The following is a 144,179-nucleotide window of genomic DNA, read 5'->3' on the forward strand; positions in this document are numbered from 1 at the left end:
GGTTAAATGGGGAGAAGAGCATGTAGTATTTATACTTCTATGATACCTATTAGAGCCATATGTGTGGGACAGTCATATTATTGGTGACCCAATTTTGTCACGCAAAAGCACAACCATATAAGGATAGTCATGTAACTTCTATGCTCAACCAATTGGCACAAGCAAACACTACATGTTAAATATAAAATCGATATTACATACAATCTTCATGTAAAGTAAATGAGAGTATTCTAGTCTCAACCATGTAAGACGCTTTGAATCAGACTAGCACAGTGGCCAACACATATGCATGGACAACATCTTAATTGTCTGTTATTTATTTTTCTCTGTAGCTCATACATTCTATTTGATTTTAAGATATACATCGTTTGATGTTACACTTGAGCTATAACCTTAGTTGATTGAAAATAATACTATATGAATCCTCTAATATAATTATATGGGCTAGCCTGTTACTTAAGTTAACTGTCTCCAAGTGAATGGTCTATATATGTGATTTCAATTTTTTTTCACAAAATAAATGGTGAAATATTTGGTTGGGGTGGTGATATGACATTTTTATGTTGATGCCCTCCCTTTGCACGTTGCTCCAATCTAGAGTTATCTCCAAACCCTTGTTTCGTTTCAACCTTCTGTGGAGCTGTTTTTTTTTGAGAGAATTCTGTGGAGCTGTTGAGCTTTCCTTCACCTTGCTATTTTGGAAGACAGCCAACTCTACCTTCTGTGGCTTTAATTAACACCAGTGTTTGCATCATTACTGATGTGGACTTTTTGGGCTTTGTTTGTCGCACTGCACAGCTAGTATTAAAATGTGGCACTATGCTTTAGTACAAAAATAGATGGGCAGATCTTTTGTAGATCTGTTATCTACTAATCCTGTTTTCACCATTTGTATCATGCTAATCATTATTAGGAGTTGAGTGAATAGGTGTTGCTAGTCACTAGATGCACTCGACAAGTTGAAAGATGTGCACTGAAATTCGTCGACTGGTTCAGTTTTACTCTTGAATTGTTCAAACTTTTCGCCTCAATTTATGGATGTAAAATTAGAGCTAGCTGATGCATAAAACCTGCTGCTGATGACTGCACTAGCTGAGTATTGTTTTGACCAGAAATGTTAATTTTCCTTTGTACTACTTTAATATCTGTTCACTAATGCTTACGGCAGCGATGTAATGAACGGTATCTTCGCCGCAGGGAAAATGAAAGGCATCGCATTCATCAAGGACCCCGATGGCTACTGGATTGAAATATTTGACCTCAAGAGAATCGGGGAGGTGACTGGTACAGCGTCGTGATTAAGTGGAAAACTCAAATACCCGTAAAACGGCGCCGCGCTTTCAGAATTGATATGGACCTTGGTTATATGAACTATGCTTATGTTTTTGTACCTCTGGTTATGACGTCATGAGCAAAGATATCATGTGACCGATGTTTGGGCATAGATGGATCTTCCGCTGTAACCATTCAGTAATGTAAGGTGCAGGTTGGGCATTTTGGCATAAATAAATTGCAACGGGGGCAGACTATTAGTTTCAGTCGCCTCCACCAGCCCCCGTTTGTGAGCAAATCCGGATCAAAGTCGGATGCTTGCGTTTTTTGAGTCTGAAGTCTGAACCGACTCGGCGGGAAAAAACCGACTCGGAACAGAGTTCAGAGCCCGGCTCTTCTGTCTTTACATACACGGTCGAGCCGCCTCATCGGGAAACACGGTCGAGCTGTAGATCACGATCGAGATGGCGCGGCGGCAGCTCGTCTCCGGCGTGGGCGTGTACGTCCCGCCTCCCTGGGCGGCGGCAGCAGCGCCGGTGACGGCGGAGACAGGTCGAGCCCGGCCTACCAGCGGCCTGGCGGAGACAGGTCGAGCCCGGCCTACCAGCGGCGGACCTGGGACGCGCTGAGGCGCAGGATAACCGGCCTCGTCAACAGGGCCACCGCCGCCAACATCCGCCACGTCCTGCCGGAGCTCCTCGCCGAGAACCTCGTCCGCGGCGCGGCCTGCTCTGCAGCGCGCTGCTCAGGTCCCAGGCCGCCTGCCCGGCCTTCACCGACGTGTTCGCCGCCATAGCGGCCGTCGTCAACTCCAAGATCCTCGCCGTCGGCCGGCTGCTCCTCGTCCGGCTTGTGATCCGTCTCCGGCGCGCCCACGTCGCCGGCGACAAGCCCCAGCTGGCCGCCGCGGCGAGCTTCGTCTCCCACCTCGTGAACCAGGGCGTGGCGCACGAGCTGCTGGCGCTGGAGCTTTTCGAGATGCTCCTCGCTGAGCCGACGGACGACGGCGTGGAGGTGGCTGTCGGGGTCGTCACGGAATGCGGCGCTGCACTTAGCATGTCGTGCCCCAGGCAGCTCCATGCCGTGTTCGACGCTCTCCGGAGCATCCTCGTCGCCGACGCCGACGTGGACCGGCGCACCGGGTTCTTGATCGAGGGCCTCTTTGCTGTCCGGAGAACTCAGTTCCGGGAGCACCCTCCCGTCCGCCCGGAGCTTGACCTCGTCGAGCAGGAGGACCAGTTACGCATCAGGTCGAGATCCCCCTCGATGACAGCCATGGCGATCAGCTCGACCCCGAGACCCATCTCGACGTGTTCAAGCCTAGCACCACCTTCCTGCACGACGAGGCATCCTACGAGCACCTCAGACGAAGCATGCTTGGCGTGGACCCCGACGGCGACGGCGAAGACGACGAAGACAAGGATGACGAGTCCGACGATGACGGGGAAGACATGGAGGTGATCAAGGACGAGACGGACGCCAACCTGATGAACCTCCGGTGGATGATATACCAGACGATCATGTCGAGCGCCGGCGCCGAGGAGGCCGGGCACAAGCTCCTGTCCGTGGTGCGGCCGGGCCAGGAGGTGGAGCTCTGCGGCATGCTCGTGGAGTGCTGCAAGCAGGAGAGGGCGTCCAACGCAAGGTTCTACGGCCAGCTCGGGCAGCGGCTGTGCGGCGTCGGCCGGGCGTACCGGGCGGGCTTCGATGCGTGCTTCGCGCGGTGCTACGCGGCGGCGCACCGCATGGGCACCGACGAGCTGCGGGCCGCCGCGGGGCTCTTCGCGCACCTGCTGGCGGCGGACGCCGTCCCGTGGCGCGGCGTGCTGGGCGGGGTCAGGATCACGGAGGAGGACCCCACGTCGTCGTCGCGTATCTTTATGAAGGTAATGTTCCAGGAGATGGTGGAGCAACTCGGGGTCCGGGTGCTCGGCCGAAGGATGAACGACGACGATAACCCAGTGGTCCGTGACGCCCTGTTCCCTAGGGACAAGGCCGAGAACACACGGTTCGCCATCAATTTTTTCATGGCGATTGAGCTTGGAGGTGTCACTGAACCTGCGAGGAAGATCTTATCATTGTAATTGTAAGTGTTGTTGTATGAATATATATATTTGATCAACCTTTTACAAGGTTGACAGTCAGAAACATGTGGTGTGTGATCAACTTCGAGTATATAGCAAAAAAATATCATATTACAAAGGTTGATCACAAGAAACTATCACTTTTTTTTATTAGTCAGAAAATACCATAAAAGTGATGTGCTGTTTAAAGAGGCCAGCACTCTGCGCCGGCCCAACTGTTGGGCCGGTCGACTTGCAGCCGTCAGATCTGTCCCTTCCGAACCGTCGAATCCCGTCGTCCCCAACCTCCAGCACGCGCACGGGAAAAGGGAGAGGTCCGCCTCGTCCCCAACCTCCTCACCGCTGGTCGCCCTCACCGTCGGTCGCTGCCCGTCGAAGCACCATGGATGTAGCTCCGCGACTCAGCTCGTCAAGACCGCTCGCCGCCCCGGCTGCCCCGCGCTCCGGGACTCAGCTCGCCCCGCGCTCCGGGACTCAGCTCGCCCTGACCGTTCGCTGCCCCCGCCGCTCGCCGGCGCACTCGCCGCTGCTCATACCCGTCGGTCTTCACCTCGTCGGTCGCATCTCACCCCCCGTGTTACAAACGCTGGAAAAAAAGTTTCAGTCGTGTATAGAAAAAGGTTCAACCGTTAACAAAAAAAAGCTTCAATAAAAAAACTTCAACGAGGGAAAGTTGCAAACGTTGACAGAAAAAGCTTCAACCGTATATGAAAAAAGTTTCAAATGCCGCTCCGGCTGCATTATCTCGCGTGATCACTCATCAAAAAGTTTCAACCGTGTATAGAAAAGCTTCAACCGTTAAGAAAAAAAGCTTCAACCATATACTTCAACGAGGGAAAAGTTGCAAACGTTGACAGAAAAAGCTTCAACCGCATATAAAAAAAGTTTCAACCGTCGTCCTGGCTGCAGCATCTCGCGTGGTTACCTTCGGTCACCGCCGTCAGGCACAGCGGCTGCCGGTGGAGAAGCCGCAGCGCTCGCCGACAACGACTGAGTGTTGGGGAACGTCGCATGGGAAACAAAAATTTTCCTACGCGCACGAAGACCTATCATTGTGATGTCCATCTACGAGAGGGGATGAATGATCTACGTACCCTTGTAGACCGTACAACAGAAGCGTTAGTGAACGCGGTTGATGTAGTGGAACGTCCTCACGTCCCTCGATCCGCCCCGCGAACTATCCCGCGATCAGTCCCACGATCTAGTACCGAACGGACGGCACCTCCGCGTTCAGCACACGTACAGCTCGACGATGATCTCGGCCTTCTTGATCCAGCAAGAGAGACGGAGAGGTAGAAGAGTTCTCCGGCAGCGTGACGGCGCTCCGGAGGTTGGTGATGATCTCGTCTCAGCAGGGCTCCGCCCGAGCTCCGCAGAAACGCGATCTAGAGGTAATACCGTGGAGGTATGTGGTCGGGCTGCCGTGGCAAAAGTTGTCTCAAATCAGCCCTAATACCTCAGTATATATAGGAGGGAGGGGGAGCGAAGAGGCAGCCTCAAACCCTCAAGGTTTGGCCGAAATTGGAGGTGGAGGAGTCCTACTCCAATCCTACTTGGAGTAGGATTCCACCTTCCCACTTGGAAACTCTTTCCACCTTGTGTTTTTTCCTTCTCAAACCTTATGGGCCTTAGTGGGAACTTATCCCAGCCCACTAGGGGCTGGTTTATCTCTTCCCATAGCCCATGAGACCCCTTGGGGCGTGACACCCCTCCCGATGGTCCCCGGCACCCCTCCCGGCACTCCCGGTACACTACCAATGAGCCCGAAACTTTTCCGGTGACCAAAACAGGACTTCCTATATATCAATCTTTACCTCCGGACCATTCCGGAGCTCCTTGTGACGTCCTGGATCTCATCCGGGACTCCGAACAACATTCGGTAACCAACCATATAACTCAAATACGCATAAAACAACGTCGAACCTTAAGTGTGCAGACCCTGCGGGTTCGAGAACTATGTAGACATGACCCGAGTGACTCCTCGGTTAATATCCAATAGCGGGACCTGGATGCCCATATTGGATCCTACATATTCTCCGAAGATCTTATCGGTTGAACCTCAGTGTCAAGGATTCATATAATCCTGTATGTCATTCCCTTTGTCCTTCGGTATGTTACTTGCCCGAGATTCGATCGTCAGTATCCGCATACCTATTTCAATCTCATTTACCGGCAAGTCTCTTTACTCATTCCGTAATACAAGATCCCGCAACTTACACTAAGTCACATTGCTTGCAAGGCTTGTGTGTGATGTTGTATTACCGAGTGGGCCCCGAGATACCTCTCCGTCACACGGAGTGACAAATCCCAGTCTCGATCCATACTAACTCAACTAACACCTTCGGAGATACCTGTAGAGCATCTTTATAGTCACCCAGTTACGTTGCGACGTTTGATACACACAAAGCATTCCTCCGGCGTCAGTGAGTTATATGATCTCATGGTCATAGGAACAAATACTTGACACGCAGAAAACAGTAGCAACAAAATGACACGATCAACATGCTACGTCTATTAGTTTGGGTCTAGTCCATCACATGATTCTCCTAATGATGTGATCCCGTTATCAAGTAACAACACTTGCCTATGGCCAGGAAACCTTGGCCATCTTTGATCAATGAGCTAGTCAACTAGGGGCTTACTAGGGACAGTGTTTTGTCTATGTACCCACACAAGTATTGTGTTTCCAATCAATACAATTATAGCATGGATAATAAACAATTATCATGAACAAAGAAATATAATAATAACTAATTTATTATTGCCTCTAGGGCATATTTCCAACAGTCTCCCACTTGCACTAGAGTCAATAATCTAGTTCACATCACCATGTGATTCCAACGAATCCAACACCCTTATAGTTATGGGGTCTGATCACGTCTTGCTCATGAGAGAGGTTTTAGTCAACGGTTCTGAAATTTTCAGATCCGTGTGTTCTTTACAAATCTTTATGTCATCTTATAGATGCTGCTACTATGTGCTATTCGGAAATACTCCAAATATCTACTCTACTATACGAATCCGTTTCACTACTCATAGTTATTCGGATTAGTGTCAAAGCTTACATCGACGTAACCCTTTACGACGAACTCTTTAACCACCTCCATAATCGAGAAAAATTCCTTAGTCTATTTAGTTACTAAGGATAACTTTGACCGCTGATCAGTGATTCAATCCTGGATCACTCTTTGTACCTCTTAACAGACTTGCTGCAAGGCACACATCAGGTGCGGTACTCAGCATGGCATACTTTAGAGTCTACGGCTTAGGCATAGAAGACGACCTTCGTCTATTCTCTTTATTCTGCCGTGGTCGGGTTTTGAGTCTTACTCAAATCCACACCTTACAACACAACCAAGAACTCCTTCTTTGCTGATCTATTTTGAACTCCTTCAAAAACTTGTCAAGGCATGCATCTTGTTGAAACTTCCATTAAGCGCTTTCGATCTATCTTCATAGATCTTTGATGCTCAACGTTCAAGTAGCGCAATCCAGGTACTCCTTTGAAAAACTCCTTTCAAACAACCTTTTATGCTTCACAGAAATTCTACATTACTTCTGATCCATAATATGTCAACCACATATACTTATCAGAAATTCTATAGTACTCCCACTCACTTCTTTGGAAATACAAGTTTCTCATAAACCTTGTACAAACCAAAAATCTTTGATCATCTCATCAAAGTGTATATTCCAATTCCGAGATGCTTGCACCAGTCCATTGAAGGATCGCTGGAGCTTGCATACTTGTTAGTATCTTTAGGATCGACAAAACCTCCTGCTTGTATCACATACAATGTTTGCTCAAGGAAACCATCGAGGAAACATTGTTTTGACATCCTATGTGCAATATTTCATAAATAATGCAGCAACTACTAACATAATTCTAACAGACTTTTAGCGTCGCTACGAGTGAGGAAGTCTCATCATAGTCAACTGCTTGATCTTGTCGGAAACATCTTTGCGCCAAGTCGAGCTTTTCTTAATAGTGACTTATCACCATCGTCGTCTGTCTTCCTTTTAAAGATCCATCTTTACTCAATAGTCCTATGACCATCAAGTAGTTCTTCCAAAGTCTACACTTTGTTTGCATACATGGATCCTCTCTCGGATTTCATGGCCTCCAGCCATTTGTCGGAATCCGGGCCCACCATTGCATTCTCCATAACTCGTAGGTTCACTGTTGCTCAACAACATGACCTCCAAGACAGGGTTACCGTACCACTCTGCAGTAGTACGCGACCTTGTCAACCTACGAGGTTTATAGTAACTTGATCCGATGCTCGATGATCACCATCATCAGCTTTCACTTCAATTGGTGTAGGCACCACAGGAACAACTTCCTGCGCCCTGCTACACACTGGTCGAAGTGATGGTTCAATAACCTCATCAAGTTCTACCACCCTCCCACTCAATTCTTTCGAGAGAAACCTTTCCTCGAGAAAGGATCCATTTCTAGAAACAAACACTTTGCTTTCGGATCTGAGATAGGAGATGTACCCAACTGTTTTGGATATCCTATGAAGATGCATTTATCCGCTTTGGGTTCGAGCTTATCAGACTGAAACTTTTTCACATAAGTGTCGAAACCCCAAATTTTCAAGAAACGACAGTTTAGATTTCTCTAAACCTCAGTCTATATTGTGTCATCTCAACGGAAATACGTGGTGCCCTATTTAAAGTGAATGCGGTTGCCTCTAATGCTTAACCCATAAACGATAGTGGTATTTTAATAAGAGACATCATAGTATGTACCATACCAAATAGTGCGTGGCTATGACGTTCAGACACATCATCACACTATGATGTTCCAGGTGGCATGAACTGCGAAACAATTTCCACATTGTCTTAACTGCGTACCAAAACTCGTAACTCAGATATTCATTTCTATGATCATATCGTAGTCAGTTTAACCTCTTGTTACGACGAACTTCACTCCGAAACAGAATTGAACTTTTCAATATTTCAGACTTGTGATTCATTAAGCAAATACTCTAGTATCTACTCAAATCGTCATTGAAGTAAGAACATAATGATATCCACTGCGTGCCTCAACACCCATTGGACTGCATACATCAAAATGTATCACTTCCAACAAGTTACTATCTTATTTTATCTCAATGAAAACAAGGCCTTGCTCATGTGGTATGATTTGCATGTCACTAGTGATTCAAAATCAAGTGAGTATAAAGATCCATCAGCATGGAGCCTCTTCATGCAATTTATACCAACATGACTCAAGCGGCAGTGCCACAAGTAAGTGGTACTATCATCATTACCTCGTGTCTTTTGGCACCAATATCATGAACATGTGTAACACTACGATCGAGATTCAATAAACCATTGAAGGTGATTATTCAAGCAAATAGAGTAACCATTATTCTCTTTAAATGAATAATCGTATTGCAATAATCACGATCCAATCATGTTCATGCTTAACGCAAGCACCAAATAACAATTATTTAGGTTTAACACCAATCCCGATGGAAGAGGGAGCGTGCGATGTTTGATCATATCAACCTTGGAAACACTTCCAACACGTATCGTCACCTCGCCTTTAGCTAGTCTCCGTTTACGCCGTAGCTATCATTCCGTGTTACTAATCACTTAGCAACCGAACCGGTATCCAATACCCTCATGCTACTAGGAGTACTAGTAAAGTACACATCAACATCATGTATATCAAATATACTTCTTTCGACTTTTGCCAGCCTTCTTATCTACCAAGTATCTAGAGTTGCTCCGCCTCAGTGACTTTTATCCTCATTACAGAAGCACTTAGTCTTGGGTTTGGGTTTAATCTTGGGTCTCTTCATTAGTGCAGCAACTGTTTTGCCGTTTCACGAAGTATCCCTTCTAGCCCTTGCCTTTCTTGAAACTTAGTGGTTTTACTAACCATCAACTATTGACGCTCCTTCTTGATTTCTACTTTCGCAGTGTCAAACATCACGAATCACTCAAAGATCATTGTATCTATCCTTGATATGTTATAGTTCATCACGAAGCTCTCACAGCTTGGTGGCAGTGTCTTTGGAGAACCATCACTATCTCATCTGGAAGATTAACTCCCACTTGATTCAAGTGATTGTCGTACTCAGACAATCTGAGTACACGCTCAATGATTGAGATTTTCTCCTTTACTTTGTGGACAAAGAATCTTGTCGGAGGTCTCGTACCTCTCAACAAGGGCACGAGTATGAAATCACAATTTCATCTCTTTAGAACATCACTTATGTTCCGTGACGTTTCAAAACATCTTCGGTGCCTTGCTTCTAAGCCATTAAGTATTTTGCACTGAACTATCGTGTAGTCATCAGAAACGTGTATGTCGGATGTTCACAACATCCACAGATGACGCTCGAGGTGCAGCACACCGAGTGGTGCATTAAGGACATAAGCCTTCTGCGCAGCAACGAGGACAATCCTCGGTTTTACAGACTTAGTCTGCAAAGTTTGCTACTATCAACTTTCAACTAAATTTTCTCTAGGAACAGATATAAAAATAGTAGAGCTATAGCGCAAGCTACATCATAATTCGCAAAGACCATTAGACTATGTTCATGACAATTAGTTCAATTAATCATATTACTTAAGAACTCCCACTCAAAAAGTACATCTCTCTAGTCATTTCAGTGGTACATGATCCAAATCCACTATCTCAAGTCCGATCACCACGTGAGTCGAGAATAGTTTTAGTGGTAAGCATCTCTATGCTAATCATATCAACTATACGATTCATGCTCGACCTTTCGGTCTCATGTGTTCCGAGGCCATGTCTGCACATGCTAGGCTCGTCAAGCTTAACCCGAGTGTTCTGCGTGTGCAACTGTTTTGCACCCGTTGTATGTGAACGTTGAGTCTATCACACCCGATCATCACGTGGTGTCTCGAAACGAAGAACTGTCGCAACGGTGCACAGTCGGGGAGAACACAATTTCGTCTTGAAATTTTAGTGAGAGATCACCTCATAATGCTACCGTCGTTCTAAGCAAAATAAGGTGCATAAAAGGATTAACATCACATGCAATTCATAAGTGACATGATATGGCCATCATCACGTGCTTCTTGATCTCCATCACCAAAGCACCAACACGATCTTCTTGTCAACGGCGTCACACCATGATCTCCATCATCATGATCTCCATCAACGTGTCGCCATCGGGGTTGTCGTGCTACTCATGCTATTACTACTAAAGCTACGTCCTAGCAATATAGTAAACGCATCTGCAAGCACAAACGTTAGTTTAAAGACAACCCTATGGCTCCTGCCGGTTGCCGTACCATCGACGTGCAAGTCGATATTAACTATTAAAACATGATCATCTCATACATCCAATATATCACATCACATCGTTGGTCATATCACATCACAAGCATACCCTGCAAAAACAAGTTAGACGTCCTCTAATTTTGTTGTTGCATGTTTTACGTGGTGACCATGGGTATCTAGTAGGATCGCATCTTACTTACGCAAACACCACAACGGAGATATATGAGTTGCTATTTAACCTCATCCAAGGACCTCCTCGGTCAAATCCGATTCAACTAAAGTTGGAGAAACTGACACTTGCCAGTCATCTTTGAGCAACGGGGTTACTCGTAGCGATGAAACCAGTCTCTCATAAGCGTACGAGTAATGTCGGTCCAAGCCGCTTCAATCCAACAATATCGCGGAATCAAGAAAAGACTAAGGAGGGCAGCAAAACGCACATCACCGCCCATAAAAACTTTTGTGTTCTACTCGAGAAGACATCTACGCATGAACCTAGCTCATGATGCCACTATTGGGGAACGTCGCATGGGAAACAAAAATTTTCCTACGCGCACGAAGACCTATCATGGTGATGTCCATCTACGACAGGGGATGAGTGATCTACGTACCCTTGTAGACCGTACAGCAGAAGCATTAGTGAACACGGTTGATGTAGTGGAACGTCCTCACGTCCCTCGATCCGCCCCGCGAACTATCCCGCGATCAGTCCCACGATCTAGTGCCGAACGGACGACACCTCCGCGTTCAGCACACGTACAGCTCGACGATGATCTCGGCCTTCTTGATCCAGCAAGAGAGACGGAGAGGTAGAAGAGTTCTCCGACAGCGTGACGGCGCTCCGGAGGTTGGTGATGATCTCGTCTCAGCAGGGCTCCGCCCGAGCTCCGCAGAAACACGATCTAGAGGTAATACCGTGGAGGTATGTGGTCGGGCTGCCGTGGCAAAAGTTGTCTCAAATCAGCCCTAATACCTCAGTATATATAGGAGGGAGGGGGAGGGAAGAGGCAGCCTCGAACCCTCAAGGTTTGGCCGAAATTGGAGGTGGAGGAGTCCTACTCCAATCCTACTTGGAGTAGGATTCCACCTTCCCACTTGGAAACTCTTTCCACCTTGTGTTTTTTCCTTCTCAAACCTTATGGGCCTTAGTGGGAACTTATCCCAGCCCACTAGGGGCTGGTTTATCTCTTCCCATAGCCCATGAGACCCCTTGGGGCGTGACACCCCTCCCGATGGTCCCCGGCACCCCTCCCGGCACTCCCGGTACACTACCGATGAGCCCGAAACTTTTCCGGTGACCAAAACAGGACTTCCTATATATCAATCTTTACCTCCGGACCATTCCGGAGCTCCTCGTGACGTCCTGGATCTCATCCGGGACTCCGAACAACATTCGGTAACCAACCATATAACTCAAATACGCATAAAACAACGTCGAACCTTAAGTGTGCAGACCCTGCGGGTTCGAGAACTATGTAGACATGACCCGAGTGACTCCTCGGTCAATATCCAATAGCGGGACCTGGATGCCCATATTGGATCCTACATATTCTCCGAAGATCTTATCGGTTGAACCTCAATGTCAAGGATTCATATAATCCTGTATGTCATTCCCTTTGTCCTTCGGTATGTTACTTGCCCGAGATTCGATCGTCAGTATCCGCATACCTATTTCAATCTCGTTTACCGGCAAGTCTCTTTACTTGTTCCGTAATACAAGATCCCGCAACTTACACTAAGTCACATTGCTTGCAAGGCTTGTGTGTGATGTTGTATTACCGAGTGGGCCCCGAGATACCTCTCCGTCACACGGAGTGACAAATCCCAGTCTCGATCCATACTAACTCAACTAACACCTTCGGAGATACCTGTAGAGCATCTTTATAGTCACCCAGTTACGTTGCGACGTTTGATACACACAAAGCATTCCTCCGGCGTCAGTGAGTTATATGATCTCATGGTCATAGGAACAAATACTTGACACGCAGAAAACAGTAGCAACAAAATGACACGATCAACATGCTACGTCTATTAGTTTGGGTCTAGTCCATCACATGATTCTCCTAATGATGTGATCCCGTTATCAAGTAACAACACTTGCCTATGGCCAGGAAACCTTGGCCATCTTTGATCAATGAGCTAGTCAACTAGAGGCTTACTAGGGACAGTGTTTTGTCTATGTACCCACACAAGTATTGTGTTTCCAATCAATACAATTATAGCATGGATAATAAACAATTATCATGAACAAAGAAATATAATAATAACTAATTTATTATTGCCTCTAGGGCATATTTCCAACACTGAGGTTGCAGGAGGAAAGGGGGAGAGGAGGGAAGAAGAAGAAGGAGGAGGAGGAGGAAGGAGAGGGAGGAAGGGGGAGATAAAGGGAGGAAGACGTGGTGGGCATCCGAGATCTGGAGATCGAACGCCAGCCACGCGACCGGCCGAACGTTTCGGCCGACGCGCTGGCGGAAAACGTTTCCGGTTTAAAAAACACTAGTTACTAAAGCATTAATTTTTAGCCGTGATTATCACAAAGATGGCCCACTTGTTAGGTCTGATGTGGCATAAAAGTCAACACCGTTAACTCTGACTGTTACATTGACCGTTACGACAGTTGAGGCCCACACATGAATCCCTTACAAAAAAACCAATCAGGTCCTTGTGAGTTTTTATTAATAAGTAATCGGGTCTCTACCACCTGCACCGGCCATGGCAGTGTGGCTGCATGCACCACCTGCGCCGGGCCGTGGCTGCACTGGCAGCGGTGGCGCCGACCTGCGCCAGCAAATCGGAGTACACTATTTCACTACAGAAGAAGTATTATACGTATATGCTAGCAAACTATAAGTAAGTTTAACACAACAATTCAGCAAACACAAGTTGGGCCTTAATTTATACACGCGTCAGTGTTATTTCCATACCATCGAACACTCGGATCTAGGAGTATTTTCCATAAACATTGCTGGTTGCAAATGCTTTGGGCATCGATTTAATGAATGCTACAATAGCTTGCCCCTTTAAAACTGATGTGAACTCAGTTGTGCAACCGTGTTCTTGTCTACTAATTACAGTACCATGAAAAAAATGAAACTCCATGGGCACTAGCACCCATGGTTTATTGATATAGAAGAAGCATCCCTAATGAGAAACCAGAAATTCGTCCCCGACGTGGATCGAACCCTGGTTGCTGAAGACGCCACTGCGCTCCCTTGCCACTAGGCTACAACCTAGTTCTCACTAATTACAGTACCATGGTTGATAGAACGGTAGCGACGGAGCATCTCTCTAACACGAGGATGGCCTAAATAAGGATATCGATTTTTCTTTTGCGAGGGACGGACCACGACTCCGACACCGAGTCGGTTACGCACAAGCCGCAGAGCCACGGCCGTCTATATACCATGATGTGTATGTAACTCTCACGTCCATGCATCTGAATCTGAACATCTGATCTCATTTGAAGCACCTCCTATCCCCTCCTGGTGTGGTGTTGAGTAGCGAGGGCGCTTGCTCGAGGCCATCCCTCGCGCATGCGCTGGGCTCGATGATTAATGGCCCGGAGGACACGATGCCGTTTGCTGATCCAAGACTACTATAGTGGTCGACGCCTGGATGTTTCATGAGCCATGCTTATTCAACATGAATTCTGCGACAAGACCCTCGAGCTTCTGGGTGGAACGGCTGGTGACCCACACATGCCTCAATACATCGCACTGCATGTTGAGTCCATGAATGTGTTTGAGCGGAAGTGCGCTCCGTGGACGTGGAAAGCCACATTGCCTCCTTCCACCATGCGGTACATTAGCAGTCATGGGAAGACCTTCGCAATGGCCACTCATGCACATGAGTCGATGGAGACGCTGTAGCTTTTGCGCAAAGCTGCCATGAGGCTTGTAATATAAATATGCGTGGCGAACCTTAACCCTAACCCTTTCTTATTTTGGTATACTCCAATATCTCATCCTCTCTATATCTATAGCCTCTTCTTAGTACTCAGCATTAATGGGATTTTGAGTGGGCTAAACATAGAGAAAAACTTGGTATTTATACCGCGCTAGGATAACTCATGCCTATATGGAGTAGTCATACGACTTAGGTGAAGCTAACTAACTTTGTCATGCAATGCTCAAGCGATTTGAAGAAACGCACATTTGCGTGCATGAAAAAAAAAATCCAAAATGAAAGAAGCAACCTGATGATACTTTGTTAAAGATAGAAATTATAGGAGGCTCTTACTAGAGGAACAACACATCATGCGCTTCAATTGTAGCTCCCTTTCTCTGAGTGTTCAACAACGAACATGGAGGAGAGCAATAACGACTCAAGAGCACGGGTAAGTTGGAAAAAAAAAATCTCCCTTGACCGAGTGAAAGCTAAAAACCACCATATTTCGGGTATGTGTTGCGGAAAACAACCTAGTCACTAATTAGTTGCAAAAATCATCGCGTATTTGGTAATCTTTTTGCAAAAAGCACTGTTCTAGTGATTTAGCCTGTTTGATCACTTTCTGACAAGTAGGTTCACATTGTAAGGAGATGATTTGGTGAAAAATTGACATACTCCTCCCCGAATTTCATGAAGACACCCTTATTCAAAAAATGAAAAAGCAATCAACCCCCTCCCATCCCCGTCATCTCCCTCCTCCTCCCTGGTCACCGCGAGGCTCCGGCTAGACGGCCTCCCTCCTCCCTGGTCTTGCTAGCGGGGCAGGGCGGCCTCCAACCTCCATGGCCGTCGGCTCGCCCCTACCAGGTGTGGCTGCCCACGGCTGCTGCTGCTCGTTGTAGGTTTCTACAAGAGACACGAGAGGAGGGAGGAAGGCGACAGGGCTGCGGCTAGCCAAGCGGAAGCCCTCGCGGGCAACAGGCGGTCGAATCAGGTCCGTCCAGCGCTAGGGATGCGAGCTAGGGTTGAGGGGCATGCGGGCGACGTCGAAACAGAGTCGCGGCGGCGGTGCAAGAGATCGGAGAAGGGGAGGAGGGAGCCGGAGGGGAGAAGAGGTGCATAGAGGAGGGGCGCGATGCTTTGCTCGTCTAGCCGGGGTTGTGGGACACCTGCAAGGTGGGCTGCGCGTGAGACTCGAGGTGCTCAAGCACTCCGTCGACATGCTTTTGCTCGAGTCCAGCCTCCGCGGCGACGTGCCCGCCGGCGCCACGCGCAGGAGCAAGCTGGCTGTTGCGCCGCTGCTGCCCGCCGCCGTTGTTCGCTACTTGCGGTCGCGTCGCACCACTACTGCCCGACGCCCCTGCCGCGCCGCTGCGGCGTCGCCGCGTCGCTACTGCCCGCCACTCCTGCTTGCTGCCGCGGCCGCCCGGAGAAGCACGATGGCCAGGATAGGAGGAGAGGGGGTTCATTGCTTTCCTATTTAAAGACGAAGGGTGTGTTTGTAATTTTTTCACCAAATCATCTCCTTACAATCTAGCCCCACTTGTCAGAAAGTGATCAAACAGGCGAAGTTAGTCAATCAGTACTTTTTGCAAAAAGATTACCGAATACGGGATGATTATCAACAAATTAGTGACTAGGTGGTTTTGTCCAAAATGTGATGGTTTTTTGCAATTCACTCCCCTTGACCGGCCAACATGTCATTTAGGCGGCTATTGGTGAAAATATTTGGGAAAATGCCAATGAAAATTTTCCTGGTGGTCCATAACGTCCTTCCTCATATGGAATATGACAAGAACACACAGTCTATGACCACTTTTTCCCGCTGATTATGAAAGAATATTTTAATATGTTTGTAAGAATGAAGTCATTTTAATATGTTTGTAAGAATGAAGATCATTTTAGGCTGCCTTCCGATTTAATCCTGGCCCACATCTATTCCCTGCATCTTTCTTCCACTATTCCTAGTCTGCCATGTATTTTGCCTTTCCAACTTCGTAAAATTCAACAACTAAGATTCAGCACATTCACATTTGTACAGCCATAACTAGGGCTTGTACACAGAGAAACATATAGAAACACTTGGTATTTATACCACTACTAGGATAACTCATAGCTATATAGAATGGTCATACGTCTCAGGTGAACCTAACTAATTTTGCCATGCAAAAAGACGTTCATATATAGCTATGCACGTACTGGATATTTTATGACTATTTACAACTTGATCTCCTGTAGCAATTTCTCAGTTTCACTGAATATTTTCAAGGATATTGTAGTGATGATGCACTTGTTATAAGCTACTTGTTTTTGGATACTATGAAGAGCTACCTTGCCCGCAGCACAACCAAACGACTAGCTGCTGGCTCTTACCAGAACGGCATTGAACCAAACGTGTAGCTAAGGCAAAGATAGCCCATCCGAGCTAAGCTAGCTCAGTTATGGGCAAGCTGGCGGGGCAATGCAAACATACACACCCTAGGACTCTCATTTGCATCCTTAGTCTGTAGGTGGTCCTAGGTGTAGCTTCTTGCCGTCTCATTTAAAGAGCATATAAGGAGACTATATCACACTTGAGCATGGTTTTGCATTGTTGTAGATGGATAGCCGTCTTCAACTCCCTCGATCAGCCAAGCACACTATTTCACAACAGAAGCAGTATTTTGTTATTCTTCAATATCTTACTCATGTAATATGTGAAGGAATATATGTATCTATTTCTCAACAACAGTGGCATTGTGGCAAGTAGGCCTGTGACGAGTGAAATGTGGAGACGAACTTAGTATTTAAATTATACTACTAGCTAGGGTACCTATTAGAGCTAAATGTATGCGACGGTCTCTGCTGTTCAAGCTAGATATAAAAAAGCTTTCGATTCGATTCGATACGACTACATGCTGGACTTACTCCAACGCCGCAGCTTCCCCACCAGATTCAGAAACTAGGTTGCGGCTATGTGGGCCTCGTCCCCCTCGAGGGTGCTCCTCAATGGCGCGCGAGGTGACCAAATTAAGTTTGGCCGAGAGCTTCGGCAGGGTGAGTCCCTATCAACCTTACTTTTCTTAATCACCATTGCTGCCCTGCAACAGCTGCTTAACAAAGCCACCGATGAGGGCCTTCTTCACCGTTTGAGAGGCCATACCAACTCTATCCGCACTTCTCTCTACATCGACGACGCTGCAATTTTCGTCGCTCCAATCAAAGAGGACGTTGACCAATTGGCAACCATCTTGACCGCGTTCGGGGAAGTGACTCGCCTGACCATCAACCCGTTGAAGAGCATGGTTGCCCGAATTCGCTGACGCGACCTTGATCTCGACACTATCCTCCAAAGCTTTCGGGATAAGAGAGTCGACACCCCTATGCGATACATGGGGCTTCCATTATCCACCCATTGTCTCAAGAAGGCAGACCACCAATTCCTTGTGGATAAAGTTGCTGCTAAGCTTCCGTCGTGGCAAGAAAAAAATGTTAACACAGTTGGTAGTGTCACCCTCGTCAAATCAGTTTTGACGTCCCTAGTTATTTACAACATTACAACACTAAATTTACCCCTGCACTAAGAAAAGATTACCAAGATTCAGCGAGCCTTCCTATGGGCAGGTACTGAGCATGTTCCGGGAGGGAAATGTAAAGTGAACTGGAAGACTGTCTATCGACCTACCAATCTTGTGGTCTCGGCATTTTGGACCTCGACAAGTTTGCCAGAGCCCTCAGACTTCGGTGGTTGTGGTTGTCCTGGGTGGAGATGCAGAGGGCTTGGGTTGGATTGGAGACCCCTTGCGACGAAAAGGATAGGGAGCTTTTCTGTGCGGCAACTACCATCACCATTGGCACTCTTCATGGATCGATGGTCAAAATCCTAAAAACATCGCTCTGTGCATTTTCGTGCTTTGCAAACACACATCTTCATGCACAGCCAAGGTGTTTCCTAAAAACGAGTTGGTTCGTCACATCAACACGAAGGGTGGTCTTTCGGTGAACCTCATCCATCAATTCTATTCCCTTTGGTGCAGGTCTTAGTAGGTTGTTCTGACACCAGGAGCACGTGATGAAATCCGTTGGAAGTTCACGATGGACGGCTGCTACTCTGCTGCCATGGCTTACAGGATGCAATTCGCCGGATTGATCAAGTCTGCAATGCCTGCAATGGTCTAGAAAATCTGGGCCCCGCCTAAGATTAAATTCTTCTCTTGGTTGATCCTTCAAGATAGAGTTTGGACCACGGGTCGACTTATTCGTACGGGTTTGCCTAATTGTGGTATCTGCCAGCTCCGCAAGAGAAGTTTGGAATCCGGAGCACACCTGATATTCCAATGTTGTTTCACGATTAGAGTGTGGAACTCGATTTACATTTGGCTAGGCTGGAATTTGCCGATGCCGACATGGAATAACATCCACACAGTCAAGCAATAGTGTAGGGAGGGTCAGGGGTAACTCAGGCATTCAAGGAAGGCACTGCTCTCCTTACAAATTGCTTATCTGCTGGGAGATCTAGAATGAAAGAAATGCTTGGGGTATTCCACAATAAGGCATCTTTTCCCACCCGCATCGTGGCGGAGATAAGAGAAGAGGCAAAAACTTGTGTCGTAGCAGGGGTTAGATTCCTAAGCAACATTTTACCGGAAGTTTAATCATCCACTCTCGAATTATACGGTCCTGTGACCGCCATTAAAAACCTTGTTATCTTTTTTACTTATTAAATGAGATGAAGCAAAGCTTTTGCCTCCATTTTAAAAAAAAGTTAACTTTGCTCAACCCAACTTTGTCATGGAGAAGGACAACCATATAGCTAGGATAGTCATGCAACTCCAATGCTCAACCAATCGGTACAACAAGAACCAGAGGATACAAACTGGCCGCCACGTACTTTATGTGAGAGTTTATCACAGTTTCAAGCATGTAAAACACTGTGAACCTCATTTAGTTTTTTTTACACCTTGAAACACAGTTTCAACAAAAATATGGTGCAAAATGAAACTATAGACATAGTTCACATTGTCGCCATAATTTAATTGTTGTTTCCACTCTCTTAAAACTCTTATATGCATATTTTATTAATTGATTAACTTGTTTTTTTAATTATATATGAAATTTGGTACTCCCTCTGTCATGGTTTAGAAGGTACAGTTAAACTTGCGTGCATTTCCAAAGTAGACAAGGTTTAAGGTGCGAAAACAATTACTCCTATTAATTAGTACTAGTACTACTCATGCATGAGTCCTCCTAATTTGCTGCTCACGCATTAGTACTAGTATTTTCTCAGTTGATTAGGCGCATTAACATCTACATCTGCTACATCTCACAACCAATCGATGACTACCTTGGTCCTAGAGATTTTTGAAGCGTGCCTTCTAAACCGTGACGGATGGAGTATAGCAAATTATAAACAAGCTTAACACATCAATTCAGCAATAACAGGTTGGGCCTTAATTTATACACGTGTCAAAGTTATCTCCATGACATCGAGTACTCGGATGTATTTGCCATATACTTCCTCTATTTCTAAATATAAGTCTTTTTTAGAGATTTCACTATAAAACTACATATGAAATTAAATAAGTGAATATACACACTAAAGTATGTTTATATACATCTATATATAGTCATCTAGTGGAACTTTTAAAAAGACTTATATTTAGGAACATAGGGAGTACATTGCTGGTTGCAAATGCTTTGGGCATCCATGTGATGAACGTAAAATAGCTTGCCATTTAGGAAATGATATTATTTTGAAACGGAGCATATATACCCGTTTTGTATCTGAACGATGCATGCAATCATTTTATTAATTATTCATAATTTTTTTATAAAGTAATACATCAGTAAGGCTGAAACCATCATCCTGACAACACTTGCCGCTAGTCACATCCTCTTGATGAAGAGGTGCCAAATTTCCAAGACGAGTACCAACTAGACATCACACCTCAAGGGCCCAACGGATGCCCCAACCAGGCCACAATATCAGGACTGGGTCACACACCGATCCGGTGCACTCTCACGGGCCGCCGTCGCCTTCTTCCACTGATCCATCTCCAGAGTAGATACTGACTCACCGACCTTGTCAGGCCTTCCGTCGATGCCACCATGATGTCAGACAACGCCACCATCATGCAATTATCCATCCACACACGCCCGTGCCAAAACTTCATAGCGCCATGCTACCGGGATCCGTCGTCAGCCTTGCGGTAGATGTAAGACTGCTCCTCCTCTTATCCCCTTCAGCCAGGGCTTGCTTGAATACGATGCCCCTAGGAGGGAGAACGATGCCGAAGGCGTCGTCATCCTCCGATCTGATAGACCTAGATCTAGTGTTTTCCCCAAAGCATCTAGATCGAGTTGATTTGACCTGCAACAATGATGCCTCAAGAAGGAAACGACGTCAGAGACGTCGCCATCGTTCACCAAGACCGTAAGTCGGTTTTCAACGGAAGTCGCATCCTTCGATCTCGCGGCTGACTGGAACCGTGCGGAGCTTCGCCATGAAGACGTATGTCGCCGCCGAAGGCGCCGTCATCTTTCGATCTGATAGATCTAGATCTAGTGTTTTCCCCGAAGCATCTAGATCGAGTTGACTTGACCTACAACAATGATGCCTCAAGAAGGAAATGACGTCAGAGACGTCGCCATCGTTCACCAAGACCGTAGTCAGTTTTCAACGGAAGTCGCATCCTCCGAACTCGCGGCTGGCTGGAACCGCGCGGAGCTTCGCCATGAAGACGTATGTCGCCGCCGATACTCAGGCGGAGACCCTCCATACCCTCACCAGAGCTCTCATCGCGTTGCCAACCATCCACATGAAGAATCGACGGCGGATCTGGGTGGGATCCAGATCCGTGGATGCCGTGTTGCCCACCATCGCCAACACCATAAGCCATGGGGTCGTCGGTTACGGCCACATGACCAGGGAGCCACCTTGTTCGCACTTCAAAGCTCCCAGCCCGAGGTGCCCCAGCCGCCTTGAGTGGTTGCCTCCGCCTCCTCCTGCCTCAGCGCCTTAACACCGGGCGGCTCCGTCACCTCGGCCAACAACAACGGCAGCGGCTGCAGGATCTTTCGCTATGGCGTGACGGGTTGGCGGCACTGGGATTTCATCCCTCGGCGCCGCCCTGGGGTCATGGGGAGTAAGCAACATCTCTCTTGACAAACAGAGAGAAAGTATATATATATATATATATATATATTAAAATGTCGTAGAAAATAATACGAACTCAGGTGTGCAACAATGTTCTTGTCACAACTATTTACAACATTATGGCTGATATAACCGTAGCAAGCCTGCTTCTCTCTTACACGACAATGACCTAAGTTAGGATTTTTTTTTTTTTGGAGGGAGGGACTACGACGACAGGCAAGCTGCACAGGCACAGCCTGTCTATACCATGATGTATATGTAACTCTCACGTACATGCATCTCAACACTTGATCTCATCTGAAGCACCTCGGATCCCCTCCTCTCTCGGTGTTGAGTAGTGAGAGCGTTTGCTCGTGGCCAACCCTCGCTTCTGTGCTAAACTCAGTGATTAATGGCCTGCAGGACACAACGCGGCTACTGATCTTTCTGTGTCGTCATGGCCGGTTGGTTGTTTCACGAGCATGAGTGCTGCGACAAGAACCTCGGTCTGCTGCGTGGAACGGCCGGTGGCACGAATATGAATATGGTTTACATAAAGAATATGGTTTGGAACTAGAACGAAATTCGATAAAAACTAAATAAGACTTACTACCTCCGTCCCGGTTTATAAGTCATTCACGTAGTTCTAAGTTGACAATTTAAATATTTAAATATGTATAATATGTGATAAAAATATATATTTAGAAACTACATCCTTGTAGAAATCTAATGATATATTTTTTATGACATATAACACATATTTAATTCCACAAACCGATGACCTAGAACTACGCAAATGACTTATACATCGGGACAGAGGGAGTACGAAATTACATCTTGTCCATTTGACTTACGAAATTATTCCCTTTTCCTGTTGTTCCGAGCCTCAAGCCTCTCTTCCTTGATGGGAGTAAATGATAGGCTGTGGCGAAGCCACACACACGCCTTATGAGAACGACATTCAGGACGCAACCAGTTCATGGCCTTGGCTTGGCCATCAACAAAGCTGTACCTAAAGACGCCATCCCAGTAGACGAAGTAGGCACACGCACTGCCTTCGTCCAGCTTCATGGCAACACTAGCGGGAGATCCAAGGAACAAGACATGGTCCCCTAGGCTCCGTCCATCTTTCTCGATCCATTGCATCTTGCCACTGGCTGGTTCTTTCTGCATCGTGCGCAATGTCACCCGTAGCATGGGCGCCGGATTGCTGCAAGCGTAACGACTCGAAGATCGTTTCTTCTGGATAGATGCCAACAACAACTCACTGTGTGACTCCAAGATGTAGCTGCATTCATGAAGATAATCTATATCGTTGTCCAGATCCCACCTCGACTCGAGATCGTCGCCGATAACATCAGTGCCGTTGGCTTCAAAGTCCGTCTTCATCATCATGAAGCACCACAGAGAATCGCCATCCAGCACTAGGACCTTGTCGTCATGATACATGGCATAGGGTCGTCCATGTCGCATTGCCGGGACACAGGATAGCAGTCGTAAAGGACTGTGAGGGGAAGCTCTTAATGAAGTTGTAGAGAAGAACAATACCATCGCCATAGACGACGCCGCGCAAATTCTCCATGGACTTTCTTTCATCGTCTGGTAAGGGAGGTAAGGGCTTGACGGCTCCGGCAAGAATGTCGCCATCCGTGTTAGCCGGGACACGGGATAGCAGTTGTTGGTATAAACATGGCGAACATGACGAACCGGAACATGAATGACCGCTTATAATATGAATAAACATGGCGAACCGGAACCCCAGCCCTTCTATATTTTGGTATACTCCAATATCTCATCCCCTCTCTCTCTATATATATTATACTTACTCGTACTCAGCGTTAATGGGATTTTGAGTGGGCTCAACATAGAAAAACACTTGGTATTTATACCACTAGGATAATTCATACATATATAGTGTAGCCATACGACTCAGATGAACCTAACTAACTTTGTCATCCAAAAATATGTTCATATGTAGATATGCAGGCCAGAGTCATACAAATTCTATGCTCAACCGGTTTGCAGAAAAGAACAGTTGCATGCATGAGAGAAATTCAAAAATGATAGAAGTCATACAAATTCTATGCTCAACCGGTTTGCAGAAAAGAACATTTGCATGCATGAGAGAAATTCAAAAATGATAGAAGCAACCTAATGATACTTTCTTGAAGATAGAAATTAGAGTCAATTACATCACAATTGTCTGAAGTTGGTAAGAAAAAAACAGTTTGATGCTAAAACTTGCGATATACATTGAACCGGTGACAAAACTTGGCATGGATGTGCATCTACGATGCTAATCATGTTTCATATACATGTAACGTGCTGACGAGGCGCCAACATAACGTGAGACCCAACGTCAGTGACCGGAAGGCGAGGACAGACATGTGGCCTGATTTTTTGTGAAAACAACCTGATATTTTACCTATTCTCACAAAAGCCCTCTCATTTTTTTTCTTAAAATAACCGTAAAAAGTGACTATGACAATTAGGCAGCACTAGCCAAGACACTATGCAACAAAGGGAAATGAGAAGGAAAAATTAAGCACTGCCCAGGTTCAAATACACGACCTTCAACGCCAGCTCGGACAAGCTAGCCATCACACCACATATCACTTGCTCTATAAATATGATTTCTATCTATAATGACATACAAACAAACACACATATAGGCCTTACATAGCTTGCAGTCACTGCAGGCCATTTTAACATTTTAGTTTTTTTATTTTTCTATCACCGGTTTAATATATGCCGCAAGTTTTAGCACCAAATTAACTTTTTTGCCAAGTTTAAACACTTGTAATGTGTTAGAGCCTGAAATTTATGTCGTCAAACTTCTGGTGGGGAGAGATAATCCACTTGATGGCCAGGGATTAAAGGTGCACGAGGATCACTACGGCCAGCTCGGGCATCGGCTGTGCGGCGTCGGCCGGGCATACCGGACGGGCTTCGAGGCGTGCTTCGTGCGGTGCTACGCGGCGGCGCACCGCATGGGCATCCACGAGCTGCGGGCCGCCGCGGGGCTCTTCGCGCACCTGCTGGCGATGGACGTCGTCCCGTGGCACGGCGTGCTGGGCGGGGTCAGGATCACGGAGGAGGACACCACGTCGTCGTCGCGCATCTTGATGAAGGTAATGTTCCAGGAGATGGCAGAGCAACTCGGGGTCTGGGTGCTCGGCCGAAGGATGAACGACGACGATAACCCGGTGGTCCGTGACGCCCTGTTCCCTAGGGACAAGGCCGAGAACACACGGTTCGCCATCAATTTTTTCATGGCGATTGGGCTTGGAGGTATCACTGAACCTGCGAGGAAGATCTTATCATTGTAATTGTAAGTGTTGTTGTATGAATATATATATTTGATCAACCTTTTACAAGGTTGACAGTCAGAAACATGTGGTGTGTGATCAACTTCGAGTATATAGCAAAAAAATATCATGTTACAAGGGTTGATCACAAAAAACTATCACCTTTTTGATTGTTCAGAAAATACCACAAAAGTGATGTGCTGTTTAACAAACACTACTCGTCATGGTCATCCTCACGGACACCCATCCGCCGCCACCACGGCCGCCGGGGTCCCTGCTTCGAACTGCTAGCATGGTTTTTTGCTGAATTTCCCCTCTCATGCCTCCGGAAACGTCATGGTCATGGACCTTGGCTGCTGCTATCCCGACGAGATGTACTCCCTCCATTCTTAAATATAAGACATTTTAGAGATTGTACTATAAACTACATACGAATGTACATAGACATATTTTAGAGTATAGATTCACTCATTTTGCTTCGTATGTAGTCTTCTAATAAATTTTTAAAAGGTTTTATATTTTGAAACGGAGGGAGTAGTTGAGTGATCTGATCATGACGTGACCGGAGGCTTTTCCAAGATCGGTTGGGTCTGGATCCCATGCCGAGTTGGCTGCACCTCTACCTTTAGAGCATGGTTAATAGTACAGGCAGCTGCTGGCTAGATGATGTTGACACGTCGTCTATAGCCAAGCTTATAGCCCACAAGTACAATAGGTAAATGCAAATAAGTGCTACTTTATTGATACAAGGCCCACTATCCTCTCTCACAAAGTGCCTAGGAGCACGTGTTACATCCGGCTGTTAGTTTGTAGCCCGCTTCTCTTCTCTCTCCTCTTCTCTCTCTTTCAACTCATCACAAATATATTATTTTAAGTCTTACAGCCCGTCTATGTCATCCTATTGTACTTGCTCTTATGCGTCACCTGTCGGCCACATATAGACTGTTGGCTGCCGCGACGAGCTAGCACGCAATCGTCGCTGTCCCAGCCGGGCCGCCGCTGTTGGCCAGTGGTGGCCGACTGAACTTTGGCGCTCCCTTTCTTGGCCACACACGTCGACATCCCCGCCGCGGCAAGGCATCGGCGTCACGGAGCAGGACGACATCGGCTGCGGGTTCGCTCGGCATCTCCATCCCGGCCCGTACGCGTCCAGCTCGCGCGCCGGCCGGTCGCTGTATTCTCAGAGCATCTCAAACAGACGCGCTTTGCGCGGCACCCAAAAAATGCGTTTGCCATGCGCGCTTCGGCTGGTTTAGCGCGGGGATAGGCGCTGGCTCCAACAGCCGCGCTATAATGCAGCGCGTGCAGCACGCACAAACCATATATACACCACATATACATTTCAAAAAACAGGAGCAAAAACGATCAAACAAATAAAATAAATCAACAATAAATAGTCATTACAACTCAAACAAATAGTTTATCCTTCAGTACAACAAATAATGCAATAAACACAAGCAATAGTTCATGAACAATACAATACAAATAATGCAATAAACACAACCAAATCATGCTCTTTATCGTCCATGCCATACCCACCACTCTTCAATCAGATCCTTCTGAAGATCATTGTGCATTGCGTGACGCCGAATGGCATATAGGAGGCAACAAAACGGGCTACCCTTTCAGTCCTCCGTCGCACTCGCACGGGATGTCCCAAGAGCTCATACTGTGAGTAATCTAAATCTTGGCCATGCTCATTCTCGATGATCATGTTGTGCATGATCACATAAGCGTGCATGATGTATCCAAGCATTTTTTGATCCCAAAATCTAGCCGGTCCTCTCACAAATAGCAAATTGGGCTTGAAAAATCCTAAATGCTCTCTCCACATCTTTTCTAGCAGCCGCCTGAGCATTGTGGAAATCAAGATTTTTCTTACCTTCCGACTTTTTCAACGGCTTCACGAAGGTTTGCCACTTTGGATAGATGCCATCCGCTAGATAATAGCCATAGTTGTACGTACGGCCATTTGCTACAAACTGCACCGATGGCAACTCACCATCTGCAATCTTATTCATCAGTGATGATCGGTTGACAACATTGATATCATTCAAAGATCCAGGCATTCCAAAGAATGCATGCCAAATCTAAGTCTCCTGATCGGACACCGCTTCAAGGATTATAGTGGAACCCTTTTTTGGCCGTGGAATTGCCCATGCCATGCCTTTTGACAATTCTTCCAACTTCAATGCATGCAATCTATTGAGCCAAGCATGCCAGGAAAGCCGCGAGCCTTGTTCATCGCCAATAGCCTTGCGACGTCTTCAGCAGTGGGAGATCTCAAATACTCCTCGCCAAACACTTGCACAATTCCCACTGCAAAGCGCTTGACACACATGATGGCTTGGCTCTCACCCATAGCCAAGTGATCATCAACTAGATCAGTCGGGATACCCTATGCCAACATACGCAATGCGGCTGTCACCTTCAGAAAGGTGCTATGCTCGAGCTCTCCGGCGGCATTCCTCCTTTGCTGGAAAAACCGGTCATGGCTCGCTAGTTTCTCTGCAATGCGCTTGAACAAGTCTGTGCTCATCCTAAACCGGCGACGAAAATACGACTCCGGGTATGTGGGATTCTCCATGAAATAGTTCTTCATCAATCTGTTATGGGCATCAATCCTATCTCTCCAAATTTTCTCCTGACCCATAACCGAACCACCGTGCTTCGGTTTTTTATTGATATGCATAGCTATGATCATTGCAAGATCCTCCTCCTCTTCCATATCAAATTCTTCTTCGAAAGAATCATACGACGAACTCATCTACAATATTCAATACTATACTATAAAAACTACCATTCAAAACATGCACCAAATTCATAAGTTTGGACCAATACATACCTTGTAGGCGTTTTGTCGAACACCTTGCGGGCGCGGCGCGGCAGCGAGCTCTCGGGCGTTGTTCCTCGGACGTCGGAGGCGCGCGAGGGGCGGCCGGACTAGGAGGGGGTGGGCCGGAAGCGCGGCGGCGCGGGGAGGCCGGGGAAGCGCCTGAACGGTCACCGGGGGGCGCGGGCGGCGCCCGCAGCGGAGACAGGCCGGGGAAGCGCCTGAGTGGTCGCCGGCAGGCGCGGGCGGCGACGGCGGCGCGGGGATAGGCCGGGGAAGCGCTTTACAGTCGCCGGGGTGCGAGCGGCGGCGGCGGCGCGGCCGGATGGGGGGATCGAGCGCGGGAGCGCGGGAGAGAGCATGAGCAAGCGCGGGAGAGTCGCGCGCGCGGGAGCCGGCACTGGAAATGGCGTTTCGGCCAGCGCGCTGAACTGGAAATGGCGCGCGCCGTTTTTACGCGCCCGCTGGAGCTGCCCGCCGCGTTGCGCGCGTGCTAAAACTGCCTTTTTTGCGGCGCGACGCTTTGTATAGCGCGCCTGTTGAAGATGCTCTCAGCGGCACGGTACCGTGCCGGCCTCGAGTTTGCTGTCGGGTTTGCTGGTCGCTGTATTCTCGGCTCCGCCTCCAATCTTAGTCAAGGCCGATCTATCGGGGCAGATAGTAAGGGTGGGAACAATGTATTGGTGGTTCCACAAAAAAAAGACATGTATCGGCCTTGACTAAGATTGGAGGCGAAATGATGGATCTGTCCTTTTAGAGACTAACTAGCCCCATCTTAATTTTTGTAATGGTTCCACCGTTATTTGTACTTTTATGTAATTGTATTCTTGTAACTCTTTGTAACTCTTATTTCTTTACCATTTGATCCGAGTGGATGAATGGTCCCTAAAATAGCAAATCATCATGATCGGAGTAGATGCAAATGCTTTGGGCATCGATCTAACGAATGGTACAATAGCTTACCCCTTAAAAATTGATGTGAACTTAGTTGTGCAACCTGTCTGCTAATTACAGCACCATGGCTGATAGAACGGTAGCGATGAAGCATCTCTCTAACACGAGGATGACCTAAATTAGGATATCAATTTTTTCTTTTGCGAGGGACGGACCACGACTCCGATACCGAGTCGGTTACGCACAAGCCGCAAAGCCATGGCTGTCTATATACCATGATGTGTATGTAGCTCTCACGTACGTGCATCTGAGTCCGAACATCTGATCTCATCTGAAGCACCTCCTATCCCCTCCTGGTGTGGTGTTGAGTAGCGAGAGCGTTTGCTCGAGGCCATCCCTCATGCATGCGCTGGGCTCGGTGATTAATGGCCTGCAGGACACGATGCCGTTTACTGATCCAAGACTACTAGAGTGGTCGACGCGTGGATGTTTCACGATCCATGCCCATTCAACATGAATTCTGCAACAAGACCACCGGGCTGCTGCGTGGAACGGCTGGTGACCCGTATATGCCTCAATGCATCACACTGAATGTCGAGTCCAAGAAGGTGTTTGAGCAGACGTGCACTCCGGGGACGCCACGTTGCCTGCTTCCACCATGCGGTACATTAGCAGTCATGAGAAGACGTTGTCAATGGCTACTAATGCACATGAGTGGATGGAGACGCTGTAGCTTTTGCGCAAAGCTGCCATGAGGCTCGTGATATAAATATGCATGGCGAACCTTAACCCCAACCCTTCCTTATTTTGGTATACTCCAATATCTCATCCTCTTTCTATCTATATCCTCTTCTTAGTATTCAGCATTAATGGGATTTTGAGTGGGCTAAACATAGAGAAACACTTGGTATTTATACCGCGCTAGGATAACTCGTGCCTATATGGAGTAGTCATACGACTTAGGTGAAGCTAACTAACTTTGTCATGCAAAAAGACATTCATATATAGCTATGCACGTAACAGCCATACAGCTTCTATGCTCAAGCGATTTGAAGAAAAGCACATTTGCGTGCATGAATAAAATTCCAAAATGAAAGAAGCAACCTGATGATACTTTGTTAAAGATAGAAATTATACTAGGCTCTTACTAGAGGAACAACACATCATGCGCTTCAATTGTTGCTCCCTTTCTCTGAGTGTTCAACAACAAACATGGAGGAGAGCAATAACGACTCAAGAGCACGGGCAAGTTGGAAAAAAAAATTCTCCCTTGACTGAGTGAATAGCAAAAAACCACCATATTTCAGGTATGTGTTGCGGAAAACACCTAGTCACTAATTTGTTGTAAATATCAAAGCGTATTTGGTGATCTTTTTTGCAAAAAGCACTGATCTAGTGATTTAGCCCGTTTGATCACTTTTTGACAAATAGGGTCACAATGTAAGGAGATGATTTGATGAAAAATTGACATACTGCTCCTCGAATTTCACAAAGACACCCTTATTCAAAAAATGAAAAAGCAATCAACCCCCTCCCATCCCCGTCATCTCCCTCCTCCCCCTGGTCACCACGAGGCTCTGGCGAGACGGCCTCCCTCCTCCGAGGTCTTGCTAGCGGGGCAGGGCGGCCTCCAACCTCCCTGACCGTCGGCTCGCCCCTAGCCGGTGTGGCTGCCCACGGCTGCTGCTGCTGCTCGTTGTAGGTTTCTACAAGAGACACGAGAGGAGAGAGGACGGCGACAGGGCTGCGGCTAGCCAAGCGGAAGCCATCGCGGGCATCAGGTGGCCGGATCAGGTCCGTCCAACGCTAGGGATGCGAGTTAGGGTTGAGGGGCATGCGGGCGACGCCGAAACAGAGCGGCGGCGGCAGTGCAAGAGATCGGAGAAGGGAAGGAGGGAGCCGGAGGGGAGAAGAGGCGCATAGAGGAGGGGCGCGATGCTTTGCTCGTCTAGCCGGGGTTGTGGGACGCCTGCAAGGCGGGCTGTGCGTGAGCCTCGAGGTGCTCAAGCACTCCATCGACATGCTGTTTCTTGAGTCCAGCCTCCGCGGCGACGTGCCGCCGGCGCCACACGTAGGAGCAAGCTGGCGCCGCTGCTGCTCGCTGTCGCGCCGCAGCTGCCCGCCGCCGCTCCTCCTTACTCGCGGTCGCGCCGCGTCGCTGCTGCCCGCCGCTCCTGCCGCGTCGATGTTGCTCGCCTCCATCGCCGCGTCGCTACTGCCTGCCGCTCTTGCCCGTTGCCGCGGTCGCCCGGAAAAGCACGACGGCCAGGATAAGAGGAGAGGGGGTTGATTGCTTTCCTATTTAAAATCTAAGGGTGTGTTTGTAATTTTTTCAACAAATAATCTCCTTACAATCTGGCTCCACTTGACAAAAAGTGATAAAACATGCTAAGTTAGTCAATCAGTACTTTTTGCAAAAAGATTACCGAACACGCGATGATTTTCAACAAATTAGTGACTAGGTGGTTTTCCGCAACACATGTCCGATATGTGATGGTTTTTTGCAATTCACTCCCCTTGACCGGCCAACATGTCATTTAATTAGGTGGCTATTGGTGAAAATATTTGGGAAAATGCCAATGAAAAATTTCCTGATGGTCCATAGCATCCTTTCTCATACGGAATATGATAAGAACACACAGTCTATGACCACTTTTTCACGGTGATTATGAAAGAACATTTTAATATGTTTGTAAGAATGAAATCATTTTAATATGTTTGTAAGAATGAAGATCATTTTGGGCTGCCTTCCGATTTAATCCTGGCCCACATCTATTCCCTGCATCTTTCTTCCACTATTCCTCGTCTGCCATGTATTTTTCCTTTCCCTGACTTAGTAAAATTCAACAACTAAGATTCAGCACATTCATATTTGTACAGCCATAACTAGGATTTGTACACAGAGAAACATATAGAAACACTTGGTGTTTATACCACTACTAGGATAACTCATAGCTATATAGAATGGTCATACATCTCATGTGAACCTAACTAATTTTGCCATGCAAAAAGACGTTCATATATAGCTATGCACGTACTTGATATTTTTGACTATTTACAACTTGATCTCCTGTAGTAATTTCTCAGTTTCATAGAATTTTTTCAAGGATATTGTAGTGATGATGCACTTGCTATAAGCTACTTGTATTTGGATACTATGAAGAGCTACCTTGCCCGCAGCACAACCAAACGACTAGCTGCTGGCTCTTGCCAGAACGGCATTGAACCAAACGTGTAGCTAAGGCAAAGATAGCCCATCCGAGCTAAGCTAGCTCAGTTATGGGCAAGCTGGCGGGGCAATGCAACCATACACACCCTAGGACTCTCATTTGCATTCTTAGTCTGTAGGTGGTCCTAGGTGTAGCTTCTTGCCGTCTCATTTAAAGAGCATATAAGGAGACTATATCACACTTGAGCATGGTTTTGCATTGTTGTAGATGGATAGCCGTCTTCAACTCCCTGGATCAGCCTAGCACACTATTTCACAACAGAAGCAGTATTTTGTTATTCTCCAATATCTTACTCATGTAATATGTCAAGGAATATGTGTATCTATTTCTCAACAACAGTGGAGACAAATTTGGTATTAATTTAAATTATACTACTAGCTAGGGTACCTATTAGAGCTACATGTATGGGACGGTCTCTGCTGTTCAAGCTAGATATAAAAAAGCTTTCGATTTGATCCGATGCAACTACATGCTGGACTTAGTCCAACGCCGTAGCTTCCCCACCAGATCCAGAAACTAGGTTGCCGCTATGTGGGCCTCGTCCCCCTCGAGGGTGCTCCTCAATGGCGTGTGAGGTGACCAAATTAAGTTTGGCCGAGAGCTTCGGCAGGGAGAGTCCCTACCCCCCTTACTTTTCTTAATCGCCATTGCTCCCCTGCAACAGCTGCTTAACAAAGACACCGATGAGGGCCTTCTTCACCGTTTGAGGGGCCGTACCAACTCTATCCGCACTTCTCTCTACATCGACGATGCTGCAATTTTCGTCGCTCCAATCAAAGAGGACGTTGACCAATTGGCAACCATCTTGACCGCGTTTGGGGAAGTGACTCGCCTGACCATCAACCCGTTGAAGAGCATGGTTGCCCCAATTCGCTGTCGCGACCTTGATCTCGACACTATCCTCCAAAGCTTTCGGGATAAGAGAGTCGACACCCATATGTAATACATGGGGCTTCCATTATCCACCCATTGTCTCGAGAAGGCAGACTACCAATTCCTTGTGGATAAAGTTGCTGCTAAGCTTCCGTCGTGGCAAGGAAAAAACGTTAACACAGTTGGCAGCACCGCCCTCATCAAGTCAGTTTTGACTTCCCTAGTTATTTACCACATTACAACACTAAATTTACCCCCGGCACTAAGAAAAGCATTACCAAGATTCAGCGAGCCTTCCTATGGGAAGGTAATGGGCATGTTTGGGGAGGGAAATGTAAAGTGAACTGGAAGACTGTCTATCGACCTACCAATCTTGTGGTCTCGGCATTCTGGACCTTAACAAGTTTGCCAGAGCCCTCAGACTTCGGTGGTTGTGGTTGTCCGGGGTGGAGATGCATAGGGCTTGGGTTGGATTGGAGACCCTTGCGACGAAGAGGATAGGGAGCTTTTCTATGCGGCAACTACCATCACCATTGGCGACGGTTCGACGGCGAGTTTCTGGCACTCTCCATGGATCAATGGTCAAAAGCCTAAGAACATCACTCTGGGCATTTTCGTGCTCTCCAAACACACATCTTCATTCACACCCAAGGTGTTTCCTAAAAACGAGTGGGTTCGTCACATCAACACGTAGGGTGGTCTTTCGGTGAACCTCATCCAACAATTATATTCCCTTTGGTGTATGTCTCAGTAGGTTGTTCTGACACCAGGAGCACGTGATGAAATCCGTTGGAAGTTCACGATGGACGGCTGCTACTCCGCTGCCATGGCTTACAGGATGCAATTTGCCGAACTGACTGCAATGCCTACAATGGTCTATAAAATCTGGGCCCCGCCTAATATTAAATTCTTCTCTTGGTTGATCCTTCAAGATAGAGTTTGGACCATGGATCGACTTATTCGTACGGGTTTGCCAAATCGTGGTCTCTGCCAGCTCCGCAAGAGAAGTCTGGAATCTGCAGCGCACCTGATGTTCCAATGTTGTTTCACGATTAGAGTGTGGAACTCGATTTACATTTGGCTAGGCTGGAATTTGGCGATGCCGAGATGGAATAACATCCACACAGTCAAGCAATAGTGTAGCGAGGGTCAGGGTAACTCAGGCATTGAAGGAAAGCACTGCTCTCCTTACAAATGCTTATCTGCTGGGAGATCTGGAATGAAAGAAATGCTTGGGTATTCCACAACAAGGCATCTTTGCTCACCCGCATCGTGGCGAAGATAAGAGAAGAGGCAAAAACTTGTGTCGTAGCATTGGTTAGATTCCTAAGCAACATTTTTACCAGGAGTGTAATCATCCACTCTCGAATTGTACGGTCCTATGACCGTCATTAAAAACATTATTATCTTTTTATTTATTAAATGAGATGAAGCAAAGCTTTTGCCTCCGTTTCAAAAAAAGTTAACTTTGCTCAACCCAACTTTGTTATGGAGAAGGACAACCATATAGCTAGGATAGTCATGTAAACTCCTATGCTCAACCAATCGGCACAACAAGAACACTAGTGGGGACGGGGCCTATAGCCCCGACCCGTAAGGGGCTTTTGTCCCGGTTCACCAACCGGGACTAAAGGGGCGGGACTAAAGGGCTAACCTTTTCGTCTCGGCCCTGTTACACGCCGGGACTAAAGGTGCTCCACGTGGGCGCCTCGTAGCGCCCCAGGGGCAGGCCCTTTAGTCCCGGTCGTTACACGGACCGGGACTAAAGATTTTTAGATTTTGTTGGTTTTTGGGTTTTTTTTGAATGAAATTATTTTTGGGTTTAGGGTTTTAGGGTTTAGGTGTTCGGGAGATTAACGTGATGCCTCGTTTGGTGTTCGGGAATTAGTTTTCATATAATTTAAATAGAAATAATTATGCATATATATATATAAGATTAACTTATCTTACAAGCGATCATATATATACAATTATATGGAGATCTGAATTATCGGGACTAGAGCCCGTCTATTCGATTACATGGACGAACATCAGTAATGGCCCTTAGCTACACTAAATCGTCCTTTGTCTTCTATAGCTTCCGTCCTCAGAAATCCCGCAAGCTCCTCTGCAACAGAAATCGCGCGTTGCTGTGGTAGGACCTTCGTCCTCATGGCCGTGTGCTATATAAGAAGAGGAGATGAATATGAATATCAATCATGATAACAAAGAATGACGGGTAAAAATAGAGGTGTGAATGTTCATTGCTTACGTCGAATCTGTGATCCTTGAACTCAGAGGTAAACGTGCGAATGGTCTCGCAAACATAGTATCCGCATAGATGCGTTCCCCGTGGCTGCTGGTCACACTTTACGAGAATAGAATATATATAATCAAAATAGTAATCTAGCATCATAAATGTATTGAAAATTAATAGAAGTATATCATACTACTACTTACCTGAGCCGCTCTAAAGGTCAGCTTCTCAGAAAAGTTACCGGTAGTCACGCACTTGAACCGCTTTCAAACCCTGCCCGACAAGGATAATGATTTGCTAAGTTTTTCATTAATTGATATATCAGAAAATCATCGAAAGAGACCGAGTGAGCGCAAGAATGATTAAAATTACCCTTGGAGCATGTCCTGCAGGCTTTGGAACTGTTCCAAGGGTCTCGATAATGGGTCGAAGGCATCAACTCTTCCCTTATCAATTTGAATGTCCAACAGAATCCAATGGAAGCTGCACATGTGTGTATATATATATATATATATATATATATATATATATATATATATATATATGTATTTATGTATGTGTGTGTGTTAGTAACTTATCAATTACACTTATAAGTGAATGGACACAACAGAGTAAAGACCCTCACCTGAAGTTGTATGGAAACAGTATGTGGTCACATAAATTTTGATCTGTTAGAAACCTTAGAAGGTTTTCCTCCGTCTCCTTGGGTTTGTCAGTTAGCGTCGCTATATGTATTTTATCTGGGTCAATAAACCCAATATTTAGGATGCTCTTACTTTTACACTCCAGAATCTTCATTCTGCATAATAGAGTACAAGTTATATATAAACAATGAATTGAAATAACTAAACAAGTTATATGTAGACAACGAATTAAAAAACTTACACACAATAGCAACTCATAAGCGATTTGTCGAGGGCGTCGCCATTGTACATCTGGTAGAGTTCATCAAAGTCGATATGGATTTCTTCGGAGTGGCCGTAGTACTCCCATGGGACACTCAGCACGATCATCGTTCTCCCATTCTTTGATTCACTTAAGTACCATTTATGCAAGTAACACATATTTGTTGGGAGATCATCTTTGCTGACCAAAGGCTCTCCCATGACAAACTGTGGCTTAGGGGCTACCACAGCCTTGGATATCCTGTCGTCTTGGGAAGCCAGCAAATCTTCAACCGAGATACCACATTCATCCGCCAACTCCTTTACTCTTTCAAAAGCTTGCCCCTGCACCGGAGGGGGAACATTCTCGGTTAACACCTTGAGGGGTGGGATCGACTGTTTGGCCTGTTGTCCAAGCTGAGGAACGTCTGATTTTTTCTTGCTTGTAGTTGAACTTGATTTGCTCCCACTTGCACTTGCACGTCAGCTGCTCTTTTTCACTTCCTTCTGCAATGTGCGTGTATAGTCATCAGGCTTATAGTGTAAGTCATACTGTGATGGAGTGGTTATGAAGTCTTTTGCCCATGCTATGTGCTTCTCGGTGTATTCCGGGCGGGGCTCGGGTTCCTTCCTTTTCATCTGCGCATCATGTTGTTCCTTTGCTATCCTGGCGTTTTCCTCGGGGGTACGATCATAAGGTCTGATAGGAAGATTAGCATGAGGTACCTTTGGGAGGGGCGACAGTTTGCGCTTTGGGGAGCTCCGTCGCTTAGAAATCATCGACGGAGCGTTCTTGCTGGCACGATTCCGCTTAGTATCATGTGCGGGCGGCGGCGGAGACGGACGACCCAAGTCCGGCGGCGGTGATCGAGATGGACTCGTGTTGTGCTGGCCGACGTCATGTGGAGGGCTTGGAGGTAATGGAGGTATAGGTGACCTGCGACGACTCGGAGGCGGTGTTGTCCTTGGGGCCGTGCCTGGAAGCTTGATGTAGTTCTTGTCCCATAGGATGACTCCACCCAGTACTTCTCCGAGTGTCCTCTCATCTTCGGGTTCAGCTATGTCGAGCTCCATATCATTAAACCCCGCCATGATTTCATCCACCCCGACTTTAGCAAAGCCAGCTGGAATCTCACGGCCATGCCAGCGTGCATCAGGGCCAGAAGGTAAAGCTTGTCCGACGGCCACCTTCATGGATATGTTCTTGAATTTCTGATGGAGTTCACATGATGTTGACTCCTTGATTCCATCCACGGGGTAGCCGGGAGCGCCCTCTATCATTCTTCGTTCATCGTCGGGCGGGGCCTCAGATTCAGCCACGCTACTTTTCCGCTTAGATGGGGCGCCGGTAATATCAAGTGCAGGATCTTCCTGGCGCGGTACTCCTCTAAGCTCATCAATCTGCTTTTGTTGCTCGTTAATCCTGACAAGCAACTGGTTGAACTTGTCATTCTCCTCATCCTGCTGCCGCTTCTTTGCTCTCTCTCGGCTTCTGTAAGTGTCTTGGTCTCTGGCAAACCCAAACCACCACGGGTAAGAAGGACCGAAGCCTCGCGTTCGTCCTCCATGTTCGTCATTGCTGAGGACCAGTGTGAGGAAATCTTTATCTCTATATGTAGTGAACTTTCTTTGTCCCTCCTTAATTTCTTTCACTATCCTTTTCCAATTCTCCCTGGGTATCCTAAGATCGTCATTGCAGATGAGGTCCCCTGTTGTTTCGTCGTACGACCCACCATGCGCAAGGAACCAATTTCTTGTTCTCAATTCCCACTCATCACGGAGTGGTTCAGGTACGATGCCTTTATCTATCAGATCTTGCTCTTTCTTATCCCACTTTGGGATGGCAGTCTCATAGCCCCCGGCCCCAGCTTGTGGTGATATTTCTTCTTGTCGGCATTTATCTTGTTCTTTTCTGATAATGCCTGGGCATCTTCTGACTCCTTGTACTCTTGAAATGCCTTCGAGTGATTCGCCTGCTTGGCTAGATACCCCTCGAATACTGGCACTTTCTGTGTCTTCAGATAGTTTTTCATAGCTTCTTCTTCCAGCTACGGAACAGTTCGGCCATCTTCTTCAGAGTCCACTGCTTGACTTTGGCCCTCAGTTTGTCTGCGGTGTCTTCATTCTCACATTCTGGCAGGTTGAAATGTGACATGAGATCATTCCAAAGATTATCTTTGTACCTTTCGGCGACATAGTCACTATCGGCTGCCCCTTTGCGCTTGTTCCACTCCCGAACGCTGATCGGGACGTGATCCCTAACGAGAACTCCGCATTGCTTCTTGAATGTGTCAGCAGCATTCTTAGGAAGCTTGGGTTCGCCCGTAGGAAATATCACCTCAAATGTGTAATGCGTCAGTGCATCCAACTTTCTAGTCGGGCCTCGTTTCGTAGTTTTGCTCGATGTGGAGGCCTAAGAGGGAGAAACATTCGTCAAATGAATGTATATGTATACAATATAGAGCTATCTCCAATATTTTTCACATATTACAAGTGATTGTCGAACTTCATATGTATACCTCGCCGGACTTCTCCTCTTCACCGGCTTCTCCATCAGTGGAGCTATCACCTTCTCCGTCATTGGACCTATCTCCTGCCCCATCGGCTTCATCTTCGTGTCGCTCGACCTCCATTCCAACGTCCTGGTTTAGATATGACGACGGAGATTCAGCTGGTTCAATGTCGGGGCCGTCTTTGATTATATCTTCGAGAAGTTCTTCCTCTTCGAGGTTCCTGATATGTGGATGCATAGTTCTGCAAAAAACGGATTCTCTTAACCTTTGTACCAAAAAAGAATTATTCTATCAGGAACTCCGTTCCAAAACAACTGAAGTCCCGGGTCGTGGCTCCACCCGGGACTCCTAGATTTCTCCATAGTATTCAAAGTAGGAGTACTTTTCCAATTTGAGCATTCAATAAGCAAAACCAAATCGTAAAATAAAGTAGTATTCAAATTAGCATGCATTCAATTATAAGCTAATACATCATCACTTTTGTCCGTACATCGTCGAATATTATCACTAATACTCCTCGAATACTATCATACATATAGCATCACTAATACATCTAGAACCGTAGCGCCTGACGGGTATCGGCGCGGGCGATGGACACCCAAAGAGAAGGAACCATCACAGGATCATAGCTCCAATGAGATCCCCGAAGAACCTGCCAGGTATGCTCGAACCTGCCCTCAAACGCAACCATGTAGCGACGGACGTGCTCATCCTCCTCGCTGACACGGTGACGTACCACCTTCGCGGTGTCCGGAAGCCTCGGCACCCTCACTGGCCCACGCGACCGCCACCAAACAAGGATCGGGTCAACGACGGGCTGGCTCGTCACCAACCTACGCCCCCCGGAAGGTAGCACCTCCCAATACCAGCCGGGCGGAGCCCAGTTCCGGACAGGGCCCCTCTGATCAAGCAGGTGTCCTCCGCCGAGTCGACGACGAGGATGCGGGATATGCATCGTAAAATGAACTAAAAAAATAAACTAGTTATATTAATTTTCTTGCTAAAAATAAACTATTAACACTTAAGCATATACAATAGCAAAATTAAACTATTAATACTTAAGCATATACAATAGCAAAATTAAGCAATAATCTAAGAAACACTATTAACACTTAAGCATATACACTATACAATAGCAAAATTCCTCCTCTTCTTATTTTCATTTTTCTTCTCCTCCTCTTCTTTTCTTCTCTTCTCCTCCTCTTCTTTTCTTCTTTTCTTATACACTATACACTATATACACTATAGCAAAATTCATCCTCTCCTTATACTCTATACACTATACACTTAAACATATACACTATAAAATATACACTTTTTCTTCTTTTCTTCTCCTCCTCTTCTTATTTTCATTTTTTCTAATCTTATTTTCTTATTTTTGTTCATATTTCTTCTTCTTGTAACCCTAACCTAATTCTAAATATTACTAACCCTAATAATCTAGCACAAACCTAATAACAATAGGAATTAAATGACAAAAAAATATTTTCTTTTTCTTCTTTTCTTCTCCTTTTTCTTCCTTTCTTCTCATTTTTCTTCTTATCTTCTCCTTTTTCTTCTTTTCTTCTATACTGACCGGAGTGTTGGGGAGGAGGGGGTGGGGGGCTTACCGGCCGAAGGTGTCGACGGCGTGCGGCGAGGAGGACGGTGAGGAGGACGACGAGGAGGCGAGGAGGACGGCGCGACGGCGAGGAGGACGGCCGACGGCAGGTGGCGGCGAGCAGGACGGCGGGCAGCCTGACGGCGTCGGTTAGTTCATCGCTGTGTCGCGCCGGGCAGGAGAACGAGAGGAAGAAGAAGAGAAATGGACGAATTGGGTTGGAAATTTTCGAAGTCCCCCTTATATAGATGGATCTATAGTCCCGCTTATATGGGGACTAACACTTGTTTATAAGCCCCGTCGCAGCTTGTCCATCGAGCTCCTCTCTAAAGCAGGCTTCCGGGCCTAAACTTACTGAAAATTGAAACTATATTCGAAATTGTGGAGAAAATTCAATCTGAATTCAAAGTGAATTCAGGTTGAATTTTGTCCATGATTTCTCATATAGTTTTAATTTTTTTCTATTTTCAAAATTAATTATTTTGACTATCCAAACTATTAACTTATTTTGTTATTTTCAATTAAAAACTATGTTTATTAAAAATTCTTTTTGCATATTCGAGAATTTGACAAAACTATGATAATGAAAAGTGTTTGAAATTGAATAAATAATTCAAAACTATTTTCTATTTTCATAATTAATAATTTTGACTATCCAAACTATTATCTATTTTGTTATTTTCAATTAAAAACTATGTTTATTAAAAATTCTTTTTGCATATTTGAGAATTTGACAAAACTATGATAATGAAAAGTGTTTGAAATTGAATAAATAATTCAAAACTATTTTCTATTTTCATAATTAATAATTTTGACTATCCAAACTATTATCTATTTTGTTATTTTCAATTAAAAACTATGTTTATTAAAAAATATTTTTGCATATTTGAGAATTTGACAAAACTATGATAATGAAAAGTGTTTCAAATTGAATAAATAATGCAAAACTATTTTCTATTTTCATAATGAATAATTTTGACTATCCAAACTATTATCTATTTTGTTATTTTCAATTAAAAACTATGTTTATTAAAAATTATTTTTGCATATTTGAGAATTTGACAAAACTATGATAATAAAAGTGTTTCAAATTGAATAAATAATGCAAAACTATTTTTTATTTTCATAATTAATAATTTTGACTATCCAAACTATTATCTATTTTGTTATTTTCAATTAAAAACTATGTTTATTAAAAATTCTTTTTGCATATTTGAGAATTTGACAAAACTGTGATAATGAAAAGTGTTTCATATTGAATAAATAATGCAAAACTATTTTTTATTTTCATAATTAATAATTTTGACTATCCAAACTATTATCTATTTTGTTATTTTCAATTAAAAACTATGTGTATTAAAAATTCTTTTTGCATATTTGAGAATTTGACAAAACTATGATAATGAAAAGTCCTTCAAATTGAATAAATAATGCAAAACTATTTTTTATTTTCATAATTAATAATTTTGACTATCCAAACTATTATCTATCGAAGTAGCAGGGTTTCGAACGGGAACTCATCTCTTACAAAGGGATTTCATTTTTTTGAACTTATTTGAACTCCATACTTTTTGTGTGTTCAAAATGCACCATTCAAAGGCACATCACAAAATTTCAACAATTTCTGACTTCATTTGGTATATTTCGTGCATTTTTTTTTGAGCTACTTGACCCTGAAATTGAAAAGCACTACAAATGAACTCTGAAAATGTTGAAAGTTGGCATGCTATCATCATTTCACCCACATAGCATGTGTTAAAAAGTTGAGAGGGCTACAACAAAAACCGGATGTAGTTCGTGTACAAAACTGACAATCTCTCTCGAAGTAGCAGGGTTTCGAACGAGAACTCATCTCTTACAAAGGGATTTCATTTTTTTGAACTTATTTGAACTCCACACTTTTTGTGTCTTCAAAATGCACCATTCAAAGGCACATCACAAAATTTCAACAATTTCTGACTTCATTTGGTATTCTTCGTGCATTTACTTATTTTTTTTGAGCTAGTTGACCCTGAAATTGAAAAGCACTACAAATGAACTCTGAAAATGTTGAAAGTTGGCATGCTATCATCATTTCACCCACATAGCATGTGTTAAAAAGTTGAGAGGGCTACGACAAAAACTGGATGCAGTTCGTGTACAAAACTGACAATCTCTCTCGAAGTAGCAGGGTTTCGAACCAGAACTCATCTCTTACAAAGGGATTTCATTTTTTTGAACTTATTTGAACTCCATACTTTTTGTGTGTTCAAAATGCACCATTCAAAGGAACATCACAAAATGGACAATCTCTCTCGAAGTAGAAGCGACCCCCACAATAAGAGACGGCATTCTTCTTCTCTCATATATGGTGGACACTAGCTCACCTGATTTTTCAACCGTCGATGATGATCACTACTCCTACTTCCCCTAGTGCATAACCAATATCTAGCACAAGGAGAAGAAGGAGAAGCGGCCCCCACAACAAAAGTGGTTCCGCTGCACGCCACGTGGTTTCGCTGCACGCCACGTGGGACTAATGGTCTTTCATTTTTAAATGATTGTTTTAATCAAAAACAGATCTGTTACAAAAGGGATTTCATTTTTTGAACTTATTTGAACTGAATACTTTTTGTATATATATGTGGTCGAAATGCATGATACCATGAAGTTAGAAAGGGCTAAACCATTTGAAAGTAGCAAATGAAGTTAGAAAGGGCTAAACCATTCAAATTTGGAAACTATAATGGCACAAACAGAAACTAGACATATATAAATTGGTCCAAGAAGTACATGATACTAGTCCAAACAGTACATAATAATAGCTACCATAGATATATATACAAGTGTTCGACGTTAAGAACACTACTCGTCTGAATCATCTAAATCAGAATGTCCACGTTCCTCGAGGTGACGCTGGCCATAGTTGACGACTCGAATCTTGCGGTACAACTCGTATGAAACGTATGCATCTTTTGCTGCATACTCAATGTTGATATCATCAAGTGGGCCCTTCTCCCAAAGTCTGTGCTGAGACTTTGGGAAACTGGTCTTCATATCACCATATGACTCGTCGATCAAGGCAACTGCCATATGAGCCATCGAAGTCCTGTCATGTCAAAGCCTGAATATCGTTTGGAGATCAACGAGGCAACCAGCTGGTATCTCAATACCAAAGTTGTGCCTCATCTTCAGCTTGTCGTTCCTTATGTCAACGGAAGCTAAAGTGATGCCCCTGCGAAGGAACTCCATGAGTTCTGGACAATGCTTGTCACTCGTGCAACAAAAACAAATTAAAATGGAACAAATGTTACATACTGCTGCAATAAGGAAACATGTTTCACTACAACTAAAGAGAAACTTATCTTTAGGATTCAATTAGAACATATGCAATGGAACCTAGAGAGATCACTATAGCTATCCAATGGAACCTAGAGAGATCACTAGCTATATGCAATTTTCATGACTATGACATATCATATTGCTATCCAATGGAACCTAGAGAGATCACTAGCTATATTCAATTTTCATAACCTTGGATCAAAGAACACCGCATAAAATTGTATCACTACAACTATGATTTCAATGGAACATATTGAACCAATCAGATTTTTCAGATTATGGAACACTATTCCAATCAGATTGTGTTTCCTTCAACTAATCAAAATTGTTTCACTACAACTATTTGAAGCGAACCAACTATGATTCCAATGGAACATATTAAACACTAGTTGATTCTAATACGATTTTTCAGATTATGGAACACTATTCCAATGAGATTGTGTTTCCTTCAACTAATCAAAATTGTTTCACTACAACTATTTGAAGGGAACCAACTATGATTCCAATGGAACATATTAAACACTAGTTGATTCTAATACGATTTTTCAGATTATGGAACACTATTCCAATGAGATTGGGCTCCCCTTCAACTAATCAAAATTGTTTCACTACAACTATTTGAAGGGAACCAACTATGATTCCAATGGAACATATTAAACACTAGTTGATTCTAATACGATTTTTCAGATTATGGAACACTATTCCAATTAGATTGTGCTCCCCTTCAACTAATCAAAATTGTTTCACTACAACTATTTGAAGGGAACCAACTATGATTAAAACAAATAAACTTACAATGTCATTATCTTGGATCAAAGAAAGCCTCAAAACTTACCTCGCCCATTGGAAGATCAAGACATGGCGTGCGAAGCATAGCTGGATGACGACAACACCGCGTTGATCGGCCGTGTACTCCAGATCAAGCCCCAAGAACTTCTCATGATCCGTTGCGTGGTCAAACCGTTTTTCCTTCAATTGTTCAAGAAAAAACGACACCTCGTTGCTCAGGTTCGTGTACACGACATCGAGCATCGTCGTGCCATGTGCGAGCACCTTACAAAAGCTAGCTGGCATGGTGGAAAAAGAGAAGGGAAGAAGAGAGGAGAAGAAGAGAGGAGAAGAACAGAGAGGGCGACGCGAGAGAGAAGAAGAATAGAGAAATGGCGACTGTACGCTTCGGTTCGTGCTTTTCATCGCCCGAAACGACGCGGGATGCAAACCGTTTGGGCCTTTAGTCCCGGGTTGAGCCACCAACCGGGACTAAAGAGGTATACCAAACGGTTGCCACCACTACGGCAGGCCACGTGTTAGGCCTTTAGTTCCGGGTTGAGCCACCAACCGGGACTAAAGAGGTATACAACCGGTCGCCACCACTACGGCAGGTCACGTGTTAGTCCTTTAGTCCCGGGTTGACCCACCAACCGGGACTAAAGGGGACTACGAACGGTTGCCAGCACCACTGCCCGCCGCGTGGCCATTTAGTCCCGGTTTGGGACACGAACCGGGACTAAAGTCTCCTTACGGGCCGGGACTAAAGCCTCGAGGGAGGCATTGAGAATTGGGACGACGTGGCCGGGCCTTTAGTCCCGGCCCAGAGGCAGGCCGGGACTAAATGGTCCAGGCCAAAGGCCCGTTTTCCACTAGTGGAACCAGAGGATACAAACTGGCCGCCACATACTTTATGTGAGAGTTTATCACAGTTTCAAGCATGTAAAACAGTGTGAACCTCATTTAGTTTTTTTACACCTTGAAACACAGTTTCAACAAAATTATGGTGCAAAATGAAACTATAGACATAGTTCACATTGTCGCCATAATTTAATTGTTGTTTCCACTCTCTTAAAACTCGTATATGCATATTTTATTAATTGGTTAACTTGTTTTTTTAATTATATATGAAATTTGGTATAGCAAATTATAAACAAGCTTAACACATCTATTCAGCAATAATAGGTTGGGTCTTAATTTATACACGTGTCAAAGTTATTTCCATGACATCGAATACTGGGATGTATTTGCTATATACTTCCTCTGTTCCTAAATATAAGCCTTTTTAGAGATTTCACTAGAAAACTACATACAAAATTAAATAAGTAAATGTACACACTAAGGTATGTCTAGATACATCCATATGTAGTCATCTAGTGGAACTTATATTTAGGAACATAGGGAGTACATGTGACATCCTCGACTTTTGCTACAGTAATTATTGTAATTAAGCTACAGTGATCACCCGCTAATGATGCCACGTCACCGTTAACTATATCAATGTTCTCGTGATGGTTGAAACCGAATCATAGTTCGAAGCTTCGGGATTAAGTCAAACGTGAAATGATCTTTGTGTTGTTGAGATAACAACGTCGGGGAGTTGTAAAGATTCCCTAACAGATTATAATATCAAGTCGGGTACTCTTGGAATCGTTGATGATCCCGATATATTAAGAAAGGGGGCTTCAACAAAATAAGTAAAGAGATATAGTAAATGAAGATAAATAAACAAAAGAAAGGACTAAAAGTATAAATAATAAACGATGAAAGAAAAGTAAATAAGAATAGAATAAAGAAAAAGGGATTAGAATAAGAAATAATAGAAAGGAGGAAACAAAACAAAACAAATCAAAAAAAAAGGAAAACCGACCGGCCCAACTGGGCCAAAAGGCCCAGCCGGCCACCCACCCCTCATCCCGCAAACCCTAGCCCTCCTGGGCGCCACCCCCCCTCGCTACTCCGTCCCTTTCCCACGCCGCCGCCAGCCACCCCCTCGTGGGGGGCCCCACCCCCCACCGACACTCCCTCCTCTCATCCCGTGACTCTCCCTCCCCACGATCCCTCCACTCCCTCTCTCTCTCGGCCCCCCACCAACCGAGAGCCCCCCCCATCCCCACGACTCCAGGCCCCTCCCTCCTCTCCCGTCGCCCCTCCACCTCGCCCCAGATCCCACCTCGGCCGGCGGCCTCCCCTGCCTCCCGCCGGCGAGCTCCCCCGCCGGCCCCCTCCCTCCATCCTCTCCACCGCCTCCTTCTACCCCGGCGGCCCCCCCCATCGGTCCCCGCATCCTCCTCCCCGGCGGCCCCTCATCCTCCCGGCCGGCGAGCCGCCTGCCCCTCGGCCTCCACCCCGCCGGCAGGGGGCCCCGGCTGCCTCGGCCTCCACCTCGGCCGGCCTCCCTCGGCCCCTTCACCACACCGGCGAGCCCCTCCCCCACCGGGCCTCCCCTACGCCTCTTCCTCGCCGGATCCGGCCGGCTCCCCCTCGCCGGCGCGTCACCACCATCGTCACCGTCACCGTCACCGCCTCCACGCCGTCTCCACCGTCACCTTCGTGCGAACTCCGGCTTCACCGGGCCGTCACGTCACCGTCGGTGAGCCCCTCCTCGGGCTCCTCCCACCTTGTCGTTCTCCTCGACGTCCCGGTTCCGTTCCGGCAAACGGGGCCTCGATCCGTCGACGGTGGACTCCGGTAGGAGGATTTGAGTATTTGGTTCCTCTAGGTGGTGTTAGCACACACAGTTCTCTGTCTGTTAACAGAGAGAGATGAGTGTTGAGAGAAAAGAAAAAATGAATAAAAACAAATGTTGTATTCCGTATGTATGTATGTATGTATTCGATACCCGTATTATGTATGTATTTGCGTATATAGGCATGTGGAGAGATACGACATTTGTATGTTTATTTATTTGTGATTTTAAAATGTGTATTTGACCTTAGGTCACTTACCGGTGGGGCCAATGCACCCGCTGTCCATGACAGGGAGGCCCCAAGCGATAGTTGATATAATTAGAAAAATAATGTTTTTATTAAATAAATAAATAAATAGATATATTTAGTTAAATTAATTAATTATAATAATTAGAGTATGACACGCGGGTCCCCCACTAAATTAATCTGATTAATTAATAATTAATCTTAATAAAAACTTGTGCCTATGACGTTCGGGACCCGCTGGTCAGTTGACCGGTCAAATGTTGATGTCAGCATGACATCGCGATGATGTCATAATAGGATTTTATTAAATCTTTTAAATCTGTTTTTAATTCCTAAATAATTAATAAAACTTTGAAAATTAATACAAAATAATCCGTAAGTCAGATCGAATTATTTTCAACATGAAAGTTGATCAGCAAAGCGAGACGAACCCGGATACACGCCCCGTTCGTCTGTCACGCGTCCCTAGCATAGCAAACATGGAACTTTTCCATCGTTTCCAGTATAACCGGTAGTAGCCCGAGACCCGGAAAATATCGTCAGGTATTCTTCCGACCCGTCTATGACGGATGTTGCTGCGTTAGTTCATGTCTAGCCTGCATCTTTCCATGTCATGTTTTGTGTTGCATCGGTGCTATTATTTATTGTTTCTTCCCCCCTCTTCTTACCGGTAGACCCCGAGACTGACGCTGCTGCCGGGTACATCTACGACCCTGCCGATCAGTCCTTTGCCGCAGAGCAGCAAGGCAAGCAAACTCCCCTTGATCATTCATATATCGCCTATGTCTTTCTTCCTACTGCTTGCATTAGTATTTTGCTACTGTTGTAGTTAGCTCCTATATCTGATGCATAGCCTGTTTTTGATGAACTGCTGCTTTCAGTCCTGTACTTTTAATATGCTTAGTATAGGTGGAGCAGTCATCTCCTCTGACCCCGTAGATCAGTTGCCCCGCTTGTTTTCAAATCTCGATCTCTGATCGACGAGCCAGACCCGACACATCACGTTCACCCCCCTTCGTTGTACGACGCTACAGGGATACTATCGGGTACCGAGGGTGACACCTCGCTAAGTACTCCTGATGATATCTCTGTAGTATAGCTAGTCGGTCGTGGTTATCGAGGGTGATTCCTCTTTCACCATTCCCGATGACGCCCCTGTCGTGCAACCCCGCGAGTGTGGGACCCCCGAGGGTGATTCCTCTAAGCCCACCTTGACGGGTACATCGTTCGGGATCCAACGAGGGTGATACCTCGGATTCCCCCGATGTTACGACCACACAGTTACTCGACCATGTTACTGGGATCATTGGTGATTAGTTGTAAGACGGGTGGATTCCCGCGAGACAGTGTTGCTGGCCTAATTAAAATGCTAATGGATTTGGGTATTTGATCTGGGTTGGTCGGAGACCTTTTCGCACTAACCGGCTACGCGGGAAGAATTATGGGTACTCGGCGTCGCGGTATCAGCCGAAGCTTTTCAGATGCCAGCAGTGTAGCGGCGCGCGCCCGAGTGGTCCCGAGATGCATCGCGCTTGTGATTAAGGGATGCTAGGACTGACGTCGGCCGCCCACGCCACGTGCAGGAGCGTGAAGGGGAACTGGGCCCATGAACCCTTTGTGCTTAGGATTTAGACCGGCGGGCTGGCCTCTCTGATTAGTCTTAGGTGGGGCTGCGATGTGTCGATATTCCGAGGCCGGGCAGGACCCAGAAAAGTATGTCCGGCCAGAGTGTTATCGAGCGTGACGGGACATGTGGTGCACCCCTGCAGGGATGAAAATTAACTATTCGGATAGCCGTGTCCACGGTTACAGGACGACTTGGAGTTGTGCCCCGATCTTATACAACTACAATTGTTACTTAACTGGATTTAGTTTGCCTCGGGATTGCTTCCTCGCAGGGAGTCGAGGGAGGATCTTTAGGCGTGACCTCACTTTAATTTTTGCTGCAACAATATGACTATTATTGTTTTACCCCTGTTCTACTCTCGTCTATTGCTGCAAGACCCTGAAGATGCTAGTCTTCGATAGGACTAGGCCTTCTCTCTCTATTCTCGCATTGCTGCAGTCAGTCCACATATAACCCCCTTCTTTGATACTGATGCATATTTAGAATAGTTCTGATGTAAGACTTGCGAGTACTTTGGATGAGTACTCACCGCTGCTTTGCTCCCCCTTGTTCCCTTGATCCGTTTGCTGCGACCAGATGATGGAGCCCAGGAGATGGAGGTCCCCGCCGCCGACGACTGCTACTCCGACGGTGCCTACTACTACGTGGAGGCCGTTGATGATCAGGAGTAGTTAGGAGGTTCCCAGGCAGGAGGCCTCGCCTCGTTCGATCGTTGTATCTTTTGTGCTAGCCTTCTCTAAGGCACCCCATGTTTTATGTCTGTACTCAGATATTTGTTGCTTCCGCTGACCCGTGTGTTTATCGAGCTTTCGTATTCTAGCCCTCGAGGCCCCTGGCTTGTAATATGAAGCTGATGTTATTTTATTTGTGTCTTGAGTTGTGTTGTGATATCTCCCCGTGAGTCCTTGGGTTTGATCGTACGCATTTGCGTGTATGATTAGCGTACGATTAAGCCGAGGGCGTCACAAGTTGGTATCAGAGCCAACTGCCTGTAGGTAGCCCCCTTTCCAACTCCTTGGCCGAAGTTGAGTCTAGTGTTTGAAAAACTTTACTAACACTGATGTTGTGGCTTACGGGCCCACATCTCAATTGGGTGGTATTAGTATCTTTTACTCCTTTCCTATACTCTGGGCTATACTTTCTCTTCTCTTTCGGGTCAAAGATTTTACTAACTCTAACATTAGGTTCGCGTAAATATTTCCTCCCAGGGAGTCTCGTATTTCAGTCGATGGCTTGATCTATCAGAAGACTCCGAAGTTACTCTCTGATGTTATCTCGAGAACTAGTGCCTATCGCTCTTGCGATTTCCTTTCCCCCGACTACCACTATGGATGACTACATACATATGTCGTTCATACTTTCTTCTCCAATTGTTCTTGTTATTACGAGATGCAACGAATTACCTTATCGGGGATTTGTCCGTCATCAGTTGTCATGGGTTTCGATAGCTCTCCGAATTACTATTCGGTCTTCCGAAATCCTCTGTAGCCAAATGTTCATGACCTTTCTCACATGCTTGCATTATGGTTAAATCCATATGTCTAGCAGCATTCATTAAAATCCTTTGTGATTTTCCTGTGATCTTATTGATTCTACCTTTGTGTGAATGCACACAATCATCTGTTGTGACTCATAAATTATCTGCCGGCTCAGACGTCCTTCCAGACCGAGCTGGTTCTCAACAAATCAGTTTTTGGTTGGTTGTCCATCTAAGTCCATTCAACCTACTTGTATTTGATCGGAGCATCTGATTATGATACACCAACCTGGAAATACTAATTCCTTTGGTAAATAAGTATCGATATTTTTAGATATTCTAGAAACCGATGCATTGCATCATGTCTCCCTCTGATTGAGTACCGATACTCACATCAGATCCTTTGTGGATTGCCAGACCCATTGTTGTGTTGTTATCCGACGGCATCCTTTGCTTTAGAAAATTCTTGTGATTGTTTCCCCTGACACATGATGCATTTGGTAAATTGTGTCTTCTCCCTTTGATAAGTTGTACCATACGAATTGTGAGCCATGCCCTTCAAGCATGTGTTAGTTACTCTTGAAGTTTGTGGTATATGTTCCTAAGATGCCCCGATGGGTTGGACATGTGCCTTCCTTAATCAATATGACCTGAAGAGTTTTCACAAGTCTTGCTCTTCTGGTGTTTTGCCAAATGTTCTTTCAAGGCTACAACTTGATCAAAGGCGAGGAATAAATGGCAGGTGATGCATTGATGAAGTGGGAGTCGACCTTGAACATTGTGTTCATGCCCATGGAAACGACGTTGATCCTATCATAGAAACTTCTCGTATAAATAATCAAATCATTCTGTAGTTTAAAATATGGGATCTGTGATCTTATCCTTTGTAGTCGTGGTTCCGACCATGTTGTCGTACCTTGATTTCATTCTCGGACGAGTTAAAGTACTTGCCTTCTTCAGATCGACACACCGGTCCAAACCTTGAAGTTGATCTACCTCCGAGTATTATTCCTTGTAGCTTGAGGATATCACAGAGCTATGGAACTTCTTGTGAGCTCCTCATCAACTATGATATCTTTCTTAGTTCCAGTTGCCTCGTGTTTGAGTTGTTGGACACGTGAGTACATCGATAACTGAATCGAGTACGCATTAGGATTCAACAATTTTTAGTAATCTTCCTTGTTTACGAGTTTGTACTTGATCATGTCATTCCAAGCTGTTAAGCTACATCATCATCGTCATGTTGTAGCTCGACCTTGCTATCTATACCCTTCATCCCTGGAACACAATACCAACTGTGCGTTAAGCTTGCATCGGGCTTTCCACCTCATGTTGGTTGTCTTGAAAGGCAATCTCAATTCTAAGCGAGCAGTCTTATCTGTGTTTCTGACAAGCTCTTGCTTCATCATTCCCTTGCTTGATGTCGTCGCTAAACGATTACATCTTCATGAAATTTCTCGACAAATGTGTCGTGATCACCATCAACATTCGGAGCTCTTGGAGGGTAACAATTGAATGCATGTTGAGAAATACCATCCCTTTCCCTCGATGATTTGTATTATCATCGACACCCGTGTTGCTTTCCCTCCAACACAAACGTGTTCATGTTTTGTGTTGTCCTTTGTGTTACTCACTATCCAGCTTATGTTATCTTCTACCTTGGAGTATTACTATCTGGCACGTCAAGAATGTCGTGAAAATTGCACGCGTATTAAGAATTCTTGATATAGTAATACTTCTTGCCATCACCATTCATTTCTTGGTCCCGTGTTGTTTCTAACCGGTATACCGACAAATGAACCCTGATGTGTGGTTCCCCTACTTCTGACAACCCTATCCCCTTGAGGTTAACAACTGATTGTTTCCTTCTTGGTGTGTTGGGTGTTGACTCATCATTTTAGCATTGGTCATGCTACTCACTAAGTATTTCCGAGTGCACCCTTTTACCAATGTTTAATTGTTGTTGTTCCCTCGAGCATACGACATTATACCATTTGATTTGACAAATGCTATCTCTTTGATATTATAATTTTGGCTGTCAAAATTTTGAGGGATTGCTGTTGAGCCTATCAGCCACACCCTCAACTTCTCTATGTACCACGATGAAGCTCTTGAAATCATTACCCTTGTGCCTAGCTCATGAAGAATATGTGGATAATAGAAGTGTATTTCCCAAAGTTCACGTGCACTCTTTCCGCCGTGAATATGGAAAGTTTTGTTTCGCTTCCTCTCGTGAAATACCAAATCATTCACGCATGTGCGAAGTGTTATATGTTTTGAAGAATTGTTATCTTCACTTGATATAATTTCTCTTAGCACGCCAAACCACCGACTGATTTGATCAAGGAAAATAAGTTCTTTCATAAGAGCTAATCCAGACTTACACATGGAGCTTTGTTATCTTCGATGATGGTTTCCAAACGAGAACTCGATTGCTTTTTGACGTAAGAATTCTATGTGGGCACGAATGTCTTGACATTGTGTTCATATGTCTTAAAGTCGAACCCCTGATTCAAGGATTGCTTGTGTAGCTCATATCATGAGAATCCTGCATCATCATCTTTTCTTCTCAGGCATCTTGAGTCCGAGGCGTCCCGTCACCCATCAGATCTGAATTTCGGACAGATATGATGGTTGTGACATTTTCCCAATAATTATAACTTTGGTCTTTAGGTAAACCGGTACAGTGATGTCTTGTCTGGCACACTGGGTCGGAGGACCTACTGTTATAAATCCTTCCATATGTAAGGTTCGCCATTCTACCATGAGGAAATTGTATGACTTAGCTTTGTAAGTTGTCCCTCTTGGTTCCTCTTTGTATATCCATAAGTCCAACCTTTATCTGATGACCATGTCGATGCTACCCCAAAGCACGGATGTGGTACTCTAAATTCAACAGGAACATTGGAAGTGCGATGCTAAATTGTTCCTGATCAATTATCCAACCCACATGGTATGGATAAACATGATGATTCTTCTTGTCTCTTTACCAAGATGATTATGTACTGGATGACCTATCATGTATACCATACTCTATGATTTCCCCGGGAATGGTATACTCTAATACTTGTGTGTGTGAACACATTTTCCCTTCCCATTGGTCTGTTTGATTTTTATTGTGGCATAACTTATCTAAGCAGTGTTAATTCCCTGTTAGGTAAAATTCTTGTTGAATAACTCTGTCAGCAAGACCGTGTTACTATTGTGGATAACATTCCGGTAGCCGCCGATGGACAGAACCTTGCCTATTGGCCCGCCTCGTTTCAACGAGCAGGAAAATGGTTCTATTCGTTCCCCGCCCTTGGTACTGACGTTGTTACCAACATTACTGACAGGTTACCCTCTGACATGTCTTGCTACCAAGACCGTATAGTATGTCATCCCTCAGCCTACTTTCGGGCCACATGGTGGACTCATAACCCAAAGTTCCACAGGATTGAAACCTGACTCTCCTGTACATCTTTGATTCCAAGGTATCCCTTATACTTGGCTTCGTATGAAATTCCCGAGCCACCGTTCAAAGTACCGATCACTCTGTGGTCCAGATGTTACCCAACATGTTGAAGATCAAGTTCACATTATTGATGAGAATCTGAAGGCTGCTCAGTCTCGTCAGAAGAGTCAGTATGACCGTCATCATCAAGATATGGTCTATCAACCTAGCGAAAAGGCTTATCTTCGTGTCACACCAATGAGAGGTGCACACCGTTTCGGAATCAAGGGCAAGTTAGCTCCTCGTTATATTGGTCCTTTCACTGTTCTCGAAAGGCGTGGAAGAGTGGCTTATCAATTGGAACTGCCGGCGAACCTTTCTCAGGTTCACGATGTCTTCCATGTTTCTCAGCTCCGTCGCTGCTTCAAGCACCCTATTCGAGCAGTGGATCACAATATGCTTGAGCTACAACAAGACCTCTCTTATAAAGAGCATCCGGTCCGCATTTTCGACCAAGATGAACGTAAGACTCGTCGCAAGGTCACTAAGTTCCTTAAGGTGCAGTGGTCAAATCACTCTGAAGATGAAGCCACTTGGGAACGCGAGGATCATCATCGTGATGAATACCCCGGGCTCTTTCCCTCTACCTCTTAATTCTCGGGACGAGAATTCTTGTTAGTAGGGGAGAATTGTGACATCCTCGACTTTTGCTACAGTAATTATTGTAATTAAGCTACAGTGATCACCCGCTAATGATGCCACGTCACCGTTAACTATATCAATGTTCTCGTGATGGTTGAAACCGAATCATAGTTCGAAGCTTCGGGATTAAGTCAAACGTGAAAAGATCTTTGTGTTGTTGAGATAACAACGTCGGGGAGTTGTAAAGATTCCCTAACAGATTATAATATCAAGTCGGGTACTCTTGGAATCGTTGATGATCCCGATATATTAAGAAAGGGGGCTTCAACAAAATAAGTAAAGAGATATAGTAAATGAAGATAAATAAACAAAAGAAAGGACTAAAAGTATAAATAATAAACGATGAAAGAAAAGTAAATAAGAATAGAATAAAGAAAAAGGGATTAGAATAAGAAATAATAGAAAGGAGGAAACAAAACAAAACAAATCAAAAAAAAAAAAAGGAAAACCGACCGGCCCAACTGGGCCAAAAGGCCCAGCCGGCCACCCACCCCTCATCCCGCAAACCCTAGCCCTCCTGGGCGCCACCCCCCCTCGCTACTCCGTCCCTTTCCCACGCCGCCGCCAGCCACCCCCTCGTGGGGGGGGGGGGCACCCCCCACCGACACTCCCTCCTCTCATCCCGTGACTCTCCCTCCCCACGATCCCTCCACTCCCTCTCTCTCTCGGCCCCCCACCAACCGAGAGCCCCCCATCCCCACGACGCCAGGCCCCTCCCTCCTCTCCCGTCGCCCCTCCACCTCGCCCCAGATCCCACCTCAGCCGGCGGCCTCCCCTGCCTCCCGCCGGCGAGCTCCCCCGCCGGCCCCCTCCCTCCATCCTCTCCACCGCCTCCTTCTACCCCGGCGGCCCCCCCCATCGGTCCCCGCATCCTCCTCCCCGGCGGCCCCTCATCCTCCCGGCCGGCGAGCCGCCTGCCCCTCGGCCTCCACCCCGCCGGCAGGGGGCCCCGGCTGCCTCGGCCTCCACCTCGGCCGGCCTCCCTCGGCCCCTTCACCACGCCGGCGAGCCCCTCCCCCACCGGGCCTCCCCTACGCCTCTTCCTCGCCGGATCCGGCCGGCTCCCCCTCGCCGGCGCGTCACCACCATCGTCACCGTCACCGTCACCGCCTCCACGCCGTCTCCACTGTCACCTTCGTGCGAACTCCGGCTTCACCGGGCCGTCACGTCACCGTCGGTGAGCCCCTCCTCGGGCTCCTCCCACCTTGTCGTTCTCCTCGACGTCCCGGTTCCGCTCCGGCAAACGGGGCCTCGATCCGTCGACGGTGGACTCCGGTAGGAGGATTTGAGTATTTGGTTCCTCTAGGTGGTGTTAGCACAGAGAGTTCTCTGTCTGTTAACAGAGAGAGATGAGTGTTGAGAGAAAAGAAAAAATGAATAAAAACAAATGTTGTATTCCGTATGTATGTATGTATGTATTCGATACCCGTATTATGTATGTATTTGCGTATATAGGCATGTGGAGAGATACGACATTTGTATGTTTATTTATTTGTGATTTTAAAATGTGTATTTGACCTTAGGTCACTTACCGGTGGGGCCAATGCACCCGCTGTCTATGACAGGGAGGCCCCAAGCGATAGTTGATATAATTAGAAAAATAATGTTTTTATTAAATAAATAAATAAATAGATATATTTAGTTAAATTAATTAATTATAATAATTAGAGTATGACACGCGGGTCCCTCACTAAATTAATCTGATTAATTAATAATTAATCTTAATAAAAACTTGTGCCTATGACGTTCGGGACCCGCTGGTCAGTTGACCGGTCAAATGTTGATGTCAGCATGACATCGCGATGATGTCATAATAGGATTTTATTAAATCTTTTAAATCTGTTTTTAATTCCTAAATAATTAATAAAACTTTGAAAATTAATACAAAATAATCCGTAAGTCAGATCGAATTATTTTCAACATGAAAGTTGATCAGCAAAGCGAGACGAACCCGGATACACGCCCCGTTCGTCTGTCACGCGTCCCTAGCATAGCAAACATGGAACTTTTCCATCGTTTCCAGTATAACCGGTAGTAGCCCGAGACCCGGAAAATATCGTCAGGTATTCTTCCGACCCGTCTATGACGGATGTTGCTGCGTTAGTTCATGTCTAGCCTGCATCTTTCCATGTCATGTTTTGTGTTGCATCGGTGCTATTATTTATTGTTTCTTCCCCCCTCTTCTTACCGGTAGACCCCGAGACTGACGCTGCTGCCGGGTACATCTACGACCCTGCCGATCAGTCCTTTGCCGCAGAGCAGCAAGGCAAGCAAACTCCCCTTGATCATTCATATATCGCCTATGTCTTTCTTCCTACTGCTTGCATTAGTATTTTGCTACTGTTGTAGTTAGCTCCTATATCTGATGCATAGCCTGTTTTTGATGAACTGCTGCTTTCAGTCCTGTACTTTTAATATGCTTAGTATAGGTGGAGCAGTCATCTCCTCTGACCCCGTAGATCAGTTGCCCCGCTTGTTTTCAAATCTCGATCTCTGATCGACGAGCCAGACCCGACACATCACGTTCACCCCCCTTCGTTGTACGACGCTACAGGGATACTATCGGGTACCGAGGGTGACACCTCGCTAAGTACTCCTGATGATATCTCTGTAGTATAGCTAGTCGGTCATGGTTATCGAGGGTGATTCCTCTTTCACCATTCCCGATGACGCCCCTGTCGTGCAACCCCGCGAGTGTGGGACCCCCGAGGGTGATTCCTCTAAGCCCACCTTGACGGGTACATCGTTCGGGATCCAACGAGGGTGATACCTCGGATTCCCCCGATGTTACGACCACACAGTTACTCGACCATGTTACTGGGATCATTGGTGATTAGTTGTAAGACGGGTGGATTCCCGCGAGACAGTGTTGCTGGCCTAATTAAAATGCTAATGGATTTGGGTATTTGATCTGGGTTGGTCGGAGACCTTTTCGCACTAACCGGCTACGCGGGAAGAATTATGGGTACTCGGCGTCGCGGTATCAGCCGAAGCTTTTCAGATGCCAGCAGTGTAGCGGCGCGCGCCCGAGTGGTCCCGAGATGCATCGCGCTTGTGATTAAGGGATGCTAGGACTGACGTCGGCCGCCCACGCCACGTGCAGGAGCGTGAAGGGGAACTGGGCCCATGAACCCTTTGTGCTTAGGATTTAGACCGGCGGGCTGGCCTCTCTGATTAGTCTTAGGTGGGGCTGCGACGTGTCGATATTCCGAGGCCGGGCAGGACCCAGAAAAGTATGTCCGGCCAGAGTGTTATCGAGCGTGACGGGACATGTGGTGCACCCCTGCAGGGATGAAAATTAACTATTCGGATAGCCGTGTCCACGGTTACATGACGACTTGGAGTTGTGCCCCGATCTTATACAACTACAATTGTTACTTAACTGGATTTAGTTTGCCTCGGGATTGCTTCCTCGCAGGGAGTCGAGGGAGGATCTTTAGGCGTGACCTCACTTTAATTTTTGCTGCAACAATATGACTATTATTGTTTTACCCCTGTTCTACTCTCGTCTATTGCTGCAAGACCCTGAAGATGCTAGTCTTCGATAGGACTAGGCCTTCTCTCTCTATTCTCGCATTGCTGCAGTCAGTCCACATATAACCCCCTTCTTTGATACTGATGCATATTTAGAATAGTTCTGATGTAAGACTTGCGAGTACTTTGGATGAGTACTCACCGCTGCTTTGCTCCCCCCTTGTTCCCTTGATCCGTTTGCTGCGACCAGATGATGGAGCCCAGGAGATGGAGGTCCCCGCCGTCGACGACTGCTACTCCGACGGTGCCTACTACTACGTGGAGGCCGTTGATGATCAGGAGTAGTTAGGAGGTTCCCAGGCAGGAGGCCTCGCCTCGTTCGATCGTTGTATCTTTTGTGCTAGTATTCTCTAAGGCACCCCATGTTTTATGTCTGTACTCAGATATTTGTTGCTTCCGCTGACCCGTGTGTTTATCGAGCTTTCGTATTCTAGCCCTCGAGGCCCCTGGCTTGTAATATGAAGCTGATGTTATTTTATTTGTGTCTTGAGTTGTGTTGTGATATCTCCCCGTGAGTCCTTGGGTTTGATCATACGCATTTGCGTGTATGATTAGCGTACGATTAAGCCGAGGGCGTCACAGTACATTGCTGGTTGCAGATGCTTTGGGCATCCATGTGATGAACGTAAAATAGCTTGCCATTTAGGAAATGATATTATTTAGAAGCGGAGCATATATCCTTGTTTTGTATCTGGACGATGCATGCAATCATTTTATTAATTATTCATAATTGTTTTATAAAGTAATACATCAGTAAGCATGAAACCATCATCCTGACAACACCTGCCGCTAGTCACATCCCCTTGATGAAGAGGTGCCAAATTTCCAAGACGAGTACCAAACAGACATCGTACCTCAAGGGCCCAACGGATGCCTCAACCAGGCCACAATGTCAGGACTGGGTCACACACCGATCCGGTGCACTCTCACGGGCCGCCGCCACCTTCTTCCACCGATCCATCTCCAGAGTAGATGCTGACTCACCGACCTTGTCAGGCCTTCCGTCGATGCCACCATGGTGTCAGACAACGCCACCATCATGCATTTATCCATCCACACATGTCCGTCGCCAAAACTTCGTAGCACCATGCTACCGAGATCCGTCGTCAGCCTAGCGGTAGATGTAAGACTGCTCCTCCTCTTATCCCCTTCAGCCAGGGCTTGCTTGAATACGATGCCCCTAGGAGAGAGAACGACGCCGAAGGCGCCGTCATCTTTCGATCTGATAGACCTGGATCTAGTGTTTTCCCCGAAGCATCTAGATCGAGTTGACTTGACCTACAACAATGATGCCTCAAGAAGGAAACGACGTCAGAGACGTCACCATCGTTCGCCAAGACCGTAGTCAGTTTTCACCGGAAGTCGCATCCTCTGATCTCGCGGCTGACTGGAACCGCGCGGAGCTTCGCCATGAAGACGTATGTCGCCGCCGAAGGCGCCGTCATCTTCCGATCTGATAGACCTAGATCTAGTGTTTTCCCCGAAGCATCTAGATGGAGTTGACTTGACCTAGAACAATGATGCCTCAAGAAGGAAACAACGTCAGAGACGTCGCCATCGTTCGCCAAGACCGTAGTCGGTCTTCAACGGAAGTCGCATCCTCCGAACCCGCGGCTGGCTGGAACCGCGCGGAGTATCGCCATGAAGACGTATGTCGTCGCCGATACTCAGGCGGAGACCCTCCATACCCTCACCAGAGCTCTCATCGCGTCGCCGACCATCCACATGAAGAATCGACGACGGATCTGGGTAGGATCCAGATCCGTGGATGCCGTGTTGCCCACCATCGCCAACACCATAAGCCATGGGGTCGTCGGTTGCGGCCACTACACGACCAGGGAGCCACCTTGTTCGCGCTTCAAAGCCCCCAGCCCGAGGTGCCCCAGCCGCCTTGAGTGGTTGCCTCCGCCTCCTCCTGCCTCGGCGCCTTGACACCGGGCGGCGCCGTCACCTCGGCCAACCACAACGGCACCGGCTGCAGGATCTTTCGTTATGGCATGAGGGGTTGGCGGCACTGGGATTTCATCCCTCTGCGCCGCCTTGGCGTCATGGCCTCATGGGGAGTAAGCAACAGCTCTCTTGACAAACAGAGAGAAAGTATATATATATATATATATATATATATATATATATATATATATATATATATATATATCATAGAAAATAATACGAACTCAGGTGTGCAACAATGTTCTTGTCACAACTATTTACAACATTATGGCTGATATAACCATAGCAAGCCTGCTTCTCTCTTACACGACAATGACCTAAGTTAGGATCTTTCGCTATGGCGTGACGGGTTGGCGGCACTGGGATTTCATCCCTCGGCGCCGCCCTGGGGTCATGGGGAGTAAGCAACATCTCTCTTGACAAACAGAGAGAAAGTATATATATATATATATATATTAAAATGTCGTAGAAAATAATACGAACTCAGGTGTGCAACAATGTTCTTGTCACAACTATTTACAACATTATGGCTGATATAACCGTAGCAAGCCTGCTTCTCTCTTACACGACAATGACCTAAGTTAGGATTTTTTTTTTTTTTGGAGGGAGGGACTACGACGACAGGCAAGCTGCACAGGCACAGCCTGTCTATACCTCAACACTTGATCTCATCTGAAGCACCTCGGATCCCCTCCTCTCTCGGTGTTGAGTAGTGAGAGCGTTTGCTCGTGGCCAACCCTCGCTTCTGTGCTAAACTCAGTGATTAATGGCCTGCAGGACACAACGCGGCTACTGATCTTTCTGTGTCGTCATGGCCGGTTGGTTGTTTCACGAGCATGAGTGCTGCGACAAGAACCTCGGTCTGCTGCGTGGAACGGCCGGTGGCACGAATATGAATATGGTTTACATAAAGAATATGGTTTGGAACTAGAACGAAATTCGATAAAAACTAAATAAGACTTACTACCTCCGTCCCGGTTTATAAGTCATTCACGTAGTTCTAAGTTGACAATTTAAATATTTAAATATGTATAATATGTGATAAAAATATATATTTAGAAACTACATCCTTGTAGAAATCTAATGATATATTTTTTATGACATATAACACATATTTAATTCCACAAACCGATGACCTAGAACTACGCAAATGACTTATACATCGGGACAGAGGGAGTACGAAATTACATCTTGTCCATTTGACTTACGAAATTATTCCCTTTTCCTGTTGTTCCGAGCCTCAAGCCTCTCTTCCTTGATGGGAGTAAATGATAGGCTGTGGCGAAGCCACACACACGCCTTATGAGAACGACATTCAGGACGCAACCAGTTCATGGCCTTGGCTTGGCCATCAACAAAGCTGTACCTAAAGACGCCATCCCAGTAGACGAAGTAGGCACACGCACTGCCTTCGTCCAGCTTCATGGCAACACTAGCGGGAGATCCAAGGAACAAGACATGGTCCCCTAGGCTCCGTCCATCTTTCTCGATCCATTGCATCTTGCCACTGGCTGGTTCTTTCTGCATCGTGCGCAATGTCACCCGTAGCATGGGCGCCGGATTGCTGCAAGCGTAACGACTCGAAGATCGTTTCTTCTGGATAGATGCCAACAACAACTCACTGTGTGACTCCAAGATGTAGCTGCATTCATGAAGATAATCTATATCGTTGTCCAGATCCCACCTCGACTCGAGATCGTCGCCGATAACATCAGTGCCGTTGGCTTCAAAGTCCGTCTTCATCATCATGAAGCACCACAGAGAATCGCCATCCAGCACTAGGACCTTGTCGTCATGATACATGGCATAGGGTCGTCCATGTCGCATTGCCGGGACACAGGATAGCAGTCGTAAAGGACTGTGAGGGGAAGCTCTTAATGAAGTTGTAGAGAAGAACAATACCATCGCCATAGACGACGCCGCGCAAATTCTCCATGGACTTTCTTTCATCGTCTGGTAAGGGAGGTAAGGGCTTGACGGCTCCGGCAAGAATGTCGCCATCCGCGTTAGCCGGGACACGGGATATCAGTTGTTGGTATAAACATGGCGAACATGACGAACCGGAACATGAATGACCGCTTATAATATGAATAAACATGGCGAACCGGAACCCCAGCCCTTCTATATTTTGGTATACTCCAATATCTCATCCCCTCTCTCTCTATATATATTATACTTACTCGTACTCAGCGTTAATGGGATTTTGAGTGGGCTCAACATAGAAAAACACTTGGTATTTATACCACTAGGATAATTCATACATATATAGTGTAGCCATACGACTCAGATGAACCTAACTAACTTTGTCATCCAAAAATATGTTCATATGTAGATATGCAGGCCAGAGTCATACAAATTCTATGCTCAACCGGTTTGCAGAAAAGAACAGTTGCATGCATGAGAGAAATTCAAAAATGATAGAAGTCATACAAATTCTATGCTCAACCGGTTTGCAGAAAAGAACATTTGCATGCATGAGAGAAATTCAAAAATGATAGAAGCAACCTAATGATACTTTCTTGAAGATAGAAATTAGAGTAAATTACATCACAATTGTCTGCAGTTGGTAAGAAAAAAACAGTTTGATGCTAAAACTTGCGATATACATTGAACCGGTGACAAAACTTGGCATGGATGTGCATCTACGATGCTAATCATGTTTCATATACATGTAACGTGCTGACGAGGCGCCAACATAACGTGAGACCCAACGTCAGTGACCGGAAGGCGAGGACAGACATGTGGCCTGATTTTTTGTGAAAACAACCTGATATTTTACCTATTCTCATAAAAGCCCTCTCATTTTTTTTCTTAAAATAACCGTAAAAAGTGACTATGACAATTAGGCAGCACTAGCCAAGACACTATGCAACAAAGGGAAATGAGAAGGAAAAATTAAGCGCTGCCCAGGTTCAAATACACCACCTTCAACGCCAGCTCGGACAAGCTAGCCATCACACCACATATCACTTGCTCTATAAATGTGATTTCTATCTATAATGACATACAAACAAACACACATATAGGCCTTACATAGCTTGCAGTCACCGCGGGCCATTTTAACATTTTAGTTTTTTTATTTTTCTATCGTCCGGTTTAATATATGCCGCAAGTTTTAGCATCAAATTAACTTTTTTGTCAAGTTTAAACACTTGTAATGTGTTAGAGCCTGAAATTTATGTCGTCAAACTTCTGGTGGGGAGAGATAATCCACTTGATGGCCAGGGATTAAAGGTGCACGAGGATCACTACGGCCAGCTCGGGCATCGGCTGTGCGGCGTCGGCCGGGCATACCGGACGGGCTTCGAGGCGTGCTTCGTGCGGTGCTACGCGGCGGCGCACCGCATGGGCATCCACGAGCTGCGGGCCGCCGCGGGGCTCTTCGCGCACCTGCTGGCGATGGACGTCGTCCCGTGGCACGGCGTGCTGGGCGGGGTCAGGATCACGGAGGAGGACACCACGTCGTCGTCGCGCATCTTGATGAAGGTAATGTTCCAGGAGATGGCAGAGCAACTCGGGGTCTGGGTGCTCGGCCGAAGGATGAACGACGACGATAACCCGGTGGTCCGTGACGCCCTGTTCCCTAGGGACAAGGCCGAGAACACACGGTTCGCCATCAATTTTTTCATGGCGATTGGGCTTGGAGGTATCACTGAACCTGCGAGGAAGATCTTATCATTGTAATTGTAAGTGTTGTTGTATGAATATATATATTTGATCAACCTTTTACAAGGTTGACAGTCAGAAACATGTGGTGTGTGATCAACTTCGAGTATATAGCAAAAAAATATCATGTTACAAGGGTTGATCACAAAAAACTATCACCTTTTTGATTGTTCAGAAAATACCACAAAAGTGATGTGCTGTTTAACAAACACTACTCGTCATGGTCATCCTCACGGACACCCATCCGCCGCCACCACGGCCGCCGGGGCCCTGCTTCGAACTGCTAGCATGGTTTTTTGCTGAATTTCCCCTCTCATGCCTCCGGAAACGTCATGGTCATGGACCTTGGCTGCTGCTATCCCGACGAGATGTACTCCCTCCATTCTTAAATATAAGACATTTTAGAGATTGTACTATAAACTACATACGAATGTACATAGACATATTTTAGAGTATAGATTCACTCTGCGCCGGCCCAACCGTTGGGCCGGTCGACCTGCAGCCGTCAGATCTGCCCCTTCCGAACCGTCGGATCCCGTCGTCCCCAACCACCAGCACGCGCACGGGAAAAGGGAGAGGTCCGCCTCGCACGCGCCGACGCCCCAGTACGCGTCGACCGCCTCGCCTCGCCTCCTCACCGCTGGTCGCCCTCACCGTCGGTCGCCGCCCGTTGAAGCACCATGGATGCAGCTCCGCGACTCAGCTCGTCCAGACCGCTCGCTGCCCCGGCTGCCCCGCGCTCCGGGACTCAGCTCGCCCCGCGCTCCGGGACTCAGCTCGCCCCGCGCTCCGGGACTCAGCTCGCCCCGACCGTTCGCTGCCCCCGCCGCTCGCCGGCGCACTCGCCGCTGCTCATACCCGTCGGTCTTCACCTCGTCGGTCGCATCTCACCCCCCGTGTTACAAACGCTGGAATTTTTTTTCAACCGTGTATGGAAAAAGCTTCAACCGTTAACAAAAAAAAGCTTCAGTCAAAAACCTTCAACGAGGGAAAGTTGCAAACGTTGACAGAAAAAGCTTCAACCGTATATGAGAGAAGTTTCAAATGCCGCTCCGGCTGCATTATCTCGCGTGGTCACTCATCAAAAAGTTTCAACCGTGTATAGAAAAGTTTCAACCGTTAAGAAAAAAAGCTTCAACCAAATACTTCAACGAGGGAAAAGTTGCAAGCGTTGACAGAAAAAGCTTCAACCGCATATAAAAAAAGTTTCAACCGTCGTCCCGGCTGCAGCATCTCGCGTGGTTACCTTCGGTCACCGCCGTCAGACACAGCGGCTGCCGGTGGAGAAGCCGCAGCGCTCGTCGACAATGACTGAGGTTGCAGGAGGGAAGGGGGAGAGGAGGGACGAAGAAGAAAGAGGAGGAGGAGGAAGGAGAGGGAGGAAGGGGGAGAGAAAGGGAGGAAGACGCGGTGGGCATCCGAGATCTGGAGATCGAACGCCAACCACGCGACCGGCCGAACGTTTCGGCCGACGCGCTGGCGGAAAACGTTTCCGGTTTAAAAAACACTAGTTACTAAAGCATTAATTTTTAGCCGTGATTATGACAACGATGGCCCACTTGTTAAGTCTGATGTGGCATAAAAGTCAACACCGTTAACTTTGACTGTTACATTGACCGTTACGACAGTTGAGGCCCACACATGAACCCCTTACAAAAAAACCAATCAGGTCGTTGTGAGTTTTTATTAATAAGTAATCGGGTCTCTACCACCTGCACCGGCCATGGCAGTGTGGCTGCGTGCACCACCTGCGCCGGGCCGTGGCTGCACTGGCAGCGGCGGCGCCGACCTGCGCCAGCAAATCGGAGGACACTATTTCACTACAGAAGAAGTATTATACGTATATGCTAGCAAACTATAAGTAAGTTTAACACAACAATTCAGCAAACACAAGTTGGGCCTTAATTTATACACGCGTCAGTGTTATTTCCATACCATCGAACACTCGGATCTAGGAGTATTTTCCATAAACATTGCTGGTTGCAAATGCTTTGGGCATCGATTTAATGAATGCTACAATAGCTTGCCCCTTCAAAACTGATGTGAACTCAGTTGTGCAACCGTGTTCTTGTCTACTAATTACAGTACCATGGTTGATAGAACGGTAGCGACGGAGCATCTCTCTAACACGAGGATGGCCTAAATAAGGACATCGATTTTTCTTTTGCGAGGGACGGACCACGACTCCAACACCGAGTCGGTTACGCACAAGCCGCAGAGCCACGGCCGTCTATATACCATGATGTGTATGTAACTCTCACGTCCATGCATCTGAATCTAAACATCTGATCTCATTTGAAGCACCTCCTATCCCCTCCTGGTGTGGTGTTGAGTAGCGAGAGCGCTTGCTCGAGGCCATCCCTCGCGCATGCGCTGGGCTCGATGATTAATGGCCCGCAGGGCACGATGCCGTTTGCTGATCCAAGACTACTGTAGTGATGGACGCGTGGATGTTTCACGAGCCATGCTTATTCAACATGAATTCTGCGACAAGACCCTCGAGCTTCTGGGTGGAACGGTTGGTGACCCACACATGCCTTAATACATCGCACTGCATGTTGAGTCCATGAATGTATTTGAGCGAAAGTGCACTCCGTGGACGTGGAAAGCCACGTTGCCTCCTTCCACCATGCGGTACATTAGCAGTCATGGGAAGACCTTCGCAATGGCCACTCATGCACATGAGTGGATGGAGACGTTGTAGCTTTTGCGCAAAGCTGCCTTGAGGCTTGTAATATAAATATACGTGGCGAACCTTAACCCTAACCCTTCCTTATTTTGGTATACTCCAATATTTCATCCTCTCTATATCTATAGCCTCTTCTTAGTACTCAGCATTAATGGGATTTTGAGTGGGCTAAACACTTGGTATTTATACCGCACTAGGATAACTCATGCCTATATGGAGTAGTCATACGACTTAGGTGAAGCTAGTAAGTTGGAAAAAAAAATCTCCCTTGACCGAGTGAAAGAAAAAACCCACCATATTTCGGGTATGTGTTGCGGAAAACAACCTAGTCACTAATTAGTTGCAAAAATCATCGCGTATTTGGTAATCTTTTTGCAAAAAGCACTGTTCTAGTAATTTAGCCTGTTTGATCACTTTCTGACAAGTAGGGTCACATTGTAAGGAGATGATTTGGTGAAAAATTGACATACTCCTCCCCGAATTTCACGAAGACACCCTTATTCAAAAAAATGAAAAAGCAATCAACCCCCACCCATCCCCGTCATCTCCCTCCTCCTCCCTGGTCACCGCGAGGCTCCGGCGAGACGGCTTCCCTCCTCCCTGGTCTTGCTAGCGGGGCAGGGCGGCCTCAAACCTCCCTGGCCGTCGGCTCGCCCCTAGCCGGTGTGGCTGCCCACGGCTGCTGCTGCTCATTGTAGGTTTCTACAAGAGACACGAGAGGAGGGAGGAAGGCGACAGGGCTGCGGCTAGCCAAGCAGAAGCCATCGCGGGCAACAGGCGGTCGAATCAGGTCCGTCCAGCGCTAGGGATGCGAGCTAGGGTTGAGGGGCATGTGGGCGACGTCAAAACAGAGTCGCGGCGGTGGTGCAAGAGATCAGAGAAGGGAAGGAGGGAGCCGGAGGGGAGAAGAGGTGCATAGAGGAGGGGGGCGATGCTTTGCTCGTCTAGCCGGGGTTGTGGGACGCCTGCAAGGTGGGCTGCGCGTGAGCCTCGAGGTGCTCAAGCACTCCGTCAACATGCTTTTGCTCGAGTCCAGCCTCCACGGCGACGTGCCCGCCGGCGCCACACGCAGGAGCAAGCTAGCGCCGCTGCTGCTCGCCGTTGCGCCGCCACAGCCCGCCGTCGTTGCTCGCTATTCGCGGTCGCGTCGCACCGCTGCTGCCCGCCGCCCCTGTCGCGCCGCTGCGGCGTCGCCGCGTCGCTACTGCCCGCCACTCCTTCTTGCTGCCGCGGCGGAGAAGCACGACGGCCAGGATAGGAGGAGAGGGGGTTCATTGCTTTCCCATTTAAAGTCGAAGGGTGTGTTTGTAATTTTTCACCAAATCATCTCCTTACAATCTAGCCCCACTTGTCAAAAATGATCAAACAGGCGAAGTTAGTCAATCAGTAGTTTTTGCAAAAAGATTACCGAATACGCGATGATTTTCAACAAATTAGTGATTAGGTGGTTTTCCGCAACGCATGTCCGAAATGTGATGGTTTTTTGCAATTCACTCCCCTTGACCGGCCAACATGTCATTTAGGCGGCTATTGGTGAAAATATTTAGGAAAATGCCAATGAAAAATTTCCTGGTTGTCCATAACGTCCTTTTTCATACGGAATATGACAAGAACACACAGTCTATGACCACTTTTTCCCGCTGATTATGAAAGTATATTTTAATATGTTTGTAAGAATGAAGTCATTTTAATATGTTTGTACGAATGAAGATCATATTAGGCTGCCTTCGGATTTAATCCTGGCTCACATCTATTCCCTGCATCTTTCTTCCACTATTCCTAGTCTGCCATGTATTTTGCCTTTCCCTGATTTCGTAAAATTCAACAACTAAGATTCAGCACATTCACATTTGTACAGCCATAACTAGGGCTTGTACACAAAGAAACATATAGAAACACTTGGTATTTATACCACTACTAGGATAACTCATAGCTATATAGAATGGTCATACGTCTCAGGTGAACCTAACTAACTTTGCCATGCAAAAAGACGTTCATATATAGCTATGCGCGTACTGGATATTCTATGACTATTTACAACTTGATCTCCTGTAGCAATTTCTCAGTTTCACTGAATATTTTCAAGGATATTGTAGTGATGATGCACTTGTTATAAGCTACTTGTTTTTGGATACTATGAAGAGCTACCTTGCCCGCAGCACAACCAAACGACTAGCTGCTGGCTCTTGCCAGAACGGCATTGAACCAAAGAGCATATAAGGAGACTATATCACACTTGAGCATGGTTTTGCATTGTTGTAGATGGATAGCCGTCTTCAACTCCCTGGATCAGCCTAGCACACTATTTCACAACAGAAGCAGTATTTTGTTATTCTCCAATATCTTACTCATGTAATATGTGAAGGAATATGTGTATCTATTTCTCAACAACAGTGGAGACAAACTTAGTATTTAAATTATACTACTAGCTAGGGTACCTATTAGAGCTACATGTATGGGACGGTCTCTCCTGTTCAAGCTAGATATAAAAAAGCTTTCGATTTGATTCGATGCAACTACATGCTGGACTTAGTCCAACGCCGCAGCTTCCCCACCAGATTCAGAACTAGTTTGCCGCTATGTGGGCCTCGTCCCCCTCGAGGGTGCTCCTCAATGGCGTGCGAGGTGACCAAATTAAGTTTGGCCGAGAGCTTCGGCAGGGCGAGTCCCTACCCCCCTTACTTTTCTTAATCGCCATTGCTCCCCTGCAACAGCTGCTTAACAAAGACACCGATGAGGGCCTCTTCACCGTTTGAGGGGCCGTACCAACTCTTTCCGCACTTCTCTCTACATCGACGATGCTGCAATTTTCGTCGCTCCAATCAAAGAGGACGTTGACCAATTGGCAACCATCTTGACCGCGTTTGGGGAAGTGACTCGCCTGACCATCAACCCGTTGAAGAGCATGGTTGCCCCAATTCGCTGTCGCGACCTTGATCTCGACACTATCTTCCAAAGCTTTCGGGATAAGAGAGTCGAGACCCATATGTAATACATGGGGCTTCCATTATCCACCCATTGTCTCGAGAAGGCAGACTACCAATTTCTTGTGGATAAAGTTGCTGCTAAGCTTCCGTCGTGGCAAGAAAAAACGTTAACACAGTTGGCAGCACCGCCCTCATCAAGTCAGTTTTGACTTCCCTAGTTATTTACCACATTACAACACTAAATTTACCCACGGCACTAAGAAAAGCATTACCAAGATTCAGCGAGCCTTCCTATGGGCAGGTAATGGGCATGTTCCGGGAGGGAAATGTAAAGTGAACTGGAAGACTGTCTATCGACCTACCAATCTTGTGGTCTCGGCATTCTGGACCTCGACAAGTTTGCCAGAGCCCTCAGACTTCGGTGGTTGTCGTTGTCTTGGGTGGAGATGCAGAGGGCTTGGGTTGGATTGGAGACCCTTGCGACGAAGAGGATAGGGAGCTTTTCTATGCGGCAACTACCATCACCATTGGCGACGGTTCGACGGCGAGTTTCTGGCACTCTCCATGGATCGATGGTCAAAAGCCTAAGAACATCGCTCTGGGCATTTTCGTGCTCTCCAAACACACATCTTCATGCACACCCAAGGTGTTTCCTAAAAACGAGTGGGTTCGTCACATCAACACGTAGGGTGGTCTTTCGGTGAACCTCATCCAACAATTCTATTCCCTTTGGTGTAGGTCTCAGTAGGTTGTTTTGACACCAGGAGCACGTGATGAAATCCGTTGTAAGTTCACGATGGACGGCTGCTACTCCGCTGCCATGGCTTACAGGATGCAATTCGCCGGACTTATCAAGTCTGCAATGCCTACAATGGTCTAGAAAATCTGGGCCCCGCCTAAGATTAAATTCTTCTCTTGGTTGATCCTTCAAGATAGAGTTTGGACCACGGATCGACTTATTCGTACGGGTTTGCCAAATTGTGGTCTCTGCCAGCTCCGCAAGAGAAGTCTGGAATTTGCAGCGCACCTGATGTTCCAATGTTGTTTCACGATTAGAGTGTGGAACTCGATTTACATTTGGCTAGGCTGGAATTTGGCGATGCTGACATGGAATAACATCCACACAGTCAAGCAATAGTGTAGCGAGGGTCAGGGGTAACTCAGGCATTCAAGGAAAGCATTGCTCTCCTTACAAATGCTTATCTGCTGGGAGATCTGGAATGAAAGAAATGCTTGGGTATTCCACAACAAGGCATCTTTGCCCACCCGCATCGTGGCGAAGATAAGAGAAGAGGCAAAAACTTGTGTCGTAGCAGTGGTTAGATTCCTAAGCAACATTTTTACCGGGAGTGTAATCATCCACTCTCGAATTGTACGGTCCTATGACCGTCATTAAAAACATTGTTATCTTTTTATTTATTAAATGAGATGAAGCAAAGTTTTTGCCTCCGTTTCAAAAAAATTTAACTTTGCTCAACCCGACTTTGTCATGGAGAAGGACAACCATATAGTTAGGATAGTCATGTAAACTCCTATGCTTAACCAATCCGCACAACAAGAACCAGAGGATACAAACTGGCCGCCACGTACTTTATGTGAGAGTTTATCACAGTTTCAAGCATGTAAAACACTGTGAACCTCATTTAGTTTTTTTTACACCTTGAAACACAGTTTCAACAAAAATATGGTGCAGAATGAAACTATAGACATAGTTCACATTGTCGCCATAATTTAATTGTTGTTTCCACTCTCTTAAAACTCGTATATGCATATTTTATTAATTGGTTAACTTGTTTTTTTAATTATATATGAAATTTGGTATAGCAAAATATAAACAAGCTTAACACATCAATTCAGCAATAACAGGTTGGGTCTTAATTTATACACGTGTCAAAGTTATTTCCATGACATCGAATACTGGGATGTATTTGCTATATACTTCCTAAGTTTTTTTTAGAGATTTCACTAGAAAACTACATACAAAATTAAATAAGTAAATGTACACACTAAGGTATGTCTACATACATCCATATGTAGTCATCTAGTAGAACTTATATTTAGGAACATAGGGAGTACATTGCTGGTTGCAAATGCTTTGGGCATCCATGTGATGAACGTAGCTTGCCATTTAGGAAATGATATTATTTAGAAGCGGAGCATATATCCCTGTTTTGTATGTGGACGATGCATGCAATCATTTTATTTATTATTCATAATTGTTTTATAAAGTAATACATCAGTAAGCATGAAACCATCATCCTGACAACACCTGCCGCTAGTCACATCCCCTTGATGAAGAGGTGCCAAATTTCCAAGACGAGTACCAAACAGACATCGTACCTCAAGGGCCCAACGGATGCCTCAACCAGGCCACAATGTCAGGACTGGGTCACACACCGATCCGGTGCACTCTCACGGGCCGCCGCCACCTTCTTCCACCGATCCATCTCCAGAGTAGATGCTGACTCACCGACCTTGTCAGGCCTTCCGTCGATGCCACCATGGTGTCAGACAACGCCACCATCATGCATTTATCCATCCACACATGTCCGTCGCCAAAACTTCGTAGCACCATGCTACCGAGATCCGTCGTCAGCCTAGCGGTAGATGTAAGACTGCTCCTCCTCTTATCCCCTTCAGCCAGGGCTTGCTTGAATACGATGCCCCTAGGAGAGAGAACGACGCCGAAGGCGCCGTCATCTTTCGATCTGATAGACCTGGATCTAGTGTTTTCCCCGAAGCATCTAGATCGAGTTGACTTGACCTACAACAATGATGCCTCAAGAAGGAAACGACGTCAGAGACGTCACCATCGTTCGCCAAGACCGTAGTCAGTTTTCACCGGAAGTCGCATCCTCTGATCTCGCGGCTGACTGGAACCGCGCGGAGCTTCGCCATGAAGACGTATGTCGCCGCCGAAGGCGCCGTCATCTTCCGATCTGATAGACCTAGATCTAGTGTTTTCCCCGAAGCATCTAGATGGAGTTGACTTGACCTAGAACAATGATGCCTCAAGAAGGAAACAACGTCAGAGACGTCGCCATCGTTCGCCAAGACCGTAGTCGGTCTTCAACGGAAGTCGCATCCTCCGAACCCGCGGCTGGCTGGAACCGCGCGGAGTATCGCCATGAAGACGTATGTCGTCGCCGATACTCAGGCGGAGACCCTCCATACCCTCACCAGAGCTCTCATCGCGTCGCCGACCATCCACATGAAGAATCGACGACGGATCTGGGTAGGATCCAGATCCGTGGATGCCGTGTTGCCCACCATCGCCAACACCATAAGCCATGGGGTCGTCGGTTGCGGCCACTACACGACCAGGGAGCCACCTTGTTCGCGCTTCAAAGCCCCCAGCCCGAGGTGCCCCAGCCGCCTTGAGTGGTTGCCTCCGCCTCCTCCTGCCTCGGCGCCTTGACACCGGGCGGCGCCGTCACCTCGGCCAACCACAACGGCACCGGCTGCAGGATCTTTCGTTATGGCATGAGGGGTTGGCGGCACTGGGATTTCATCCCTCTGCGCCGCCTTGGCGTCATGGCCTCATGGGGAGTAAGCAACAGCTCTCTTGACAAACAGAGAGAAAGTATATATATATATATATATATATATATATATATATATATATATATATATATATATATATATATATATATATATATCATAGAAAATAATACGAACTCAGGTGTGCAACAATGTTCTTGTCACAACTATTTACAACATTATGGCTGATATAACCATAGCAAGCCTGCTTCTCTCTTACACGACAATGACCTAAGTTAGGATCTTTCGCTATGGCGTGACGGGTTGGCGGCACTGGGATTTCATCCCTCGGCGCCGCCCTGGGGTCATGGGGAGTAAGCAACATCTCTCTTGACAAACAGAGAGAAAGTATATATATATATATATATATTAAAATGTCGTAGAAAATAATACGAACTCAGGTGTGCAACAATGTTCTTGTCACAACTATTTACAACATTATGGCTGATATAACCGTAGCAAGCCTGCTTCTCTCTTACACGACAATGACCTAAGTTAGGATTTTTTTTTTTTTTGGAGGGAGGGACTACGACGACAGGCAAGCTGCACAGGCACAGCCTGTCTATACCTCAACACTTGATCTCATCTGAAGCACCTCGGATCCCCTCCTCTCTCGGTGTTGAGTAGTGAGAGCGTTTGCTCGTGGCCAACCCTCGCTTCTGTGCTAAACTCAGTGATTAATGGCCTGCAGGACACAACGCGGCTACTGATCTTTCTGTGTCGTCATGGCCGGTTGGTTGTTTCACGAGCATGAGTGCTGCGACAAGAACCTCGGTCTGCTGCGTGGAACGGCCGGTGGCACGAATATGAATATGGTTTACATAAAGAATATGGTTTGGAACTAGAACGAAATTCGATAAAAACTAAATAAGACTTACTACCTCCGTCCCGGTTTATAAGTCATTCACGTAGTTCTAAGTTGACAATTTAAATATTTAAATATGTATAATATGTGATAAAAATATATATTTAGAAACTACATCCTTGTAGAAATCTAATGATATATTTTTTATGACATATAACACATATTTAATTCCACAAACCGATGACCTAGAACTACGCAAATGACTTATACATCGGGACAGAGGGAGTACGAAATTACATCTTGTCCATTTGACTTACGAAATTATTCCCTTTTCCTGTTGTTCCGAGCCTCAAGCCTCTCTTCCTTGATGGGAGTAAATGATAGGCTGTGGCGAAGCCACACACACGCCTTATGAGAACGACATTCAGGACGCAACCAGTTCATGGCCTTGGCTTGGCCATCAACAAAGCTGTACCTAAAGACGCCATCCCAGTAGACGAAGTAGGCACACGCACTGCCTTCGTCCAGCTTCATGGCAACACTAGCGGGAGATCCAAGGAACAAGACATGGTCCCCTAGGCTCCGTCCATCTTTCTCGATCCATTGCATCTTGCCACTGGCTGGTTCTTTCTGCATCGTGCGCAATGTCACCCGTAGCATGGGCGCCGGATTGCTGCAAGCGTAACGACTCGAAGATCGTTTCTTCTGGATAGATGCCAACAACAACTCACTGTGTGACTCCAAGATGTAGCTGCATTCATGAAGATAATCTATATCGTTGTCCAGATCCCACCTCGACTCGAGATCGTCGCCGATAACATCAGTGCCGTTGGCTTCAAAGTCCGTCTTCATCATCATGAAGCACCACAGAGAATCGCCATCCAGCACTAGGACCTTGTCGTCATGATACATGGCATAGGGTCGTCCATGTCGCATTGCCGGGACACAGGATAGCAGTCGTAAAGGACTGTGAGGGGAAGCTCTTAATGAAGTTGTAGAGAAGAACAATACCATCGCCATAGACGACGCCGCGCAAATTCTCCATGGACTTTCTTTCATCGTCTGGTAAGGGAGGTAAGGGCTTGACGGCTCCGGCAAGAATGTCGCCATCCGCGTTAGCCGGGACACGGGATATCAGTTGTTGGTATAAACATGGCGAACATGACGAACCGGAACATGAATGACCGCTTATAATATGAATAAACATGGCGAACCGGAACCCCAGCCCTTCTATATTTTGGTATACTCCAATATCTCATCCCCTCTCTCTCTATATATATTATACTTACTCGTACTCAGCGTTAATGGGATTTTGAGTGGGCTCAACATAGAAAAACACTTGGTATTTATACCACTAGGATAATTCATACATATATAGTGTAGCCATACGACTCAGATGAACCTAACTAACTTTGTCATCCAAAAATATGTTCATATGTAGATATGCAGGCCAGAGTCATACAAATTCTATGCTCAACCGGTTTGCAGAAAAGAACAGTTGCATGCATGAGAGAAATTCAAAAATGATAGAAGTCATACAAATTCTATGCTCAACCGGTTTGCAGAAAAGAACATTTGCATGCATGAGAGAAATTCAAAAATGATAGAAGCAACCTAATGATACTTTCTTGAAGATAGAAATTAGAGTAAATTACATCACAATTGTCTGCAGTTGGTAAGAAAAAAACAGTTTGATGCTAAAACTTGCGATATACATTGAACCGGTGACAAAACTTGGCATGGATGTGCATCTACGATGCTAATCATGTTTCATATACATGTAACGTGCTGACGAGGCGCCAACATAACGTGAGACCCAACGTCAGTGACCGGAAGGCGAGGACAGACATGTGGCCTGATTTTTTGTGAAAACAACCTGATATTTTACCTATTCTCATAAAAGCCCTCTCATTTTTTTTCTTAAAATAACCGTAAAAAGTGACTATGACAATTAGGCAGCACTAGCCAAGACACTATGCAACAAAGGGAAATGAGAAGGAAAAATTAAGCGCTGCCCAGGTTCAAATACACCACCTTCAACGCCAGCTCGGACAAGCTAGCCATCACACCACATATCACTTGCTCTATAAATGTGATTTCTATCTATAATGACATACAAACAAACACACATATAGGCCTTACATAGCTTGCAGTCACCGCGGGCCATTTTAACATTTTAGTTTTTTTATTTTTCTATCGTCCGGTTTAATATATGCCGCAAGTTTTAGCATCAAATTAACTTTTTTGTCAAGTTTAAACACTTGTAATGTGTTAGAGCCTGAAATTTATGTCGTCAAACTTCTGGTGGGGAGAGATAATCCACTTGATGGCCAGGGATTAAAGGTGCACGAGGATCACTACGGCCAGCTCGGGCATCGGCTGTGCGGCGTCGGCCGGGCATACCGGACGGGCTTCGAGGCGTGCTTCGTGCGGTGCTACGCGGCGGCGCACCGCATGGGCATCCACGAGCTGCGGGCCGCCGCGGGGCTCTTCGCGCACCTGCTGGCGATGGACGTCGTCCCGTGGCACGGCGTGCTGGGCGGGGTCAGGATCACGGAGGAGGACACCACGTCGTCGTCGCGCATCTTGATGAAGGTAATGTTCCAGGAGATGGCAGAGCAACTCGGGGTCTGGGTGCTCGGCCGAAGGATGAACGACGACGATAACCCGGTGGTCCGTGACGCCCTGTTCCCTAGGGACAAGGCCGAGAACACACGGTTCGCCATCAATTTTTTCATGGCGATTGGGCTTGGAGGTATCACTGAACCTGCGAGGAAGATCTTATCATTGTAATTGTAAGTGTTGTTGTATGAATATATATATTTGATCAACCTTTTACAAGGTTGACAGTCAGAAACATGTGGTGTGTGATCAACTTCGAGTATATAGCAAAAAAATATCATGTTACAAGGGTTGATCACAAAAAACTATCACCTTTTTGATTGTTCAGAAAATACCACAAAAGTGATGTGCTGTTTAACAAACACTACTCGTCATGGTCATCCTCACGGACACCCATCCGCCGCCACCACGGCCGCCGGGGCCCTGCTTCGAACTGCTAGCATGGTTTTTTGCTGAATTTCCCCTCTCATGCCTCCGGAAACGTCATGGTCATGGACCTTGGCTGCTGCTATCCCGACGAGATGTACTCCCTCCATTCTTAAATATAAGACATTTTAGAGATTGTACTATAAACTACATACGAATGTACATAGACATATTTTAGAGTATAGATTCACTCTGCGCCGGCCCAACCGTTGGGCCGGTCGACCTGCAGCCGTCAGATCTGCCCCTTCCGAACCGTCGGATCCCGTCGTCCCCAACCACCAGCACGCGCACGGGAAAAGGGAGAGGTCCGCCTCGCACGCGCCGACGCCCCAGTACGCGTCGACCGCCTCGCCTCGCCTCCTCACCGCTGGTCGCCCTCACCGTCGGTCGCCGCCCGTTGAAGCACCATGGATGCAGCTCCGCGACTCAGCTCGTCCAGACCGCTCGCTGCCCCGGCTGCCCCGCGCTCCGGGACTCAGCTCGCCCCGCGCTCCGGGACTCAGCTCGCCCCGCGCTCCGGGACTCAGCTCGCCCCGACCGTTCGCTGCCCCCGCCGCTCGCCGGCGCACTCGCCGCTGCTCATACCCGTCGGTCTTCACCTCGTCGGTCGCATCTCACCCCCCGTGTTACAAACGCTGGAATTTTTTTTCAACCGTGTATGGAAAAAGCTTCAACCGTTAACAAAAAAAAGCTTCAGTCAAAAACCTTCAACGAGGGAAAGTTGCAAACGTTGACAGAAAAAGCTTCAACCGTATATGAGAGAAGTTTCAAATGCCGCTCCGGCTGCATTATCTCGCGTGGTCACTCATCAAAAAGTTTCAACCGTGTATAGAAAAGTTTCAACCGTTAAGAAAAAAAGCTTCAACCAAATACTTCAACGAGGGAAAAGTTGCAAGCGTTGACAGAAAAAGCTTCAACCGCATATAAAAAAAGTTTCAACCGTCGTCCCGGCTGCAGCATCTCGCGTGGTTACCTTCGGTCACCGCCGTCAGACACAGCGGCTGCCGGTGGAGAAGCCGCAGCGCTCGTCGACAATGACTGAGGTTGCAGGAGGGAAGGGGGAGAGGAGGGACGAAGAAGAAAGAGGAGGAGGAGGAAGGAGAGGGAGGAAGGGGGAGAGAAAGGGAGGAAGACGCGGTGGGCATCCGAGATCTGGAGATCGAACGCCAACCACGCGACCGGCCGAACGTTTCGGCCGACGCGCTGGCGGAAAACGTTTCCGGTTTAAAAAACACTAGTTACTAAAGCATTAATTTTTAGCCGTGATTATGACAACGATGGCCCACTTGTTAAGTCTGATGTGGCATAAAAGTCAACACCGTTAACTTTGACTGTTACATTGACCGTTACGACAGTTGAGGCCCACACATGAACCCCTTACAAAAAAACCAATCAGGTCGTTGTGAGTTTTTATTAATAAGTAATCGGGTCTCTACCACCTGCACCGGCCATGGCAGTGTGGCTGCGTGCACCACCTGCGCCGGGCCGTGGCTGCACTGGCAGCGGCGGCGCCGACCTGCGCCAGCAAATCGGAGGACACTATTTCACTACAGAAGAAGTATTATACGTATATGCTAGCAAACTATAAGTAAGTTTAACACAACAATTCAGCAAACACAAGTTGGGCCTTAATTTATACACGCGTCAGTGTTATTTCCATACCATCGAACACTCGGATCTAGGAGTATTTTCCATAAACATTGCTGGTTGCAAATGCTTTGGGCATCGATTTAATGAATGCTACAATAGCTTGCCCCTTCAAAACTGATGTGAACTCAGTTGTGCAACCGTGTTCTTGTCTACTAATTACAGTACCATGGTTGATAGAACGGTAGCGACGGAGCATCTCTCTAACACGAGGATGGCCTAAATAAGGACATCGATTTTTCTTTTGCGAGGGACGGACCACGACTCCAACACCGAGTCGGTTACGCACAAGCCGCAGAGCCACGGCCGTCTATATACCATGATGTGTATGTAACTCTCACGTCCATGCATCTGAATCTAAACATCTGATCTCATTTGAAGCACCTCCTATCCCCTCCTGGTGTGGTGTTGAGTAGCGAGAGCGCTTGCTCGAGGCCATCCCTCGCGCATGCGCTGGGCTCGATGATTAATGGCCCGCAGGGCACGATGCCGTTTGCTGATCCAAGACTACTGTAGTGATGGACGCGTGGATGTTTCACGAGCCATGCTTATTCAACATGAATTCTGCGACAAGACCCTCGAGCTTCTGGGTGGAACGGTTGGTGACCCACACATGCCTTAATACATCGCACTGCATGTTGAGTCCATGAATGTATTTGAGCGAAAGTGCACTCCGTGGACGTGGAAAGCCACGTTGCCTCCTTCCACCATGCGGTACATTAGCAGTCATGGGAAGACCTTCGCAATGGCCACTCATGCACATGAGTGGATGGAGACGTTGTAGCTTTTGCGCAAAGCTGCCTTGAGGCTTGTAATATAAATATACGTGGCGAACCTTAACCCTAACCCTTCCTTATTTTGGTATACTCCAATATTTCATCCTCTCTATATCTATAGCCTCTTCTTAGTACTCAGCATTAATGGGATTTTGAGTGGGCTAAACACTTGGTATTTATACCGCACTAGGATAACTCATGCCTATATGGAGTAGTCATACGACTTAGGTGAAGCTAGTAAGTTGGAAAAAAAAATCTCCCTTGACCGAGTGAAAGAAAAAACCCACCATATTTCGGGTATGTGTTGCGGAAAACAACCTAGTCACTAATTAGTTGCAAAAATCATCGCGTATTTGGTAATCTTTTTGCAAAAAGCACTGTTCTAGTAATTTAGCCTGTTTGATCACTTTCTGACAAGTAGGGTCACATTGTAAGGAGATGATTTGGTGAAAAATTGACATACTCCTCCCCGAATTTCACGAAGACACCCTTATTCAAAAAAATGAAAAAGCAATCAACCCCCACCCATCCCCGTCATCTCCCTCCTCCTCCCTGGTCACCGCGAGGCTCCGGCGAGACGGCTTCCCTCCTCCCTGGTCTTGCTAGCGGGGCAGGGCGGCCTCAAACCTCCCTGGCCGTCGGCTCGCCCCTAGCCGGTGTGGCTGCCCACGGCTGCTGCTGCTCATTGTAGGTTTCTACAAGAGACACGAGAGGAGGGAGGAAGGCGACAGGGCTGCGGCTAGCCAAGCAGAAGCCATCGCGGGCAACAGGCGGTCGAATCAGGTCCGTCCAGCGCTAGGGATGCGAGCTAGGGTTGAGGGGCATGTGGGCGACGTCAAAACAGAGTCGCGGCGGTGGTGCAAGAGATCAGAGAAGGGAAGGAGGGAGCCGGAGGGGAGAAGAGGTGCATAGAGGAGGGGGGCGATGCTTTGCTCGTCTAGCCGGGGTTGTGGGACGCCTGCAAGGTGGGCTGCGCGTGAGCCTCGAGGTGCTCAAGCACTCCGTCAACATGCTTTTGCTCGAGTCCAGCCTCCACGGCGACGTGCCCGCCGGCGCCACACGCAGGAGCAAGCTAGCGCCGCTGCTGCTCGCCGTTGCGCCGCCACAGCCCGCCGTCGTTGCTCGCTATTCGCGGTCGCGTCGCACCGCTGCTGCCCGCCGCCCCTGTCGCGCCGCTGCGGCGTCGCCGCGTCGCTACTGCCCGCCACTCCTTCTTGCTGCCGCGGCGGAGAAGCACGACGGCCAGGATAGGAGGAGAGGGGGTTCATTGCTTTCCCATTTAAAGTCGAAGGGTGTGTTTGTAATTTTTCACCAAATCATCTCCTTACAATCTAGCCCCACTTGTCAAAAATGATCAAACAGGCGAAGTTAGTCAATCAGTAGTTTTTGCAAAAAGATTACCGAATACGCGATGATTTTCAACAAATTAGTGATTAGGTGGTTTTCCGCAACGCATGTCCGAAATGTGATGGTTTTTTGCAATTCACTCCCCTTGACCGGCCAACATGTCATTTAGGCGGCTATTGGTGAAAATATTTAGGAAAATGCCAATGAAAAATTTCCTGGTTGTCCATAACGTCCTTTTTCATACGGAATATGACAAGAACACACAGTCTATGACCACTTTTTCCCGCTGATTATGAAAGTATATTTTAATATGTTTGTAAGAATGAAGTCATTTTAATATGTTTGTACGAATGAAGATCATATTAGGCTGCCTTCGGATTTAATCCTGGCTCACATCTATTCCCTGCATCTTTCTTCCACTATTCCTAGTCTGCCATGTATTTTGCCTTTCCCTGATTTCGTAAAATTCAACAACTAAGATTCAGCACATTCACATTTGTACAGCCATAACTAGGGCTTGTACACAAAGAAACATATAGAAACACTTGGTATTTATACCACTACTAGGATAACTCATAGCTATATAGAATGGTCATACGTCTCAGGTGAACCTAACTAACTTTGCCATGCAAAAAGACGTTCATATATAGCTATGCGCGTACTGGATATTCTATGACTATTTACAACTTGATCTCCTGTAGCAATTTCTCAGTTTCACTGAATATTTTCAAGGATATTGTAGTGATGATGCACTTGTTATAAGCTACTTGTTTTTGGATACTATGAAGAGCTACCTTGCCCGCAGCACAACCAAACGACTAGCTGCTGGCTCTTGCCAGAACGGCATTGAACCAAAGAGCATATAAGGAGACTATATCACACTTGAGCATGGTTTTGCATTGTTGTAGATGGATAGCCGTCTTCAACTCCCTGGATCAGCCTAGCACACTATTTCACAACAGAAGCAGTATTTTGTTATTCTCCAATATCTTACTCATGTAATATGTGAAGGAATATGTGTATCTATTTCTCAACAACAGTGGAGACAAACTTAGTATTTAAATTATACTACTAGCTAGGGTACCTATTAGAGCTACATGTATGGGACGGTCTCTCCTGTTCAAGCTAGATATAAAAAAGCTTTCGATTTGATTCGATGCAACTACATGCTGGACTTAGTCCAACGCCGCAGCTTCCCCACCAGATTCAGAACTAGTTTGCCGCTATGTGGGCCTCGTCCCCCTCGAGGGTGCTCCTCAATGGCGTGCGAGGTGACCAAATTAAGTTTGGCCGAGAGCTTCGGCAGGGCGAGTCCCTACCCCCTTACTTTTCTTAATCGCCATTGCTCCCCTGCAACAGCTGCTTAACAAAGACACCGATGAGGGCCTCTTCACCGTTTGAGGGGCCGTACCAACTCTTTCCGCACTTCTCTCTACATCGACGATGCTGCAATTTTCGTCGCTCCAATCAAAGAGGACGTTGACCAATTGGCAACCATCTTGACCGCGTTTGGGGAAGTGACTCGCCTGACCATCAACCCGTTGAAGAGCATGGTTGCCCCAATTCGCTGTCGCGACCTTGATCTCGACACTATCTTCCAAAGCTTTCGGGATAAGAGAGTCGAGACCCATATGTAATACATGGGGCTTCCATTATCCACCCATTGTCTCGAGAAGGCAGACTACCAATTTCTTGTGGATAAAGTTGCTGCTAAGCTTCCGTCGTGGCAAGAAAAAACGTTAACACAGTTGGCAGCACCGCCCTCATCAAGTCAGTTTTGACTTCCCTAGTTATTTACCACATTACAACACTAAATTTACCCACGGCACTAAGAAAAGCATTACCAAGATTCAGCGAGCCTTCCTATGGGCAGGTAATGGGCATGTTCCGGGAGGGAAATGTAAAGTGAACTGGAAGACTGTCTATCGACCTACCAATCTTGTGGTCTCGGCATTCTGGACCTCGACAAGTTTGCCAGAGCCCTCAGACTTCGGTGGTTGTCGTTGTCTTGGGTGGAGATGCAGAGGGCTTGGGTTGGATTGGAGACCCTTGCGACGAAGAGGATAGGGAGCTTTTCTATGCGGCAACTACCATCACCATTGGCGACGGTTCGACGGCGAGTTTCTGGCACTCTCCATGGATCGATGGTCAAAAGCCTAAGAACATCGCTCTGGGCATTTTCGTGCTCTCCAAACACACATCTTCATGCACACCCAAGGTGTTTCCTAAAAACGAGTGGGTTCGTCACATCAACACGTAGGGTGGTCTTTCGGTGAACCTCATCCAACAATTCTATTCCCTTTGGTGTAGGTCTCAGTAGGTTGTTTTGACACCAGGAGCACGTGATGAAATCCGTTGTAAGTTCACGATGGACGGCTGCTACTCCGCTGCCATGGCTTACAGGATGCAATTCGCCGGACTTATCAAGTCTGCAATGCCTACAATGGTCTAGAAAATCTGGGCCCCGCCTAAGATTAAATTCTTCTCTTGGTTGATCCTTCAAGATAGAGTTTGGACCACGGATCGACTTATTCGTACGGGTTTGCCAAATTGTGGTCTCTGCCAGCTCCGCAAGAGAAGTCTGGAATTTGCAGCGCACCTGATGTTCCAATGTTGTTTCACGATTAGAGTGTGGAACTCGATTTACATTTGGCTAGGCTGGAATTTGGCGATGCTGACATGGAATAACATCCACACAGTCAAGCAATAGTGTAGCGAGGGTCAGGGGTAACTCAGGCATTCAAGGAAAGCATTGCTCTCCTTACAAATGCTTATCTGCTGGGAGATCTGGAATGAAAGAAATGCTTGGGTATTCCACAACAAGGCATCTTTGCCCACCCGCATCGTGGCGAAGATAAGAGAAGAGGCAAAAACTTGTGTCGTAGCAGTGGTTAGATTCCTAAGCAACATTTTTACCGGGAGTGTAATCATCCACTCTCGAATTGTACGGTCCTATGACCGTCATTAAAAACATTGTTATCTTTTTATTTATTAAATGAGATGAAGCAAAGTTTTTGCCTCCGTTTCAAAAAAATTTAACTTTGCTCAACCCGACTTTGTCATGGAGAAGGACAACCATATAGTTAGGATAGTCATGTAAACTCCTATGCTTAACCAATCCGCACAACAAGAACCAGAGGATACAAACTGGCCGCCACGTACTTTATGTGAGAGTTTATCACAGTTTCAAGCATGTAAAACACTGTGAACCTCATTTAGTTTTTTTTACACCTTGAAACACAGTTTCAACAAAAATATGGTGCAGAATGAAACTATAGACATAGTTCACATTGTCGCCATAATTTAATTGTTGTTTCCACTCTCTTAAAACTCGTATATGCATATTTTATTAATTGGTTAACTTGTTTTTTTAATTATATATGAAATTTGGTATAGCAAAATATAAACAAGCTTAACACATCAATTCAGCAATAACAGGTTGGGTCTTAATTTATACACGTGTCAAAGTTATTTCCATGACATCGAATACTGGGATGTATTTGCTATATACTTCCTAAGTTTTTTTTAGAGATTTCACTAGAAAACTACATACAAAATTAAATAAGTAAATGTACACACTAAGGTATGTCTACATACATCCATATGTAGTCATCTAGTAGAACTTATATTTAGGAACATAGGGAGTACATTGCTGGTTGCAAATGCTTTGGGCATCCATGTGATGAACGTAGCTTCCCATTTAGAAAATGATATTACTTTGAAACGGAGCATATATCCCTGTTTTGTATCTGGACGATGCATGCAATCATTTTATTAATTATTCATAATTGTTTTATAAAGTAATACATCAGTAAGCAAGAAACCATCATCCTGACAACACCTGCCGCTAGTCACATCCCCTTGATGAAGAGGTGCCAAATTGCCAAGACGAGTACCAAACAGACATCGTACCTCAAGGGCCCAACGGATGCCCCAACCAGGCCACAATGTCAGGACTAGGTCACACACCGATCCGGTGCACTCTCACGGGCCGCCACCACCTTCTTCTACCGATCCATCTCCAGAGTAGATACTGACTCACCGACCTTGTCAGGCCTTCCGTCGATGCCACCATGGTGTCAGACAACGCCACCATCATGCATTTATCCATCCACACACGCTCGTCGCCAAAACTTCGTAGCACCATGCTACCGGGATCCGTCGTCAGCCTAGCGGTAGATGTAAGACTGCTCCTCCTCTTATCCCCTTCAGCCAGGGCTTGCTTGAATACGATGCCCCTAGGAAGGAGAACGACGCCGAAGGCGCCGTCATCTTCCGATCTGATAGACCTGGATCTAGTGTTTTCCCCGAAGCATCTAGATCGAGTTGACTTGACCTACAACAATGATGCCTCAAGAAGGAAACGACGTCAGAGACGTCACCATCGTTAGCCAAGATCGTACTCAGTTTTCACCGGAAGTCGCATCCTCTGATCTCGCGGCTGACTGGAACAGCGCGGAGCTTCGCCATGAAGACGCATGTTGCCGCCGAAGGCGCCGTCATGTTCCGATCTGATAGACCTAGATCTAGTGTTTTCCCGAAGCATCTAGATCGAGTTGACTTGACCTACAACAATGATGCCTCAAGAAGGAAACGACGTCAGAGACGTCGCCATCGTTCACCAAGACCGTAGTCGGTTTTCAACGGAAGTCGCATCCTCCGAACCCGCGGTTGGCTCGAACCGCGCGGAGCATCGCCATGAAGACGTATGTCGTCGCCGATACTCAGGCGGAGACCCTCCATACCCTCACTAGAGCTCTCATCGCGTCGCCGACCATCCACATGAAGAATCGACGACGGATCTGGGTAGGATCCAGATCCGTGGATGCCGTGTTGCCCACCATCGCCAACACCATAAGCCATGGGGTCGTCGGTTGCGGCCACACGACCAGGGAGCCACCTTGTTCGCGCTTCAAAGCCCCCAGCGCGAGGTGCCCCAGCCGCCTTGAGTGGTTGCCTCCGCCTCCTCCTGCCTCAGCGCCTTGACACCGGGCGGCGCCGTCACCTCGGCCAACCACAACGGCACCGGCTGCAGGATCTTTCGTTATGGCGTGAGGGGTTGGCGGCACTGGGATTTCATCCCTCGGCGCCGCCTTGGGGTCATGGCCTCATGGGGAGTAAGCAACAGCTCTCTTGACAAACAGAGAGAAAGTATATATATATATTATATATATATATTATATATATATATATATATATATATATATATATATATATATATATATATATATATATATAGTAGAAAATAATATGAACTCAGGTGTGCAACAATGTTCTTGTCACAGCTATTTACAACATTATGGCCGATATAACCGTAGCAAGCCTGCTTCTCTCTTACACGACAATGACCTAAGTTAGGATCTTTTTTGAGGGAGGGACTACGACGACAACACCAAGACGGTTATATATAGGCAAGCTGCACAGCCACAGCCCGTCTATACCATGATGTGTATGTAACTCTCACGTGCATGCATCTCAACACTTGATCTCATCTCAAGCACCTCGGATCCCCTCCTCGATCGGTGTTGAGTAGTGAAAGCGTTTGCTCGTGGCCAACCCTCGCGCCTGTGCTAAACTCAGTGATTAATGGCCCGCAGGACACGACGCGGCTGCTAGTGTCGTCGTGGCCGGCTAGTTGTTTCACGAGCCCTGCCCCTTGAACATGAGTGATGCGACAAGATCCTCGGTCTGCTGCGTGGGACGGCCGGTGGCACGAATATGAATATGGTTTACATAAAGAATATGGTTTGGAACTAGAACGAGATTCGATAAAAACTAAATAAGACTTACTACCTTAAATAAGACTTACTACCTTCGTCCCGGTGTACAAGTCATTCACGTAGTTTTAAGTTGACAATTTAAATATGTATAATATGTGATAAAAAATATATATTTAGAAACTACATCCGTGCAGAAATCTAATGATATATTTTTATGACATATAACACATATTTAATTCCACAAATTGATGACCTAGAACTATGCAAATGATTTATACATCGGGACAGAGGGAGTACGAAATTACATCTTGTCTATTTGACTTACGAAATTATTCCCTTTTCCTGTTGTTCCGAGCCTCAAGCCTCTCTTCCTTGATGGGAGTAAATGATAGGCTGGGACGAAGCCACACACACGCCTCATGAGAACGACATTCAGGACGCAACCAGTTCATGGCCTTGGCTTGGCCATCAACAAAGCTGTACCTAAAGACGCCACCCCCGTAGACGAAGTAGGCACACGCACCGCCTTCGTCCAGCTTCATGGCAACACTAGCGGGAGATCCAAGGAACAAGACATGGTCTCCCAGGCTCCGTCCATCTTTCTCGATCCATTGCATCTTGCCACTGGCTGGTTCTTTCTGCATCATGCGCAATGTCACCCGTAGCATGGGGGTCGGATTGCTGCAAGCGTAACGACTCGAAGATCGTTTCTTCTGGACAGATGCCAACAACAACTCACTGTGTGACTCCAAGATGTAGCTGCATTCATGAAGATAATCTATATCGTCGTCCAGATCCCACCTCGACTCGAGATTGTCGCCGGTAACATCAGTGTTGTTGGCTTCAAAGTCCGTCTTCATCATCATGAAGCACCACAGAGAATCGCCATCCAGCACTAGGACCTTGTCGTCATGATACATGACATAGGGTCGTCCATGTCGCATTGCCGGGACACAGGATAGCAGCCGTAAAGGACTATGAGGGGAAGCTCTTAATGAAGTTGTAGAGAAGAACAATACCATCGCCATAGACGACGCCGCGCAAATTCTCCATGGACTTTCTTTCATCGTCTGGTAAGGGAGGTAAGGGCTTGACGGCTCCGGTAAGAATGTCGCCATCCGCGCTAGCCGGGACACGGGATAGCAGCTATTGGTATAAACATGGCGAACATGGCGAACCGGAACATGAATGGCCGCTTATAATATGAATAAACATGGCGAACCGGAACCCCAGCCCTTCTATATTTTGGTATACTCCAATATCTCATCCCCTCTCTCTCTATATATATTATACTTACTCGTACTCAGCGTTAATGGGATTTTGAGTGGGCTCAACATAGAAAAACACTTGGTATTTATACCACTAGGATAATTCATACATATATAGTGTAGCCATACGACTCAGATGAACCTAACTAACTTTGTCATCCAAAAATATGTTCATATGTAGATATGCAGGCCAGAGTCATACAAATTCTATGCTCAACCGGTTTGCAGAAAAGAACAGTTGCATGCATGAGAGAAATTCAAAAATGATAGAAGTCATACAAATTCTATGCTCAACCGGTTTGCAGAAAAGAACATTTGCATGCATGCGAGAAATTCAAAAATGATAGAAGCAACCTAATGATACTTTCTTGAAAACAGAAATTAGAGTCAATTACATCACAATTGTCTGAAGTTGGTAAGAAAAAAACAGTTTGGTGCTAAAACTTGCGATATGCATGAGGACAGACATGTGGCCTGATTTTTTGTGAAAACAACCTGATATTTTACCTATTCTCACAAAAGCCCTCTCATTTTTTCTTAAAATAACCTAAAAAGTGACTATGACAATTAGGCAGCACTAGCCAAGACACTATGCAACAAAGGGAAATGAGAAGGAAAAATTAAGCACTGCCCAGGTTCAAATACACGACCTTCAACGCCAGCTCGGACAAGCTAGCCATCACACCACATATCACATGCTTTATAAATGTGATTTCTATCTATAATGACATACAAACAAACACACATATAGGCCTTACATAGCTTGCAGTCACCGCGGGCCATTTTAACATTTTAGTTTTTTTATTTTTCTATCATCGGCCGGTTTAATATATGCCGCAAGTTTTAGCACCAAATTAACTTTTTTGCCAAGTTTAAACACTTGTAATGTGTTAGAGTCTGAAATTTATGTCGTCAAACTTCTGGTGGGGAGAGATAATCCACTTGATGGCCAGGGATTAAAGGTGCACGAGGATCACTACGGCCAGCTCGGGCATCGGCTGTGCGGCGTCGGCCGGGCATACCGGACGGGCTTCGAGGCGTGCTTCGTGCGGTGCTACGCGGCGGCGCACCGCATGGGCATCGACGAGCTGCGGGCCGCCGCAGGGCTCTTCGCGCACCTGCTGGCGATGGACGTCGTCCCGTGGCACGGCGTGCTGGGCAGGGTCAGGATCACGGAGGAGGACACCACGTCGTCGTTGCGCATCTTGATGAAGGTAATGTTCCAGGAGATGGCAGAGCAATTCGGGGTCCGGGTGCTCGGCCGAAGGATGAACGACGACGATAACCCGGTGGTCCGTGACGCCCTGTTCCCTAGGGACAAGGCCGAGAACACACGGTTCACCATCAATTTTTTCATGGCGATTGGGCTTGGAGGTGTCACTGAACCTGCGAGGAAGATTCACCATCAATTTTTTCATGGCGATTGGGCTTGGAGGTGTCACTGAACCTGCGAGGAAGATCTTATCATTGTAATTGTAAGTGTTGTAATATGAATCTATTTGATCATCCTTTTACAAGGTTTACAGTCAGAAACATGTGCTCGTATTGTGTGTACTAATATCTATTTTGTTATCCTTGTTCCAACGATTCTTACAAATGTCCATGAAAACTATGCTTGGTTACTTTAGAATTCATTTATTGTTATATGTGCAAGTCACTGTTTGCAGAACACGATTTAAGAGTGTACAATTTTACTTCAGAAAAAAATATGCACTATACAATTTGCATGTTTATAAACTTCTAGTTGCACACGGGTTTTAATACGTGCACCTGGGAAATTTCATCAAATTAGGAATATATATTGAAGATTATTAACTTGCAAATAAGAGTGTGCATCTAAGTTCAAATCTGCACTAAACTGAAGTTGCCTTTTTCAGAACGTAAGACATAAGAAAACTTCACGCGACATGGGATTAGCAAGACTGATAAGAATATCTCTTTATACTTACAAAGGGAAGGTCCCTAAGATTAATCCCTTCAAAAAAAGGTTTACTGCTTTGTATTACATAGCAACCAACCGATCCAACCAACGCCAACGATAGATGCTTGTACAGAAGGAGCATAGTCACGACCAAAAGAAACGAAAAAGAAAATACAAAAGGAACAAATACCGCCAAACGCCGGATTGACAAAAAATGAAGAAGCCTCGCGACCATTGCGCCCACCGAAGAACTCCTACCAAGCTCCTAAACTCCGAAACGTAGTATCAACCAACACCTTCAAGAAGGGACGCGGCGATGACTACGCCTGCTGCCAAGGGTTTTCCTGGTACGCGGCGAGGAGAGAGGAATGGTAGTCCCCGACGACACCCTCAGGCGCCACCGCGTCGTTGTTGGCCAAGCGGACAAGGATTTCTCCAGATCCCAACCTTTACCTCGGTCGCTTCAGAACTCGCCACCAAAACCAACCACCACCCCGCACCAACACAGTCTTGAAGCTTCCCACGTTGTCTCACCACGGCACCGCGAAATAGGACCAGGGTACGGAGCAGCAGCACCGTCAACACGCGGGAGGGCCCAACCTCCACCGTCATCGATAGGATCCGACCGGACGCAACAACATGAACATACCAGGCCCAACCAAGCCCTGAAAGTGAAACGTTCGTAGAACTCCCGCCGTCGCACTGCAAAAGACATGCCGTCGACGTCGGTGCTTCCTGTCTAAGCTCAATGATGGTAGCTTTTCGGTTTACGGGTTGCAGACAAAAATCATGCGCCGCTAGTTCCGCAAAGTATCCACTTCGTTGATACAGCAAAGAAATCCACCGGTCCCAGCTTCTACCATTGTTGGTTCCAGCAAATCTGCTTGCCGGTTATAGCTTTTTGCCATTGCCTGCGTGTGGCCAATTCCAACAATTTTTTTAGCCGGTTCCAGCAAAAGATGTCCCAGTTGCAGCAAAAACATCTCCACGGCCGTCCGGTTCCAGCTTTTTACATCGGCTGGTTCCAGCAACGCCCTCTAGGAATCGTCCTTACTCAAAATGGCGGCTGGCCCTGCACAATCTTCTTCCCCTGACACCATGCAGTGAAGCATCCAGGCCACTAAGGCTGGTCGTAATGAGAGTATTATAAATAGTATCATGCATGTCAAATAGACATATTTGATGAGGTGACATGAAAAAAAAGAGGGTTTAGTATCATATTAAATGTTGTGCTATTATATGTTATGAATGACAATAAATAAACTATCCTATGATACTAACATATGATATGCAATACGGATGTAGTATCTGTTGCCAGTAAGGTGTTGAAATTAGAGATGGGCCTTAGACCCATAAGACAAATTTCAGAAAAATCTCCAAGGGCCCATGTAGGTGGTGACATGACAAGGTGGTGGGAAGTTTAGTCCCACCCCGCTAGTGGAGGAGAAGTTGGACCCCTTTATAAGGGTCTCTCTTCCACATGCGGGTTGCGGGAACGAGCCGAGCTCATACCTACGCGCTTATTTTTGCCGGTCAGGAACGGAGAATACGTAACGGACAAGGCACGATCCGAGACGTCGGATCGTGGCTGTTACCGACTCGGACGTGGGCTTGGCCCACGTCTCTCCACCCAGCCGCCTTTATAAGCACGCGGTCGCCTATCCTAGCCGTCACGAGAATCAGATCACATCTGCCTCACGCGTTCGTTCCTTGACTACTGCTGCCGCCGGCGACTCCGTCCCGTTTAGCGCGTACACGGTCGACGGGAGAGCAGGCCTCCGAAACCTCGCCTCTCTGGTTCCTGTACGGGAGAGGGGCGATTAGGTTTTTGGGGAGCGATCACGCGACTGCTCGCCTCCGTCCGTCTGCTTCGTCTACGTCCGCGTCGCCCTCGTCATCGCCATGTCTTCACCAAGCAAAGCTGATCGTCTCCGCGAGAACGCCGAAGCCGAGAAGAAGGCGGCAGAGGATACTGCCGCCGCCGCCGCTGCTGCTACGGCCAATTTGCCGATCGGAGGGTATGATGTGTTTGTCTCTCTCCTGTTTCTGTCTGCACTAGTAGTATTGCCTATATGCGTAGATGTTTCTACTATATGCGTAGTACTTGCTAGTATACTCCGTGATCAGTATGTCCTGAACCTAGTCAATGCCATGTTAGTAATTATTTCATGGATTAATCTACTCGGAAAATTTTCTATTTACTCAACAATCCAAAAACCTAATGTCTGTAGGAATTTTTCGAGTAATGGTTTTGCTGCTGCACTGAAACCGGATAAATTTACCGGTACTTTTTTCAAGCGTTGGCAAACGAGAACCACCTTATGGCTCACAGCTATGAACGTGTTCTGGGTAGCCGGTGTCACTCCTACGGAAACTATCACTCCTGAACAGGAGAAGATGTTTAAGGAGGCCACCATCCTATTCCTTGGAGCAGTCATTAGCGTGATCTGAGATAAGCTGGTTGATGCATATTTACATATGCATGCTGCCAAGGACTTGTGGGAGGCGCTCGAATCTAAATTCGGGGCCACCGATGCTGGGAGTGAGATGTATGTTATGGAGCAGTTCCACGATTACAAGATGGTTGACAACCGTTCTGTATTGGAACAAGCTCATGAGATAATATGCATAGCTAAGGAACTTGAGGTTCTTAAGTGCAATTTGCCGGGCAAGTTTGTCGCGGGCTGTATAATTGCTAAGCTCCCTAATTCCTGGAGGAACTTTCCTACTACTCTGAAACATCAGAGGCGTGAGTTCTCAGTAGAGGACATCATCGGCCATCTGAGTGTTGAGCAGAACTCAAGAGCAAAGGTCTCCAATGGAAAAGCGGTGGAAAGCTCTTCTGCTGCCAATATGGTACATCAGAGGAACTTCAATTCTCACAAGCCCAAGGGAAAGAATTATGTCCAACAGAATACCGACTTCAAGAAGAAGGGAAAGAAGCCCTTCAAGAAGAATAAGAAGGGAGATGGCTGCTATACTTGTGGTTTAGAGGAACATTGGGCGAACAAATGCCCAAACAAGTACAAGAAGCCGGCACAGGACTCCAAGTCTGCCAATATGATCGTGGGCAACAATGAAAGTGGTGCATCTGGGTACGGTAATTTACTTACTGTATTTACAGTTTGTCAGTCCACCGATTGGTGGGTGAACACGGGTGCAAATATTCATGTGTGTGCTGACTTATCATTGTTCTCTTCTTATCAGGCCACCGGTCGCGGGTCCGTATTGATGGGGAATGGCGCGAGTGCTTCTGTTCTTGGTGTTGGCACGGTCGATCTGAAGTTTACTTCGGGAAGGATCGTACAGCTGAAGAACATGCAGCATGTCCCCGCCATCAAGAAGAATCTCGTTAGTGGCTCCCTTCTGTGTAGAGAAGGGTTTAAGTTGGTATTCGAGTCTAATAAAGTAGTAGTTACGAAATATGGACTTTTCGTTGGAAAAGGTTATGAATGCGGAGGTCTGTTCCGCCTTTCTCTAGCAGATTTTTGTAATAAAGTCGTGAACAATATTCATTCGAGTGTTAATGAATCTGAAGTTTGGCATTCACGTCTTTGTCACATAAGTTTCGGTGTTATGTCGCGGCTAGCAAAACTGAATGTAATCCCAACTTTCACTTTAGCCAAAGGTTCTAAGTGCCATTCGTGTGTGCAAGCAAAGCAACCTCGCAAGCCTCACAAGGCTGCAGAGGAGAGACACTTGGCACCATTAGAACTCATACATTCTGATCTTTGTGAGATGAATGGTGTGTTGACTAAAGGTGGAAAGAAATACTTCATGACATTGATAGATGATTCCACTAGATTTTGCTATGTGTATCTGTTAAATACTAAAGATGAGGCTCTACACTACTTTAAAATCTATAAGGCAGAAGTTGAGAATCAACTTGAAAAGAAAATTAAACGAATCCGGTCTGATCGTGGTGGAGAGTACTTCTCAAACGAATTTGATTCATTTTGTGCGGAACACGGCATTATTCATGAGAGGACGCCTCCCTATTCACCCCAATCAAACGGGGTTGCCGAGCGAAAAAACCGTACTCTAACTGATTTGGTTAACGCCATGTTAGACACATCGGGTTTATCCAAGGCATGATGGGGGGAGGCTATATTGACCGCGTGTCATGTTCTGAATAAAGTTCCTACAAAAGATAATGAGGTCACTCCCTACGAGGAGTGGTCGAAGAGAAGGACGACGCTCTCGTACTTACGTACTTGGGGCTGCTTGGCGAAAGTCAATGTACCGATCCCCAAGAAGCGTAAGCTTGGACCAAAGACTGTGGACTGCGTTAATTTGGGATACGCTAAGAATAGTGTAGGTTATAGATTTCTAGTAGTGAAATCTGAGGTACCTGACGTGAAGGTCGGTACAATAATGGAGTCGAGGGATGCTACATTCTTTGATGATATATTTCCCATGAGAGATATGCAAAGCACTTCTAGACAGGAATCTGAGATAACTCCTGAGCCTGCCATTCCTATGGAATACTATGAACAAACACATGATGAAAGTCCTGAGGAGGATGACGAGGAAGCCCGTGGTTGGGGCAAGAGACAAAGGACTGCAAAGACCTTTGGTGATGATTTCTTCGTATACCTCGTGGATGATAATCCCACTTCTATTTCAGAAGCGTATGCTTCTCCAGATGCTGATTACTGGAAAGCTGCGGTCCTTAACGAGATGGATTCCATCATGGCTAACGGGACATGGGAAATCACTGATCGTCCCTATGGTTGCAAACCATAGGGATGCAAGTGGGTGTTCAAAAAGAAGCTTAGGCACGATGGTACGATTGAAAAGTACAAGGCTAGGCTTGTGGCCAAGGGCTATGCCCAGAAAGAAGAAGAAGATTTCTTCGATACTTATTCACCTGTGGCTAGACTGACCACCATTAGAGTACTACTCTCATTGGCGGCCTCTCATGGTCTTCTCGTTCATCAAATGGACGTTAAGACGACTTTCCTGAATGGAGAGCTAAATGAGGAAATCTATATGCAACAGCCAGATGGCTTTGTGATAGAAGGTCAGGAAGGAAAGGTGTGTAAGTTGCTGAAATCTTTATATGGTCTGAGACAAGCACCTAAGCAATGGCATGAGAAGTTTAATACAACTCTGACATCTGTTGGCTTCGTTGTTAATGAAGCTGACAAATGTGTATACTATCGCCATGGTGGGGGCGAAGGAGTTATATTGTGCTTGTATGTTGATGACATACTGATATTTGGAACCAACCTCAAAGTAATTGAGGAGGTTAAGTCTTTTTTGTCTCAAAACTTTGAGATGAAGGACCTTGGGGTGGCTGATGTTATCTTGAACATCAAGCTGTTCAGAGATGATGAGGGTGGGATTACACTTCTGCAATCCCACTATGTTCATAAGATTTTGAGTCGCTTTGGATATTCTGACTGCAAAGTTTGTCAAACGCCATATGATCCTAGTGTGCTTATTCGAAAGTTTAAAGGCACAGCTATAGATCAATTGAGATTCTCTGAAATTATCGGTTCACTTATGTACCTAGCTAGCGCAACGAGGCCTGACATCGCGTTTGCTGTGAGCAAACTTAGCCGGTTTGTTGCAAACCCGGGCGATGTTCATTGTCGTGCTGTTGAAAGAATTATGCGCTACTTGAAAGGTACTGTCAACCACGGGCTTCACTATATGGGATTCCCATCGGTACTTGAAGGGTATAGTGATGCGAATTGGATCTCTGATGCTGATGAGATGAAGGCCACCACTAGGTATATGTTTACTCTTGGGGGTGGTGCTGTTTCCTGGAAGTCTTGCAAGCAAACGATCTTAACGAGATCGACAATGGAAGCAGAATTAACAGCATTAGACACATTTGGTGTCGAAGCAGAATTTCTTCGAGATCTTTTGATGGACTTACCTGTGGTTGAGAAGCCGGTTCCGGCTATCCTTATGAACTGCGATAATCAGACGGTTATTGTTAAAGTGAAGAGTTCAAAGGACAATATGAAGTCCAACAAACATATAAGAATGAGATTGAAGTCTGTCAGACGTTTGAGAAACTCCGGAGTGATAGCGTTGGATTATATCCAAACGGCTAAGAATCTGGCAGATCCCTTTACTAAAGGGCTATCACGTGTTGTGATAGATAGTGCATCGAGGGAGATGGGTATGAGACCCACATGAGTTGCCATGGCAGTAACCCAACCTATATGATCGGAGATCCCGTGAAGTAGGACCTGGGAAAACAAGCCAGTGGAGAACTGAGGAGAGTAACTTTACTAACCCACTCCGTTGGAGATGCAATACTCTCGGATACTATATGGTAGGATGACTATTGTATTAATGTGTTCTAAAGCTTATATGTAAGCAAGATGCTGTCCTACAGAGCGATCTTTGAAGGAACACACCTATATGAGCTTGACTGCTGGTCACAGTCTATGAGATTTGGGTGATCTCTAGTAAATTCATGAATAGGCCAGGAGTGTGACTAATATGCTCCACCCGATGGGTCACCTTCGGCAGCCTAGTACAAGTAAGACTTGTGGTGAAGCTCCTTTACGCCAAATTGACAATTCAAGGCATAGTCCATTGTTCAGTTGTAAAGGGGTGTAGCTACTTGCTCTAGGTGAAGCTCAACCTTAACAGGTCTTCACTGAAATGTTGGTATATTAAAACAGTGATTGGAACGAGGGAACACGATGTGCCCTTGAGATCTGGTGGGGGATTGTTGAAATTAGAGATGGGCCTTAGGCCCATAAGACAAATTTCAGAAAAATCTCCAAGGGCCCATGTAGGTGGTGGCATGACAAGGTGGTGGGAAGTTTAGTCCCACCCCGCTAGTGGAGGAGAAGTTGGACCCCTTTATAAGGGTCTCTCTTCCACATGCTATTGGAGAGTGAGAAGAGAAGGTGCCCTCGCGCACTCCTCCTCCGTCGCCCGCCTCGCCACGCCTCGTCACGACGCGCCGCGCCGCGCCGCGGGAATGAGCCGAGCCGAGCTCATACCTACGCGCTTATTTTTGCTGGTCAGGAACGGAGAATACGTAACGGACAAGGCACGATCCGAGACGTCGGATCGTGGCTGTTACCGACTCGGACGTGGGCTTGGCCCACCTCTCTCCACCCAGCCGCCTTTATAAGCACGCGATCGCCTACCCTAGCCGTCACGAGAATCAGATCACATCTGCCTCACGCGTTCGTTCCTTGACTACTGCTGCCGCCGGCGACTCCGTCCCGTTTACCGCGTACACTGTCGACGGGAGAGCAGGCCTCCGAAACCTCGCCTCTCTGGTTCCTGTACGGGAGAGGGGCGATTAGGTTTTTGGGGAGCGATCACGCGACTGCTCGCCTCCGTCCGTCTGCTTCGTCTACGTCCGCGTCGCCCTCGTCATCGCCATGTCTTCACCAAGCGAAGCTGATCGTCTCCGCGAGAACGCCGAAGCCGAGAAGAAGGCGGCAGAGGATACTGCCGTCGCCGCCGCTGCTGCTACGGCCAACTGGCCGATCGGAGGATGTGATGTGTTTGTCTCTCTCCTGTTTCTGTCTGCACTAGTAATATTGCCTATATGCGTAGATGTTTCTGCTATATGCGTAGTACTTGCTAGTATACTCCGTGATCAATATGTCATGAACCTAGTCAATGCCATGTTAGTAATTATTTCATGGATTAATCTACTCGGAAAATTGCCTATTTACTCAACATAAGGCATGCCTGCAGACGACGGCGACCGGCGTGAGAGCGGCCAAGTCAAGTCGTGGCATGCGTGTGTCTCCTGACGTGAGTCCGTGCTCACGTTCGTTGCGTGGAGAAGCTGAATGCACGAAGGCGTGTGATCTGTTGGAGCCAGCTGAGTCATACGTGCGGTCGGAGCAGCTGATTGCCCACGTCCTGAGAATGACCATGCATGTAGCTAGGAGGTTGTGTGTGCATAGCTTAGTTAGTTCGCTCAGTGGCCGCATAATTCGTGCGTGCGTGCGTGAGTTAGTGGGGGTGTGTATGGCTGCTGGTTTGTTTGTGCAGTCGGCTATAAAAGCTCCGTGTGTACTGTTTGTAGAAGGGGCCGGTGTGTAGCCGTGCTTCGTTGTGTTGCCGAGCGATGGAGTGTGCCGAGCCGAGTGTGACGGGCCTAGAAGATGTAGTCTCCATCGGGACCGTGATGTGTGTCCGGTCGATGCGAGAGTTCTTTCGGGTTGTGCCGCGTGCGTGCGTGTGTACCTTCGTGTACCTGTGTCGAGGGAGTTGAGATGAATAGAGGCTAACATATAGACCGTTCGTCGGTCGGGGCGTTCGTCGCCGGAAATGTGTTTTGTTCATCGTCTTCTACCTCCGTCCAGCGTTCGTCGTCGGAGGGCTTTTCGGCGCTCGTCGCCGGTGGGTTTGTTCCAACAGTATCATACACTAATATCATATGCATGATACTAGCTAGTACTCCCTCGGTCCCAAAATAAATGTCTTAAGCTTAGTACAATTTTGTATTAGAGCTAGTACAAAGTTAAGACAGTTATTTTGGGACGGAGGGAGTATATGATACTCTTCATTACAACCAGCTTAAGTTATCACTCAACAAAAAATAAGGCGCCAACCCAAAGGCCTAGGGGGCTGCGCTGCCGTCGACACAGGAGATGAGACTCGCCTATCAGATCTGCGTCGAACTCGGTAGATCCGACCACATACGACACCACCTTTCCAATAATTATCTTTCCAAGACAACTTAATGTTAACCATTTGTTTTTTTGTATTTATTCCTTATATTGACAGTAGTTTTGGGGTCTAAAAAAACACGAAAGAAAACAGAAACATTGATCCCCAACAAGTTTTGGCGAGTTTACATGATCCTCACGAAACCTAGCTCAATATAGTCAACCAATGGCGTTACACCAGATAAAACCACACTAGCCAGCAATAAATGGTGATTATTTGTTCATCATCATATTCTAATACAAAAGTGCAGCTGTAATTGGAAAAGTTCATGGTACATGAGAAGACTCAAACACGTTGGCTAGACATTTAGCTTGCTGGATAGTTCAGATTGTTCTGAAAAGCAAGCAATAAGTCCAAAGGGATATTTATTTTGTATAGCCACAGCTCCAGTTAGCTCATGCGGAATACTCCTTCTCTTCCTAAATATAAAATCTTTTAAAGATTTTACTATAAACTAGATACGAAGTAGAATGAATGAATCTATATCTTAAAATATAACTACATACATTCGTATTTATAGTACAATCTTTAAAAGATCTTTTATTTAGGAACAGAGGAAGTAAGTTCTAATATATTGCGTTCTTATTGAAATGATAGAGAATTTGCCCATGCAGTGTACTTACACAAATATTATATTTTCTGACAATATTGTACGTGAAAAGTGTGTATAAATCAATTGATTTTGTGTACAATTAATGATATTACGATGGCATTACTAGACATCATAATTGTACACCTTTGACCTTTCTTTCGTGCACCAGTTGAGGTCCTCTCTCACGAAGACTTCTTAACATTAGTTCAAGTGCTCGCCTATTGATCTGCAGAGAACAACTGATGACACGGACACTGTATAGGCCACGAAATAGTTCAGTTTTCCATATGGTCAAACTTTAGGCAACATTTATACATCAACAATTGACAGTTGCCGGAGTGACAGCCCTCCCGCGTGTCAACGATGCTACTGTTCCTAGTCCCGGCCCTTTTCGTCGCTGTGCAGGCCTCATCTTGCGGTGTCGTGGTGAGACGGCACGGGGGCCTTAAGACCATGTTGACGCAGGGTGAAGGTCGGTTTGGTGGCAGGCTTCGGAGTGCCCCAGGTGCAGGTTGGGATCGTGGGAAATCCTCGTCGGCCCAGCCGACACCGACGCGGTGGCGCCTTTGGGTGTCGCCGAACCTTCCTGGAGGGCATCGGGGGCTACCCTTCCTCGCGCCTCGTCGCGTACCGGAGGAAACCCTTGGCAGCAGCATCGTCATCATCCAGTCCTTGTTGGAGGTGTTGATTGGTACCGGCATTTTGGAGTCATGGAACTTGGTGGGAGATCCTTGATGGGTGCAGTGCTCGCGAGGCTTCTTCGTTTTTGTCGATCTGCCGGTGTCGGTATACGTATTTATTTCTTTTGTATTTTCTTTTTCATCTTTTTTGGACGCGACTGTGCTGTTTTCGCCCCAGCATCTATCAATGAATGTTTCGGCTGGTTGCTTTGTAATACAAAATGGGAGAACCATTTTTTTTGTCAGAGATGGTGGGATATAGTGTGAAACTTGGAAAGATAGATGATTCGGCGCATCATAACCTGATGGCCTTGGCAGTATATTTATATACGGATGGCAAAGCCATATACAAGGTTGTTACAATGATAGCTATCCTAACTACCATATCTCAACTAACTCTCGTGTTTAACATTCCCCTCAATCTTAACTTCCATGAAGATTAAGATTGAACCTATTAGACACCAATGGAGATTCAGCCAATGGTTTGGTGAAGATATCTGCAACCTGTTCTTTTGAGGAGATAAAACGTATTTCCAATGCCTTAGCTGCAACCCTCTCTCGAACAAAATGGAAATCCACTTCTACATGCTTTGTTCTTGCATGAAAGACAGGATTGGCAGATAGATAGGTAGCTCCCAAGTTGTCACACCACAAGACCGGTGATCTTGGCATGAAAACTCCCAATTCTCCAAGAACAGACTCTATCCAGATCACTTCAGCTGTTCCATTGGCAAGAGCCTTGTACTCAGACACTGTGCTGGACCTTGATACGGTGGCTTGCTTCCTTGAGCTCCATGACACAAGATTGGGACCAACGAAAACAACAAATCCTCCTGTAGATTGACGATCATCACTACACCCAGCCCAATCTGCATCTGAGAAACAGCTGAGGAGCATAGAGGGAGATTTGCGTATGGACAGCCCCATATCACAGGTGTATTTCAAGTATCTCAAGATACGTTTGGCTGCAGAGAAGTGAACCGTAGTTGGCGCATGCAAGAATTGACATACCCGATTTACTGCAAAGGAAATATCTGGTCGTGTGAGCGTCAAGTATTGAAGTGCACCAACTAGACTCCGGTATTTTGTGATATCATCCTGTGGGAGAAGTGTACCACTATCTCTGCTGATCTTCTCACTGGAGGACATGGGTGTTGTTGCAATGTTGCAGTTGTCCATGTTAGCACGGTGGAGGATGTCGCCAATATATTTCTGCTGAGAGAGAACCAGCCCCTTTGGCGACGACTTCACCTGAACTCCAAGGAAGTAATGCAGGGGACCAAGATCCTTGATAGCAAAGGAAACTTTGAGGTCAGCAAGCAGCTTGAGAGCAGCAGGCTGAGAGGAGCTGGCAACAATAATGTCGTCGACGTAGACAAGCATGAAGATAGTAATCCCACCGCGATTGTAAACAAACAAGGATGTGTCAGCCTTGGAGGGGACAAAACCAAGATCCTGAAGGCGAGAACTGAGGCGGGAATACCAAGCACAGGGCGCTTGCTTCAGGCCGTAGAACGCCTTGCGGAGCTTGCAGAGGTAATGAGGGACACGGGCATCAGCATACCCAGGGGATTGCCGCATGTATACTTCCTCCTGAAGGACACCATGGAGGAACGCATTTTGGACGTCGAGCTGCCGCAAACACCAGCCACGCGAAACAGCAATGGAGAGAACCAAGCGAACGGTAACAGGTTTAACAATGGGACTGAATGTGTCATCGTAGTCCAACCCGTACCTTTGTTTGAATCTTTTAGCGACGAGACAAGCCTTGAGACGATCAACTGAGCCATCTGCCTTGCGCTTAACTTTGAACACCCATTTGCAATCAATAACATTGACATTGGGGGGCGGAGGAACCAGCGTCCAGGTGCCGTTGGCATGAAGAGCATCAAGTTCAGTGCACATAGCCTGACGCCACTCCGGGCACTGGAGAGCGTCACGATGATTGGCAGGCTCGCGAGAAGCAAGAAACGCACGACGAGACGGGTTATAGGGAACAGTCCCATCCATGCGATCTTTGCCCTTCCAGGTGTTATCACGCAGCCGGGTCGTCATTTTATGCATTGGTGGTGGAGGTGCAGTTGCAGTGGCTGTAGCGGGTGCAATCTCTCTAGCAGGGACCAGAGAATCCTCCTGTAGTGCTGCACCAGGCGCGGGCGAAGGAGGTGCAGTAGGCTGGGGCGAGCAGCTGGTGGTGTCCACTGGCGGGGTGATTGGCGAGCCGGCAACTGCAGGGTCGACAACACGAGCAGCATCTGATCGCGAGACCGTATCAGGTCCTGGTGAAACGACAGTGGGCGAGCTGATGTCGTCTGTTGCTGCGGGATCCGAGACACCGTGCGCCGCTGCTGCCTGCTGAGAAGATCTGAGCCCTGCATCCACGTTAGAATCCGAGACAGGAGTGCCATATTTCATGTGGTCAAGTGAAGGTAAGAGAATAGCATGTTCAGAGATTCTTGGTGGTATAGGTGCTGTTTGGGATTGAGCAAAGGGAAAAATTCTCTCATCAAATACGACATAGCGTGAGATATAAATGCGAGCACTAGGGAGATGAAGACATTTATATCCCTTATGGCGAATACTATAACCTATGAACACACATTGTTGAGAACGAAAAGCAAGTTTGTTGTCATTGCATGGCCTTAAGTTGGGCCAACAAGCACAACCAAAGGTTCTAAGTGATATATAGTCAGGTTTGGTGTTGAACAGTTTCTCCATGGGGCTTAGATTGTTGATAACACGACTAGGGAGTCGGTTAATGAGATAGCAGGCTGAGAGGAACGCATGATCCCAATACCGTAGAGGCATAGAAGCATGTGATAAGAGAGACAAGCCCATGTCAACAATGTGACGGTGTTTCCTCTCAGCTGACCCGTTTTGTTGATGAGTGTGTGGACAAGAGACATGATGATCAATACCTAATTCACGGAAGAAGGTATTGCTAAGTTTTTCATATTCACCACCCCAGTCGGACTGCACACATAGGATCTTACCAGAGAGAAGGCGTTCAACATGTGCGAGGAAATCACGAAATACATGAAACACATCACTCTTTTTCTTGAGAAAATAATGTTGGAAATATGCCCTAGAGGCAATAATAAAATGGTTATTATCATATTTCCTTGTTCATGATAATCGTCTATCGTTCATGCTATAATTGTATTAACAGGAAACAGTAATACATGTGTGAATGAATAGATCACAATGTGTCCCTAGCAAGCCTCTAGTTAGCTAGCTCGTTAGTCAATAGATGATCATGGTTTCCTGATCATGGACATTGGATGTCATTGATAACGGGATCACATCATTGGGAGAATGATGTGGTGGACAAGACCCAATCCTAAGCCTAGCACTAGATCGTATTGTTCGTATGCTAATGCTTTTCTAATGTCAAGTATCTTTTCCTTCGACCGTGAGATCGTGCAACTCCCGGATACCGTAGGAGTGCTTTGGGTGTATCAAACGTCACAACGTAACTGGGTGACTATAAAGGTGCACTATGGGTACCTCCGAAAGTGTCTGTTGGGTTGGCGCGAATCGAGATAGGGATTTGTCACTCCGTGTGACGGAAAGGTAACTCTGGGCCCACTCGGTAGAACATCATCATGAGCTCAATGTGACTAAGGAGTTAGTCACACGATGACGTGCTACGGAACGAGTAAAGAGACTTACCGGTAACAAGATTGAACAAGGTATAGGTATACCGACGATCGAATCTCGGGCAAGTTCTATACCGACAGACAAAGGGAATCGTATACGGGATTGATTGAATCCTTGACATCGTGGTTCATCCGATGAGATCATCGTGGAGCTAGTGGGAGCCACCATGGGTATCCAGACCCCGCTGATGGTTATTGGCCAGAGAGGTGTCTCGGTCATGTCTGCCTGTCTCCCGAACCCGTAGGGTCTACACACTTAAGGTTCGATGACGCTAGGGTTATAGGGAATTGTTGTACGAGATTACCGAAAGTTGTTCGGAGTCCCGGATGAGATCCCGGACGTCACGAGGAGCTCCGGAATGGTCCGGAGGTAAAGATTGATATATAGGACGGATGGTTTCGGACACCGGAAGTGTTTCAGGCATCACCGGTAACGTACCGGGACCACCGGGACCACCGGAGGTGGTCCCGGGGGACCACCGAAGGGGGGCTGCGACCCCAAGAGGTAAGATGGGCTAAGTGGGGGTGGGAACCAGCCCCTAGTTGGGCTGGTATGCCTCCCCACTCAGCCCATGGCGCAGGGGAAAGGAAAAGAGGGGGGAACCCTAATTCAGGTGGGCCTTAGGCCCACCAGAGGGGTGCGCCACCCCTCCCCCTTGCCCTGGCCGCCACCCCTTCCCCATCTGAGGGCTGCCGCACCCCTTAGGGGTGGGAACCCTAAGGGCTGCGCCCCCTCCCTCTCCCCCTATATATAGATGAGGTCCGGGGCTGTTTGAGACACGGTTTAATCTCTCTCTCTCGCAGCCCTGCCCTCTCCCTCCTGCTCTCTGCCGGTGCTTGGCGAAGCCTTGCCGGGAGACCTCGTCTCTCCACCAACACCACGCCGTCGTTTTGCTGGTCCTCTTCCCCAACCTCTCCCTCCTCCTTGCTGGATCAAGGTGCGGGAGACGTCACCGGGCTGCACGTGTGTTGAACGCGGAGGTGCCGTTGTTCGGCACTAGATCGGAATCGCTGCGAGTACGACTCCATCAACCGCGTTCTAGCAAACGCTTCCGCTTAGCGATCTTCAAAGGTACGAAGATGCTCTTACCCCTCTCTCGTTGCTGGTCTCTCCATAGGAAGATCTGAACATGCGTAGGAAAAAATTTGAATTTATGCTACGTTTCCCAACAGTGGCATCCGAGCCAGGTTTTCTATGCGTAGATTCTATGCACGAGTAGAACACAAAAGTTGTGGGCGATGGTTTGTCAATTTGCTTGCCGTTACTAGTCTTATTCTTTTCTGGCGGTATTGTGGGATGAAGCGGCCCGGACCGACCTTACACGTACTCTTACGTGAGACTGGTTCCACCGACAAACATGCACATCGTGCATAAAGGTGGCTAGCGGGTGTCTGTCTCTCCTACTCTAGTCGGATTGGATTTGATGAAAAGGGTCCTTATGAAGGGTAAATAGCTTTGGCATATCATCGTTGTGGCTGTCACGTAGGTAAGAAGGCGTTCTTGCTAGAAACCCAAATCAGCCACGTAAAACTTGCAACAACAATTAGAGGACGTCTAACTTGTTTTTGCAGGGTTTGACATGTGATGTGATATGGCCAAAGTTGTGATGTTGCATGTATGACGTATGAGATGATCATGTTATTGTAATAGGTTTCACGACTTGCATGTCAATGAGTATGACAACCGGCAGGAGCCATAGGAGTTGTCTTAATTTATTGTATGAGATGCAACGCCATGTGCTTGCTACTTTTACTTCATTGCTAACGGTTAGCCATAGTAGTAGTGATAGTAGTAGTTGGCGTGACGACTTCACGAAGACACGATGATGGAGATCATGATGATGGAGATCATGGTGTCACGCCGGTGACGATGATGATCATGCGATGCCTGAAGATGGAGATCGAATGAGCAAAGATGATAATGGCCATATCATGTCACTATATGATTGCATTGTGATGTTTATCATGTTTTACATCTTATTGCTTAAAACGACGGTAGCATAATAAGATGATCCCTCCTAAAATTTCGAGAACGTATTCCCCTAAGTGTGCACCGTTGCGAAGGTTCGTTGTCTCGAAGCACCACGTGATGATCGGGTGTGATAGATTCTAACGTTCGCATACAACGGGTGTAAGCCAGATTTACACATGCAAAACACTTAGGTTGACTCGACGAGCTTAGCATGTACAGACATGACCTCGAATACAAGAGACCGAAAGGTCGAACATGAGTTGTATGGTTGAATACGATCAGCATGAAGTTGCTCACCATGGCGACTAGTCCGTCTCACGTGATGATCGGACACGGGTTAGTCAACATGGATCATGTATCACTTAGATGACTAGAGGGATGTCGATTTAAGTGGGAGTTCATACTTAATTTGATTAAATGAACTTAATTGTCATGAACTTAGTCTAAAAATTGTCTTTATAAATATTGTAGATGTCCAACGTCAACCTCAACTTCAACGCATTCCTAGAGAAAAACAAGCTGAAAGATGATGGTAGCAACTATGCGGACTGGGTTCGCAACCTGAAGCTCATCCTTGAAGCAGCTAAAAAGGCTTATGTCCTTAATGCGCCGCTAGGTGACCCTCCCGCTCCCGCAGCAGCGCAGGACGTTCTAAACGTCTGGCAAGCGCGAAGTGATGACTACTCTCTGGTCAGGTGTGGCATGTTATACAGTTTAGAAACGGGGCTCCAAAGACGTTTGGAGCAACACGGGGCATATGAGATGTTCCAAGAGCTGAAGCTAGTATTTCAAGCTCATGCCCGTGTCGAGAGATATGAAGTCTCGGACAAGTTCTTCAGCTGTAAGATGGAGGAGAACAGTTCTGTCAGTGAGCACATACTCAAAATGTCTGGGTTACACGGTCGTCTGACTTCACTTGGAGTCGAACTTCCGGATGATGCTATCATTGACAGAATCCTCCAGTCTCTCCCACCAAGCTACAAAGGCTTTGTGCGTAACTACAACATGCAAGGGATGGAGAAAACCATTCCCGAGTTGTACTCGATGCTCAAGTCTGCAGAAGTAGAAATCAAGAAGGAGCATCAAGTGTTGATGGTCAACAAGACCACTAGTTTCAAGAAAGGCAAGGGTAAGAAGAACTTCAAGAAAGACGGCAAAGCTGTTGCCGCGCCCGGTAAGCCAGATGCCGGGAAGAAGAAAAAGAACGGACCCAAGCCTGAGACTGAGTGCTTCTACTGCAAGGGAAAAGGTCACTGGAAGCGGAACTGCCCCAAATACTTAGCGGACAAGAAGGCCGGCAACGTTAAAGGTATATGTGATATACATGTTATTGATGTGTACCTTACCAGCGCTCGTAGTAGCTCCTGGGTATTTGATACTGGTGCTGTTGCTCACATTTGCAACTCAAAGCAGGAACTGCGGAATAAGCGGAGACTGGCCAAGGACGAGGTGACGATGCGCGTCGGGAATGGTTCAAAGGTCGATGTGATCGCCGTCGGCACGCTACCTCTACATCTACCGTCGGGATTAGTTTTAAACCTTAATAATTGTTATTTAGTACCAGCTTTAAGCATGAACATTGTATCGGGGTCTTGCTTAATGCGAGACGGCTACTCATTTAAGTCAGAGAATAATGGTTGTTCTATTTATATGAGTGATATGTTTTATGGTCATGCTCCGTTGGTGAATGGTTTATTCTTGATGAATCTCGATCGTGATGTTACACATATTCATAGTGTGAGTACCAAAAGATGCAAAGTTGATAATGATAGTCCCACATACTTGTGGCACTGCCGCCTTGGTCATATCGGCGTTAAGCGCATGAAGAAGCTCCATACTGATGGACTGCTAGAGTCTCTTGACTTTGAATCATTTGACACATGCGAACTATGCCTCATGGGCAAGATGACTAAGACTCCATTCTCAGGAATAATGGAGAGAGCCTCCGACTTATTGGAAATAATACATACTGATGTGTGTGGTCCAATGAACGTTGAAGCTCGCGGTGGTTATCGTTATGTTCTCACTCTCACCGATGATTTGAGTAGGTATGGGTATGTCTACTTGATGAAGCACAAATCTGAGACGTTTGAAAAGTTCAAGGAATTTCAGAGTGAGGTTGAGAATCAACGTGACAGAAAAATAAAATGTCTACGATCTGATCATGGAGGAGAATATTTGAGTCACGAGTTTGGCGCACACCTAAGAAAGTGTGGAATCGTTTCACAACTAACGCCGCCTGGCACACCGCAGCGCAACGGAGTGTCTGAACGTCGTAATCGCACCTTATTGGATATGGTACGATCTATGATGTCTCTCACCGACTTACCGCTATCATTTTGGGGATACGCATTAGAAACTGCAGCATTCACTTTAAATAGGGCACCGTCTAAATCCGTTGAGACGACACCGTATGAACTGTGGTTTGGCAAGAAACCTAAGTTGTCGTTTCTTAAAGTTTGGGGCTGCGATGCTTATGTGAAGAAACTTCAACCAGAAAAGCTCGAACCCAAAGCGGAGAAATGCGTATTCATAGGATACCCTAAGGAAACTATTGGGTATACCTTCTATCTTAGATCCGAAGGTAAAACCTTTGTTGCCAAGAATGGATCCTTTCTAGAGAAAGAGTTTCTCTCGAAAGAAGTAAGTGGGAGGAAGGTAGAACTTGATGAGGTAATTACACCCCCTCTCGAACAGGAAAGTAGCGCAACGCAAGAAGTTGTTCCTGTGATGCCTACACCAACTGAAGAGGAAGTTAATGATGATGATCATGAAGCTTCGGATCAAGTTACTACTGAACCGCGAAGGTCCACAAGGGTACGCTCCGCACCAGAGTGGTACGGCAACCCTGTGATGGAAATCATGTTGTTAGACAACGGTGAACCTTCGAACTATGAAGAAGCGATGGCGGGCCCGGATTCCAACAAATGACTTGAGGCCATGAAATCCGAGATAGGATTCATGTATGAGAACAAAGTATGGACTTTGGTGGACTTGCCCGATGACCGGCGAGCCATAGAAAATAAATGGATCTTCAAGAAGAAGACTGATGCAAACGGTAATGTAACCGTTTACAAAGCTCGACTTGTCGCAAAGGGTTTTCGACAAATTCAAGGAGTTGACTACGAAGAGACTTTCTCTCCCGTAGCGAAGTTGAAATCAGTCTGAATCATGTTAGCAATTGCCGCCTTTTATGATTATGAAATTTGGCAAATGGACGTCAAAACAGCATTCCTTAACGGGAATCTTAAGGAAGAGTTGTATATGATGCAACCAGAAGGTTTTGTCGACCCTAAGGGTGCTAACAAAGTGTGCAAGCTCCAGCGCTCCATCTATGGGCTAGTGCAAGCATCTCGGAGTTGGAACATTCGCTTTAGTGAGGTGATTAAAGCGTTTGGGTTCATACAGGTTTACGGAGAAGCCTGTCTGTACAAGAAAGTGAGTGGGAGCTCTGTGGCTTTCCTCGTACTATATGTGGATGACATATTATTGATGGGGAATGATATAGAGATGTTGGAGAGCATAAAGGCCTATTTGAACAAGAGTTTTTCAATGAAGGACCTTGGAGAAGCTGCATACATATTAGGCGTCAAGATCTATAGAGATAGATCGAGACGCCTCATAGGTCTTTTGCAAAGTACATACCTTGACAAGATATTGAAGAAATTCAATATGGAAAACTCAAAGAAGGGGTTCTTGCCAGTTTTGCAAGGTATGAGATTGAGTAAGACTCAGTCGCCGACCACGGCAGCAGATAGAGAGAAGATGAGTTATGTCCCCTACGCTTCAGCCGTGGGCTCTCTAATGTATGCCATGCTGTGTACCAGACCTGATATAAACCTTGCGATAAGCTTGGTAGGGAGGTACCAAAGTAATCCCGGTGAGGAGCACTGGACAGCGGTCAAGAATATCCTTAAGTACCTGAAAAGGACTAAGGAAATGTTTCTCGTTTATGGAGGTGACGAAGAGCTCGTCGTAAAGGGTTACGTCGACGCTAGCTTCGACACAGATCCGGATGACTCTAAGTCACAAACCGGATACGTATATGTGTTGAATGGTGGGGCAGTGAGCTGGTGCAGCAGCAAGCAAGAGGTCGTGGCAGCATCTACATGTGAAGCGGAGTACATAGCTGCTTCAGAAGCGGCTCATGAAGGAATTTGGATGAATGAGCTCATCACCGACCTTGGAGTGGTTCCAAGCGCGTCGGGTCCTATGACACTCTTCTGTGACAACACTGGAGCCATTGCCATAGCCAAGGAGCCCAGGTTTCACCGGAAGACGAAGCACATCAAGCGCCGCTACAACTCCATCCAGGACCATGTCCAAACTGGAGTGATAGATATTTGTAAAGTACACACGGATCTGAATATTGTAGACCCGTTGACTAAACCTCTTCCACGAGCAAAACATGATCAGCACCATAATGCTATGGGTCTTCGATACATCACAATGTAACTAGATTATTGACTCTAGTGCAACTGGGAGACTGTTGGAAATATGCCCTAGAGGCAATAATAAAATGGTTATTATCATATTTCCTTGTTCATGATAATCGTCTATCGTTCATGCTATAATTGTATTAACAGGAAACAGTAATACATGTGTGAATGAATAGATCACAATGTGTCCCTAGCAAGCCTCTAGTTAGCTAGCTCGTTAGTCAATAGATGATCATGGTTTCCTGATCATGGACATTGGATGTCATTGATAACGGAATCACATCATTGGGAGAATGATGTGGTGGACAAGACCCAATCCTAAGCCTAGCACTAGATCGTATTGTTCGTATGCTAATGCTTTTCTAATGTCAAGTATCTTTTCCTTCGACCGTGAGATCGTGCAACTCCCGGATACCGTAGGAGTGCTTTGGGTGTATCAAACGTCACAACGTAACTGGGTGACTATAAAGGTGCACTACGGGTACCTCCGAAAGTGTCTGTTGGGTTGGCGCGAATCGAGATCGGGATTTGTCACTCCGTGTGACGGAAAGGTAACTCTGGCCCACTCGGTAGAACATCATCATGAGCTCAATGTGACTAAGGAGTTAGTCACACGATGACGTGCTACGGAACGAGTAAAGAGACTTACCGGTAACGAGATTGAACAAGGTATAGGTATACCGACGATCGAATCTCGGGCAAGTTCTATACCGACAGACAAAGGGAATCGTATACGGGATTGATTGAATCCTTGACATCGTGGTTCATCCGATGAGATCATCGTGGAGCTAGTGGGAGCCACCATGGGTATCCAGACCCCGCTGATGGTTATTGGCCAGAGAGGTGTCTCGGTCATGTCTGCCTGTCTCCCGAACCCGTAGGGTCTACACACTTAAGGTTCGATGACGCTAGGGTTATAGGGAATTGTTGTACGAGATTACCGAAAGTTGTTCGGAGTCCCGGATGAGATCCCGGACGTCACGAGGAGCTCCGGAATGGTCCGGAGGTAAAGATTGATATATAGGACGGATGGTTTCGGACACCGGAAGTGTTTCGGGCATCACCGGTAACGTACCGGGACCACCGGGACCACCGGAAGTGGTCCCGGGGGACCACCGAAGGGGGGCTGCGACCCCAAGAGGTAAGATGGGCTAAGTGGGGGTGGGAACCAGCCCCTAGTTGGGCTGGTATGCCTCCCCACTCAGCCCATGGCGCAGGGGAAAGGAAAAGAGGGGGGAACCCTAATTCAGGTGGGCCTTAGGCCCACCAGAGGGGTGCGCCACCCCTCCCCCTTGCCCTGGCCGCCACCCCTTCCCCATCTGAGGGCTGCCGCACCCCTTAGGGGTGGGAACCCTAAGGGCTGCGCCCCCTCCCTCTCCCCCTATATATAGATGAGGTCCGGGGCTGTTTGAGACACGGTTTAATCTCTCTCTCTCGCAGCCCTGCCCTCTCCCTCCTGCTCTCTGCCGGTGCTTGGCGAAGCCTTGCCGGGAGGCCTCGTCTCTCCACCAACACCACGCCGTCGTGTTGCTGGTCCTCTTCCCCAACCTCTCCCTCCTCCTTGCTGGATCAAGGTGCGGGAGACGTCACCGGGCTGCACGTGTGTTGAACGCGGAGGTGCCGTTGTTCGGCACTAGATCGGAATCGCTGCGAGTACGACTCCATCAACCGCGTTCTAGCAAACGCTTCCGCTTAGCGATCTTCAAAGGTACGAAGATGCTCTTACCCCTCTCTCGTTGCTGGTCTCTCCATAGGAAGATCTGAACATGCGTAGGATAAATTTTGAATTTATGCTACGTTTCCCAACAGTGGCATCCGAGCCAGGTTTTCTATGCGTAGATTCTATGCACGAGTAGAACACAAAAGTTGTGGGCGATGGTTTGTCAATTTGCTTGCCGTTACTAGTCTTATTCTTTTCCGGCGGTATTGTGGGATGAAGCGGCCCGGACCGACCTTACACGTACTCTTACGTGAGACTGGTTCCACCGACAAACATGCACATCGTGCATAAAGGTGGCTAGCGGGTGTCTGTCTCTCCTACTCTAGTCGGATTGGATTTGATGAAAAGGGTCCTTATGAAGGGTAAATAGCTTTGGCATATCATCGTTGTGGCTGTCACGTAGGTAAGAAGGCGTTCTTGCTAGAAACCCAAATCAGCCACGTAAAACTTGCAACAACAATTAGAGGACGTCTAACTTTGTGACATCCTCGACTTTTGCTACAGTGATTATTGTAATTAAGCTACAGTGATCACCGCTAATGATGCCACGTCACCGCTAACTATATCAATGTTCTCGTGATGATTGAAACCGAATCATAGTTCGAAGCTTCGGGATTAAGTCAAACGTGAAGAGATCTTCGTGTTGTTGAGATAACAACGTCGGGGAGTTGTAAAGTTTCCCTAACAGATTATAATATCAAGTCGGGTACTTGTGGAATCGTTGATGATCCCGATATATTAAGAAAGGGGCTTCAACAAAATAAGTAAAGAGATATAGTAAATGAAGATAAATAAACAAAAGAAAGGACTAAAAGTATAAATAATAAACGATGAAAGAAAAGTAAATAAGAATAGAATAAAGAAAAAAGGGATTAGAAGAAGTAATAATAATAATAAAAAAAAGAGAAAACAAAATAAATCAAATCAAAAAAAAAAAAAGGAAACAACCCCCCCCCCCTGGCCCAACTGGGCTCAAGGCCCAGCCGGCCTCCCCAAACCCTAGAGCGCCCCTCCCCTGGCGACCAGAACCCCCCACCCCTCGCTACTCCCTCCCTTTCCCACGCCGCCGCCAGCCCCCCTCGTGGGGGGCCCCACCCCCACGCCGCCACCTCTCCCTCCCCTCTCGCGTCTCTCTTTCTCTCTGCCCACGAGAGTGCCTCCCCCACCGAGGCTCCCCACGAGAGAAGCCCACCTCCCGTGACTCTCTCCCCCACCCCCATCTCGCCTCCTCCACCTCGCCCCTCTCCCTCCCCAGCCGGCGGCCGCCCTCCCCCGCCGGCAGCCCCCTCCCCCGCCGGCCTCCTCCCTCCACCGCCTCCTCCTACCCCGGCGGCCTCCTCCCCCACGGCCACCTCCTCCCTCCACGGCCACCTCCCCCCACGGCCTCCTCCCTCTCCCGGCGGCCCCTCCCCTCGCCCCGCCGGCCGAGCCCCTCCTTCCGCCGGCGAGCCACCCCCTCCACCCCACCGGCAGGGGGCCCCGGTTGCCTCGGCCTCCACCTCGCCGGCCTACCGCCCCGGCCCCCCGTCGGCCTTCTCCCGCTCGGTCCGGGAGGGACCGGGCAGGGAGACACCTCCACCACGCCGGATCCGGCCGGCTCCTCCTCGCCGGCACCGTCACCGCCTCCACGTCCGTCTCCACCGTCAACTACGTGCGAACTCCGGCTTCACCGGGCCGTCACGTCACCGTCGGTGAGCCCCTCCTCGGGCTCGTCCCACCGTGTCGATCTCCTCGCCGCCCCGGTTCCGTTCCGGCAAACGGGGCCTCGATCCGTCGAGGGTAGACTCCGGTAGGAGGTTTTGAGTATTTGGTTCTTCTAGGTGGTGTTAGAGAAAGTTGTGTCTCTGTTAACAGAGAGAGAGATGAGTGTTGAGAGAAAGATAAATGAAAAAGAATAAATGGTGTATTAGATGCGTATGTATGTATGTATGTATGAGATGTGATGTATATATTTGTGTATTTGGGTATTTAGAGGAATACGGTATTTGCACGGATAGGTATCTAATAAAAATAAATGAGGAAATAACCTTAGGCCACTTACCGGTGGGGCCAATGCACCGCTGTCAATGACAGGGAGGCCCCACGCGATGATTAAAAATAATGTTTTCTTAAAATAGATAAATAAATAGATATTTAGTTAAAATAATTAATTAACATAATTAGAGTATGACACGTGGGTCCCTCGTTAAATTAATCTGATTAATAAATATTTAATCTTAAATAAAACTTGTGCCTATGACGTTCGGGACCCGCTGGTCAGTTGACCGGTCAAACGTTGATGTCAGCCTGACATCGCGATGATGTCATAATAGGATTTTACTAAATCTTTTAAATCTGTTTTTAATTCTTAAATAATTAATAAAACTTTGAAAATTAATATTAAATAATCCGTAAGTCAGATCGAAATAGTTTCAACATGAAAGTTGATCAGCAAAGCGAGACGAACCCGGATACACGGCCCGTTCGTCTGTCACGCGTCCCTAGCATAGCAAACATGGAACTTTTCCATCGTTTCCAGTGTAACCGGTAGTAGCCCGAGACCCGGAAAATATCGTCAGATATTCTTCCGACCCGTCTATGACGGATGTTCCTGCGTTAGCTCATGCCTAGCCTGCTTTTTCCATGTCATGTTTTGTGTTGCATCGGTGCTATTATTTATTGTTTCTTCCCCCTCTTCTTACCGGTAGACCCCGAGACTGACGCTGCTGCCGGGTACATCTACGACCCTGCCGATCAGTCCTTTGCCGCAGAGCAGCAAGGCAAGCAAACTCCCCTTGATCATTCCTATATCGTCTATGTCTTTCTTCCTACTGCTTGCATTAGTATTTTGCTACTGTTGTAGTTAGCTTCTATATCTGATGCATAGCCTGTTTTTGATGAACTGCTACTTTCAGTCCCGTACCTTTAATATGCTTAGTATAGGTGGAGCAGTCATCCCCTCTGACCCCGTAGATCAGTTGCCCCGCTTGTTTTCAAATCTCGATCTCTGATCGACGAGCCAGACCCGACACAGCACGTTCACCCCCCTTCGTTGTACGACGCTACAGGGATACTATCGGGTACCGAGGGTGACACCTCGCTAAGTACTCCTGATGATATCTCTGTAGTATAGCTAGTCGGTCGTGGTTATCGAGGGTGATCCCTCTTTCACCATTCCCGATGACGTCTCTGTCGTGCCACCCCGCGAGTGTGGGACCCCCGAGGGTGATTCCTCTAAGCCCACCTTGACGGGTACATCGTTCGGAATCCAACGAGGGTGATACCTCGGATTCCCCCGATGTTACAACCACACAGTTACTCGACCATGTTACTGGGATCTTCGGTGTTTAGTTGTAAGACGGGTGGATTCCCGCGAGACTGTGTTGTTGGCCTAATTAAAATGCTAATGGATTTGGGTATTTGATCTGGGTTGGTCGGAGACCTTTTCGCACTAACCGGCTACGCGGGAAGAATTATGGGTACTCGGCGTCGCGGTATCAGCCGAAGCTTTTCAGATGCCAGCAGTGTAGCGGCGCGCGCCCGAGTGGTCCCGAGATGCATCGCGCTTGTGATTAAGGGATGCTAGGACTGACGTCGGCCGCCCACGCCACGTGCAGGAGCGTGAAGGGGAACTGGGCCCATGAACCCTTTGTGCTTAGGATTTAGACCGGCGGGCTGGCCTCTCTGATTAGTCTTAGGTGGGGCTGCGACGTGTCGATATTCCGAGGCCGGGCAGGACCCAGAAAAGTATGTCCGGCCAGAGTGTTATCGAGCGTGACGGGACATGTGGTGCACCCCTGCAGGGATGAAAATTAACTATTCGGATAGCCGTGTCCACGGTTACAGGACGACTTGGAGTTGTGCCCCGATCTCTTACAACTACAATTGTTACTTAACTGGAATTAGTTTGCCTCGGGATTGCTTCCTCGCAGGGAGTCGAGGGAGGATCCTTAGGCGTGACCTCACTTTAATATTGCTGCAACAATATGACTATTAATGTTTTACCCGTGTTCTACTCTCGTCTATTGCTGCAAGACCCTGAAGATGCTAGTCTTCGATAGGACTAGGCCTTCTCTCTCTATTCTCGCATTGCTGCAGTCAGTCCACATATAACCCCCTTCTTTGATACTGATGCATAATTAGACTAGTGCTGATGTAAGACTTGCGAGTACTTTGGATGAGTACTCACCGCTGCTTTGCTCCCCCCTTGTTCCCTTGATCCGCTTGCTGCGACCAGATGATGAAGCCCAGGAGATGGAGGTCCCCGCCACCGACGACTGCTACCCCGACGGTGCCTACTACTACGTGGAGGCCGCTGATGATCAGGAGTAGTTAGGAGGTTCCCAGGCAGGAGGCCTCGCCTCGTTCGATCGTTGTATCTTTTGTGCTAGCCTTCTCTAAGGCACCCCATGTTTTATGTCTGTACTCAGATATTTGTTGCTTCCGCTGACTCGTGTGTTTATCGAGCTTTCGTATTCTAGCCCTCGAGGCCCCTGGCTTGTAATATGAAGCTGATGTTATTTTATTTGTGTCTAGAGTTGTGTTGTGATATCTCCCCGTGAGTCCTTGGGTTTGATCGTACGCATTTGCGTGTATGATTAGCGTACGATTAAGCCGAGGGCGTCACAAGTTGGTATCAGAGCCAACTGCCTGTAGGTAGCCCCCTTTCCAACTCCTTGGCCGAAGTTGAGTCTAGTGTTTGAAAAACTTATTAACACTGATGTTGTGGCTTACGGGCCCACATCTCAAATTGGGTGGTATTAGTATCTTTTACTCCTTTCCTATACTCTGGGCTCTACTTTCTCTTCTCTTTCGGGTCAAAGATTTTACTAACTCTAACATTAGGTTCTCGAATCACATCAATCCGGAGCGCTGGACTATCTACTCTTTTTCTCCTGAATATGTATTACACACACTGTCATTGACATCCGTCAATCTTATTTTCAGATGCGTCCCGCAAGACAGCACGTGCGCCTGACACAGGCCACCGAGACGACTGGGTTCCCGGCCGTTTTGGTCGATCTCCTGACCAGGCTGGGATATCGCTCGTACCCCGAGTACACTGTGTTCGAGGATTTCCGCGAGTACAACCAGTACCAGTACCAGGCTGAGGTTCGCATCTTCGACCAGAGGGGCGGTGAGACCCTTGAGCGCCACGTGTTCTGTGGTATTGGAGTGTCGGTCGAGATGGCCGTCCATGATGCGGCCTACATCGCCATCACCCGTCTCCGTGGAGCGTACCCTCACCTGGAGGAGAGCCCTTTCAGATACATCCCGCATGCTCCTGCTGGGGATGAGACTGGGTCTGATCTCACTGCCTACGCTTCTGACGTTCGGGAGCGCAACGACCGTTCCTACGTCGCTGTCTGCGCCCCCTACGTGACGCGTCGCTACGACGCGCGGATTCTGGTGCAGTACACTGAGGCAATGGATCGTGCTTTCCGAGCTCTGACTGTGGAGCTGTATGCTACGACGCATTGACAGAGCTGCAGCCATCACACTGTCCGAGGGTTCCCCCTTTGCGCATCCGCGAGCCGAGCAGGACAGAGCTACCATCAGCTCTCGAGTGGACAGATGTTGGGGGTAGAACCCCTGCACTTGGACCTCAGCTCCTCGACTGGATGTCGTACCGTCACCAGAGTCACAACGGGACACAGGGTCCTGTCCCTACCTTCTATCACCGCCAGCTACCAGGATTCGTTTGTCCTCTCCGACGTTGATGTAGCCTTATCGCTACATCTCGTTGTGGTACTCTTCCACCGCGTGCCTGCGCGCCGCCTAGTGAGTCCAGGGTATCGTCAAATGCGTCCGGGCTATCGCCAAATTTCGAGTTTTTAATCGTTAGTCTGTAATCGAACTTATGTATGGGTCTGTATGTCGAACTCAACTACTATGGAGTATCTATCGCATTTCCCTTTCATTATGCTTGATTACTTCATGAATGCGTGCGATGCCTTTCGATTACTTTAAGCTAAACTACCCCTGCTAAATATTTAACAGGATGGTTAGACCAGCTGGCCGCCCGCGTGGCCGTGCCAACGATGCACCACCCCCGCCTCCTGAGTATATGGCGGGGATGATCCAACAGTTTGAGCTGAACCGCCAGTTTATGCAAGGGCTCATGGATCAGTTCCAAAGGCCGAACATGAACCAACCACAAGGCGTGACGCTACAAGACTTCTGCCGTCTCAACCCTGCGATCTACCGCAGCTCAACTCAGCCTCTTGATGCTGATGACTGGCTCCGTGACATTTCTTATGAGCTAGAGTCTGCCAATGTGCCCCTGGCGAGCTATGTCAACTTTGCCGCCTACTTTCTGAAGGGTCCCGCTGCTCAATGGTGGGACAGCCACAGGCGCTCTCAGCCCGATGGAACTATCATCACTTGGGCAGAGTTCAAGGCTGCTTTCCGTGCTCGATACATTCCCCAGGGAATCATGGACCGGAAGAAGCGTGAGTTCCGCAACTTAGTCCAGGGCAACAAGACTGTGGATGCTTATCAGCGGGAATTTCTGGAATTATCTCGCTATGCTAAAGAAGACATTGCGACTGATGCACGCAGGCAGGAGAAGTTCCGTGAAGGCCTCCACCCTGATATCAAGCTGACACTCCTCGTTCAGGACTATGCTGATTTCGCCACCCTCGTGAACAAGGCTATTCAGGTTGAGACTGGTCTGCAGGAATACAAAGATAGCAGCAAGCGCAACCGTGACATGGGCTCATCTTCGGGCTCATCTGCACAGAAGCGGAAGATCTGGATTCCCAACAACATGTACCATGCACCTGCTCCTACTCCGAGGCCGTCCTATGCTGCACCTCGCCTGCCTCCTCCACCACCTAGGCAGCCGAGGCTTCCAGCTCCACCGCCTCGAGTTCCTCCTTCCCGTCCCGAGGACGGGCTGTGCTTCAAGTGTGGCCGTCCAGGTCACCGTGCTAGAGACTGCAGGCAGAATCAGAATCAGCTGGCACTTCCCGCAACTGACCGTGGCAACAACCAGAACCGCAACTTCAACACTAAGCCTGCTTATGTTCGTGGTCAGGCCAACAACATTGATATGGGTCAAGCTCAAGACCAGCCTGCTACCGTGATGGGTACACTTCTCGTTAACTCAGTACCTGCTTCTGTATTGTTTGATACAGGAGCATCGCATTCCTTTATGTCGGAAAATTTTGCATACATGCATGACATTAGGAGCGAAGAGATGAACCTCCCGATAGTGGTAAACACCCCTGGGGGCGAATGCCGAACCTCTGTGGTTTGCCCCCATGTTCCAGTTGAAATTGAAGGATTAGAATTCCTTGCCAACCCCATCCTACTAAAGTCATCCAACATCGATCTCATATTGGGGATGGACTGGTTGAAGGCTCATACGGCATCGATCGTTTGTGCCACCAAAACCGTCCACCTCCTACACCCTTCAGATGAACTCGTAAGCTACCATGCTCATCTCGTCCGTAATGCTGAGGCACGGCTGTATGCCTTGAATGCATTAAATGCGTCGCCTCTTGAAGGGATTGAAAACATTCCAGTGGTCCGAGAGTTCCAAGATGTCTTTCCAGAAGAACTTCCGGGGATTCCCCCTGCTCGAGCTGTCGAGTTTGTCATTGACTTGGTACCCGGTACCACTCCTATTGCCAAGCGTCCTTATAAAATGCCACCACATGAACTCCTTGAACTTAAGCAAGAAATTGACAACTCGCTCCGTCTGGGTTTCATCCGTCCGAGTTCCTCTGCTTGGGGAGCACCTTCTCTCTTTGTTAAGAAGAAGGATGGGACAAATCGATTGGTTCAAGACTATCGTCCTATCAACCAAGCCACTATTCAAAACAAATATCCTCTCCCGCGGATAAATGATTTGTATGATCAACTTGCTGGTTCCACCGTTTTCTCTAAGCTCGACTTGAGATTGGGATACCACCAGATCCGTGTTCGCAAGGAGGATATTCCAAAGACCGCCTTTGTTACTCGATATGGATCATACGAGTACACCGTCATGTCTTTCGGCTTAACCAATGCACCGGCAACTTTCTCTCGATTGATGAATTATATATTCATGGACTACCTCGACAAATTTGTCGTGGTATATCTGGATGATATTCTGGTGTTTTCGAAGAACAAAGAAGAGCATGCTGAACATCTTCGTCTTGTACTGGATAAGCTTCGGGAGCATAAACTCTATGCGAAGTATTCCAAATGTGAGTTTTGGCTAGACGAAGTGACTTACCTTGGTCATGTGATTTCCAAGGATGGTATTGCGGTCAACCCCGAACGAATTCAAGCTATTCTTGACTGGACTCCCCCGAAGAATGTCAAGCAAGTCAGAAGTTTTCTCGGACTCGCCAGCTATTGCCGTCGATTCGTCGAGAACTTCTCCAAGATTGCGAAGCCCTTAACCAACCTGCTTCACAAAGGTGTTAAGTATGAATGGACTGATAAATGCCAGGAAAGTTTCCAAGCGCTCAAGGACAAACTGACGTCCGCTCCAGTACTTGCTCCTCCAGATACGAAAAGGGATTTCGTCATATACTGTGATGCTTCTCGTCAAGGAATAGGTTGTGTCCTAATGCAGGATCGCAAGGTGATCGCTTATGCTTCACGTCAACTGCGTGCTCATGAAGAGAACTACCCAGTTCATGATCTCGAGCTTGCCGCAGTCATTCATGCATTGAAGGAATGGCGACAATACCTTGTCGGTAATCGCTGTGAAATCTACACCGACCATCAAAGTCTGAAGTACTTGTTCACTCAACCGGAGCTGAACCTGCGTCAACAAAGATGGATGGAGCGTATAGCAGATTTTGACTGTAGTATATCATATACCCCTGGCAAGGCTAACGTAATGGCTGATGCCTTAAGTCGCAAGTCATACTGCAACCACCTCCAGGTTCATCAGGTTCACGATCGTTTGCAAGAGGAATTCCGTAAGCTGAACCTCCACATTGTTCCTCAGGGTTACCTTGTTCCCCCTCCTGAAGAGTATCAAAAGATGAACCTTCGTGTTGTTAATCAGGGTTCCCTCAGTAACCTAGTGGTTGAACCAGATCTTGTGAGCTCCATAAAGAATATACAAAACTTTGACGATGATGTCGACAGGATTAAGAGCTATATTGCGAAGGGCAAACCCTCCTTTTTCACTGTTGATGAAGGTGGCGCCTTGTATTTCAAGGGTCGCCTATTCGTTCCAAATAAGAAGGAAAATCTCAGGATGACTGGGAAGGTGATGGAAGAAGCTCATGACACACCATTGTCTATTCACCCGGGTAGTACCAAGATGTACCAAGACATCCGGCAAAGATTCTGGTGGCCCAATATGAAACAAGACATTGCACGCTATGTGGCAGAATGTGATATATGCCGGCGTATCAAAGCAGAACACCAAAAGCCTGCTGGAACTCTGCAACCTATCTCTATTCCCGAGTGGAAATGGGATCACGTTGAAATGGACTTTGTCACTGGTTTTCCCAGATCTCAGAAAGGTAATGATGCTATCCTTATCGTCATTGATCGACTGTCCAAAGTTGCACATTTCCTAGCCGTCAAAGAAACGATTAATGCTAGTCAACTGGCAGATCTTTATATGTCAAGAGTTGTTTCACTTCACGGTATTCCGTTGGTGATCAGTTCGGACCGTGGCAGCTTGTTTACTTCAAAATTCGGGGAAAGTTTTCAGAAGGCTATGGGGACTCATCTGTCCTTCAGCACTGCATTTCATCCTCAATCCCAGGGACAAGTTGAACGAGTCAATCAAATTCTCGAGGACATGCTTCGAGCTTGTGTCATTTCTTTCGGTAAGAAATGGGAGGAATCTCTCCCGTATGCCGAGTTCTCGTACAACAATATCTATCAAGCTAGTCTGAAGATGGCCCCTTTCGAAGTATTGTATGGGCGAAGGTGTCGAACTCCTCTGAATTGGTCAGAAACTGGGGAACGATCACTCTTCGGCCCGGATATTATTCAACATGCCGAAGATCAAGTCCGCATTATTCATGAGAATCTGAAGGCTGCTCAGTCTCGTCAGAAAAGTCAGTATGACCGTCATCATCAAGATATGGTCTATCAACCTGGCGAAAAGGCTTATCTTCGTGTCACACCAATGAGAGGTGCACACCGTTTCGGAATCAAGGGCAAGTTAGCTCCTCGTTATATTGGTCCTTTCACTGTTCTCGAAAGGCGTGGAAGAGTGGCTTATCAATTGGAACTGCCGGCGAACCTTTCTCAGGTTCACGATGTCTTCCATGTTTCTCAACTCCGCCGCTGCTTCAAGGATCCTATTCGAGCAGTGGATCACAATATGCTAGAGCTACAACAAGACCTCTCTTATAAAGAGCATCCGGTCCGCATTCTCGACCAAGCTGAACGTAAGACTCGTCGCAAGGTCACTAAGTTCCTTAAGGTGCAGTGGTCAAATCACTCTGAAGATGAAGCCACTTGGGAACGCGAGGATCATCTTCGTGATGAATACCCCGGGCTCTTTCCCTCTACCTCTTAATTCTCGGGACGAGAATTCTTGTTAGTAGGGGAGAATTGTGACATCCTCGACTTTTGCTACAGTGATTATTGTAATTAAGCTACAGTGATCACCGCTAATGATGCCACGTCACCGCTAACTATATCAATGTTCTCGTGATGATTGAAACCGAATCATAGTTCGAAGCTTCGGGATTAAGTCAAACGTGAAGAGATCTTCGTGTTGTTGAGATAACAACGTCGGGGAGTTGTAAAGATTCCCTAACAGATTATAATATCAAGTCGGGTACTTGTGGAATCGTTGATGATCCCGATATATTAAGAAAGGGGCTTCAACAAAATAAGTAAAGAGATATAGTAAATGAAGATAAATAAACAAAAGAAAGGACTAAAAGTATAAATAATAAACGATGAAAGAAAAGTAAATAAGAATAAAATAAAGAAAAAAGGGATTAGAAGAAGTAATAATAATAATAAAAAAAAGAGAAAACAAAATAAATCAAATCAAAAAAAAAAAGGAAACAACCCCCCCCCCTGGCCCAACTGGGCTCAAAGCCCAGCCGGCCTCCCCAAACCCTAGAGCGCCCCTCCCCTGGCGACCAGAACCCCCCACCCCTCGCTACTCCCTCCCTTTCCCACGCCGCCGCCAGCCCCCCTCGTGGGGGGCCCCACCCCCACGCCGCCACCTCTCCCTCCCCTCTCGCGTCTCTCTTTCTCTCTGCCCACGAGAGTGCCTCCCCCACCGAGGCTCCCCACGAGAGAAGCCCACCTCCCGTGACTCTCTCCCCCACCCCCATCTCGCCTCCTCCACCTCGCCCCTCTCCCTCCCCAGCCGGCGGCCGCCCTCCCCCGCCGGCAGCCCCCTCCCCCGCCGGCCTCCTCCCTCCACCGCCTCCTCCTACCCCGGCGGCCTCCTCCCCCACGGCCACCTCCTCCCTCCACGGCCACCTCCCCCCACGGCCTCCTCCCTCCCCCGGCGGCCCCTCCCCTCGCCCCGCCGGCCGAGCCCCTCCTTCCGCCGGCGAGCCACCCCCTCCACCCCACCGGCAGGGGGCCCCGGTTGCCTCGGCCTCCACCTCGCCGGCCTACCGCCCCGGCCCCCCGTCGGCCTTCTCCCGCTCGGTCCGGGAGGGACCGGGCAGGGAGACACCTCCACCACGCCGGATCCGGCCGGCTCCTCCTCGCCGGCACCGTCACCGCCTCCACATCCGTCTCCACCGTCAACTACGTGCGAACTCCGGCTTCGCCGGGCCGTCACGTCACCGTCGGTGAGCCCCTCCTCGGGCTCGTCCCACCGTGTCGATCTCCTCGCCGCCCCGGTTCCGTTCCGGCAAACGGGGCCTCGATCCGTCGAGGGTAGACTCCGGTAGGAGGTTTTGAGTATTTGGTTCTTCTAGGTGGTGTTAGAGAAAGTTGTGTCTCTGTTAACAGAGAGAGAGATGAGTGTTGAGAGAAAGATAAATGAAAAAGAATAAATGGTGTATTAGATGCGTATGTATGTATGTATGTATGAGATGTGATGTATGTATTTGTGTATTTGGGTATTTAGAGGAATACGGTATTTGCACGGATAGGTATCTAATAAAAATAAATAAGGAAATAACCTTAGGCCACTTACCGGTGGGGCCAATGCACCGCTGTCAATGACAGGGAGGCCCCACGCGATGATTAAAAATAATGTTTTCTTAAAATAGATAAATAAATAGATATTTAGTTAAAATAATTAATTAACAAAATTAGAGTATGACACGTGGGTCCCTCGTTAAATTAATCTGATTAATAAATATTTAATCTTAAATAAAACTTGTGCCTATGACGTTCGGGACCCGCTGGTCAGTTGACCGGTCAAACGTTGATGTCAGCCTGACATCGCGATGATGTCATAATAGGATTTTACTAAATCTTTTAAATCTGTTTTTAATTCTTAAATAATTAATAAAACTTTGAAAATTAATATTAAATAATCCGTAAGTCAGATCGAAATAGTTTCAACATGAAAGTTGATCAGCAAAGCGAGACGAACCCGGATACACGGCCCGTTCGTCTGTCACGCGTCCCTAGCATAGCAAACATGGAACTTTTCCATCGTTTCCAGTGTAACCGGTAGTAGCCCGAGACCCGGAAAATATCGTCAGATATTCTTCCGACCCGTCTATGACGGATGTTCCTGCGTTAGCTCATGCCTAGCCTGCTTTTTCCATGTCATGTTTTGTGTTGCATCGGTGCTATTATTTATTGTTTCTTCCCCCTCTTCTTACCGGTAGACCCCGAGACTGACGCTGCTGCCGGGTACATCTACGACCCTGCCGATCAGTCCTTTGCCGCAGAGCAGCAAGGCAAGCAAACTCCCCTTGATCATTCCTATATCGTCTATGTCTTTCTTCCTACTGCTTGCATTAGTATTTTGCTACTGTTGTAGTTAGCTTCTATATCTGATGCATAGCCTGTTTTTGATGAACTGCTACTTTCAGTCCCGTACCTTTAATATGCTTAGTATAGGTGGAGCAGTCATCCCCTCTGACCCCGTAGATCAGTTGCCCCGCTTGTTTTCAAATCTCGATCTCTGATCGACGAGCCAGACCCGACACAGCACGTTCACCCCCCTTCGTTGTACGACGCTACAGGGATACTATCGGGTACCGAGGGTGACACCTCGCTAAGTACTCCTGATGATATCTCTGTAGTATAGCTAGTCGGTCGTGGTTATCGAGGGTGATCCCTCTTTCACCATTCCCGATGACGTCTCTGTCGTGCCACCCCGCGAGTGTGGGACCCCCGAGGGTGATTCCTCTAAGCCCACCTTGACGGGTACATCGTTCGGAATCCAACGAGGGTGATACCTCGGATTCCCCCGATGTTACAACCACACAGTTACTCGACCATGTTACTGGGATCTTCGGTGTTTAGTTGTAAGACGGGTGGATTCCCGCGAGACTGTGTTGTTGGCCTAATTAAAATGCTAATGGATTTGGGTATTTGATCTGGGTTGGTCGGAGACCTTTTCGCACTAACCGGCTACGCGGGAAGAATTATGGGTACTCGGCGTCGCGGTATCAGCCGAAGCTTTTCAGATGCCAGCAGTGTAGCGGCGCGCGCCCGAGTGGTCCCGAGATGCATCGCGCTTGTGATTAAGGGATGCTAGGACTGACGTCGGCCGCCCACGCCACGTGCAGGAGCGTGAAGGGGAACTGGGCCCATGAACCCTTTGTGCTTAGGATTTAGACCGGCGGGCTGGCCTCTCTGATTAGTCTTAGGTGGGGCTGCGACGTGTCGATATTCCGAGGCCGGGCAGGACCTAGAAAAGTATGTCCGGCCAGAGTGTTATCGAGCGTGACGGGACATGTGGTGCACCCCTGCAGGGATGAAAATTAACTATTCGGATAGCCGTGTCCACGGTTACAGGACGACTTGGAGTTGTGCCCCGATCTCTTACAACTACAATTGTTACTTAACTGGAATTAGTTTGCCTCGGGATTGCTTCCTCGCAGGGAGTCGAGGGAGGATCCTTAGGCGTGACCTCACTTTAATATTGCTGCAACAATATGACTATTAATGTTTTACCCGTGTTCTACTCTCGTCTATTGCTGCAAGACCCTGAAGATGCTAGTCTTCGATAGGACTAGGCCTTCTCTCTCTATTCTCGCATTGCTGCAGTCAGTCCACATATAACCCCCTTCTTTGATACTGATGCATAATTAGACTAGTGCTGATGTAAGACTTGCGAGTACTTTGGATGAGTACTCACCGCTGCTTTGCTCCCCCCTTGTTCCCTTGATCCGCTTGCTGCGACCAGATGATGAAGCCCAGGAGATGGAGGTCCCCGCCACCGACGACTGCTACCCCGACGGTGCCTACTACTACGTGGAGGCCGCTGATGATCAGGAGTAGTTAGGAGGTTCCCAGGCAGGAGGCCTCGCCTCGTTCGATCGTTGTATCTTTTGTGCTAGCCTTCTCTAAGGCACCCCATGTTTTATGTCTGTACTCAGATATTTGTTGCTTCCGCTGACTCGTGTGTTTATCGAGCTTTCGTATTCTAGCCCTCGAGGCCCCTGGCTTGTAATATGAAGCTGATGTTATTTTATTTGTGTCTAGAGTTGTGTTGTGATATCTCCCCGTGAGTCCTTGGGTTTGATCGTACGCATTTGCGTGTATGATTAGCGTACGATTAAGCCGAGGGCGTCACAAACTTGTTTTTGCAGGGTTTGACATGTGATGTGATATGGCCAAAGTTGTGATGTTGCATGTATGACGTATGAGATGATCATGTTATTGTAATAGGTTTCACGACTTGCATGTCGATGAGTATGACAACCGGCAGGAGCCATAGGAGTTGTCTTAATTTATTGTATGAGATGCAACGCCATGTGCTTGCTACTTTTACTTCATTGCTAACGGTTAGGCATAGTAGTAGTGATAGTAGTAGTTGGCGTGACGACTTCACGAAGACACGATGATGGAGATCATGATGATGGAGATCATGGTGTCACGCCGGTGACGATGATGATCATGCGATGCCTGAAGATGGAGATCGAATGAGCAAAGATGATAATGGCCATATCATGTCACTATATGATTGCATTGTGATGTTTATCATGTTTTACATCTTATTGCTTAAAACGACGGTAGCATAATAAGATGATCCCTCCTAAAATTTCGAGAACGTATTCCCCTAAGTGTGCACCGTTGCGAAGGTTCGTTGTCTCGAAGCACCACGTGATGATCGGGTGTGATAGATTCTAACGTTCGCATACAACGGGTGTAAGCCTCGGAGAAGTATTCTCTTGGTGGTCAAATCCTTCATAAGAAAATAGTGGGATAATATTTCAGATAGGCATTATTGTCAGTAATGAGACGATTGACAGAAAGAAGATTTTTATCAGCATCAGGAACATGAAGCACGTTGCGGAGTTTTAGTGTAGCAGATGGAGTGGGAAGAAGTGCATGACCACGATGAGATATGGGCAAACCTGAACCATCAGCTGTGTGGATGCGATCGCGGCCGGTGTACTTCTCTCGAGTGGTGAGGCGATCCAGATCAGCAGTGATGTGATCGGTAGCCCCTGTGTCCGTGTACCAGGCTGGATCGCCTAGGATGGACGGCGGCGAGGCCGCTGCGAGGGCAGCCATCTTGGATTGGGGTGGCTGGAAAGCGAAGTTGAAGCGCTGGAGACACTCCCAGGCAAGGTGGCCAGGCTTGCGACAGAGTTGGCACTGGTGACGGCCACCATCGCCACCCCCATGGTCACCACGATCGCCGCGGTTGTGACCGTAGTCACCACCACCACTACCGTGGCGATTTCCGCGATCGCCGCGGCCATTGTTGTTGTTGTTGCCGTGCCCCTGGTAGCCGGCGTGATCACCGTAGTTGGGGTTGCCGCGGCCCCTGTCGCGGCCCTTGCCGCGGTAGCCACCTCTGTCACGGGCGGTGTAGTTGACAAAGGAGTTGTTGGAGGCTTGGTGGAGACGAGCGACGTTGTACTCACGACGGCGCTCGAAGGCGATCGCATGAGAGTAAAACTCAGCAAGTGACATGCCTTGAGGGCGAGTAGTGGCGGCGGTGATGAGGGGCTCGTAGTCGCTGTCAAGGCCGGTGACGACGGCGGTGATGATGCCCTCATCGCGCATAGGGCGACCGGCAGCAGCAAGATGATCAGCGTTCATCCTGATTTTGGTGAAGTAATCCACCATGGAGAGATTTCCTTTGCGGAAGGTAGCCATCTCGAGCTTGATCTGGACAACACTGGCATGGGAGTGGGAGAGATACATCTGCTCGAGGTGAGTCCAAATTTGACGAGAAGTGGTGAACATGATGACCTGTTGGAGGACGTCGTCCGTGAGCGACGCCATGAGGTAGCTGAGGACGATCTGGTCCTGGCGAAACCAATCAGCGTATGCGGGATTGGGTGCCTGCACGCCCTTCTCATCAGCAGGGAGGAGCTGATCGGGGGCGGGAGAGGAACCGTCGACGTAGCCGACGGCGTTGGCGATGCGCATGGGTGGGAGAATCTGGGCTTTCCACATGAGATAGTTGGTGTTGGTGAGGCGGGCAGTGATGAGGCTAGCGGAAGGAGCAGGGATGGAGGAGGCCGCCGGAGAGGGGAGGGGTGCGGTAAGGTTGAGAGCACCCATGGCGGAGGAGGAGGAGTTGGCGGCGGTGGGAGATCCCATGATGATCGAGGCTGTTAGGCACAGAGGCCTGATACCATGTGAAACTTGGAAAGATAGATGATTCGGCGCATCATAACCTGATGGCCTTGGCAGTATATTTATATACGGATGGCAAAGCCATATACAAGGTTGTTACAATGATAGCTATCCTAACTACCATATCTCAACTAACTCTCGTGTTTAACATATAGGTCCTCAGGATACGATTGAACTCGAAGTGTGCTGCACGTATATGGTTACTAGTAATTGAAAGTAGCCAGTTACTACATGTTTTTGGCAGAAATGTGTATGTTACTTTTAGAAGGGAAAAAAAATATTTTCTCATTTCTGCAGCTCGCTTACTTAATTGTACCACTCATGAAGTAACATACAAAAAAAGATGTAATTCATCATGTACTACAAATGGGACAAATACCTTCTCAGTCACATTGTTTTGGGTGTCACGGAGAGAGAAAGAAATATTGCCCGTAAGGTTCTCAAAAGCAAGCAATTAGTTCAAGGGAAATTTGCAGTGTATGGCGCTACAGTTTGAATAAGCTCATCCACAATAAGTTCAAATATATTTCCTCCTTATTGAAATGATAGGGAATTTCCCCATACAGTCTACTTATGCAAAATATTTACTTTTGACGACATTGTACAAAAAAAATATGTACATATCAAGTGGTTTTGTTACACTTCGGAATATTATGATGGCATTGCTCGACATCAGAATTGTACACCTTTCCTCTGTGCATCAGTATAGATTCTCTCAAGCGAAGACTTCTGCACATTAGTTGAAGTGCTCGCCTATTGTTCTTTAGAGGACAGCCAGCATTTCAGATGCTGAAGAAGCCACCAGCGATCACATATGAGAGTGTAACACGTTATTTCCTCATGCTCAAGCATGGATTTTGTATGTTGTGGCTAGCCTGACATGTCCATATCGCTGGACTAGCCTAGCACGTAATTTTGCAGCATAAGCAGTATTTTGTTACGAGCTCTTTTACGGTGATTGGCGAGTTACGACTTGTAATTTCATGTAACTCTGTCTCTAATTTTTTCTGACCGTCGGATCTGAAAAATCATTTATAGATATTATTTTTTATAAAAGGAAAGAATGGTAAAGTAACTGGTCCCACCAAAATTTTGTATTGGTCCCATTGTTACGTGTAATTTCCCGTAATTTTATTTTCGTCACACCTTGTAACTCCTATTTTTTTTTACCGTCGGATTAGTGTGGATGGACGGCATGTAAACTCGCCAATCACCGTGACACTTGTATTTTGTTATACTCCAATATCTTATACTCGACATATATAGTATGTGGAGAAAAAGTGCATCCACTTCATAACTCTCAAAGATAGTGGCAAGTTGAGAATGGGCCAAATCTTGGATAGAGCTTGGTGTTTATACTGCTAGGATAACTATCATATGAGAGTCATGTAAATTTTCTGAACTTACTAATTCTATCATGCACAATTGGCAGCGGTGCATGGATATATACCATGCATGAGAGACTAGCTCAACAAAAATTATAAACTAAAGAAAAGAGCTTATGGTATATTGAATATGCAAATCCACATACTTCTAGTGTACTGTATATATAAGAGTTTATTCTAGTTTGAACCATGTATTAGTGGCACGGTGACACGTTGAACCACATTTTAATTCGGATGACACTATGATATACCCACAATTCTACTATGAACTAGACATTTTAGCAACCGAGGCCAGACAAATCCTTGTATGAGAAGTGTTTGGATGAATTGGATGACTCAGATGGGAAGAGTTTTTGAGTTTTTGTTATGTATCGTCTGAAAAAATCATCTGTTATGTGTTAGAGAATGTAATCTTTGCTTAACATGAACACTTTCGGTTTGTAAGTCATGCTTTATGTCTGTCTTTTCAGTTCATATCACGAAGTATTGGCAATGCTGTCATCTTTACAAATGATATGTCTCAGTTCATGCAACCATTCTTTTGTTACTGCTAATTGCAGTGCCATGACTGGTTGTGAGGATCTGTTCCTCTAAAATGAGGGTGACCCGAAATTAGGATTTCCAATTTTTTATTCTTCTGTGTGGAGCAACTTCAAGTCAAACGCCGAATATCGGTTGCACGATGGCCGCAGCCACAACTGGCTTTACATAATTATTAGTATGCATACTTAACTCCCACATACACACATCTTGTTTCAACCAAATGGTTCCCTTCCTGCAGGTTTCATTAGCAGGGTTTGCTCGATCTCCCAGCATGGAGCTACTGAAGCACAGCCCGACATAAACGTTGTTGTGGTGCTCGAGACCGAACAAACCCAGTCGGTATATCATGTGATATGTCTGGAAGGCTTGCCTTGACCACCACGGCAGCGGTGAAGATGATGCACCGATGGAAATACATGCATGGAGGTGATCGATCTGGATACAGGGCGAGCAAACAATCGTCGCCCCATTACAGCCTGCTGCATTGTGGTGCCCGAGCGTCGGCATCGGCCAATCTTACGATCATGCGGAGACAGTGATCATGCCAAGAGGCACAGACTCACAGTAGTGGATGCGATCGTTGTAGTTTTGATGGAAATGTATCATAAAGCTTATCATGTTCTTGACAAGGAGAGATGCCCGAGGTTTACTAGCCATAGCTTCATACATAACAATGAAGACATGCATGCCCAACCGGAACCCTAAACCTTCTATCTTTTGGTATACTCCAATATCTCATATCATTCTATCTAATATGGAGGAAATAATTAACGCATGTATCAACTTCTTAATACTCAACATCAATGGAATTTTGAATGGGTTAAATAAGGAGAAACCGGTAGTATTTATACCACCATGGTGAGTTGGTGACTATGATACTCTTATAGGGTAGTCATATGACTTTCATGAACCTGACGTCATGCAAAAAAAGTAAAAAATGGTCATACAAAGCTATGCCTATAACACTCATACAACTTCTATGCTCAATCGATTGGTGGAGGCTTATTCCATGCCGGAGAGAAGTCCAAAATGGAAGAAGCCTCATGATGTTGTGTTGAAGATAAAAATAAATTATAAATCTCTTTTATCTTGGAATGTAATAATAAATAGAATTTAAATTTTTTTGATTTTTGCGTTAGTGTGACAAGTGTGCTTGATAACTTTCATGCGAAACGGATTGAGGTGGTTCGTTGATGAAAAAAAATGTAACATTTGGAGGTAACATTTGTAGTTCAACCTGTTTATTTTGTACAAATCAAAATACTTAAGCTTTCCTCCTGAAAATTTACAGGTAGCATTTTGGTGTGACAATGAACACATCTTTTTCAAAAAAGAAAATTGACATTTGCCAAAATCATCTTTGGTGGGCAGAAGCATATGCTCTCAAGAGTTGAATTGGATTTTCGTATACTCTGCTCTTACTAAAAGCAACAACGTGGACCATGGTTGACCTGTGAAAACCGTTAGTAACAACACATCATGCACTTGAACTGTTGCTCCCATCCTCTCATTTTAGCGAACATGCAGATGAGCAACAACTCAAGGAGGCAAAAATTCCATTTGACGCCTGCAGCGCACACCACCTCCTCTCTTACAACACTAGGAGCTCTCACTCAAGGAACTCTTGCAACACCCAATAGGAGCTCTCACTCAAGGAACTCTTGCAACACCCAATAGGAGCTCTCACTCAAGGATGCCAAACACCGGCGGAGCTACAACAAGGCTGGATGGGCCATGGTCCACCCAGCTCAAAGCAAATACAGTGAGAGGTTTGAAATTAGATTCGGCCCATTTGAGAAAAATAGTGGGCTTTTCCTTGTACCGGCTTGCACACATTTGACACTGTAGCTCCGCCACTGGTGGCAAAGTGGCAAATTATCTCCCTTAACCGACCAAGGTGTGGTTTACATGACCACTCAAAACTAGCCATTCGAGAAAATCATTGATTAAAAAGTTGATAATATAAAATTTTGCATGGTGTCCATGATGCCGTTTCTCCAAAGGATTTTGCCAAAACACTCAGTTCATAAATCAATTTCTGCACGGTGATTGGTCTCGGAGGATTCACATAATTAATCTGCAAGGAAGTTCTTGTAGTATTTAGTGCAATTATTTGCAACTTGTTATCCCGTGTACATCCATTCATGACTTTCAGTCTGATTCTGTTTTTGTTTTGATTGATTCATCCCGTACTATTTACCAGGGTCAATTACTTTTCTTAAGAGTTGAAACAATCACTACTAGAGTCGGCAAGGTTGCCCAGTGCTCACTCGTTTGCCGAATTCGTTTTATTTATTGAGAATTCTGCAAAAGAAGAGGAAGCCGAGTGTAAGGTAAAAACAAATTAGCAATGACAAATAACCCGGCAAACAAACACCTTTGACAAGTACGGAATAAAAAACTCGATAAAGGTGGTTCGAACCATAGAACTTTTAGTATGAAACTAACTAACTTTGATTCGGAAGAACCGAACGAGCTTTAACTTTGGGTTCAAAGGCTGATCATACAGATTTTATACAAGTATACAGCGCATGATGTGGCGGATTCATCTTTATTTTTTGAAGGGTAAATCACTTGGCAATTTATTGTGAGTTTACGAGTATAACATCCTGTAGTACATGCAGAATCAGAAAGCTAGGGCATCGTCCCAATTATACATCAAATTTGAATCATAAGCATGTCTAGCTAAGAACCCTTGGAGTTCAACATTTCGCTACCCGAGAGAGAACCCGAAACTATGCCTGGCGACCCGGGCGACCAGGGTGACCCTGGCGTTTCAGGTGTCGCCGGAGACATCGTCAGCGAGGGGGAATACCGGCGAACCAGATCGCCATCCGACCTTGGGATCCGTGCGATTGGTCTTTCCGCGGCGAGGAAAGAGCACCGGCTTCAGATCTCGCCGGACGAGGAGGTTCACAAGCGGATTAAATGGAAGGTCTCATTTTCAGAGATTGGCACATCAGATCGGAAGGAAGGGAGAATTGTCTATCACCCGGACCCGGAGTTAAGATGGTTGACACTCAGGGACGAGGAGGATGACATTCTCGCCGGCCGTTATCTCCAAGAGGGAGATCTGATCAGCGAAGGTGCGCATTTTTTAGTGGACGTTTTTTCTGTCGTTTGTGTCTCTCACATCTTGCAGGGGGTTCCGATTTATCTCCAAGATCAGCAGCCAATTGATGTGTCCCCGGACGAGGAAGAGAGGTACAAGCACAGACAAAACCTACCTCGGGTTGGGGGGAGGTTTTGGGTTCTTGCAGAAGAGGACATCGACGACGTGGCAGAACAGTCATCTCCGCTTCAGGCTCTTGCAGATCTTGCACACAAGGAGGAGGAGGTTCCAGCATGCGCGGAGGTGGAGTCTCCGGCGAGCGAGAAGCCGGTGAACAATGCCATCTCACCTTTGCTGCCGGCAGCGAATTTTTTTGAGCGGCGTCATAGAACTAATTTCAAACTAAATGCGAAGGCGAGAGCATCTAATGTGGTGAAGCCATGGATCGGCCCGATTCCAAAGGTTAGTTTACCACCTCTTTCTCTGGCGGATTTCTTTAAGCCGGATGCGTGGAGGGTCAATGCCAAGAGCAAGCGGTACGGCCACAGCGGCTCGTCGCCGGCGGAGGCGAGCATGAAATCCTCAGCGCTGATTTTAGGGCCATGTTTTTGAATTCAGTTCTTTCTGATGTGGGTTTAGATGGGCCTAATGAGATTGAGTCGTCTCCTGGGTATAAGGCCCAGAACGAGCTTGCCGTCGCAGAATCGGTATCTTCTCCTGTGTATATGACCCAGCGTGAGATAGACCAGGTTGCGTCGCTCTTTTCTCCTGATATCGAAGGGGCTTTGCTGTCGCCGTCCCCTAGGGTTCGGCGTCTGCCGTCTATAGGATTTCCTCGACTGGGAACGGGACGTGCGCCTCGTGTGTGCTCTTCCATCGGGATGGCTGGCCGTGGTTCAAATAAACCTGACGGCTCGGCTGCTCCGGCTAAGGGTGCCGGCATGGGATCGATGCAGCACCCTGGTCGCCCTAATGGACTAGGAGCCCGTCCTCCTGCTAAGACGGCGAAGGTGGCCGCGGCTCCCGATGCCTCGGGCGGGCTAGTGGCAGGAGATAGACAACCTCCCCGTGGTCGTTGGGGGTGATGATGGGTTCGACGACTATGGTGAAGGTCAACATCGGGGCTCGTCGTCATCGGGTGGCGGTCATGGATATGCATGGCAGTCCGGAGCTGGCAATAATGGTGGTTTTGCTGGTCCTCACGGCAACTTCGCACCAGGAGTGGCAGGGCCTCCTCATCATAAGAGGGGCGCCTTTCGTCAGGGCTGGGGTGGTAGAGGAGGCGGCAGGAAACCGAGGCCGCCGCTGCCACTGTCGGTTCCTGTGGTGGTTGTGGCCGATGCTCCTGTCCCATTTGTCGATGGCCAGGCGGGTGGGAGTTCTGATTTGGCACCGTCCCAGGGTATTGCTGCTGACCTTACTACCGAAGCAGATAAGATAGTATCTCACGGAAAGCTCGAGGGCGGGGATATGCCTTCTAAGTGGGCTCGCAAGAAGGAGAAGATGTCGTGTTATCATTGTGGCGAGACTGGTCACTTTTTGTCGGAATGCAAGGCTGATCTTTGCGAGTTTTTTCTCAAGCCTAAACATGGCGGGGCTCAGTGCCCTCTCACGGTTGGACCAATGTCGGTGGTGCATATCTATGGTGTTTGTTGTCAGGAGCTGATGTTCTTTGAGTCACCTGCGATTTCGACTGCGGGCCATGCACCTGATGTGGCCTTCACAGGTATGGTCACTTTGGCTCGGGGGACTATGTCTGCTGAGCAGGTGGTGAAGGAACTACGTGAGCTGGTGTCTTTGACCTTTCGGTGGGAGCCAGTAATGATTGCTGAGAATGTGTTCAAAGTGGTGTTTCCCACCAAGGAGGACCTAGCACGCTTGGTTAAGTTTGGTATGTGTAGAGTACCAAGTACTTCGTGTGTGTTAGAGTTTGATAAGTGGTCCAGTGATGAGCCACAAGGAGTGGCTCTTCCTCAGATCTGGGTCCGCTTTTCTGGAGCCCCCTCTAAGGCCGTAAATGATTTTCTGTTTACGTGGAGTTTAGGATCTTTGATTTGCAAGACTGAAAAGGTAGACATGGTGTTTACCCGAGCTAAAGGAGTTGCTCGTATGCTTGTTAGTGTCATTCATATTGAACTGGTGCCGGATAAAGTTGTTTGGATGCATGAGGGTATGAAGTACACACTCCATCTTGAGATTGAGAGCCCCCCTTTATTTGAGGAAGAGGAGCAGGAGCGAGATAAGGATGTGGACATGTCTGATGGGGATGATGTGTCGGGTTCAAAGGAAGCCGACAAGAGAGACAACATGACTGATTCTGCTAAGATGCCGGCACCTGCACAGGCGACAGGGTTGGCCCGGGGCTCTGCGTCCGTTTCGGTACCTATGGAGCAGCTCCGGTTTGGTTCCTTTGGACCGGCGTTGGCACCGGCGAAGGCTCCAGGCGGAACATTGGTGGCGACCTTCGAGGGTCCCAGGTGTCAGACCCGGGTCTCGGGGAAGGAGCCTATCATCATGGCGCACGGGCCTGTTTCGCCTACGACGCCTTTGACAGCCGTTTCTCTCCAAACCTATCTTGCAGGAGCAAGGACGCAGGGTTTGGGATTGGTGCATGACTCTATGGTACTTGAGCCTGCGACATCGGAGGTTTCGGCTACTGTTTCGGTGTCAGAGGTTGTTAGTCCGATGGTGGAGCCGGTTGCGCAGGAGGTGGCATTTATCACTGAGGAGGATGTTGTTGCGTTTGGGGGGCTCACGAATCCCATGACTCAGGACAGGCGTTCCAGTCAACGTATTCAGGAGCAACCAGACGCGGATGACTTGTAGTTGGGCCGTGCAATGCGAGCTGCAAAAATAAGGGATGCGGAATACTCGACATGTATATCTTTTAACAAAGACAATTCCATTCTGCATTTCTCTCCGCATGATATTTTAGATAATGCTGCTGATATTGGGGTCTCGTTGGGTAATACTGGTAGCCAAATTTCGAAATCTATTAATGACCTTCTAGACTTAGAGGTAGATAGGGCTCTTGACATTATTCGAAATCTTGCTGCCGTTAAACCTATGAATGATTCTGCGATTAATGAGCTGGGGGGTCTGAATACTCTATGTGAGAACTTGGACATCACGGCTGATCTGGAGGGGGGAGAGGTTTCTACCTTAAAGCAGAGTTTCGAGGAGGCACTTTCTTCACTGTTCGACCTCCAAACTTCTGGTTATATGGACAAGGAGGTTCTGGAGAAACCAAAACGGCCTTGGAAACGGAAGGTATATCCGGTTTCGGCGGTTAGAAGGAGTGCTCGCGCTAAGACTGTCAAAAAATTTATGATGAAAGATGAGAGGAATTTTTTGGAATAGGAGAGGTCTTCGAGACTTGGCTAAAACAAGATTTCTTGCTAAGGCAACGTTAGAGCATCACCTTGATTTTATAGCGCTCATGGAGACTGGGAGAGACAATTTTACTTCTCAGTTTTTGAGCTCCTTATCCGCGGGAGTGGACTTTGATTGGATTGTCTCCCTCCAAGAGGAAGATCCGGTGGGATCTTACTTGGAGTAAGATGTGATAGCCTTCATGTTCAGGAAGTGGTACTCGGGGATTTTGTGGTTAAATTCCGGATTACATCCAAAGTGGATGGATTCAAATGGGCTCTTGTTGCGGTGTATGGGGCTGCTCAACCGGAGCTTAAACCTGATTTTCTCGCTGATCTGGTTCGGATCTGTGATGAGAAATTACCGCTTTTGATAGGAGGTGATTTCAATATTATTAGGAGAGCTGACGAAAAGAACAATGATAATTTTGATGGCAGATGGCCATTTATGTTTAACACTATCATTGAGAGCCTCGACCTAAGGGAGATTGAACTCTCTGGTAGAAAATTCACCTGGGTCAACTCCCTTCAAAACCAGACTTTTGAAAAGCTAGACAGAGTTCTTACTAGCACTGACTGGGAACAGAAGTTTCCCCTAGTAACGGTGCGTGCGGTCGAGAGAGCAATTTCTGACCACACACCTTTGTTGCTGGATTCTGGTAGTGCTATTTAGTTGGGCAACAAATTCGGATTCTCCTTTGAGCTAAGATGGTTCACAAGGGAGGGGTTTATAGATTTGGTTGCTCAGGAATGGAATCAAGAGTTGGGTGGAACATCCAACGTTGATCAATGGCAAAACAAAATTAGACATCTTAGACAATACCTTCGTGGTTGGGCTAAGAACGACTCAGGGAGCTATAAGGATGAGCAGGACAGGCTCATTAAACTTATAGACGATCTTGACCGTAAGGCTGAGACTATTATTCTGGATTTTAATGAGAGATCTTTGAAGAATGAAGCTGAACAACGACTTCGAGTACTCCTTAGAGAGGAGGAATCAAAATGGGCGAAAAGAGCTAAAGTTCGGGCGATTGTCCATGGGGATAATAATATTAAATGTTTTCACTTGATTGCAAATGGCAAGCATAGGAAAAAGAGAATCATTCAGCTCGAGCAAGATGAGGGAACAATAGTAGGTCATGAGAACCTAAAATTGTATATCTCTAATTATTCCAAAAAGTTATTTGGTGCTTTTGATCATAGTTTTGTGACTATGGATGAGCATCAAGTGGCGGATATCCTCAAGTTGGAGAGGTTGACAATGAGTTATTATCTGCCCCTTTTACAGAGAAAGAGGTGTTGGAGGCCATCGGGGAGATGAAGAATGGTAAAGCTCCCGGGCCAGACGGGTTTCCGGCTGAGTTTTACAAGAAATGTTGGCACATTATCAAGAAGGATCTTATGGCAATGTTTCAGGATCTGTATGATGGTCAGCTTCAACTCTTTCATTTGAATTTTGGTACTATTACGCTGTTACCAAAGAAAGAGGGGGCGACCCGCATTGAGCAGTTTCGCCCAATCTGTTTGCTAAACGTTAGTTTCAAGATTTTCACGAAAACATAGATGGTACATTTGGTGGTGCAATCTACGCAAACATCTTTTATGCCTGGGCGGAATATTCTTGAAGGTGTCGTTGTTCTGCATGAAACATTGCACGAAATCCATTCGAAGAAACTTGATGGTGTTATCTTCAAGGTGGATTTTGAAAAGGCTTACGATAAAGTCAAATGGTCTTTCTTGCAGCAAACCCTTCGTATGAAGGGGTTCGACGAGCTTTGGCGAAAGCATGTCGATTGATTTATAAAAAACGGTAGTGTCAGGATTAAGGTTAATGATGACGTAGGTCATTTCTTTCACACACTCAAGGGTCTCCGACAGGGGGACCCAATGTATGCTATTTTATTCAACATTGTTGCTGACATGTTGGCCCTTATGATTAAGAGGGCCAAAGATAAGGATCTGGTTGGGGGGCTCATCCCGCACCTCGTGGATGGGGGAGTTTCTATACTGCAATATGCCGATGACACCATTCTGTTTATGGAACATGATCTGGTCAAAGCTAGGAATTTGAAGCTCATACTTTGCTTGTTTGAGCAGCTATCTGTGCTGAAAATTAACTTTAATAAAAGTGAGGTGTTCTATTTTGGTAGAGCGAAAAATGAACAACACACTTATAATCAATTGTTCGGTTGTGAAACTGGGACATTGCCCTTTATGTATTTAGGAATTCCTATTCATCACCGAAGATTATGAAACAAGGAATGGAAATGCATTAAGGATCGGTTTGAGAAAAAGTTGAGTTGCTGGAAAGGCAAGCTTCTTTCTTATGGAGGACGGCTAGTGCTGATTAATTCAGTATTAACGAGTATGCCCATGTTTCTCCTATCCTTCTTCGAAGTTCCCGTTGGGGTACGGAAAAGACTGGATTTTTATCGATCCCGTCTCTTTTGGCAAAGTGATGAGCTTAAGACCAAGTATAGGCTTACTAGATGGGATATTATCTGTAGACCCAAGGATCAAGGAGGTTTAGGAATTTAAAATTTAGAGATCAAAAATAGATGTCTACTCAGCAGATGGCTGTTTCGACTATCTTCGGAAAATGAAGTTATGTGGATACAAATTTTGAAGAACAAGTACTTACAGAACAAATCCTTATCTCAGGTTACAGCTCATCCAACGGACTCTCCTTTCTAGAGGGGGTTGATGAGGACTAAAAATGCATTCTTTCGTAGAACTAGGTTCATCATAGGTAATGGTGAATCCACTAGTTTCTGGGAAGATATTTGGTTAGGGGAGATGCCTCTAGCATTTCAATATCCGCAGTTGTACCATATTGCACAACGGCGACAGGCATCCGTTGCGTCAATACTTAGCGAGATTCCTCTTAACACTAGTGGGGACGGGGCCTTTAGCCCCGGCCCGTAAGGGGCTTTAGTCCCGGTTCACCAACCGGGACTAAAGGGGCGGGACTAAAGGCCTAACCTTTTTCGTCCCGGCCCTCTTACATGCCGGGACTAAAGGTGCTCCACGTGGGCGTCTCGTAGCGCCCCAAGGCAGGCCCTTTAGTCCCGGTTCGTTACACGGACAAGGACTAAAGATTTTCAGATTTTGCTGGTTTTTGGATTTTTTTTTTGAATGAATTATTTTTGGGTTTTAGGGTTTTATGGTTTAGGTGTTCGGGAGATTAACGTGATGCCTCGTTTGGTGTTCGGGAATTAGTTTTCATATAATTTAAATAGAAATAATTATGCATATATATATAAGATTAACTTATCTTACAAGCGATCATATATATACAATTATATGGAGATCTGAATTATCGGGACTAGAGCCCGTCTATTCGATTACATGGACGAACATCAGTAATGGCCCTTAGCTACACTAAATCGTCCTTTGTCTTCTATAGCTTCCGTCCTCACAAATTCCGCAAGCTCCTCTGCAACAGCAATCGCGCGTTGCTGTGGTAGGACCTTCGTCCTCATGGCCGTGTGCTATATAAGAAGAGGAGATGAATATGAATATCAATCATGATAACAAAGAATGACGGGTAAAAATAGAGGTGTGAATGTTCATTGCTTACGTCGAATCTGTGATCCCTGATCTCAGAGGTAAACGTGTGAATGGTCTCGCAAACATAGTATCCGCATAGATGCGTTCCCCGTGGCTGCTGGTCGCACTTTACGAGAATGGAATATATATAATCAAAATAATAATCTAGCATCATAAATGTATTGAAAATTAATAGAAGTATATCATACTACTACTTACCTGAGCCGCTCTAAAGGTTAGCTTCTCAGGAAAGTTACCGGGAGTCACGCACTTGAACCGCTTCCAAACCCTGCCCGACAAGGATAATGATTTGCTAAGTTTTTCATTAATTGATATATCAGAAAATCATTGAAAGAGACCGATAGAGCGCAAGAATGATTAAAATTACCCTTGGAGCATGTCCTGCAGGCTTTGGAACTGTTCCAAGGGTCTCGATAATGGGTCGAAGGCATCAACTCTTCCCTTATCAATTTGAATGTCCAACAGAATCCAATGAAAGCTGCACACGTATATATATATGTGTGTGTGTCAATAACTTATCAATTACACTTATAAGTGAATGGACACAACAGAGTAAAGACCCTCACCTGAAGTTGTATGGAAACAGTATGTGGTCACAGAAATTTTGATCTGTTAGAAACCTTAGAAGGTTTTCCTTCGTCTCCTTGGGTTTGTCAGTTAGCGTCGCTATATGTATTTTATCTGGGTCAATAAACCCAATATTTAGGATGCTCTTACTTTTACACTCCAGAATCTTCATTCTGCATAATAGAGTACAAGTTATATATAGACAATGAATTGAAATAACTAAACAAGTTATATGTAGACAACGAATTAAAAAACTTACAAACAATAGCAACTCATAAGCGATTTGTCGAGGGCGTCGCCATTGTACATCTCCACCGGACGACATGACGAAAGGAAGTAGTCGCAAACTCGACGGAAGTCGCTTAGACGCCTGCCCCACGGTGGGCGCCAACTGCCGTGGGTATAAGCCTGACAGTAGATGTGTAGGGTACGAAAAGGATGGGCAGAGCCTTAGCTACGGCGAGGTTGTATGAGTTCAGGCCCCTCTACGGTGGAAGTAATAGCCCTACGTCTCAGTGCTCTGGGAGCTTGTTGTCGAGTGGAATATGGAATACAATGAGTTGCTAACCCTTGCACCAGTGCGGAAGGGTGGCTTATATAGAGTGTGTTGCCCTCCACAACGGTTCGGTGCACAGGGGTGGAGTAGTGGCGAATAAATGCCTACGTTACAAGTAACGTACGTCTTAAATGCTAATAAAGGCGTGTGGAAACGTATGACCGTTTCCCCCCAGGGGGGGGGGGTTACGATGCACAGAGTGGAATCCAGTCGGTTAGTTTGATATGCTCCGAATGCTCGTCTCCGACTGGATGGTTGAAGATCTGTTACCGACTGGATGATGGGAACTTCTTAGTGCAGTCGGAACTGACTAAGGGCCTTGTCCCTTATGAAGGGTAGTCCTTGGGTAGGACCTACAAGGCAGGCCTATGACCCTATCCTAGGACTATAACCCCATCATTAGTCCCCGAATGGATTAGGGCTGGAACGACGAAGCGATGCTTGAAGTTTGGATCCGACTGGTACGGATGTGACTTTGGCGTTGCTTGCCTCGATCCATTTTATCTTTTCTGATCAACGATCCGAGTGGAAGTATTTGCGAAACAAACTGTCGGAAACCGAGTGCTTCCGCGGTATCTTCTGACGTGACCAGTCAACTGACTGCGGCGGATTTTCCGGGATCCTCAAATTTCGGTTACCGTGCGCCCAGCGGGGATGACACCATCGAGCTCGAGTAGCGCCTGACGCCTCGATTCTCGCGCCTTCAACCTCTCCACTAATATCGCCGCGGTTGGTCGGGGGATAAGGTTTCGGGGCCACCCGCGAGCGACCCAGTCGGAACCTTACTTAAAACCCAGCGGCGAGGGTTTTTCGTTACGCTCGCCGAATCTTTTGCCTTCGCTCGCCCCGTCCTTCTCGCCACCTCCAGCGCACCTGAACTCCTTCCTCCTTCTTCCCCTCCGCGGATCCGTAGTTTCCGCCATGACCAAGGGTCAGACCAGCAAGATGGAGGCGAGGAAGAAGAAGGGGAAGGCGGCGGCTCCTGCTGAGCGGCGGCAGCGACCGCTGCCGACGGGGTGGATCCAAGGCGACTTCCTCCCCTCCACGGTGACGGAGGGAGATCTGCTGCAGCTGGTGGAGCACGGGATGATCGTGCACAAGTCGTGGAGGCTACCGGCGGAGAATGAGGGTCGAGCCGGCGCCCCGGGAGGGGGAGAGCGTTCTACTGCTCAGCCATGTCTATCGAGGTTTCTCTCAGCCCCCGCATCCTTTTTTCAAAGGCATTATGAACCACTTTGGGGCGCAGCTTCACGACTTTCCCCCGAATGCTATAGCCCATCTCTTTGCTTTCATAGTTCCGCGCGAGTGCTTCATCGGCTGTCCTCCTCATTGCAGGATGTTCAAGCATATATTCTCTGCTAGATCCCAAACTATCAAACGACTCACCCAGTAGGATGATAAAACACATTTTCTCCAGCTCTGTGGAGGCTTATGTTTCCAGAAAAAGAGTCGGAGTAGTTATCCTGCCCTTGAGCTGAGTGAGTCGGTTAGGAACTGGCAGTCGACGTGGTTCTACTGCCAAGACGTTGCCTGCCCGAATACCTCGACAGTGTTGCCTCCCTTTAGCTTAGACCGACCTGCTCCGCCTAAGCAGCTTGCGCTCATGAAGGCGGAAAAGAACGACATCCAGCCTCTCGTCGATGCACTCGTAGATGTCGTCAGAAGGGGGGGTCACCGGCATAGACTTGCTGGAGGTTTTCCTCGGTCGGCGCATCCAACCTCTGCAGGCTCGCGACCACGCCATGTGGCATTATACGGGGCCCGAAGATTGCACTCGGACCATCGTTGTGGGCGCGACTGAGGAGAAGGTGGCGTCGTGGGTGCTCCAGATCACAGGCGCCTGCGAGAACCCCAGAGGATCCCGGCGAGTGAAGCCTTTCTGCGCGGACAATCCTCCTCCGAATCAGGTGAGTGCCATTTGTCAAGTGCACGTGATTGTCTTAGTTTTAAAGCTTGCTTGAATCTCTGTGTGACGTCTGATGTCGCCGACTGTATTTTATGCAGAAGTGGACCAACTGGTTTTCTCCCGTCTCGAACGGGGAACCCGACCGAGGAGGAGGAGGAAGGCAGCCAGGAAGGCAGCGTGGAGAGTGCCGAGTACGTCTCCGACAACGGGGAAATGGAGGAACAGACTAGTGAGTAAGAGGAGGAATACGAAGAGCAGGACTCGGCACCCCCGCAGCTAGAGCATCGGACCAAGCGCCAACATGAACCTGCAGTTCCCCCGGTCCCTCCGGCATCTTCGAGTGCTCTGCCCACTGCTCCCGTGGTCCCGAGTGCTCGGAGCACCAAGAGGGCCAGGGATGTTGCTGTTGAGCCTGCGGGTCAGCCTTCCAAGGCGGCCAAACCGAGTGGATCTAAACCTCGGAAGGCTTTGCCGCGGATGAGGGTTACTATTCCCGTCACCTCCACGTAAGTGCATTGATCTTCTAATTTCTTCTGATATCCGATTGGACTCATGTTTATTGGTCGAATGAATTTCACTCGACAGAGTTGCTACCTCTGCCACCTCTCCGGCACGCCAGGAGGATGACCCCATGGACACGGACAACGTCGTCTCGTCCCAGCCAGGTGCGTTGTAGTGACTCCGAGAGTTTTATATTATCGCGTTGCGAATTCTATCTTAGGTCTTGCCTCTTTCTTTTTCTGAGATCTCGCGTCGTTCGGTCTGTCAGGGGCGATTTGCGTGGATGAGGGTGACCAGGGGAGACCTGAGCAAGCTGCGGAGCCTGTTCTTGAGGCTGCTCCGCCAGTTACTGCTCTTGCCGCAGACGCGTTGCCGACTGAGGCGGTGCCGCCGACTGAAACAGCGCTGGTGGCTGATGAACCGACTTGAGCGGGCCTTGGGATGCCCAAGGAGCTTCCAACGATGCCAGGCTCGTCGAATATCGAGTTCAACGTCCAGCGCCTCCCGGAGGATCAGGTGGGAGCGGCCAAGGGGGCCCTGGTGGAGGCGGAGTTGATGGTGGGAGAAGCCAAGAAGGCATACGACTCCATCACATCCCTGTACCAGCGGAGCTTGGAGCTGCCGGATGATATCCAAGTAAGTGGGCTAGTAAGTATTTACTTTTCTCTTGTAACCCACTGGGTGTTCTCGGATACCGTATGATGTTTGCAATGGGTTCACTCTGAGTGAACCCAGTGGGTGTAGTCCCCGAGACTTCTGTCGAGTGCTTGCACTGGCAGTTGTCTTTATACATATTGTCTTTGACTTGGTTAGATCCGTAAATAATATGGTCGACTGCGAACAGTTGTGGCACTCGGGGTGCACTTACTGTAAGAGTCCCCGAGAGTAATTTTACTCAGGTCAGGTAGTATTAGCCTCGTAGGCGTAGGTGGTAACATGTATCTCAATTGGGCGGATCTGCTTGAGTTGCATGCCATTGGGGTCACTCTCAGTGAACCCATTGGGTGTAGTCCCCGAGACCGCTGTCGACTGCTTGCGTCGGCAGGGGTCTGAAGAACTTAGACTTTTATTGTTGAATTGTCTGATTGTCTCTTGGTGCTGGCTGGGAGAAAACTTGTGAAATGGGGACAGCATATGAGACTCTCAGGGCGGAGAAGATTCAGTTTGCTGGTGAGCTGGATGCAGCACTGCTTGCAATGGCTGGTATGAAGGAGGTTCTAGCGGAACGAGAGAAGTCGTTGG

The sequence above is a fragment of the Hordeum vulgare genome, chromosome 2H (assembly GCF_904849725.1).
Source record: "Hordeum vulgare subsp. vulgare chromosome 2H, MorexV3_pseudomolecules_assembly, whole genome shotgun sequence".
In the NCBI taxonomy this organism is placed as follows: domain Eukaryota; kingdom Viridiplantae; phylum Streptophyta; class Magnoliopsida; order Poales; family Poaceae; genus Hordeum; species Hordeum vulgare.